The sequence below is a fragment of the Chelon labrosus genome (genome assembly GCF_963514085.1).
Source record: "Chelon labrosus genome assembly, chromosome: 21".
NCBI lineage: Eukaryota > Metazoa > Chordata > Actinopteri > Mugiliformes > Mugilidae > Chelon > Chelon labrosus.
Window position 1 is genome coordinate 1,740,868 of NC_140354.1, and position 144,179 is coordinate 1,885,046.

Here is a 144,179-nt window from a genome sequence, read left to right on the forward strand (position 1 = left end):
TTTTTCACGCCATATCTCCTCTTTCCCTGTCTCAACCCCCTCACACAACTCACTCCTGCCCACTAACTGTATCACTTTCAAAATTACTTAAAACGTCCGCCTACCCTGTTCTCATTGCTTTTTGGCTTTGCTTTCTGTAAAGTATATCTTCTCCTGACCAAACCTCACCATCCAACAATCAGTGACAATCCTGTTGTCTCTTATTTAGGAATTGTACGCCATAATCTTAACTCACAAGTCTAGCGTTTACCTGTGTCACAGGCATTAAACTCCCCTTGTATTTTCATTTGTCGCTGACCTGTTTTCTGCTTCACTATAATACGGGTCTCCTTCCACCTCACCGTCCCACATCCTTTCATCTTTCCCTCAGTCTCTGTCACCCATCTTGCTCTCACTCAGGCAGCATGGTCACACCAACTGTGTATTTGCATATGACTCACTGTCGTTTCTTCCCTCTTCCTTGCACTCCTCTTCCTCGCTCTAACTCTGCACAGCCATCTTCTTCTTCTTCCTCTCTGTAAAGTGCTGCTTACATCAAGACTTGAATGCTCGATACTAAGCTCAACATTCACCGTGAAAGGCAGATGTCGTTGTTGCATGTGTTTAAAAAGAAAGCGTGTGAAAGGCAGATGTGGGATGAAAATTTTCCGAATGCAAAAAAAAAACAACAAGAAAAACACTGATGCTAATTTCATTTGAAGCCTTGATAAGGAGGAAGCTGCTTTTTGTCTCCTTCTCCCTCACTGTCCGTCTCTTTGCTTACATCTCTTGATCTAATGATGCTCTTGCTTGTGTATGCTCCACATTGATTCTAATTCAATTTGGATGGAATGGGTCTTTCAGACAATTGTCTGCAGCGATGGCCCCAGATGGATTTTTAGCTTCTTCTGCAGGCATTAGAGATTAATGGGAGGAAGGCCACACAGGACAGAAGAGAGCAACAATCAATTTCTCAATAATTTCATATTTACACATTCTCATGTAAAGCTAATAGTAAAGAAGGAAGAAAAGGGAGAGGACGTATCACACAAAGAGTGGAGCACCTCTCTCATGGGATTAAGAAGCAGTATTGTAGGAAGACATTTATGCCAAATTGTCAAGACAAGGAGACTCTGTTGTGCCTGTGCTGTTCATTAATAATGGCATGTCCACATTTTATTTCCATCACACACGGTCAGAATTTTGATGAATAAATAATCCATTCTCACCAATGAGTCAGTTTAATAGTAGTAATTTCAAAATCTGCAACTGACTTGTTTCTATCCACAAAATGGGTTTTGTATTTAAATAGCACTTTTCTACCGGTTGGTGTGCTTTACAGTCACCGTGACACAGTCTTTGTGCCAGTGCCAGGCTCTTGCTCGTGTTGTCCAAGGGGGTCGACCCACTAATCCTATGGTCGGTGGACAATCAGCTCTACCTACTGAGCCACAGGCGCCATTTATTTTGTTGACTGATATAACATTTTCCATAATCACCATTTTGTCATTTTCATTTTGCGTTTTTACAACTGTCAGTGGATTTAACACTTGTACTCATATACAAACTAATACACAATCTAACACTACAAAACAAACAAATATACACAGTGTACAGTGTCTAATCTTGACAAAACAATGTCTTTGAATGCCTCGCAAGTGAGCTGCTGGAGAGTGAGTGCTGTGGCTGTGGCTGTGGTTTCACTTGAATGCGATCATGCAGAGACATGTGCGTTAGCAAGAATGTGAAATTTTCCTGAGACATATTACTGTCTCACATCACAACACTGGTGACTTGCCTGACATGAGCTGTGTGGCGATATCATATAAAAGAACCTAAAGCAGTGCAGTACAGAATCCCTGGCTCAATAATGTCCCCGGCTGTCTGTAGCGGCTATTGTTTTCTTGCTTTCCAACTGTTTGAGCATCTGGCTGTGATGGTCTCTGGAGGCCGCGCTATAAGCCCCTGACTTGCTCCCTGCAGGCCGTCTCACTGACAGGAGATCAGACTACATCAGTATGTGTGAGAGGTACAGTGGGATCTGAGGGATGGATCCTATTTCAGCTGATCCAGCACACTGAGACGTGGTTGCCAGACACTCACAAAAAAAACTTACTTTGTGCACCTTTGCGTGTGTGTAGCTGTATGTGATGTGAGTGGGTTTTTAGAAAAAGAAAGCAGTGAAAGACAGTCGAGGTTGTGCGTGTGTGCGTATAAGAGAAACAGAGAGAGACAGACAGACACAGAGAGCGAGAGGAGTGAGGGAGATATGGAAAATATGTTTGCCCTGTTCACACCGATCTGTTTGTGTGGGAGTGCATTAACATCTATGTGGGCTGTGAGTGAGGCAGAAAATGCAAAACAGTTTGAACAAAGGCTAATAATTCTGGAGCTGCTGTGCGAAAAGATGCAACATTTCCTTGACTTTTGTGGTAGCCAAACAAGCTGTATTTGGAGGAAGAACAGGGCTTTCTCTTATGAGAGCTTATCTGCACCCTAGGGAGAGATTTTCAGAATCTATTGCAAACTGACATGGGCGACTTGAAACTAGTTATAGGCGGTTTAGGCTTCTGTGTCAATTTGACGCTATGGCAACAGCGCAGACCCTAACGCCGTAGCTGACGTGCACCTTCTCAGAAATGTGACTATGCGACACAGAGCGCAAGAGCTGTGATTGGTCAACTTGGTAGTAGCGTGTTTCCGCTTTAGTCTTTCCAGCTGATTCTCCATCTCTGCAATTTTCGATTTGAGTCTTTTGGATCAATAAAGACGGAACACATCGAGGAAAGGTTAACTGAGGAGGTTCAGAGATACTAACATTTGTATGACTCATCGAAAGTTTCAGTCACCATTGTTGAACGTGAAGGAGGAAGTGGAAACAAAAATGAAATGACGATAACAGTGAAAGGAATTTGAATGTATTTAGAATGTCTGAATTCACAAATTCATTGGACAAAATGAAGCAATTTAAATTTTGTGAATAAGAAAGGACATTAAGTCCACAAATTAGTAATCTAATGGGGCTCTCTGCACAATGTGCTAATTTGGAAGAACCAGCCACCAAACCAAAACCGGTCGCCTTAGAAAACAGTCACTTTTGAAATGCCAGCATATTCCAATTATGTCATTTTCGTACGAGCGTGAGCTAAAAATGTCAGGGTTATGTTGTGTTTTGTAACAGATAACGTGTAAATGGGCATCTTTGCATCTATGGGCTCAAGTTTGCTAGAAAATACCCAGCGGTGTGTAATAATGTGCATATGGCTGTCTGTGTGTGTGTGTGTGTGTGTGTGCCTTCTTTTATTTCAGTAGTTGAGGGTGCTGCCAGTAAAGGGATTTGAAAAGTGCGATTTTGAACTTCTTCATGTTAGAAGTCAGTTTGATCAATGTCTGCTGCAGCTCTCACTTGCTTCAGGGCACAGTGAACCACTGATAGATGAATTCCTCTGTATGAGTCCATGAACTGCTGTGTAGGTGTATAGTGAGAAAAAGAGAACAAAAGCAAATCAGTCTAAAAGTGTGTGTGTGTGTGTGTGTGTGTGTGTGTGTGTGTGTGTGTGCGTGCAAGCACACATAATATCCACATACTGTATCTTTTAAGTAAAGAGGTGTGGGCGTTGTGTATCTGTGAGCTTCTGCATCTGTCTGTGTGTTGTGTTTACTGATTCAATCACAGATTCAAAGCCTCTAATTAGTATCATGTTACCCGTATACTCATGGTGGTCTAACAAAGACACCAATGAGTCTCTGGACTTTATCAGCCAGTCCAGCCACAGAGTCCGCCAAGCAGTCAGGCCCCAGTGCCCAGTCTGGCCCCAGAGCCCAGTCGCCTTTAGAGGAACCCATGTGCAGAAAACCTTTTAGAGCTCCAGCAATCCGATTAAGGCAGATCTTTTTCTGCAGCACTGTTGATGCTAAGATAAGTGTTCTAGAGGACTCCTTGGATCCACTCTAAAAGCTCTATTTAATTAAACCACAAACTTTTTGGGTGGATCATTTTGGGTTTCTACACACATTTTTTTAGGGGGCCAAATGGGGTAGAGAGGCTTTGATATGTGCGCACACGCAGACACACACATAGACATACGACAGCCATCAAGATGTGAAACAATGATGCTTGATAAAAGCTACCGCTGACAGAGTGAGCAGAGCTTGATGAATAGCAATGGAAAGATTGCTTTTTTTTCACACTTTCAGACTGATTTGCAGAAATAGATGAGAATTATGATGGGTATGCATACTATGCGGGTTTATCATTGTGCGGTTTCTCAGAGACAGGTACAACTTGAAAAGCCTCCATATTTATCTCCAAGTGTTCTGGCAGAGCGTCAGTGGGATGATGGATGATGTCTTCATCGGTGGCCAATTCTCTGAAGTTGTGGTTTGAGCGCCGGACTGAAAAACAAGATTACATTTAATGGACATTCACTCTCCTCCAGAATTAACTGCAGGCTAAACACATACCGCTGCTTATAATGCTGCATCCAATAAACCTTCTCAGCATCCAGTGTTTAAGGAAAGGGACAGATGAATCATATCTTTTTAAATTAATATATTAATATAATGCTTCTTTGGATATCTTCCCCCTTCTTTTTCATGGCAGTGTGAACGATCACTGCATGTAACAGATTTGATGAAACAAAGGCTTGTGGTGTGACTTAGTAATAATGTTTCAAGTCCGTTAAGACACCAAATAGGTATGCGTGGCCAGTTGCAGCTCCCTATCTCCATCAAAGGGTGACCTTTAGCACAGCCTGTTCCTGTATAGTTTTCCTCAGGGTGCAAGGACGTGGGCAGAGCTCGGCTATATACAGTGGGAGTACTCAGTAGGATCAATAGCTCTCTTTAAAGCTGTTCCCAGACACATCTGCAGTACCTAGGGTGGCCTTTGTGACACAGAGATAAAGAGAAAACACTCCCCAGGCTGTTAGTGTCTGCCGATCTCTTCCTGACGCCGCTTTCCCTCACTCTCCTCTTCAGCCCGCTCTGAGGGAGACGGATAAATCAAACTCGCCTGACAGAGGGGAAAGTATTGCTAATATTTTTGTGATCCACAACAATATTGTCGTGACTTAACCTTTTCTTAAAGGCAAGAAAAAAAGAATACCGCCATCCATCCACGCCAGAGTGTGCTGAGACAGCTGAAAGAGCTGGAGGGCGGGGTCCATGTATATTTACTAACTCTGTGCTCCATCCATCAAAAGACACAGCATGTTGGCTCCACCTGTCTGTCAGTGTCCTCTCACATTCCTGGACAACTTCCTCTCCCCCAGCCACTCCGTGATCTTTTTCACTTGATATGTGCATGTTTAAAGAGATCGCTCTCCAGTTTGTGTTCGCTGACTCTTTTCTATTCCTGGTCTTTTGTTGCTGACTCCAATCTCCCACCCTTTTCTCTCTCTTCCCCCCTTTTTACTTCTCCTTTCTTGTCCAACTTCTGTATGCGTTTTCCCAGGGCTCCACGAATAGTAGTAGTGTCTAGTATGAGTGTGCTGTCCAAGCAGGTTAGAGAAGGGTAATTCGAGGCCCTGAGGGTGCTGTGATTCTTGGATTTAGTTTTGGAAGGTGTGCTGACAGTCAGCAATCTGGCACTGGTCACACCAAAGTCACACAGAATGGTAAGATGTGTAAAACCCTGGTGGGAGGAGGGTAAGTGTAAATGAGTTAAGGAGAGACTGCAGAGGAAGGAGAGATTGTAATTTTATCCACACAGACAAAGTCGACAGAGATGTCACTTTCACCGTGGGCCATGTTAGCTTTTGAGCTGAAGTCCATTTGCACCTGACACAATGGAAAGCAATTTTTCCACCAGAATCCATGTGTGCAGGTTGAGCATAGCCTTTGTGCAGTGCGCGTGGGGGTGCAGTGTTAGCATATTTAGAAAGAAGAACTCTGATTGGGTATATTATTTAAATTAGCTTGAAGAGAGGATAGCACATCTCAGCTAAGAGCTTGGTTTTGACACATACTCATTTGTACAAAGCATGAAGATACACAGAAAGAAGGAGAGTTGGAGTTAAAGTTGGAGTTTGAGTGGAGTAGACAAACGTCTGGTATAGAAGCAGTTTTAATATGTTAGCCTGCCTCCCTGCTGGCCTCCCCTCCCCCTTTCAGGGACGGCACTAATGCCATTAAGTGTGGGACAGATCTGTTCCATGTCTGCAGGCCTGCCAGTCTACTGGTCTGCCCCGAGACCACTCTCCATCTAATCCTATCCTCTCTCTCCCTCTATCCTCCTCCTCCCCTCCACGCCAGAGACAGGAAGAGGCGGCTGGGAGAAAAATCTAATAAATAAATGAGAGGATGCAAGAGGAAAAAAATATATAAATTAAGTTCTCCATTCTCGTAAATCATGTTGCCAACTTCCAGTAGACAGGAGGGCGGAGCTTAGGGGAGCAAGAGAGAGACCATAGGTTGAAGAGGGAGGGAGAGGCAATGAGTATGAGAGGGAGAGAGAGAGAGAGAGAGAGTGAGAGAGAGAGAGAGGTGCGGGAAGCGTTTCTATTCCACCCTGGACCTAGGCTTGGCTCTGGAGACTCGGCGGCGAGGTGTTTTTAATTGATTTTTGATTAGATAGACATGAGGGGGGGTTGTCCATTAGCATGAGGGGAATGGACCTCTGAGAGGAAGTGAGGGAGAGAGGAAGGTACAGTGACAAAGAGAGAGAGAGAGGCTGAGATGAAAAATTGGGAAAGACGCTGGGGCAAATGACAAGTAAATAAATACGTGTACATATTTGATATGCACCATTGGGACATAACTTTTCCTTAATTCAAACTGCTTTGTAGCTTCATTGACTAAATTATATGCTTTAATTACACCCTGTTACTTAGGGATTTAAGGTTTCTGCTGACACAGGAAGATTTTTAGACCCTTTGGCCAGATGCAGTAGTTTACTCCAGAATCGTCCTGATAACTTGGAAATTCAGGCCCTTTCTCCAGGGCCTTTCCTACGGAGAGTCGTGTTGAGGCCAACATGGCTAGGTAATATGTAGATGGATACACTATATGTTTGCCTCCAGCGAAACCCAGCTATTTTCATATATGTTAACAGAAAGGTAGATGTTTAAGTTCAAGAAGAAAACTCCAAGGCTTCTGGTGGCTGAGAGCTAAATACATCACATTGAATAACATTAAATGTGTTGATCAAGAGTGTTACCGGGGGCCATTATTATTGCACTGGATTCCAATGGCCTTCACATACAAAAGACATTTACAACAAACAATGTAAGAAAGGAATCTAGCTTTACTGTTTTTATTTCATCTCACTATAATCAGCCTAACGTCAAAGCTGTATTAAGTTAATGACAATGTGAAATCCAAAATTGGGATGTAATACAAGACAATTACAGCAGCAATTTACCTTTCTTTGAATCATTTTTACTTTTTGCAAACGAGAGGGATGGAACAGCAAAGAGCAGAATCTGTGAACTGATTAAAAGGTGCAGATGACAAACTGCTCATAAAACTACTGAAACAGGGAGACGGTTCTTTGAACAGCACTGTTGTTGTGTGGAAAACTGCCATGTGCCATGTACTTAGGAAAATCACATCTATGTTGCAATTATTTCTTAATATATATTCTCTTTTTATATCTCTCTTTTGTTTTATTTTTGCTCATCTGTTCTGACAAAGTAGATTTCCAGGCACTGTTTGCCGTAGTTAATCGATGAAGTTGCATCATCATGGGAAACAGTCTCATTTATCTCATCATTTTTAACATAATATCTCTTTTATTTGTCTCTACCCCGCGTGCCTCACGCAGATGGGTCCCTCCATATGAGCTGGGTTCTGCTCAAAGTTTCATCCTGTTAAAAGGGAGGTTTTCCTTGCCACCGTTGCCTTTACAAACAATACAGTGTCTTGAGACACTTTGTATTGTTATTGAAGCTATATGAATAAATTTGAATTGAACTGTACAGTCGCTGAAAGTTGTAAAAGAATGTCTGAAATCTGTACTCCAGCTTCACAAAACTAGCCACGGCGAGTAAACCGTGAGCCAACAACTACACCGAGATTATAAAAAGTGTCTTGTTCTATTTCATCGTCAGAATGCCCTCAGCCTCAGTGTAGTCATTGGCTGATATTCGGAATTAGATTGCATTGTTTTTGCTCGCGATAACTGTTCCACTGTTCCAATAAACTGCTCCAAACATGTTTGGTGTGATCGCACTTTAAGTGTCCCTTCATGCCAGTAGCAATCAACACAAAAATCTCTCTTGCTAACTGAGAAGGTGATGAAACTAAAGCCTGGTCACACTATTTTGTACAATTGTTCTTAAGCAGTAGACTTTTCTACATGCCGTTAACTTCACAAAACTTAAAGATTATGTTTGCTTTCCTATAAATTGTTTACCACTTTTATAGATGAAGATTTAATAAATGAGGATGCATAATGGCTTTATTCATTTGTTATAAATATAACATTGACATTATGAATAACAATCTGTATTTTTTCAGACAGCCAATCAGTTAAATTAATTTTAATGAGAAATTACCCCTACCCATCCAATAACAAAATTCTTTTAATTGTGAGGCCGCTTATACTCACAAATACTCTATGCATACAAAGACTCTGCACTCATATGACAAAAACAAAAGGAAATTTACTACAATTACTGAAAATCCTATATAGGAGATGACAGTTTTGCCGTAGAAAATGAAACTGACCAAAAAGGACCTCTCACATATTGACCGTTGTATAGTCTCATGTGCAGCATAATAAAAACCAACAGTGAGAACGGCAGCGTTGATATTTCTTGTGTGTGTGTGTGTGTGTGTGTGTGTGTTTTTTTTTTCATATATAAATATGTTTCGTATTTGTCCTCGGGTTTAGTTTTAATGGCTGAGTGAACCAAGCAGAGAAACACAACACGTATTCTCAAACCGTAAATTAGATTTGCACCTCCAGCAAACTTTCACTTTGCTACTTGGTAACTTATCTCAGTTCTCATAAGTTTTCTGGTCTCCAGACGCTTCCCCCTCCCCTCCTCGGCTCTCATCCTCTTGGTCAGTGAAACTGGTCCCAGCTGCACTTAAACAGAAACCCAGAGCTGCGGACGTAGACACATTCATACACTCCCACTCCCTCACCGATTCCCTTTGAGGCACATAGGGTTAGAGTAATATCCAAAGTGCAGGTGGGACCTCACTTTTGTAGCGCGGCTGAACAAAGCAGGGCGAGAGCATGAGCCAAGTAATGGAGTGATGATCACTGCAGAGATTGAACAATCAAAGTGGGGAGGCCGTTGGTGGGGGCACTCATGGACTTAGGGAACTTGCACACTAATTGTATCTTATGACTAATTGGTAAATTAGTGAAACCTATTTCAAGGCGCCAGGCTTAGCTTTGGGGGACACCCACAGCTCATTATAGACTCATATTCTGGGCAGAGGAGGAGAAAAATAAAGGAAATTATACAATTGCTCAGGTGAGAATGGCAATTAAGCAAGTGCTTAAGAAGAGCAGGAAATGAAGCTTCATACACGCATAATTTACTATACTCTCTTGTGTGTGGCTTTAAATCACCACTGATCCAGGGCAGGTATTTAAGGAATCAAAAGGGAGTAAGCACTGCATAGGTTTCTGTGTACTTATTGGCAATATCAATATGTGTGTGTGCATGCCAACAAGTGAACAGGAGTAGGCTTTTGTCTGTTGTATGAATGCAAATATGTATAGTTATGCATATTAACTCAGACTGGTCCGGATATACAGCAAGTCTTCATCACCAGTCACAGATTTTGTCCCTTATTACTTTATTATTCATTACTTCAAAGTCTACAAATCGCAAGTTTGCTTTCCTAGTTACCGTTGCACATCTTCCCTTTACACTTTATTTGCACATTAATGTTATGATTCTGAACAGTCCATGCCTCATTCTGTGAAGAAGCTTTTTGTCACGTCCTGCAGGGTTAAAAGCAGAAGAGGCCAAGTTTGTTGAAAAAGATACACTGGCCAATGTAATTCACTGGAGATATGACCATATTTTTAGATCCAGGCCAGTTAGCTTGGGGGAAATAAACCTAATTTAAATCTCAACTAAACAGTCTGGCTCAATGAAGATAGATGGCTGCATAGATGACAACACTGTTCTGTTGTTTTTTAAATATTAATTTACCTGAGTACACAGATTTCACTACAGATTCTTTTTAAGAGAATATTTAACTACACCGATGAGGCATAATATTATGACCACCTTCCTAATATTGTGTAGATCTCCCTTGTGCCTTCAAAACAGTCCCGACTCATCAGAGAATGGACATGGGCCTTCTGAGGTTGTCCTGTGGTGTCTGGCAACAAAATGTTGTTAGTGGGGGCCTTTGGGTCCTATGGGTTGAGGGGAGGGGCCTCTGTGGATCATCCTACAGATACTTCATCAGTTTGGGATCTAGTGAATTTGGAGGCCAGGTCAACACCTTGTGCTGTTCTTCATGTTTTTTGAGTTGTGTGTGTCTGTGTCAGGCTGCATCCTGCTGGGGATGGCTGCTGCCATCAAGGAGTGTCATTGCTATGGGTTGGGGGTGCCTGGTCTGGTCTAGGTGGATGGTACATATCCACATCCACATCCACATGAATGTCAGGTCTAAAGGTTTCCCAGCAGAACATTGAATTGTTACAAGATGGTCAATGCTAATTACTTCTCCTGTCAGTGGTCATAATGTTATGCCTGATCCGTGTACTGAATAGCCACAGTCCAGCTATCAAGAACTGAATAATATAACTGAAGTTTTCTATGTTCTCAGTCTAAAAGTTGCACACAATCACAGTGTGTCTTCAGAAGCTGGAAATATTGGACAAAGGGTTGTTCTGAATGAGTTCTTAACCTTCAACCAACATTCCTCATCACCGTCTGTTGAGTATTTTTTTTGTCTGGTCCTGCCTTATCTTTTGTTCCATCTCTTCACCACCATTTTTGGGACATTTACAGTATTTCCACAAGGACACCACTGATTCCTCCAAAAACCCTCACCCACCCTTCCTAACCAATTTGCAAGCAGTAAAACTAATATTGTCTTTAATCAGATGCAATTAGGTCTGGAAGTTAAGATCTTCTCCCAATTAAAACTCATTAGGCCCTTAATGTCATTAGCGGCGTCATGAGTAACCACCACTTGCATAGGGAGCCAATTCGGCACAAACAACGGCGCCAAAGCCAATAGCTCTGTACCACATGGACAGTTTATTGCAGGATAGCGCAGAGAAAAGGAGACTGAAGTGTGAAGCTCGAGGTTTTTATCCCACTCAGTCACTTGCACTAAAGCTAGAGACTTCCTGGACTTTCTTGATGTAGCAACAATTGTGCTATCACAGATTGAACGTGAATTGTGTGATGCTTTTACACAACTCCCATGAAAAATAATGTGATAGTCAAAGGAGGATTTGGTATAAACATAGTTTAAAGTAAACCAAACAGATAAAGGTCTTAGCAACATGCATGAAGTCATTGAACTACTAATAAACTGGTGTCATTTGAAATGTTGTTTATTGTATCTGTACTGAAATTGTATTGTACTGAAAGAAACAAACAGGCAGTGATTATCACAGCAGTGATGATTCAGTGTTGAGTAAATATATCATGGTGTTAGTCATTTTATTCTTGGACTCGAAATACAGTGACAATGAAACATTGATATGTGCATGTGAACTGCAGCATGGGCGCATTTTCCAAATGCCACTTCTAATAGAAGTATCATCCCTAATGCATGTACAATATTACAGAGAGAGAGAGAGAGAGAGAGAGAGAGAGAGAGAGAGAGCGCTGTTATGACTTGTAAGTTAATATGGCAAAATTGAACACAGTAGTGATAAAGCGGTGATCATCACCTGTGTTTTTTGACTACCTTGCTCACAGTACATGCACTGTAACTTTATTATATTTAGTTGTCTTTGTATATTTTCTCAGAGACAATAAGATGTTAGACCATGGGTCCTCTGTAATACAACTATAATCAACACTACAAACATCAGTACAGTAGCAATGCAAATTTAAAAATTTCATTATTAACTGCAAAATAAACAAATAAATGCATTCCAGAGCAGAAAGCATAATAAAACACAAGATAACCACAAATGCACAACAAAATGAAAAGCTATGGAGTCACTGGTTTCCTATTTTGCGTGGCCCTACATCAAGCTAATAAAGGCTGCTGAGCAAACCCAAGCAGCAAAGCTGTTGAAGGTGTGTTGAATATGTCAGCCTCTCTGTCGTGCTCAGAAGCAGATCATCACTGATCCCTGACGTCACTGCTGACGACGATTTCTACGGCCTTGAGACAGAACTACCTTGATGTTAATGTGCTAAAGACACACGGATGAGGTATAACATCATGACCACCTGCCTAATATTGTGTAGGTCTCCCTCCGCTGCTACGAGCCTGACCGCTGCCTGAGATCCCAAGATCCCGTCTTGTGACTAAAGGTGACCGGGCCTTTGCTGTCTGTGCTCCACAGCTGTGGAACTCCCTGCCCGGCGATCTCAGGCAGGCGAGCTCAGTGGCTTCTTTTAAATCTCTTCTCAAAACTCACTTTTAACAATTGGCCTTTTCTTAATTTTGTTTTATAATTTTGTTTTATCATTGTTGTATGATTACCTTGTTGTGGGTGGGTGATTTTAAATTTTAAATTTTAATTCCAATTTTATTTCTCTTGGTGGTTTTATTATGTTGTTGCCAGGCAATTGTATCTGACCTGTTTTTATTTCTGTTGTTGTTGTACAGCACCTTGTAACTTGTTTTGGAAAGGTGCTATAGAAATAAAGTTATTATTATTATTATTGTGGTGACTCATCAGAGAATGGACATGGGCCTTCTGAGGGTGTCATGTGGTATCTGGCAACACAATGTTGTTGGTGGGGACCTTTGTGGATCTTCCCACAGGTCAACACCTTGTGCTGTTCTTCATGTTTTTTTAGTTGTTCCTAAAGTGTTTTTGTGTGTGTGTCTGTGTCAGACTGCATCCTGCTGGGGATGGCTGCTGCCATCAAGGAGTGTCATTGCTATGGGGTGGGGGTGCCTGGTCTGGTATAGGTGGCTAAGTAACATCCACATGAATGCCAGGTCCAAAAGTTTCCCTTCAGAACACTGAATTGTCACAAGATGGTGAATGTCATTTACTTCTCCTGTCAGTGGTTTTAATGTTGTGGCTGATCGGTGTATATGGCACTCCTGATACATACTCCATCTCAAAACTGCCCTTGAAAGCTTTCACACTGCACCACAAGAAATCTTTAAGCATATTATTTTGCAAACTTTAAATTCCGTGACGCGTACTATGTTTTAAGTGTACTAAGTGTTTGTTGTGAGACAAACTGAACGGTAAATAGGGGCATTTATCAATACAAGGGCCTCGGTTTTGCGTGTACAGGGCCTGCAAAATGTCAGTGTGACACCAATCAGCTGTAATTACCGCCGGGGTTAGAGTTTTCCTCCTGCCTCTAATTGGCCTTTGCTGTCAATCAACAAGTGATTTCTGCTCACAATTGAACTAAGGGGAATGATAGAAGCAGCGATGGCTGGATAATTGAAAATAATTGAACAAATGGCGGACTTGAGAAGTTGGCTTCATCAGCACTGCGGGGGTGGAATATGAGCATGTGGAGAGAGGAGAGGTGAGCAGAGGCAAAGCCAGATCTTAATGATAATGAACAAAACACTCGTCTCCATTTTGCCTCCACCCCCGAGGATAGATCTGCTTATCTGAATAATCAGCCCGTGCATGTCTCAATGTCACATGCATGGGAGAAGATGAGCACCTTTGATCTTTGTATCCTAAGCTTCAGCAGATATTCACCAGCCTGAGGGCTTACATCATGGCCCCGGTCTAAAAAGCCCCTAAAGCACAGAGGAAGCGGAAGTCTCTGCATCTAGTTAAATGTGTGAATTCAGCACTGGGCATGTGTGAGTCTGCGAATAAGAGAGTGTCCACATATGGAGCATGTGTACATATAATGGCTTATTCCAACATGAAGTCACACTTGCAGATGTACAATATCACAGCTAATGTACTTTATTTATTATTATTTCTTTTACATGTAGTAGTAAAATAAATCGATTCCAGTCTATTAGATTCTCTTCTGTGGGTGGATTCCTGTATCTGATAGAGTAGCAATACTAACAAGCTTTTGGGACAAAAGACAGCCCTTCATTTTCATTTGTTTGTTCTCTCTTTTCTTTCTTCCTCCTACTCTCCCCATCGTCAAGAGCTGCTTACCTTCCACATCTTTCAAAAAAAAATAAAAAATCTTGCCTGTAATTTACATTTCCATATGCTGCCAGTGGCGCCAGGGAGAGTGGATAATTGGGAGCAAAGTGGTGACGGTGAGAGCAGGATAGAAAGGGATACAGAGAAGGCCAACTGAAAAAAAAACAACAAGCCATTACAGGAAGGTTTCTTTCCCCCCCCCCCCCCCCTTCACTCGTCATTTTGCCATGCTGCTCTTAACCACTTGTGCAGCTGAAAAGATTTACCTTGGCCTCCCATTCTCTCTCGCTCTGCACTCGCCTCCCCCAGTGCCTCACTCCCTCTCTGCTCGTGCCTCATCCATATTCATCCTGTGGGTCTCTCTCACTCCCTTTCTCTCTCTCTCTCCGGCTCGTTCTCCCATCCTCTCTTTCTCTCTCTGTGTCACCCACAGCATGGCGTTAATACACCAATTAGTACTAAGAGCAGATAATGGACTATGTCATATTGCAAAAGGGAAAGAGAGACACAGAGACAGACAAAATGAAAAAGAGAAAAAGAGAGCAAGATTGAGATTGGGAGTGAGAGAAATGCGAGTCACACACACACACTCACAGAGAGAGGAGAGGGGGGTAGTGGGGGAGGTGGAGGTGTCTCTATGGGTGCAGTCTCTGAAAATGTTGAAACGCTGCATTTACTGTGAACATCCCAATGGGAACAGCGCTCCGGTGGTCACAGGTTGCTATATAAAATCAGAGGTGTTACACCAACGCTTTGCTGGCTTCTAATACCGAGGTCTGTTTGGCTTTGTTGGACTCTTGAACCGCTTTCATTGGTTTCCCTCCCGTTCCAGCACGGGAAATATGGCTTTACCACTTTCCCTTCCTGCCATTTGTGTTCATATCTACGCCTACAGGCCATCTACTCCGCTCAAATACATGCACAGCTTTCATGAAAGGCTGCAAAGGCTTCCTCCAGTTACCGTGCTGGTGTAGTGATCGTTTTTTTATTTTTATATTTTGCCTAAACAATATGGCTGCATAGTAATCATTTGTATGAAAACAGATTAAGACATGCTAGGGTGTTACTACATAAGGAAACGTTATCAACTCTTCATTCATCATAAATAATAATCTTATCTTAACCAACATTATTCTGTTGATTATTTTATGTTTACTGAAATCTGAAAATGACTTTTGAAAAAGGAGATAATTTGTCAATCAGTGCAAAACAAGGAGCCGCACAACTGAAAACAGGAGCTATTTGCAAACGGGGTAAGGTGTTATGTAAATAATGGTGCCGCATAAACATGAGCTCCGACTAGGAAGAATTGGCATTAATCAAACATGAGCGGGAACAAATTAAAATATGCCAGCTGTATGAGTCCATTTTCTCCTCCTTTTGAGAAGAAAACAAGAAAATATTCAGGCAAACAGCGATGCTTTGTTGATAAAGGCTGCCTTATCATGCAAGACATCACCGTATTGAGAATATAAACGCAACACAGAACTCAAATGAACAAAAAGAATGATTATTAACAATGACAAAGATTTTGCAGTCACGGTGGAGCCTGGATGAATATATTCAGTGCTAAAAAATCCCTACAAAACAGCACAAAACCATCACAATGCTATGCAGTGGCAGGCTGTTATCTACGGGTTTCTTTCTTTCTTTCTTTCTTTCTTTTTTCATGTCCTTGGTGTATTTTAACCAGCACATTTATCAACACTTATCTGGATCATTTTATTTGGGGCGAAAGCAGGAAAGTAATTACGAGGTGGTGTCTAAAAATTGATGTCTATTTTGGAAAAGCTGGACTTTTGATTTGTATCTGCTCCCAAGAAAATCTAATGTGTGTTTCTGAGATGGATCTACTTGTTTCAAATCCCTTTCAGACAATCCTAGCATACTTGGAAAGGCAGATTATAATGATATTTTACGTTAGTAAACTACACTTGGAAACATTTAATTTACTGTAGAAGTACATTTGCAACACATGCATTCAGAATAATCTTAATAAAAATGATGGTATCTTTATTTAAAATATGTAGGCCTATTCTGATTTATATGCATATGGAGAAGTTTTATGATGAACTATTGATGTCTTTATAATGTAATTTAAGAAATCTTTAAATAGAAATGTTCTGTTATAGATCACTGGACTTTCAAAGATCATTTTCTTAATAAAGTAATTGAGCAGTGAGGGCTGCACTATTTCAAAAGGACTGTTGCTTATGTTTAGTAAGCCCGCTCGGACTTCGTAGTCACTGCTGTTGTTGCTAAGAGACTGGGCTACAATGAAAAAGTGTTTAGACTTTGCAAAGCGTTATTCGAAAGCTTCAAATCTGTCCACATTCGGGTCTTAGTAGTCCACTCTGTATAGGAGGTGATGAGGTTTGCACAGCACAATGTGAATTTGCATGGGTGACGCTGGTTCTTGACCAAAAGGGCAGGGTAGAGTGTGAGGCTGCCACGTAGCAAAACTACATAATGCCTGCTGTTTATTGATACGATGAGTCAGGTGGCCCATGAAGGTCAATTGACTAGATCTGATAGCATTACAACAAAGTAGGTACTGTGTGACGGAAGGGTAAGTGGCAAAGGCATGTAGAGCCTATTCAGTAGAATAGGTAGTAGTAGCAGCATTAGCTATCATAACAGAAGTGCCAAACACATTTTCAGAGGGTAGATAAAAGCTGCAACATGCACTGTGCAGTGGGGCAGTTATTCCACGTGAAATAGAAGTTAAATGATTTCACCTGGTAGCACACCTTTCCCTGCATCCATGTGAGACAAGAGGTTGCCTCAAGATTCAGATCAGTTTGGTAATTGATTCAAAAATGATTGTACAGCCCTGTATTTAAAAGGTTTAAATAAGATACAGCACCGTAGCTTCAAACTAAACACATGGGCAACACCAAAATGAACAGAACAAATCTGCCTGAAAGTCTTTCTTAACAAAGTCAACTGTAGGTTCATAGCAGATTTTCAGGTTTCAATGACTTTACCAAAACCAATCACTATTAGGTGACCTGCAAACTAATGGATCTCTCTCTGGGAAGAGTTGGTTGTCCAGTTCTATTTTAGCTCCTCATTGTTATAATAGCAAACGTAACACAGTGGCTGTTTAACATGTGTGTAATGGGCAGAATGTTGCTGTAAATCATCTTGAGATGATTATGTATGTGCATCAATGTACTGTTTGATGGATATACTAGAAAATACAGTTCTAATACTCTACTGTTCTTTCTTCCTGTCCGTGAGTGCTGTAAAACTGATCTAATATGGCACTTTATATGATAAGCACACGTATACAATAAAATGTGGTACAATACACAAGATAAATACTTGAGTGGGAACATGTGGTGAGTAACCTACATGCGTATACCATGCAGCTTGCACTATATGATATAATATGGTGCTGCATATAATGTGTAGATGTATTCAGAATTAAATTACTTCAGATCATTCTGCTGTGCCTGATGACAAACTAGATGGATAAAACAAGCGACAGTTGCTAACAAACGGTGTGAGGTGGTGTATTATTGATTTGTCACACAATGCTCGGTTCTAGTATAGTCCACTTTCAACTGATGCTGTTTGTCATCGCGCCTCACTTTGCTCCCACAGGGACAAATCTGGTACGATCGTGTTCCAGTGAAGTTGTTCATGTCTTAGTATTCCAATTCCAAAGATTATTTTCATGTTCGCTCTCACCTGTAAACATCCAGGAGAGCACCTGAGCTGACCGTTTACCACACTACTACTACTACTACTACTGATATCGTCTTAATAGCTATGAAACATATGAAATAATGAAATTCATGATGCACTATTATGACTGATCTACTCTTTCAGATATTTTTTAGTAGTATTGTAGGTAGAGCGCTTGACTTTAAAACATAGATGTAAATTATTCTCATTTGCAAAAATGTTGTGCAAAAATTACTTTATGAAGAATAAACGGGGCGATATGTGTGTCTATAAGAGTTAACTTGTGAATAGAGGCGCTTATTCAGTATTTTTTATTTTTTCCTGGGGCATGTAATTTATTTATGCACACCACTTCAATTAGACTAATTTTGCAGGGCAATCACAGTTGGGCATTTTTAGGAACTCTGGTGGTTACTGAACCCCACCTTTGCAAACCACGTGGGTTAGGCAGTTGGAAAAAAAACGCCCGTGTTATATCTGGAAAGCTATTTAACTAGTAGGCGGGCTGAAGTGGCAGATATTCCTGCAGAGCCAGAGACATTACTGTATTCAAACTATAGGCTGCAAAACTGTATGTGAAAGGCAATGACGAATGTGCTGGTTTGTGCTGTGCCCGATGCAGAACTGCAGGGGCTGAAAATACCATGTGAACGGTCCCGACGAGAGTGTGCGCTGTCTGCCGACCAAAAGGGAAACTAGACACGAGCGAGCCGCTCGGTGCGTCAGGACGCATAAGATAACCGCATATGGCCCGTGCAGACTATCCCAATTCCAACGGGTGATTTCAAACAATAGAGCTGCGTGAACGAGATCACTCAGTCTTCAATTTGGGGAAAAGGCGTGAACAGAGACACATCTGACATTCAAGAGTCGGATTTGCCTTACGCAGACGTTTTGCGGCGGTGACACATTTGCTCACATGCTCACCATCTAACCAGCGACGGACGACACGATTACAACTTTTTTTTTTTTTGCTTAATACTCCACTATAGTTTAACATTTCGCTCCTCCACAACGCCGTAGCGAGTCGCATGTCATTATTTGTTTCTATCAAGGACAATGGTGTCCTCGCTGTTGGTCATTTTGATGCCCAAACGGGCGCATTTTCGTGAGAATGTACTCTTTCCGTGAGGATTTTTCCGCCACTGCCTGTATCATATTTTAGACGGGTGGATTCCCCCCCCCCCCCCGCCCCCTCATTTTTTTTTTTGTCGGTTTGTCTTTAAGATAGCAGGCTATTAATTTTTAATTCTTATGCATCCGCACGAAGACGGTACCAGAAAGGAGCAAGCGAGTGATAACCTGAGGGGGAGAAAAGGAGAAGGAGGCAAGTGAGGAGAGCAGCGAGTATGAATGAGACACACTGAGCAATCAAGGAGAAGGAGAGATTGGAGGAATCAAGGTAAGACCGACGCACCGCTTCAGTTTGATGTGTTCTTAATAGGCTGCATGGAATGATAGTGCGACCGTAGTAAACATGTAATGTGCACCAGCCAGGCGTCCCGCGTTTGCACGCTTGACACGTCCAGGCGTGTGATCCGATGTATGTATTTAGATTTTATGACATGGCAGATAGTTCGTATTCGCGGTGCGTCAACGGCAGCCGCTTATATTTCACAATGCGTGCTGGATGTCCTGAAAGGGTCGAACCTTTGAGCAGGACTCTCATTTGTGGGCCTATGCATTGCACAGTGGCCTGCATACTAACAGCTTTTTGCAATTTTAATTAATGCATACAGGCTGTGAGCTTGGAAACGACTTGTCGTTAGCTAAGTGATGGAAAAATTTCTGTTGACAGGGGAAAAACCCAGACGAATTATCCGAGACGAGTCTGTTAAATAGCCCATAAAATAAGTGATGAACTGTTTATCCCCCCTACCAGAGAAAGTAGAAACAAAGAGATCCAGAGATGTTGGATACACAAGTGGATCCCTCAAGCTTTCCTGTTTTTTCTCTCTCTTTATTTCTGAGCACAACTTCCTTTCAAGAGAGAAGAAAATTAAGTAGCACATTGGCAATTAGAAGAATAAATGCATCTGAGAAAAGTGTACAGCCTCAACTGTTCTGTCCAGTGCTCCATTTCCAAGACATAATCGAATCATTACCTATACTGCCCTCAGAGAGTTCAAGGGAGCTGGAAGAATGTTTAAGTGTGTCCCCACCCAAGTAAGAATTTCCTTTAAATTAAAGTATTCTCCTTCAAAGATGTATACAGATTGCATCCCCATACTTTAATCTGTTACTATCACCACCAGACAGTAGCCTATAAAACCACACCAGCAAAATTATCCTCATACATCCAAATTTAATCAAATGTCACCCCGTAATATTTAGGGCTTCATGTCATGAAAACTGAGGGGGTATTGTAATATGACTACGCCGAACTAATTCCCAATTTAATAATAAAACATCTAATAAAATAGCCTATATTATAGTTATGAAATTAAAGCTTTTCTCTTTGTGTGTTATTATGATAAAATTGAACCGGAGGAGGCATACAAGAACGACCCTGAAAACAGTTATTTTCAGCTTGTGAGGCTTTTCTTCATTTCATCGGGGTGCATTGTGTTTGTGCTGCCAATTCTTGGGGAAAAAATTGGCATGTCTGCTATTCTGATGGGGCTGAATGAAATTCAAATTCTTCAGGTGGTAAAACAGCAATATTCCAACTGTCTGATTGTGTTATCTGGCCATTCAAGAAGCCAGACTTGGAATTGGTTTACTGCCAAACACTCTCCCCGGGAAGACAGAAGGATTTATTTCCCCCTTGTATGTGTGTCACATCACCTTCAGTACAATTATTCTTGGCTTTCAGTGGTTGAATATTAGTCATATATTAGCATGGCATTAATGATCGTCAGACATTTAATAAGTCGGTAATCATAATTAGACATATTGCAGTGTGAGTTTATGGAGGTACTGCAATGCTGTGGTCAGGGTTAGATGACCATTTTTTACTATTGAAGGGAATTCTGTGTACAGAACCCGCTTGGTTGTCTGCATGGAAAAATGGAATAATTAAAAAGAATTCATTTTCAAAGAATATGTGTTCAATGGACATGCGTGCCAGACAAAAGCACAAGCCGTCATTTTCAATACACACACATGGAGGTGCACGCACACACTCACGGCACACACACACACGTACCCACAAACACACAGACACGCAGCTCTTACATTTATTTTGCCCTCCTTGGAGTGTATGTATGTAACACATGTATGTTCCCTTGCAGCTCTTTGACAAGGTTGACTTGAAGTCTGTGTTATAAATGTAACGTATGTTAGAAAATAAGCATAAAGACAAAACGCGGAATCTCATAAAAGGAACTGCGGCGTTTCCCACTATCGAGAAACCTAAATGTGTTCGTATTGTTCTGGCTCAAACGAAAAAGTACGATTTGATTGATTTGAAAAAAATAAATAAATAAAAAATGCAGAAGGCGTTTGGTATCATGATAGCACTTCACAATGTTTAGATTTTTCTCACCGTGGCTATTAATTACAGCAAGCAACACATACTGAGTGCTACATGCCAGTAAAAAGATTGTTGATTTTGACACGGCATGGAAATGTATCCATAACCTGTGAAGGACACCAACATCTTTTTCACACATAGGATGGTGTGAAATGAAAATGAGTGTGGCTTTTAGTAACACCGTAACAGCACATTATTCTACAGTGGCAGTGGGCTTATAGCAACCAGGTCTAACATTATTCAAAATGAATATTTTTTATATTTTGAACTCAATATTATTTAAAAAATTCTTATTTTTAATTACACTGTGGCTATTATTTTCATCATATCACATTTAAAGTAACAAATAATAGAAATAAAAATGCATAAATAAAAAAATGAGCAGTTTGATGCGGCGACCATTAATTAAAGCCGCCCGTCAGCCCAGTACAGCTCTATTTAAGCTTGAGTACAGCAACATGAAAACATGCCTGAGTTAAACCTGCATATACTTTATATGCATATACTGTGTCTATACTTTATTGTAGATATCAAATACGTTTCAGTCATGTAGTCTTCCACACACATTCACACACACACACACTTGCCGACGCGCGTTTTAGGGTAAACGCAATACACCACTATGAACTTGTTCAACTTTTGGGGAATTATTGGAAAACATTTAGTGCCAGTACCAAACAGAGGATTTCTATTGTGGCACTGCAACTTAATCTTAAAGTTGCCTTTTGGTGATAAAAGATTTTCCGATATGATATACGATTAGAACTTCGAGGCTGGCGTTGCTCGTCTGCCTGTCCCCGTCCTCTCATACGCCACAGAACACGGTTGAATTTTCATGTTCATGGTCCGCATACGCTAAGTTCATTGTAACGCTGAACATTATTTGCAGTGGTAATGAATGGAAAACAAATCCTCGGAAGATTGAATTGAATCTGGATGTGATTTTTTTTTCCTTTCATTTTGTTTTAATAATCTCATTTCTGTATAACATTGCACACAAAATCATCTGTAGTCTGTAACATCATTGCAGTATGTGATTACAGATCTTTCTTCAGCTTATTTCATCTCTTTAAGGTTGAGGTATCCTGATGGATGTGGCAGTGATAGGATATTATACATATAGCTTATTTTTGTAGTAACTCAAGGGACTGTGTATCCATGTACCCCTTGTCCATCAGCAAATGTCCCTTTCTGTTATGCTTGTGTTGGGCAAATCTTCCCCCGGCTGTACCAGAAGCTGTTTTTTTGTGTAGAGCGGTAGTTTTTCCGTTGCCCTTCCGTTTGTGGGCAGCACTGTTTACCTGGCCGTGGCAATTCTGTGGTTGTCACCAGCCTGATAAGACTTGTCTGACAGGAAAAGCCATTATGATTATAATGACAGTTATTGTGGTTCGGTGCTTTACCACTGCAGACAAAACACACTGGAAATGGTTTTTAACAGCTGTTGTCGGGCTAATTATTGAAATAAAAAACACACTATTATGTTTTCTATGGCTATTTGTAATGCGTTGGCTGTTTCCCCCTTAAACGCTAGATTATGTTTTGGGAGCAAACACATTCAATAATGGATTGGAAAGAAAGGGACAAGGAGAGGAAAAGAAGAAACAAAAAAATTAGAGGACTTGGGGAAAGAGTGCAGTAGCAGGAGCAGAGGTACTGTACAAAATGAACAATAAGCAGTTGCTGTGGCAAAAAGATGCAAAAGCGATTGACAGTCTATGTCCATTTTAAAGCGTGCCGTTCTCTGTGAATATAGTCATGCACTCTTGCAGCAGCCTGTAACTGGAGGTTATCTGCCCTGTGCTACATCTGGAGAAAGTCTGGAGGTGTGGGCTTTGAGAAGTCAATGTTACAGGAACCCTATCACACACTAATTCAATCCGATTACTACCAGCCTTGAGCACGTGTAGGCGCCTGCATGGCGAAAATGAACAGGGGCATTAAGAGCACATGAACAGAAAAAATCGATGCGGACTCTTTTTCATAAATGGAGTGGGTGTTAAATTAGCTGGATTGGCCCATGTAGCAACACATTGGATTGAGTGCCTGGTGTATTTGGGTTGTGTCTATCGACTGAGAGACAACTTGGTGTGCTGCAGTGAAAAGACTCAGTGATGCTCAATCAATGCGACCAATCAGCCTCACCTGCAATTCATTCAGTTTCACACAGATTTGTTGGGGGAAAAAGGTGTGTCACTGCAGTTTCAATGACCAGATGATGACAACGACTGTTCTAACCACAGTTTTAAGGTCTCACTCTGCGTGTTTCATCATGGCAACACGTGGTCCTGGATTCACTGGATACGTAGTGGAAAGTAATACAAAGGTGGCCAGATTCAGCTCTTATCAGAATATGAGTTTGGTTCCATGCCATTTTGATTTCTTTATGGGTTGTGTTTTTACCAATACAGAGGAAAAACAACCTCTGTACGCAATTGGATAGTCCATTTTGTTGTTAACAAATTCAACTCCATGGCGCTATGACTACGTCACTGCTACCATCGCCCAATAAAGCCCGTCTAAACGTATTGATTGGCTCGGCAGGTCTTTGCTGGTGCATAATCAGTTTGCAATGGAGGGGTTCCAGACTAACTTTCCGCCACAAAATATGGGAAAAAAACGGGGTGTGTAGGACAGTTTGTCTGGCTTTCACGTTCCAAATGTACAAGAAACAGAATACAACTCAAGTTCAAAGATGAATGCGATCCCGTTGCAATATTATTAATATTTTGTTTTTTGTTGTTTGGCATTTTCTGCCTCAAATAGATAGTCACAGTAGAAATAGATCATGCAGGGAAATATGTACTTTAATCATCCAGCTATCAAGCTTAGTTTTTGTAAACCCTTAGAGCCTTTGTTGATTCGTTTGATGTTGTTAGAAGGAACTTCAAATACCAGTTATCAGCTCACTCTGTTTGCCGGTTTTCATTTCTTGACATGTATTTCATAGGTTTTCAAGGCTCTGTGTTAAGATACAATGCTCAGTGCACGTAAGAACAATGATCAAGGAAACTGTATAATCATGCCCCGTGGGTTGTCTCGAGCTGTAGGAAATTAGTTATGGCAGCTCCTGCCAAAAATGTATGACAATGGTGTTTTTTAACACTGTGGCATCCAGTCTTTCTGTAGCTATAGTAAACCACACATGATATGATGTTGAGAAATATTTGAATACTACCATAAACTGTAGAGGAACACATCTTTGGATGCAAGAATGAGATGAATGAAATGAGAACCACAACCCCAGACGGGTGGAAGGATACAATTTTAAAAATAAAAAGGCTTTATACACAAAGAGACAATCAGCGCGTCCACACGGTTAAACCCTTGTCCTCAGGTAATTGGAGTGAATTTCCACGTCTATCCTGTCCATCTGAAAAAGGAGGGGCTCACAGATGAAAGGAAACAGGGATCAATTGACCTAATAGCTTGTCCAATCAATCCTTATGTATTGCCTCAAAGTTTGATAGGATGTGCGGACCAGAGTGGCAGATGAGCCCTTCTAATTGGCTCGACCAAAATGGACAGAGTGGGAGGCTGAGTGGTAATGACAGGAGTAGTTGTCACTCCTCTTCACACCTGATGTTCTCATTCTACCAGCGTCAATACTGACACCTTTATCCTCATTACCTTCAGCTTACTGCCATGTACGCACCCTTCATCTGCTGCTGCAGGTCTCCGGAGTTCCTTTATTACTCCTCCATTTACACAAGACACCTTCTAGCTCACTTTCTGCCACTGACCCATCACACTCCAATGACTACGACAAGAGTTACTCAGCATTGTCAATTCCATCAACACACCTTGTAAACCAGTAGAATTATGAGAGACGGGTTTATAAATAGGACCCTTACAAGGGATGATCAAGGGAGACTCGCCTGAGTTATTCCACAGAGGATGACTGGTGGGTTTGTATTTGTTTAGGCAGCGCTCCCCTTGGAGTATGTGGTGTTGGACTGGTGTGAGCATGTTTGTGTTGATATGTCTTTGTGTTCCATGCTGTGAACTGGGAGAAGAGGCACCAACCAAGAAACAACATGGGACCAAAAGAAGCTGCTTATTTTCCTGTCTGCCAAGACTGGAGTTGGAGGGAAGCAGATAGAGAAAAGATAGATGAGGTAGAGGTACAGGGGGAGGGGAAACGGAGCTCCTAGAGAGGTGGGAAAGGGCACATATATTTATAAAAAGCTGCAAAAATACAGAGAGCATTATATACACAGTATGCATTATATACAGATTAGAAGGAAAGGGGGAAGTGCACCATGATGGAAAAAGTCCATAAACACATAGAGCAATGAACTGAGAGAGAGAGAGAGAGAGAGAGAGAGAGAGAGAGAGAGAGAGAGAGAGAGAGAGAGAGAGAGAGAGCGAGCATCCGGGGTGGTTTAATTAAGGATTATAATTATGTTGGGACTATGCATGTCTCACCTGAGACTATCTTGTGCTGCGCCTACCTAATCCTCATGCCCTCTGCTCCTCTGCACATATGGACACAAACCACAGGAAAATACTATCCACACTTGTGGTATCATAGATTCACCTTTCTGACACTGTGCACAAAAAGGAATGAGCGCAGCAGCGCATTAACCTTTTTGCTCCTGTTTTTTTTTTTTTTTTTTTTTTTAATCAGTCCACTACAACATCGACCTAGCTTTAGCCTTCATGCTGGAAGAGTGGCAAATGAACCTGTGTGCTGCACATTAAATTAAGACTTGTGGGTTTGGGAGCTGACACATGGTTCAAATCCCCTTTATTTGGTTGATAAAATGAAGTTAGTGTTGATCTTCACAAGTCCTGGCATTAAAGAACAACCACATAGCTTGGTATTTAAACCTGCTTTAATCAACTGCGGACAAGCTGTAATCACTGCCATAATGTTGAATTATATGGTGAATGAGTTCACAAACAGCTGAAATTCACTCTCTTGCTTTTGGCTTAACTTGGATATATCTTTTTAATGATGCCAAATGCCTCACAATTTCCATTAGCTAGTCGCTAGCTTTTTTTTTTGTCTGTCATTTCGTACAGTTATTAAAGATTTTTCAACAGTGCCTGCTGTGGTTGGACATCTGTTGGAATAAATAAAAAAAAAGTTGTGGGCTGTGATATCCAAGACAACACAGTATTGGTAATCTACAATCAACAGAGAGAAGTGACTCAATTACAAGTAACCAGCTTAAAAAACACGGTCCACACACCTACAACACGTAGATCATTGTAACAGCTGCTGTCTCTAATGGATCTCTACTTACTGCCGTATCAGAACCTTAATGCGAAACATGCACACCTTAATGTTACCACCATGCTGTTTGCAGTAGTTAAATAAATCTCCAGTAATAAAGGTAAATAATGACACCGGTCGTTGCTGAGGAATTATAGCAACTCTACTCCACATGGCTGCTTTGTATATTTCTATATCAATATGATCACATAGATCATTGACCACACCACCATGTTTTGTTTATTCTTAATGAATGAAGCAAAACGGGAAAGACACTCCTGTTGAGTAGGTGGTCTTTAATGTGACCCAGGACACACTTAGTGGGAGGCATCTTCAAATATGATCTGAGATTTGATCACTCAGACTCGTTCTCCGTGTGTCCTGGGTGTGTTCACATTTAGTTAATTCTGAACTGGCCACTTCCAATCAAATTATTCAAATAACCCGCTCTGAACTGGCCCATTGTGACATTACAAAGATAGGATTAAGGCTATAATGCCTCCCTAAGTGGATAGAGCTTTGTGTTGAAGCTGCTCGACAGTCAACTACTACAGTAGCACCCAGGTGTGTTTTAACAGTATCAACGTGAGCCGTAAGATGCTACTAAAAGTGACCATGCATGCTCAGCAAACTGTCTGTGCTACGTTCTTTTTTTAATATTTGTTTTTAAAACCTACACTGCAGTGCAGCAATTTTTAGACACAGAGTGCTTTGCTGCTTTTTTTGAAGCAGGAACAACACGTGTGTATACGCAATCTGAATTTTATGGGTACTGTGAAAGGCTAAGTGTTGGACGGAGAAGGACATATTTCTGCTAGCTTGGTTGTCAGTATACGAATGTGCTTATAATCCAGTAACGATCACTATCACAGCGATTATCCTCGTGTTTAGCGCTATTAGTGTATGAACATAAACCACACATGATATGTCATGTGACCGCAAAAGACACTTGCTAGGCCACAGCCTAACCTCTGGTCACCTCACACACAGCATAACGAGAGCTAACCACACATACACGCGTTTTCTAGAGGCACAGAGGCATTTAGGGAACAGAATGGGAAAGGATTTAATTGAGTCTTTGATCATTATAGAATTACCATGTGCCTTCTTGGCACCCTGGTTATTGTTTCATGGATTAATCATTTTCATTCAACAATTTGTGGAATCCACACAGCAAATCAGTGTGCTGCCTGCTTGACATAGATATGCAGCCGGAGCAAGGGAATTTTAATGCGTTCTTGCCCTCCAATTGGCTCTAGTCGTCCATGCGACTTGATTTATTTGACAGATTGGTTTTATTGATTTACTGAATTAATGTGGTGCTAGTTTAATCAGTACGTTATGGAACTATGTGGAATTTGACATCTCTGTGAGCTCAAATGAATTGTGTGTATAATATTGATCTTGTTATCTACACTATTTGTTCAGCTATTTGTCTAAGAGCTGATTAATTCAGTGCGTACAAAATAATCTAGGTACGTGTTTATGAGGTTGTGCAGTGTTTATATGCGTGTCTTTCTCCAACTGTATATTATGCGGCTATGCATCTGTTATGAACTAAACCAGAATCCAGTTATTGGAATAGTAGTTTTTAGAATTCATCTCTTTATTCGTCTGCTGTATTATAAGGTGACACATCTATGCAGGTTCAGCATCTGTATGTTCAGCATTAATGACCATGTCAACATACATGCAAACACAGATGTACATAAACACACATATGCATGCATGGGGGCCGTGCATGAGGTGTTTAGTGTAACAGCAGTACATGCTGTGATTGCAAATCGGATATTGTAGGGATGGAGCAATTTTCAGCTGTGTGGTGATTGAGCAGTATCTGTCAAAGAGGCCTAGAAGAGGGAGAGCAGTTCTCTAATTAGAGCAAACTCCGGACGGATATGGATGCTTTCTGACAGCTGTCTCATCTGATTCGGCTGCCTCTGGAAGAAGAGCATTTGTTTGGAGATGTCTGTTTAGGCTTATTATGGATAAAAGTAGAAGCTTCACACATCTCTTTCATCCTATTCCATGTGTAATGGAGGATCACCAATGTTGCTATTACACAGACTCTCAGCTGTCAATTGGTTGCCTGCATTTATAGAACTAGTGCGGATCCATGAAGGCATTTTGCAGTTCTAGATGTAATTGTGCTTTTTACAGGGGCACATTTTTAAAGGGGTAAAAATAACTGACTGAATTAAAGACGTCATCAGTGATAGAATTGTGAGGCTTGGAGTGTATCTCTACAGAGTGTGGTGCTGCTGTGGATCTTGAAAGCTAAAAAAATCATAGGAGGAAAGTGGTAGCTTTTTAATGGAGAGTAAACTCAACCATGTATTGTCATATGACTAAGACTAAAACTCTTACTCCATGTGTTTATTTAATCATATGACATGGACTACAACTATGGTCATAATTACCATATAAGTTCAGACAACTGCAAAGGGCAGCATTCTGTATTCCACTGACATTTCTTCTGTGCAAGATACAGTACCTTTAATGTCAGTATGTTTTGTATTACTGATATTTTTGTTCGCAAGAAACATGCTATATACACATATAGACATCATAAATATTTAGCACTCCTGGCCTGTCACAGGTCCTGCTCATATGTCCATATGCATTTGAGCAGGAATGGATAAAGACACAGGTTGAACACCAAGTTCAGCTTCAAATCCCTGCAACTTGCTTCTCTTAGCTAAGTTATGGACAGATATCTAGATTCCTATTAGGAGGGCTGTGGTTGAGGACCTGCATGTTCCCTTGGAGGGCTGTTCCCAGAGCATGCAACACCTGTGGTAAACCATGCTGAGGTGTCCTTTATGAATATGCTTAATAGGATTCCGTATTTTCCAACATTTGGCATGGAGTCCAGTGGATTTGGCGATCTCGCCTCCTTGCACCTACGCTGAAGTGCTCATCAGGTGCCAGGCCCACAGCTGTTGGCCTCTCTCTTGGAAGGAGCCTTAGACAGTGCGTCACTGCACCAAGAGAGCTGCCACAATGTCCCAGCCAGCACCTGCACCGTGTCTGGGAACAATTGCACACATTTATGGATTCTGGAGACAATTTAATGACTGCTAGGGTCTCCTGCTGTATTTGTGCTTTGTGGTAAGGAAGCAGGGGAATCTAGAGAAAGGCACAGAGGAGAGCTCTGGCCTAATGTTGACGAGAAAAAGCATCCACTCCCCGCTGATGATTGACGTGTGCATTCATGGAGAATGACAGTGTGCATGCTGCATTCTTTCATAAGATGAAGAGATCCACTTCCACCTACCTGGATCTGTCCCACAGCATCTGAATGAGTGTGGGACTCAATTTTCACTCATTGTTGGAGTGACCACCGTGACATCATGGCTGCTGCAGTTCTGTAATCTTAGGATGTACACCAATCCCATGGAGACTAGATGTTTCTGAGGTCAGATATCTATATCAGGAGGTGCCTTGTATTTCCAGTAATCATAGATAGCAAATGCCACCCTGGCAGTTATTCTTATGACAACATGTCTGTTTGTCAGCAGCAGCATGAACTGTTTCAGCACTTTCAGGACCTTGGACAGCTACAGACAATTTATTTAGAGAGCTAGAGCCTTCTTCCTCCTCCCTCTAACAATTTGACATGTCACAGTCACCATCAGCCCAAGAGGGGTGTGTCCAAGAACACTCTAACGTGTGATGAGACCCCTGAGGAGGAACCCATGGCTGGTTTTTCTAGGAACATTACCATGTACCTTGTTTGCCCATTGGCGGTTCTCTGAATTTTATTAATGTGGAGGTTTAACAAGGAGAAATGCATACATTGAGCCGAGGAGCTAGCCACCCTGTGGAGCATGATGGCATGATGTGTAACAGAGGAGAGTTGAGCACCTCCAGCCTGGCTGAGGATAACTTTGCTATCATAGTGGTGGAGGTGAAGCGCACACTGAGATAAATGATTGATTGGCTGGAAATAGAAATAAAACAGCACCGATAAGTGCCAGTTAAAAATAAATAAAAGCATACTGATGCCCTTCATTTGTAGGGTCCTCCAGCATCATTTCTACACATGTAACCTCGAGTTTTTTTTGAAGGATTTTTTTTGTGCCGGTATGATTACCACATGCATATGCATCTCTAAGGCCGATAGATGTGAACCATCCTCCTGGACTCACATACAATTCTGATGGTCAAAGAGAAGCTGCATCTGTGACACTGTGACGCCTCTGTGGTTTGCTGGGAATGTGTGTATTAGTGGAAACACAAGCAAAACCACAAGCGAAACGCTCTAAAGTAGAGGCACTATAATAGAGACAGGAGGTTGGCCCTGAAACGGGCCATTGTGACAAAGAAACCATTGAGGATGTGGTGAGGGTCAACACAGTCATCATAGCCTCATCAAAGTCCATGGCTAGCTCCAAGAAATGATCCCTGGCCTTGGTGGAGACAGAGGAAGGTAGCAATAAGATATAACTTTGAGGTCACATACTGGTGTGAGAGAACAGTGAAGCAAGCACAATCTTGATCCCAGGGGAACAGTGATGTGGGCTTGCTTGTTTTGGAAAGCAGGATGGATGCTAGGCTATGCTCTGGCAAAAGAATGCAGGGAGCCCTTTTTGTTGTAATGTATAAGTGTAAACAGCTGCTCCTCTCTGTGGGTCATGTCTGGTCAGAAGCTCCTTGTCATAGACATCCCGCAAGGCAGCAGGTAGATATTGACTGTTCTGCTGGCATTGATTGATATTTGATTACAAATTTTCCCATCAAGTCTTTTTGCCAATACCCATCTTTTAATATTCAGTATCGGCCGATCCAAGTTCCAATCTGATGTTAAATAAACAAAATGTCCTCCTCTGGAGAATAATAAAGGCTTTTTTAAATATATTTTTTGCATTCTCCTACATCACGATTGATTAACGATCTCCTACTACCCCTTCGCCAAACATCCACATTGCACAGTTCACAAATTGCTGTCTGAATGACTTTATTTTTCAGAGTAAACTTCTTCCACACAGATATGTTTAGTCACGGGATTTTGGTTCCTCTTTTTCCTATTCTTCTACTAAAATTTTAAGCAGCTTTGACACTAGCCACGCTCCACTGAAACAGAAGAGGAAGAATACGTTTTGATGCTACAAGGACGTGGTTTCGATTTGTTGCAGACTTAAAATAAATAACTACAAAAGATCGAGCTTGGCTCAAGTTTGATCCAAACATGTCAAGAATGCCCGGATCTGCCAGAATCCCAAACTCCCGATACTGATTGGGACATCGTTATGACATGCCTATTTTTAATTTTACTCTGCAGGTTCTGAAGAGTGCCTTAGCATTTAGCATCTTGCTTGCATATAGTTGAAAGAAAGCCACGTGTCCAACATGGGTATGGAAAAAGTCACCAATGTGGAGCTATGGAACACTTCCAACAAGAACAAGTGAGACCTAGGTAGAGAACTCAAGATGGAGTGAGATGAGCCTTCTGGTTCATGCCCTGAGGATGCGTGAAGTTCAAGAGGTCCAGCTCTACCCCCTGTGAGGGTTCTCCCTAGTCATCCCAGCTGCTGTGTCTCCTCATGTAACATGGGCAGATCCTCCACATGCAAATCGCCAGGTGGCCAGTTGTTGATTTCTTGATTACTGCAGAAAACTGGGATGAAAGTTGAGACCAGATCACTCTTTATATGCTATCGGTTCAGACCTAAGGGATAAACCCAATAGCAAGAGCTCTTACAGAATATAGACTATACTAAAGTAAACTGAAATGACAAGGTCTGTTATATGTGGCTTTGTGATTTGAACATCAACACATAGTTCCACACAGATTTACTACTTTGAGTTTCTATTCAGCTAATTCATTATTTAACCTACATCTTAATCTGCAACAGTCAGAGAGCTTCTACCTAATTGTATTTCTCTTTCTGCCACCCTCTAAACAATTTGTACCTCCCTTACATACTCTATTTGTCAACTAGTCTAAATAATTACAGTGCTTCAGCCCACATACAAACCACTGTTTGCTTCCTCTCCATCTGCAGTTTACAGACCTAAATGTCTATGTGCTCACTGGTTGTCCTAATACATGCCTGTTTACACTGTCTTGCTCCTGCACCCTGCACTTACATGCACCTGCGCGGACTCTCCTTCCTCTGTGAGTGTACTAACGTTTGTTCTACACTCACCTTCTCGCCGGCTCGCGTGCCCCCCTCACTCACCTTTTGATGCAAGCAGATATGGATGGAAATACAAATGACCCCTGATGAACCCAGATATTGAGCTGTTTTAAAGCCGGAGGCTTTAGACAATATCCCTTCCTTGCTCCAACATGCTGTAGGAGGGGCCTGGGTATTTCACTACAGTGGGGTTTTATGGGATTTATGACCCTCTTCCCCAGCAGCCATCTCTACCTCCACTGACTCTTCTCCCACTGGGTAGAATTAGCAGTCTAGGAAAACAAACAAATTATAAGGAAACAAACACAACATCTAATAAGCATGTAGTGACATGAAGAGAAGACTTTTAGTGGGTACTTGCTGAGAGAGGGAGAGGGAAGGGAGACTAAGGTATAATCTTCAGTCCCTCGCCCTCTCTTCTGTTTTTGCATCACCCTCTAATTTCTTTCAGTCCCGCTGTCCCCTCCATCCTCTATGACTCGCTGGTGGGGCTCTCGGAGGAGATCATCACCGAGCATAGACAGTGGGAGACAGATGGGCGGATGATGGATCTGACGTGATAGACAGCAGGGTGATGGATGGCTGGCTGGCTGATAGGGGATTAATGCAGTGCTGAGGCCGCTGCTGCACAGCGGATGGCTTAGCGATAGATAGATAAAACTGACGAGCAGATAAACAAGAGAGCACTAATCCACGCCCCCTTGATGGACAGAAAATCAAAGAGAGGGAAAAGAGCCACAGAGGGAGAGTGAACCTTTATATTGCCATCACAGGGTGTAGCGCTTCCATGGGAGGGAACGCAAGTGGATGCAAGGTGAGATGAAGTACGCTGTTGAGGACAGTTAAGGAGGGGCATTGTGTTACAGTAGTATGAGGGCGTGGGTCAGTGATAGCATGTCTCTGTTATCCAGATTTTCTTTTTTTTTTTTTTGTAATCGACAAGAGCATGAGTTTTGGTGATATGGCATGGCGGGTGACAGTGACAGCTGGTGATCTGCTATTTCAAGTGACGGCGAACAGTTCGACTGCAGAGAAGAGATTAGGCATTGCAGCAAATTGGCCATGTTGGGATGTGATGGGATGAGTGGACAACAGAGAGCGCACTGCTTGGTTATAGAAGATAGGAGATACTGTTGCATTGGTTGGTATTTTTTAATGCGCTTCCCTCTGTGCAACAGCCTAACCTTCTGTGTAATGTTCAAAAATAAAGACTTATGTTTATTCAATTTTGGTCACTCGTAAGTTCAAAAAATACCTGTTGGGATGAGAAGACAAGAAAAAAGTGTAAGGGAAGTGGAGGACAAGCCCAGGGAGAGTTACTCTGAAAATAGGGAGCAAGCGGCCTATCCTTGCGTTATTATCGAGCGTTAAGCTTTGTCTCTGTTCACCGTTTCAGGGGACCCCAGGGGTTCTGGCATCGATCCGGTGTGCTTAGAATGCACTCCAGTGTCACCTATTTAAACACACTGAGCCACTAGCCAACAGAGACAAGCCTTTATTTATCAAGCCTCTGATTTTGGCTGCACGGATGACAACCTGATTAGCACTTAAAGGAGCTCCTAAATCTTATTTTGCAATGGGTTGAGGGGATCTATACAGAGAGGGAGACAGCAGTCTTAGTCGGGGAGAGATATGGAGGATGAACAGAGAGGTGAGGGACTGTGTCATCCATGGGGTTAATGAAAGCGGGGGTGACAGACTGGATGAGAAATGTGTGACAGTGACAAGCAAAACAGGAGGAAAAAGAAAGAGAGAAATTGTGTGACTGGGGCCAGTGGGTTAGGAGCAGAGGAAGAGCGGATGAGAGCAAGAGGAAGCTTGTGACCCGGGAGCGCTGGCAAATATCTGAGGGCCAGATGAGAGCAGCAGTGGCTGGAACTGGATGTTAAAATGTTAAGCGAGTAGGTGAGAATACCGTCAACAAGTGAAGGCCTGAGCAAATGAACAAAGTGTTGAGCAAATAAGTGGGAGATGGGTGCGTGTTCGCCTGTGTTCATGCACCGTGGGGGGAACTGGTGCACATGCGCGTGTGCAGGCAAATGAATGAGTGAGGCATGATGGAAGAGACTAAGCGAGTGAGTAATGGGGGTTAGTGATGGGTGTGTTGACAGAAAGTGTCAGCTTTAACCACACTGACCTGTGAATACAGGCTGCATGCACAAGTGGCTGAATTTGAGTGCCAGCTCGGACGTGAACCGACTGTAAAATTGGATGTGAATTTCGGGTTGGATGTGAAACGAATGTAAATAGGAAGAGTAGGTGGATGGTGTTTCCACATTTATCTCCATGTATCAGTCCCCGTCGTTCCCACCTCGTTTTAGATGAGGCGAGGGGAAGAGCATCTGTCTAGTCTTCTTGGCACATAAACGCAGCAACATTTGAACATCTAATTTTGTCTTCTGCGTAATTATAGCCCGTGGGTTTGTGTAGTGTTATTTTTCAGGGAAAGCCTTCTAAACTTGCCCTTCGTCATCATTGCGGTGCCAAAATTAGGCTTTGTATTTTTAGTTAAGATTAAATTCTATTAAGTTATTATCCCAACCATCTTGGCACACTGTACGCGGGAACCATTTTGTTTTATGTAATAGTGTATTTACTCTCTTACGGAGAGGAGCTGTAAGCGATGCCACTGCTCGATTAGAGGAGCTGTTACTAGAGAGCAGAAGGATAATTTAGTCTCTTTCTTTCCCTTCAGACGCCAATGGAAGATTCACTTTCAACGGCAAGAAGAATGTGTACCATGCATTTGTTTATGCGTGGTACACTGGTACTGGGTCAATGTAAGGACATTTGTGATGAGGCTATTTTCAGTCATGCAGCCTGCGATACACTCAAGTCCTCCCCCACTTCTCACCTTGGCTTTGTCAGTTGCGGTAGCAGCTAAACAATACTGCTAGTGAAATGTCAAGAGAATTTGCATGGCATAAATACGCACAAGTGTCCCCCCTTCACCTCTTTCTGCTGGCTTGTCTCTTTCACCTTCTTGCCTGCCATAACTCTGCTTCATGCCCTCTCCACCGTCCCTGGCTGCAGCGTTCTAGTTTGCCCCTGTCCTCGTCTCCTTCAGGGTCTGTCTCTTGGTGATCGAGCTCCATTATTTATACGTGTTGTGTTCCCACAAATTCCCGCAATGGAACAACTGAGACAGATTTCTTTGACTGTCACAATAGCAGTGAAACTCAGCAGAGGTTGGAAATGGGATTAGCCTTAAACGGAATTTAATTTTCACCCTTGTTGTCTCTGAAGCCTGTCTACCACACAGACACCACGACTCGCTTTGCCAGTGCTTTCAACTCCGTGTGTTCTGTGTGTGTGAGTGTGAGACAAATTGCTATTTCACTGCACAATGGCAGCTGTGGAATTTGTAATGTGATACTAATGTGCAACTACTTCTTTTTGTTTCGAACGTGCCATAATGCCGATGTGCCGCAGTTTTGCTCAGGTTTATTAAATAAAGTCTTACACTGACAGCTTACAGTTAAGACTGCACAATGCCAATACCTCAGTCCATAATACAGCTAGAGATGAAGAATGCTGCGGTTATTGTTGCTTTAGAAAAATACGTGGCCCAGTGATGTCTTCAATAACAAACAATAGAAGATATTACTGTGTCCGATCGATGAAAAAGAAATAAAAATGAAAGAAAAAAATTCTACATGAGTCAGTTACTGTCAGACTTCAGCCATGGCAGCCAGCACTTCTTTGATGAGAAACGTATAAGCGAATGAATGAGTAGAGCTGTCGAAGAATGAATCAATGTTTATGGATCGGTATCCCAAGACCTGCTGCGCTGCAGATGAAATGAATGTGCTGGTGGTTGTGTGTGTTATCTGTGTTAGGGAAATTGCAGGGAAGCTTTGAATCATTCTAATCTAACCGCTTGGCTGTACAGTATATGTATGACGCGTTTGTCCCCGGGCGCTGAGGGGCGTGTGTGTGTGTCAGCGGCGGTTTTGCTTCCTAAATGGCAACAGGGACTGTTGTTTCTGATGAATTCGGTTCGGTGTTTTTCTGACTTCTCTGCTCTCCCTTTCCCCCCCACGTTTAACACAAACATAATCAATACTTGAATTAATGTGTAACTAAGGAGGCAAAACATGTTGTGCTGGCCTTGGCACAAGCTGCAGCCCTGCCCCCACCACGGCAACCTCCAACCCTGCTGGGCCGAGTTGAAGTCCAGAGGGGAGGGAGGAGAAAGAAAAAGCCAAAGTAATGTTGAGGAGAAGAAATAAATGTCCCCGTAATGAACTCATTGTGGAGTCAAATTGGAATGCATTAAGAATACGTCTTTTTCGCTTCTGTATTAATTTGACTAATTATTAGTGAAGAGGTAATTATGTCTTGTTGCATGGGTGATGTCTTTTGACAAGGAAGGCAGCAGTGTGATGAATGATCTTAAGTGTTGAGGCCAGTGTATTGTCTGATACAAGGAGCAGTGACTACAAAGTGGTTAGACGTGCCACAGGTGTGCGTGTTGTGTGTGTCTATGTGAGCATTAGCATTTGTGTGTTGCAATTACATGCGTGTGACAGGGTGTGAGGCTCAAGAGGGAGAACAGTGATTTGTGAGTATTGTATTCCTGTAATCTGCTCAGATCAGATCAACCAGAGCCAATAATGCAATGCTGAGCCAAATACCACACCGCTCTTTCTTTATCTCTCACTTTTCTTCCTCTCTCTCAGGCTCTGTGCCCCCATACTCTCAGATTTTTTTTTCTTTTCACTGCAGTGGGAGCCAGCTTTGCTGCAGAGGGAAAGATGGAGTAAAGATGGAGAGAGAGAGCGTGAGAGACGGGGAGAGCGAGAGACAGACTAGAAAAGAGTTGGGAAGATTGATGGTTAGAAATGGAGATAGGACTAAGAAAAGGACTCAGGGACTAGAGGAGGAAGGTGGACGGGATTGAACAGTAAACGATTACTTCTCTGCTTGTGTGTGTTCCTGTTAGAGCCTGATACTGAATCAAACAGTGCTCTTTCTCTCTATTGACACACACACATACAGACGCAGACAGACACAAACAGACACACACAATGGCCACAAGCATTTGAGTTTGTTTTTGGCCAGTGCTGGGTGGTGCTTGGCAGAAGAAATTAAGCCTAACAACCGTGGCATCTGTCTCAGCAGCAGGAGAGTCCCGCCTCCCCACCCACACATGACCTGCCCTGCTTTCATTCACTGAGCTGCCTGCTGCCAGCCTCAGGATGGGCCGCTGCCTCCGCCACTGCCCGCCACCCCCTTCTACCCTGGCCTCTCTGTGCTGCCAACCACTCTGTGCCCGCGCCCATGTTTCCCCCTTGAGCAACAACCAGGAGCCTAGCGATATGGCTGCTTCAAATATTCATAACAGCCACAGTGCAATGCAGAGCTTTGTGCTCCCCTCCATTTTGAGAGGTAATTCTCATGTTGTAGCTGCTGTGGGCCTGAGCACAGTATCTGTGCTCTGAGTCAACTACTGTGTGGTCAGTGTATATGAACAGTTTGCATTGTAAGTTAAAGGCAGTGCTTTGAATCTCAAGACTAGCCTCCCAGCTGAACGTGTGTGCAGCTATTAAAACTCCCCCTTTGTCTTTTCCACCATCCCTTCATCCACTAGCAAGCTTCCCTGTCACTCAAGGCTGAGCAAAACAACCAGCCTGCTAAAGGGGTTGTGCTGTTTTACACTACACTGAAACCCAACCGGAGCCAGGGAAGAGCAAACTAGTACACAGGCAAAGGAGACTGCAGTGCTATATATAGGCACAACCATACCACCGGGTCTGTGCATAATACATGCAAGGACTATTAAGAACAGAAATGTATCTGGGCTTTTCTGCACACACAAATACCCACGTCCATATAGCGACGTGAGAGGTGGCTTACGGTGAAAGAACTTCTACTGTGCGTCTCCCAGGAAGCCACGGACTCCATAAACATCCATGTGGAGCAGCAGCAGATGCCTCCGTCTTCCTCCAGTGCCTTCCTTTCTCTCCACTGTCATCCCTTCACATCCTGCCACCTACTCTCTCTTGCTCTTTCCTTTCTGCCTCCTTTAATGAAGAACATCCCTTCACTTTCTCTACCATTCCTTCATTTCCATTGAGCCATATCCCCGTTCTTTACTCACAAACTCACTTGCGTTGTCCCAAGTTCTAATTTCCTCTCCTTTTTGTCCCATCATGCAGCTCTCCTGCTGGGCCAGGGTCCTGCTGCTTAACCCCCATATTCGCTCGTTGTATTTCCAGCTTATTTCTCTGGGGGGTATCGTGTGTGTGCACTCCACCATACTGTGTTATCTAGCTCACCAATTGTACTGTATTGGATCAGAATGGGTGAGGGTTAAGGCTTGATGCTCTGGCAAACAGGTGATCCATAGGGACAAGCACCAACAGCGATAAGTACAAAGGCATGGGAGGATGCGTTTCTACAGCAATCTCTTCCGAACTGGCATGGTTTCCAAACAACAGACCATTATTTGTTAAGGCGTTCCATCAATATCACAAAGTTGTGTGGCACAGTGGGCCCACAACCGCTAGTGAACTACAAGATGGGATGGCTGCTGGAACAAATGTGTGTTTCTGGGCATGAGCTTGAATAATATCTGGCTTAGCGCATAAGTTCTAGTGGTCGCTTTTATGCGATCGTTTTAACTGCAACGGGGTTCTGAAAATTGGCATTGATCATTGTTGGCTGGCAAGCTTTTAATGGCTCAGCCACTATTTAATGTTCCTGTCAGGGAGGGGTTATCATGTAACCCATTTCTCCTGTCTCCTGTCCTTGCAACAGCTACATGGCAAGCTTTCCTTCTAAGAGAGAAGGTGAGCGAGAGCATGGAAAAGAGAGTGTTGCAGTACAGGGCCCTTATTAAAGCTGTCCTCCAAGGCTGCCCTAACACTGATTCCCCCTGTAAATCTCCCCTTTAATTGGAGAGGGCACAAGAAGAAAGGTGCTCCCTCAATCACAATGCATTCTGCGTCTCTAAGATTGAATAGGTAAGAGAGATAGGCAGAGTGACAGACAGAGATGTCTTCAGAATGGATGGATAGATGGATAACCAAACTGAAGTCAGATAAACACGATGAGAGTTTGAGAAGTGCGGTGACATATTTACATTCACTTGGGAAGTGGGAGGCGGGAGGTGAGCAGATGAAAAGGTAGCGTGGTAATGGAGAGAGACAGGCAGAGAGTTGCGCCAAGGGTGATGCAAGGAGAGGAGGGGAAGGACAATGCTCGGGAAAGAAAAAGTAATGGAGGGAGACAAATAGAAAGAAAAGAAAAGGTGTGTGTACAGTACGCGAGTGAAAGAACGTGAGAGAAATGTAGAAGAGAGACAGGCTGATTTCACCAGAGTTGCAGCCTGACTGTCCTCCCTTAATGGGGTTGCCATGACAACAGTGTATAAGAGAGTGAGGCTCCAGCAGAGTGTGTGGTACGTGGATGTGAATTTGTGTGTGCGTGCCTTGCTCCTCAAGTGATTGATTGTCTGTAAGACAATATATATGGTACGACAACGCAGGTGCAACTTGGGTAGTTCTTGTGAAAAGGTGGGCGGGAGTTCATTTCCTTTGCCTGTTTGTTTGGATTTACGTCCCTTTTTGATGAAAGGAGGGAGGGACGACGAAAAGAGCAGCTTCTCTGTCTGGGTCATTGCCTTTCCTGACAGAGCCAAGTAGGTGTGCAGTAGCTGCTGTGTAGTGGCCGTGTCACTTGTACCACTGGCAGCCATGTTGAATGAGGTTAGGTGATGTCATGCCAGTCAGGTGACGTTGGGTGGAGGACCCAGCTGTCACTGAGCGGAGGCAGTCCCACAGGAGCGCCAATCTGTCATCATTATATTAATGACACGCGTAACACTGCAATGTCATCTCTTGTGTGTGCCAAAGCTAATGAGCAGCGCCTTAATTGTAAAATTAATTGAAAAACATTTTGATTAAAGACCACTCTCCCCACCCAGACCTTACTCTGTCTTCATCAGAACCCCTTTCACTTTCGGCTGCCATTTTTCTACCCCGATGTCCTTCTGAGGCCTCTTTCATTCACACAAAGTTCTCACTTTCTCCGTCTCCTTATTTATTTGCATCTCTGACCTCCTTCCGTTATCATCTGTGCTCTGTTTCTCCTTCAACCCTTTCCAACGCACCAACATGTTCCCTAGCCCGTCATTTTCTCCTTCCCTCAGCGTACTCATTTTCTGCTATCTGTCACTCTCGTCTTTCGTTAGGCAAATTACAACTCTTTTATGCGCTCAGTATCCACCTCCATCCTTCCCTCCCTCCCCACCTCTCCTCCTCTTTGTCTTTTCCCCTCAGACTCCCCTCTGAGCTGCTTTCTCTCTTGTCTCCATTACTGTCTCCTTTAAATCATCGGTACATCAGTTTTCTGTGTTGCAGTGGTATAAAGAAGGAAAAGAAGGTCTTGGTGGTTGCCTGTGCCCAGCTTTGCTTACCGTGGTACCCATATACTCCCCCTTGGCCTTTGGTAGCCTTAGAGATTGGTCAGTCTCTTGTCTCTTACTCCGATTCACTCACCCACTTTCTCCTCCCCCTCTTAAACCCAAAATTCTGAGGGAAAAACAAGAGTGATTTGTTGCTGTCCGTTTCAGGTCAAATGATCATTTCAACCAAGATTCATACCTTTTGTGTAACCGTGCGTGCTTGTGTGTATACATACATTTGCATGTCGTGATCTAATTAAGTAAATGACACATTAGGTATTGAAGCTCCCTCTGCGTGCCTGAGAGTGTGGAGTGTGAGTAAGTGCAAAACTCAAAGGTGTGAGAGAGTGAGAACATATATAGGTCGGAATAATGGGAACAATGGGCTCATTAATGCCAATCGTTGCATAATTACTCAGACAAGGAGGAGGCGCTGATCATCAGTGAAATGATCAATAATGGGCCGTATCAATCAGAACAGCAGCTCGTCACAAAGGAGAACAACGTCCCTGCAGGACACCAGTCTCCTAAGGGACGGTGTTACTGCTTCACCACAGGCTCTTATGTTCATTTATTCAAGAGGTAACACAGGCACCAGTATACACCTTGACGAATGCCTGCTGAATTATTAGGTACTCAGTGGCGAAAGGGTTCATGAAATAAATCTTTCTTTGTCAATAATATGCCCTAAACGTTGGTATTAAACAGCATGTGCACATCCCCATACTCTTGTGTTAGCCTTAATAGCTAAACGGAGAACGAGAGAATGGGAACATTAGGGAAAACTATGCCTGTACAGCCAGTATCAGGCCCCTGTACGGGAGAATGAGGCCCTCCATTTCCCGTCCTGTTTTCCACAGACCATTCTTGTTGGCCCCCTTTCCAGGGCCTAGACTGTTTCAGAGAATAACTGGCTGTGAAAGAAAATACAGCAAAATGACTGTAATACCGGGTGGAGTGTTGCCATAGAAACACACCGTCACAGCGCCTAAGCAGATAACACATTCAGTGCTATTCCCTTCATCGTGATTCCCACATCCGAGGATGAAGCGAGAACAGGTGTGATCAACAGCTTTCTTAAATATAAGAGTGGATGGGTACGGGGGTGTTTGGCACCAGGAGGGACAGTCTCTCTCTGAATTTTGAAGCTTGTGCTGTTGGAGTGGCAGCCTAGGGGAGAGGGCACGAGATGAGTCTGAAGCTGTGCCAGCATCCACCGAAATGCAAAGCAAGGTGATGCAAGTGATGGCACAAAGTAAAGCACATGTTAATAGTCATAGTGTATATTATGTATATAACTATGTCAAATCAAGGCAGTGTGTGAAATTTTGGCTACAACCGTTAACTGTGGCCAAGATTTCAGTCTTTTCTCTCAATATTTCTTCCTTCTAGAGTCTGGAAGAGAAAAATGAGAAGATGGGCATGTTGGGCAAGATGGTCAGTGTGTTCCTCTTCCACAATCGTGTGTAAGTTTGTGTGTGGCTGGCCCAAAGGCAGATCACAAAACAGCTGTGTGTTACTGCCAGTGAGTAGACATTTGCTCCACTCGACCTGTAACGCTGGCACAGAGGGTCGAGGATGGTGTCCAAGTCTTCCTCTCAAATCCACCGTCCATCCTTCCATCCCCTCTCATTGTCCTCGGGGCAGCAGGCGGCCTCGGCTAAATACTGATCTGCCTGAATAGACACAGGTGCAGCAGGGGGTCTGTCCCACTGCCAAATGTTGTGCCTCTGTTTCCTTTTGGCTTATGAGAGGGTTGTGCTTCTCCCTCTCTCTCTCTTTTGGATTGACTGAAAAATCCGCAGATGCAAGTGTTTGATCAGACTGCCGATACAACACAAATGCACATGGAGAAAACAGAAAATATTGAAACAGGAGAGGAGAAATTGTGATGAGGATTTTTGCAGGGCTGACATAAATAACAACAATTATGCCACTGTTTGAAAAGTGTTCGCGACGGGATTCGTGAGAGGTAGAATGAAGGTCTGGTTGCATGTATGGGCACTACAGAATGCCTGCAGCTGTCCTCTGGGAATTGTGTTTGGCGTGGATCTGTGTGCCAGGGGTATCTTTAGAGAGGCAAGCTGCAGGCATCCCTTTGGGAATGCAGGAAGGGGAGCGAATAGAAGAGAGCTCTGGTTTCATGTCTCAATCAGAGAGCCTTCAGGAGTGCCTCTCAAGGCTCAAGGAGAAGCTAACATCCATTTGTACTGTATTTAAAAGAGAATGCCTGCACTTAAGGGTTGCTGATTGGTTCATGTAGCTGAACAGAGACAGTGAGCGAAAGCAGATACATGCGTAAAAGCCTTGATACACTTAGAGATGGACACATAGCACAGCAAACATCTCTCTCTCTCTCCTTCTCTCTCTTTCAGTATGCCCTTGCTTTCTCATACACTTTATGTCTCCCAGGACGGCGCTCAGTAATCTTGAAATGGGGCCTAACCCACGAACCAAAGAGAGAGAGTCATTTAAGCTAAGTTAAACAAGGGCACTTAGATTTTAAAGGGTCATAATCTTCAAAAAGGGGCACTTTAAAATCAATTGACAAGGCATATAAAAGGTAAAGGCAGAAGGTGTAGTTGGCAATTAAGTGACTTATTTTTATTAATGAGCATGTCTAATCGTATGTTAGTGACACATTCGTGCATGTGTCTTTGCCGATGTGCCCGACTGTGTCCATGACTGCCAGTTCTGTGCTTCTGTGTGGTGTGTGTGTTTGCTGTGCAGGGCAGGTGGGCTGGATCAGCATCCAGAGCAGCAATGAGCCAGTGATTCAGTTCGCACAGTTTGGGCCAGAATCCAATCAGGGCAGCCATCTGGTAACCAATCAGGGCCCTGGCTGTGATGTCACAACAAAAGAGATCTGGGTTCCATGGGAGCTGGGAGGGGTAAATGCCATGAATCACACTGGACCTCTGTGCTGCTGAAGCTGGATAGTCGGGGCCATAGAACAGACAATCAAGCGGGCTGAGTTATGACGCATGAGGCTGGGTAACTCTGCTGCCGACCAGTCACTGAAACTAGACTGTTGTGATTTGTGTGCCTGTAAATGTGGGATGTGTTGCATTTCTGCTTCTTCACTGACAAGCAAACATTGTAGACAAGAAACAACTTCATTATCTGTGATTGAACAGCCTTATATACGAATTATGTTATATAATTGTCTTTACTATAGATGTTGTTTGGAAAACAATAACATTTCTGTCTAGGGACTCAGTGCAGTTGGAGCACAAGGACAATGTACTCTAGCTAGTGTGACTGACAGCTTTGTTAATTCGAACACTATTAATATTTCAAGACTCTTCTCCGTACGAATGCCTTTATAATGTTAAACAGTCTCAAAGAGTGCAAGTAAGGTTTCTAGGACCCAGTGAGTCACCCTGACCTGGACCTGCAGTGGAAATATTTCCAACTTTCACACCACTTGCAGTTAGCAGGGCAGAGGGGCGGCTGGGTGACAGAAAGAAGGAAGTCACAGGGGAATGGCTGTCACTACCAGAATGCCTTCTACAGGGCATCAGAGGGGAAACGGGACAGGCTGGTAAGAATTAGCTGACCTTAAAAGGCTTCACAGCAGCAGATATTGTTGTAACACTCTGTGCTCTGTGAATAGTTCCTCACGCTTTAAGCAAGTTGGTGATGGTAGCTGGTAATGCAATGCAATGTAAAGTCACATATTATGTCTCAGGCTACATAGAAAAAGGGGTATGCGCTTAAACGTGCTTACAATATTAAGCCAAGCCTCTCTGATGGGATGTACAGCAGCATGGATATAGGAGGGAGGATGGACTGTTGTGATTACTAAAACCAGTTAAATCCACCCTCATTCCCTCTGGTGCTTATCTGATCAGTCGAGCAACCAGCTAGCCCCTCAGTGTGGGGATTTAATATCAAACACTGCCCATAAGCCACGTTCAATAGGCATGACAAGGATAAACATGAGTGGAAACATGCAATGTACTGATTGCCTTGCCTGCCATAAAGCAGGGGCAGCAGGGGTGAGATGAGTGCAACGTCTTGACATCAGTGCATACGTAAGTAAACAAGGGCGAGCCACAAACTGCACCTCACATATACTTCACACAGAGAGTGTAAGTGGAGAAAAAAATGTAGGAACGGTAGAAAAAGCGGAGCGTGAGGTGGAGGCATACATGCAGAGAGAGACAATTCTGAAGGCCGGAGCTTGTGGTACTGGTTGTGCGTGACTATTTGTATACTCGGTATGTGTATGCCCACTCTGCCACCCCGGTGGCTTCAGGTGTGACAGTGAGATAATTAGAAATGTTAACACTCACTGGAGCTTGTACTTCTATTAGTTCTCAGTTTCTTTCTCCCTCTCTTTCACTTGCACTGTTATTCATAAATGTACACACACCCACCCACACACACACACTTGAATTCTATTGTCTTTCTTAGCACATGTTATGAATAACACACTTAAAGCCTGGAATGACTTGGCCATCACAATTAACATCGGTGTCAGCATATGTGGAAATAATTGTCACAGCTTAATTTAATGCAATGATTACATTTTTTTCTTACATTTAATAATAAATACTTATTCAGATTCACTATGATTATTTGTACATAGGATTAATAATTTCTTGGACGCATTTGTTACAGATTCGACTTGATTGAATTTGTGAATTAATTACAGTATATTCACAAATAGAATTCAATGATAGATATGACATTAATTAGATTTACAATATATACTGTTACCCATAAAGTTGGAATAACTTTGTTTTCAGACACATTACACTTTACTCAGTAATCACTTTGGATCCAGTTACCCAGGTTAAACAAATTCAAGCTTAACAGTTGTTTAGTGCTATAAAAGGCAAGACATTCACTCCATGTTTTCAGAATTGGTGTGGAAGGGATTGATTAATAATAGTTTGAGAAAATATAGTCTTTATCTATCTATCTAAATCACATTGTCACAATAATGCCCTGAGAAGAGATAAAAAATATTATTTTAACTTGATGGGCAAAAGTGTGTGTATATATATATATATATGTGTGTGTGTGTGTGTGTATATATATATATATATATATATATAGGGAGAGAGAGATATCAGGGTCTGGTTGTGACAACAGCTACATTTTGTTTCCTTGAAGAGAGACAAAGAACATCTTTTCTGAGGCAACCAACTCACAGAGCTCGGTTTACCTTAAGCAGTAGGTGGGCACTGTGGAAATTCTGACAAATGTCTTGGCTCAAGGAAACGGAGAGAGATACAGAGAAAGACATGCTCACTGGAGTGTTTCACATGGAAAAATGAAAAGTGACAAAAAGCTGACACAGGGATGACAACCTTGTTTGTCCTTTACCGGATGATCAAGATGTGTTACGTGGATTTGGGTCCCCAAGGTGGACATGGGCGGCTGATACGGAGAGTTCCACGCTCCACTGGAATCTCCCTGCCTTCAAATTAGCATTCTAGCTCCGCTTACTCAGCTAGCAACACAAGCTGTGGAGCAGTGTGCGAACACCAGTGATAATGAAACTGCACACCGTCAACATCATTAAAGATAATCTTGGCTCATTTTGTGCTGGGACACATAATCCTAGGAAGATGCCATGAACAACAGGAAGACCTAGTTTTGCCTGAGTAAGCATGGCGTGGCAAGACGCCTTCCTACTATCATCTCACTGGCTCTCACCACTCTCCACACCTCTGATGCATTGTTGGAGGGTTGAAGTACAATAGGTAGGTTTGCAGGAAACATCCCAGGTCAAGGCAAAGGCTTGGCTGGAGGCGTCTCCAGCGTGTGTCTAATTGAGCGCTGTGTAGTTAATTGTTTGTGCGTGGGAGGGGAGAAATCAATCTGTTTTCACATCGCCATGACTTCTAGGCCCTGGGGTGAAAGACTGAAGCTGGCAGACACAGATGCACACACACACACCAAGAGCTCTGCCAAAGCCCCCCCAAAGCCATGCCTTGCAAGCACAAACTTGCACATGCAGACCCACAGCCTTCCTCCCCTGGCACACACAGTCAAACACGCACACGGGCTTGCGTTCCTTAGAGGAAGAAGATGCATGAAAGGTTATTGCGTCAGGGTAAAGTCAGATCCATCTATTGATCGGCTGCTTGCTGAGAGAGGAGTCAGGAACGTGAGACCTGCACAGGTCAGAGGGCCAAGAGACAGTGGGGATGAGAAAGACAGAAAGAGAGAGATAGGGAAGCCGGCAGAGCTCACAGTTAGCAGCCCTCCTTCCACACCCATCCTCTCTGAATGCACAGCCAGTGTTCTGCTTTGGCATGGATATTCAGAGTAGCTCTGTTCAGATTCATGAATATTAGCACGAGAATTCTTCAGTTTGGAATTTGGGTCAGTGCCACATGTCAGAATAGTGGGACAGAAAGAGATGTATAAAGACACCTAATTGTTGTCTTTCTGTTTTTATCTGTATGCATTACAATAGATTATTTTATATTTAATGTATGATATATATAATTAATCTACAGTGAGCTACTGTGTCAATTAACATATAAATGCCTTCTACAAATAATGAATTAATTTGCATATTCAGCTAATCAGCTCATTTGCATGTGTTTAGTTATCTTTAAGGGTGTTTCAGTTTATGACTGAGTGTGGCTGTCAGTGAATTCCTATTTGCATTTTAAATCTTTCACCGTGTGGAAAAAACATGGTTTTCTTTGATGAACCAGTCTCCCCCACAAAGCAAAAACAGGGCTTGTTTAGGGGGAATTTGCTGCAAAGTGAGTGCCATCTGAATAATTTACTTTTTCTTTCAGTGGTATCAGAGCCCAACCTCACTTCTCGTTTCTCTTAAGGCACCAAAGCGCCTTCCGTGAAAGCAGTTAGCAGATTGCCTTTAAGTTCCCCCTTGATTTACTCAGAGGATTTTTTTTTTAATTTATTGTCAAAATGCTTCTATTATTGATGAGGATGAAGCAAACTGTGATCTGATGATGAGATGGGAAAATAGAAAAAGAACTGCAGAAAGAGGGAACATGGAAGTGCAAAATGGGCAGTGTGGTGGTGGTGGTGGGGGATACGGGTGGATGGACAGAGATGTGAGGTTGAAGAAAGATATACTGAGGGGGGGGAGTGATAAGGTAGATGAGTACACACGGTACTATCCTTCACTTGGATAGCAGCAGCAGGCACCATGAGATGTCTGCTGATTTATCTCCCTTTATGCGCTTGGTTCCTTTTCTGCACCGAACCTTTTTACCCGAACAAAAGCAGATGGACAGAGTGATTCAGAGTGACCAAATGCCTGAGACTCCCAGAACGAAGGGGGAGAAAGGTCACATGGAACAGGAGGCTCCATAGAGACCACCAAGCAGAACGAAATGCGTTGATGAAGTGATGTACTTAGGCCTCCAGGGACAGAGGAGCATGGAGGAAAAAATATGTATTTCAAAAAGAAGCAGATCGGTATTTGTTTGTGCGCATTTTTAAGGCATGTTTACGCCTTAAACACAGCACTGCTGTTACTCCAGCATGCATAAAACCTCAAAAATGTACAAAAATGTGTGAGATGAATGTTTTGTTTGTTTTTGCGGGTGTGTTTTATCTGCGAGCATGTGTGTGTCTTCTCAATCTTCTCTGTGCATTAAATAGGAATTCACCTGTGTGAATCCTGGCAAAATGTTTCCAACACTTCATTTCTTAACCTGTTGCTGTTCCGACGGCCCGTCTGCGGGAAATTAAGGCTTAATTTCTTGAGATTAAAATTATTTCAGGATACCATCATAACTGCAGGCGCAGTACACACTTATGTCAGACCAGTCGCAAACAAAAAAAAGTTTTTATGACAGCAGAGCAGATAAAATAAAAATGGTCCTCTTAAATTGCCAAGGGTCCGGTAAACGTCAACCAGGACACACCAAGCATTTGCTCTATAATGGCACAATGTATGCTGCAGCAAACTGTCACAATTAGCTGTGGCTCAGTAGGTAGAGCGGGTTGTCCACGAACCAGAGGGTTAGCGGTTCGATCCCCGGAATGTGCCACATGCCGAAGTGTCCTTGAGCAAGACACTGAACCCCCAGTTGCTCCCAGTGCGTGGCACTGGTGTGGGAATGTGTGAGTGCTTGTGTGAGCGAATGGGTAGATGTGTCTATGACTGTAAAGCGCTTTGAGTACCAATAGGTAGAAAAGCGCTATATAAAAGCAAGGCCATTTACCATTTACCATTACAATTTCTGTTAGAAGCCCATATTCTCGATCGTAATCTCAGTTGGCTTGCATGTATTAGCCACACCGTGATACAACAACAGCTCTGAACTCAGAACTTTTGACTCACACCTCATTTGACCCAATAGATAGACTGTTAACTGTTTTTGGCGCAATCTTTAGAAAAAAAACAAACAAAAAAAAAAACCTGTAAAATACTGTATATTTTCTGTGGTATTATTGCCAAATTTGAAATTGAAAATGGGACTACACACTACTTCAAACTGTGGTCCTATTGTGTTTTCCAGTCCACACCAACAAACTACAGTCATTTTGAAGGCAAATGTTACTGAGGAAAAAAAAAATTAGGCAGATGTTAAATCCTTATTTTTCAATGTATTGAAATTCCTGTTACTCAGTGCCAGTAGCACTTAGACAGATTCTGACTGTTGGGGAGAATAGTGGGAATGTTTTATCTTTCAAAAGAGGTCAAACCTTGCCTGTACTCCAAATGGTTCAGGAACATCTTTACATTTACTCAGGGTATGCTTTTTTTAGTCATTTTAGGCAAACATTACAGTAATGTTAAGGGATTAAGCAGCCAGCATAAAGCTGCACCTGGTATGGCCTCACTGACTGAACGTACACAGCTCTGGGTTTTTTCAGACCACTACTACCTATACCCCATCCAGAACCTCCAAGCTTATACGCATGCAATGGTGTGTTTGATTATTGTTGTTCAAAATGAATTATTATTATTATTTTTTTTTTATCAAATATATAGAAATAAACAACAATAGAGGCTGATTGTTGCTCTGTGATTTTACCTAATGTCGGCTTTGATGTGTCGGTGATTGGTCTTGCCATTTGACAGCCGAATAGTACCCAGGAATACTGCTACTTCGCTGTATGTGTGCTTTTGTGTGTGTGTGAGTGGAGGGTGCGTATATGTGCGTATGCGACAAAGGTGCACAGAGATCGGAAGAGAGTAAGGAAGCGACTGACAGACATGTTTTAGAACGGGGGCATGTCAGGCAGGCCTGCTGTGTCAGAATGTCCTGATGCCCATTCTGAACATCCGAATGCAGGATAACCTTGGCAGGCAGATTGGGGTCACTACTATCAAATTAGATACATCACTCACATGCACACACAAATACATACAAGTCAACATGTGCATTTGGAAAAAGGTAGATACTGGATGTTTTTATTGTTATGACACCACCCACTCACCGTACTCTTGCAGTGTCTACATTTGAAAGTTTGCTTGAATTGCAGGAATTGGCCTGAACTAGGTAATCTATAACCCAGCTGTCATGATGAAAGAATTGATACAATTTCATATATATCAGTCTAAAATGTAATTAGTCACATATATTTCACTGTTTCTTTTTAAAATGCCAATAAAGTGAAATTCACTTTCACTTTATTGGCCTTTTAAAAAGAAACAGTGAAATATAAGTATTTAAGTAGGCAAAATGAACCTCTTCAATATATGTAATTAGTCACACTAAAGGTGAGTAACACATAACATACCAATTATTTTACATGTATTCTTTGTCAAAAACCAAAGCCATGACAAATACTAGCTTGGAAAATCAAGCAACCATTGACGTTATCCAAAGGTTATGACCAATTTGGTAGTTTTGAACAATAGAAAGGCTGCTCTTTATCTAATAAAAGCTTATATATGAATCCCTTATGTTCCTACGACCTTTAAACCACACCACAACAATGTACAGGACACATATCAGTAGATTGGACTTGGGCCCAACTGACCAACTAGCTTCAGAAACCAAACCAATGCCTGTTTAAAGACTGTGGATCTCTAAAGTGGGGAGTTGCAGATGTAATGGAATAATTAGCTTATCATGCCACTGACAAAAGAATGATGCTTCCATTGTACAAGTCTCAGCAATGAGATGAAAAGAATGTCAACCTATTTTTAAATGTCACTGTCTCTTTTTGTTCTGAATCCCTGCTCTACTTTGTGTCACAGATCTAAACTGGGTCAACATCACATGTGGTGCCCCGGTGGGCTCTTCGCTGTGTGTAAATGTGAGTGTGTGCATGCGTGTGAACACGTTTGTGAATGCTTCAAGCCATGATCATGTGCATCTTAGCATACCAACATCAGGAGTTGGTGTCTACAGTTTGCACAGAGTGAATCAATAAACACGGTGTGTTTTCCCTCAGTCCAAAGTGAAAACGCTTTATCTGCAGAGTTTAAAGTCTGTTTTCCGACATTAAAGAAAGAGAGCTCGGGATAGGCTGCTGTGGAAACGTAACCTTGCATGTGTTTGTGCAGTGCGGATGGTGTGTTTGCACATAGGCGTGTGGTTTGTTATTGTGTATTGTAGTGTAACTGTTAGACGGGGGTTGCCCTGCTGGAGCTTTCAGATTAATAGACACTGATAATAACACACACAACTCACAGTGCTTCTGCCCTTAATGAAGATGGATCTAGCTGGGCCTGGCTGTGCACAGGCATTCGGGGTGGCAGCCTGCCAGTCACAGCCCAGTGACATCTGGGAACAAGCTCAGTGCGGAGGGTGGGAGGGAGCTTCACCAGAGAGAGTACAATTTCATAACATTATCATGTTATATCATAATCCATTGTTGGTGGCTCATAAGATTAATGTTAGAGCCGGCAGTTATCACTCTTGTTGTTTGGACTTAATGGTCAAAGTGAATTATTCATTTCATTTCATTGATTTGCGACACAGCTCACACTGACAGTTGACAGCGCAGGTTGACTTATATGGAGTATATCTAATCTGATTGCTGGGCTGGTAAGCACGGGGAAGGCAATGCAGTAGAAAACATGAAAAGATGATGGAGTTCTATGAAATGAAATGTCATTTGTCATTGTAAAATTCTAGGTTTGAGACTGAATCAATATACTGAATAATTGTTCCACTGATTAGCAATTGGTTAAGAGATGACTGCCAAATTGGCTCAGAGGTTTCATCCTCTGTAAGATATTAGAGCTCATTAGAAAGGGGCTGCAACCAGGGTTTGCGTGAGAAGACAGGTGGGTGCTAAGGTCACTTCCTCTGGCAGCTGTGGCGGGCATCACAGGGCAAGCCTTGATGGGTGGTGGCATTGCCGCCTGTTGCATCAGTAATAATGAACAGTGACAAGCTCTCCACAGCCACAATAAATCACAGGCCACGCTGGAGACTCTGAGGAGCGGACCGGGTAAGCAAGCTCTTGCCGCTGTGTTGTGTCAGTGCTGACGAACAGACTGACTGGCTTGCTGGCTAGGGGCAGACTATCTCTATCACTCATTCACAGATGCAACACCGCGATCACACGCAGTCAACTCCTGTAAGACACTCCTGCACTCTGATTAGCATGTACAGCTGTCGCCCGTGGTGGACTCTTAATGGCTGCTTTATAGGCACGGACACCTTTTTAAGAATTACTGCGGTTTCAAAAATAATAATAATAGTCAGTGTCACTCCAGTGATGAGGAGGTGTGTGGGTTAAGGTTTGTGGAGAGCTGCATCCAAGGGTGGATACTGAGGCAGGAAAAAAATTGTACAGGAGTGTCTATTGAATAAAGTGAGAGTAGCTCTTTCCCCGTCTCTCCCCCCGCCCCCCCTCTCTCTCCCACATTCCGTTTGCCTTTACCTCTTTGGCAGGCACACTAGCCCTGTTTGATATCCCTCCGCTGTGTTCTTCAGCACTGCAGATTCCCTTGTCTCATTTGCATTCCCTTAAAGCACACTTCCATTAAAGTCTCCCCCTTTTTGTCTCTTCCTTCTTTCCTTCTGTTTCTTCAAATAGGTCATTTTTTTTTTTTTCCTGGGTTGCTCTTTTGGAGGGAGCCGTATTCCCTGTTGACTACACAGCCTATCCCTGCTCTCCCTGAGTCAGTAATCAAACACATTGGCCCTAATACACAGGCCATTACAAGAGCTCTGATGTTCCATCTGCACACAGACGGCACAATGGTGTCATTATATAAACAGCCCTGCTGCAGGAGCCAGCGAGATACTACCACACCAGAGCCCCGGCCTGAACTGACCTCCCCCAGTAAATGGAGAAGTGTTGGGATGATCTGACCTAAATGTGCTTGTGTCGTTGCTGCTAGTTTAACAATATTATCCATCCTGATTGACTGATCTAGTGTTAACATTACAGTAGGCTTCTCACTAGGGATGAGACCATGTGGGCTGTGGAACGTCAATGCAAATCCAATAGAATCAAACTGTTGTGAAAGAATAATATAGAAATATATTATGTTGTCTTTGTTGCCAAAAATCATTGGGGACAAGGAAGTGGTTGGGAGGGCAACGGTTTATTTAAGGTAGTATAATTTTTTTTCTGTTGCAGTGACAATAAAATGTATTCGGTCACGTTTTAGGTGTAGAGAGCTGGGATTGTAGTTTATGGCTGATTCTTTTGGCTTAGTTTAATACTTGAGAATGTCATGATATCAAAACCTCAAATGCCGTGACTTCTTGCTGTTCTGAATCAAACGTTTTCCCCCTGATGTCTCTTTTAGCCGTGTGACTGAAGCAAACTCTGTTATAGACATCATGCTCATCATTATTGATCCGAATCCATGGTCTCATCTGATGGGCAATTTTGACACACGTAGTGGAACTGTTGAATCCTGGGCTAATTTGAATAATCATTCAGCTGTCATTCCTCAGTATCCCTGAAGGCAGGTTTGACAGTAAAAACACAACCTCCCACTCACCAAAGCTTGATTGCAGAGGTTGATGGTAGCAATATTTCATGGTGTGTCTGTGACATTATCAAAGGAAAGGTAGGATAATTATATTCACTTTTGCAAGTGATTACTTTTATGGAGGTGTGGAAGTAATTAATGAATTCTATCTTATCCTCATTTATTATTATACTTTCTTGTATGGCTCCCTCTTGCCTAACTCCAGAGAGTACAAAAGAGTACTGAGTGTGACAAAGCTTCTGCACAGATGAGTCACAAGGAGAATTACTTAGAGGCCCCCAGGCAAAGCATAGGTTTTTGTCATTCTCTGCAGTCTCATCATACTCTAGACAATACTTCACAGCTAGCCTTCACTGAGTCGTATGATAATTTCCTCAGAAATAAAGTGCCTGTCTTGGACATGAGTGATACCAAATACACCTGCACTGATTAAAAAAAGGGAAATAGCAGTTGTTTCCGGATTTCAGGCAAAGTCTGTTTGATTGGAATTTTTACTTGATTACATTTATTTAATGCGGTAGTTTGCATAACTTTCTAATTTGTAAGTGAGCGGTTGCTAGGAGGCAATAATTCCTTCCTAGCACGAGCTTAGCTACTTAGCCAAGTATTTGTTGTTGAAGCATGTGAGGCATCGATCCTAATAACATGGTGCTTTGTCATGGAATGCAAAAACTTCTCTTTGCATAAAGAAACTGACCGTCATTATTTATGACCGTCAAATCCTTAAATGAGTGTTTTCCCACCTGAATCAATTTGTGTTTGTGTTTTCAGGATCTCAGTTGCCCCCCGTTGCCCTGCATGATTTTAACTTGTTTACACTGAATACCTCATTTTCAAATGCACTGAAATGGTAATTAATATGTCAGATGTTACCAAAACACTTAATGCATGCAAAGGATCTTAGTTAAAAAAATAAAAAAATAAAAATTAAGTTGCACCTTTAAAGCTGTGTTAGTCCAGTCAGTGGGGTGGATCCATCCTCTGCCTGTCCAAGAATCGGCTAGTGGCTCACACTTATCATACTTGCCTCTTCCACCTTGATATCAGCTTTCCTTGGTGGGGGATAAACAAGAGAAAAAGCCAGAAGCTCTAGCAGCTCTGAGAGTTGCACCAGCCTTTCTAATTATGCAGCTAAAACTGTCTACGTCAACTCTTTGTTCTCCTTCCTTTTGATTCCAGTCGGTTAATGTTCTGAAATGCCTCTTTCTTGTGCACAGAAATGATTGGAGTGGTGGGGTTAACATGAATAGTTCCGGTGACAGACACACACACAGCCTTTACCAAAACCCCCCACCCAGCATAAAAAGGACTTGTGACACCCTGTTCTTGATGAGCATGTCTGCTAAGGCAAACAGAACCTAATGATCACGGTGATTATCGTAATGATCCAATAGAAGTGGATAATGAGGTTATTTGCTTGGGATCAAGGCAGCTTGTAAATTAATAGCTAAAGAAACAGAGTGTAGCATTTGAAACCAAATGATAGCGCTGTCTACTTGAGCGTAACTCTGCTGCCATTCCATTTAGACAGCCGCGTGTTTGTCTTTGTGTGGACACAACTGCTATTTGCCTACCTCCCACTTTCTCTCCCGCTCGCTTTCGTCACCTTCCACCAGTCTTGTGAAATTACTGTCCGTTCTCTCATTTTGTGAGCTCAGGTCTCACAGGGATATGATGTTCTGCTCTATTAGAAGAGAAACAATGATGATAATAATAGTGGGTGTGATCAGTGCAAAAGGCCAGCCTCTGGCCTCAGGCATGTAACATCCTCCAAGAAGGGAGAGCACGAAGGGTGAAGACACCCATTTCACACCCTCCAAAGACTCTCACCTTCTTCCACAAAGAGGCTGACCAACTCATACGCACAAACATGTTCTCCTTTGTCTTTATTTCCTGATATGTAACTATTCCTTTGCTGTTCTCACGAGCCTATTTTCAGCAGTTTCCCGTTTCCCATTGTCACACATACATTTCCTCATACAGAAAGTCATCCTTCCTTACGTTGCTGCTTCAGGCTGCTTGTTAGTTACTTAGCTGCACGATGCTTCTTCTATTTTTCATGACTTCTTCACATCATTGCTTTGTTTTATCTTGTCTCCCCCCCCACCACACACACGATTTAAGCAGAATGTTATGTAATGCCAGCTTTATTTTTTAAAAATTAAATTGATTTATCCCTGCTGCATTGTTTTTCTCCTATCTATCTATCTATCTATCTATCTATCTATCTATCTATCTATCTATCTATCTATCTATCTATCTATCTCACAAACAGAAGCACAGTCAAAAAAGTCACAAACCAAAAAACAATGTCTGTCACTGCCCAGGATGGAGTCACATGCTTGGCCATTAATATTAAAGTAAGATCTGGGGAATAAGCGGGAAGGCTGTTAGAGAGAAGTAGTACTATAAAAGACTTGGCTACGCTGTACTGCATTGCATGTCCCTGGCAGCTTGTTTACTGCATTTTTACACCTTCATTGTCTCTCCTGCCCTCCCTCTGAGCGTGTCCTTTCCTCTTAGCTGCTGGTCATAGAGGGTGGTCACAAACAAACCCAAATTAAGGTACAAGCTGCATTAGTGCAGATGTAGTGTGTGTGTGTGTTGTGTATATGATAGAAATAATACTCTGGTGTAAAGAACAGCTGCTGCACATGTGCCTTGCGCACTCCGTTCTGCTTTTGTTCTCTCTCACTCTTCGCTGTATGCCCTCCGCATCCCGCTCGCTCTGTTTCGCTTGTACTCTGCGACATCCAACATATTAATACAAGCGGCGGCGCCAGGGCAGGTTGGTGGCTGTGGGCCGGCGTTGCCACCAGGGAGGAGGTTAAATATCACAGAAGGTCATGAAGAGGAGGGGCTGGGGAGATCAAGGGAAAGCCAAATCAGTGATGAGGAAGAGAGGGAGGGACACCAACCCGTCACTCAAGATCTCTGCTAACAGAAGAAAGCTAAGGAGGAGAAAGCTTAGCTGTGCCTGCATGCTGTTGAACAATTTATAAAGATAAGAAAATAAATAAATAAATTAAAATATCAGATTAGGATTAGGGTTTAATATTTTTTCTTTTTCTTTCCGAATGGTTAGACTGGGCTGGTCATTTTGTAGGTGGAGCAAGTCATATTAAATGTATGATCTAATAAAAGGACAATCCAGCCACCTCACATACAGTACACACTCAAAAAAAAAAAAAACTTCACACGCTCACACATACACACCCACACACACAGACTGCCAATCTGTCTGTTTCATCAGCAAACTCTGCGGGAGGAGTATTAGCTCTAACAATACTGTCTCTCCTGTTTTATGTCGTCAGCCCCTGGAGGGCCGGAGCAGGCTCTACTGTCAAAAAATCAGAGCTCAAGTTCCAGATTGTGATTTATTTCATTAGGCAAATGAGATGTGTGAGCCCTAGAGCACTGCTGACTGAGTCACCACTTTTCACTGTCTTGATTTGCATGCATGCCTGTAAACACACACGCACCACCACACACACAAACACACACATTAAAGACATGTATTTTTCACATGAATATGGCACTGTTAACAGCCCCAAAACATATGTAGCATGTCTGATTCAATCAAGCATCCAAACACTTGAGAGTGATGAGCTGGTAGTGGCAACAGCTGTTGCCATGCCATTCTGCACAAAATGGCCTCAAATCTCCCTTATGATCACGCTACCTGACCACCACAGGGGGAGCTTTTCTCCTCTCCTCTCCTCTCCTCTCCTCTCCTCTCCTCTGTCATACTGAACATTTTTATGTGACATTTTAGGTATATAGCACTAACCATATTTCTAACCTCTTTGCCTGCAGGATCACCCTCACACCCTCAGGGAGGGTGTACGCTGAGGAAGTGCCACCCCACTCACTTGTGCCTGCTGACCGCCTCTAAGCTTTAGCCCGGTCTTTTGCCCTGCACCCATCTCAGCCTCAAACATGGCTCTTGCAGCCTGGATCGTCTTCGTCTGTACTGTGGCTCTCAGCAACATTTCTCCATCCTCGCAGGGTACGTAAATATTCTTTTTATGTTGATTCACCGAGCCAGTTCATAATGTTGCACACAAGCCCCTGTTGGTTTCACTGTTCCCTGTAACTGGCCTGACCGGGTTATTGCAAATGAGGATGTAATATTTATACGTTAGCTATACGTGATGAAGGTTGTAAGTATATTGACTTGCTGACCAGGCTAGAAACACTGCACATGATTAACCCAACTGTCTCTGCAGGAGACAGAGAGAGAGCGAGGGAGCGAGGTGGAAAGTACATGTGTGAATGTCAATAAAATCTTTTGTCATCTCGGTGTTAGGTGGAGCATGGCAAGCGAATAAGGGGGAATCCATGCATGTAATGGTGCCATATGTGTGACCTCCTTGAACGTGCCATGTACCATAAGATATTTAATTTTCTGTTTGTATGTGTGCTAGCTGTTGTAAGCCTGGCAGCAGGTGACCTGGTTGGGCTGAAGTGCTGGAGGGTGTGTGTGCACGTGCTGGAAGATGTGTATGAGGAAAGAAGCAGGGACTGCAGGGAGAGGCAGTAGGTTTTTGGAGGGAAAGGAGGGGCTGTTGAGTGTCCTGCTAGTGGCCTGCCATACAGACAGCAGCACACCATCTGCTGCATGCTTTCAGTCAGCTCTGTGCCAATGAGCCACTGGGTGATAGACAGCTAGGATGAGGAGGAGGAGGAGGAGGAGCATGAGGGAGACATGGCCGCGGCGAGGAGGGGCTAGCAGTGGGAGAAAGCGAAGCGATGAAGGTAACTTTAAAATGTGTTTGCCTGTAGCATTCCCGCAGTGAAAGCCCTGTTTGGCCAGGGGAAATTTTAGTTTGAGTAAGGGTTGTTTTTCTCCATATTAATTTAGCTGCTTTTGTAACATTGGATTTGTGTCGTGTAAACTCTGCTCAACATATTTAACCTCTGGCGTCACATGCTTTGTGTTTGTGTGTGGGTGTGAGTATTTGTATGAAATTAAGCCTCCAACTATCTGTGTGACCTGGCACTTTGGGAGTAATAAAAATTAATTAATTAATAATCAATTGACTCTTATCTATATTTAGCCCCAAAGCACATGCACAGCATTTGGTTTTAATTGAATAAAGACATTTTTTTTTCTTCAAAAATCAGGCACATAGACATGCATATTGACACTTGCTTAAGCACACCCACACTGTTTTGGTGCACAGAATTTTGGCAGTCAAGTGTTGGCTGAAATACATTCTCTCTATTGTAGTGCTTCCAGAAGAGCAGGAGAGGAAGATAAAAGAGAACAAGTGAAGTAGAATTTAAAGGAACGAGACAAGATTTTGATGTGAGAGCTGTAAAGATCCCTCTCCCACTAATCAAAGCTCATTTGGAAACCTGCATGATCATCACACATGGCTTCACAGTCTAATGTGTACTCCTGCTCCTCCTCAGTGTCCCGACTAATCTGCCACACTTTAACCTCACTCTGGTCTTGGCTGCACATTCTACTATTTACCAGTAACACTCACACATTGATTCTCTGGAAGCAGCTCTTTGGTGCAAATGTTCCCAACCAGCATGAGCTTTGTGCACATAATTCTTTCTTGCTCTTTCCCACAAAACTCCCTGACTTGCCCATCTCACATGTTGAATATTTATCCTTTTATCCCTTTTTATCCCTCTGTGTTCAATTCTTAATTTTACTTTGAAATGCAATGGCTGGCAAGAAGTGAAAACGAACTCCATCAATACAAACTCGTACTAACCAAAGAAAATAAAGTCATGAACATGGTGTTTTTTAGAAACGCTGCAACTCCAGACCGGCACGCACGCCCCGACAAACAGAATGTCCTGCTGATTCCACAGAATACTCAAGAATGTACCACCCTTCATACGCAGTGCTGTTGTTCTGAAGGCCCATTAGGCTTGCTTAATGTGGCAGGCATTGCAGGCAGCTGTGCTGTACTTGATGAAGCACTGATCTAGCATTGGTGTGTCCGTGTGTGTTTGTATTTATGTGCACCAGTGGTGGCAGCCAGACCATTACAGGGCTATTTGTAAGTCCTTTCAGTCTGCAGTGTGTGTGCGTGATTTGTGAATTGGTCAGTTTTCAGTATGCTACATATGTGCTTTTACAGTATGTCCGTGAATACACTGTGATGTGTACGTGCATCTGTGTGGGTCTTTGTGTTTACATGAGTGTGCTCACATGTCCAGATGGGTGTGTGTGTGTGTGTGTGAGCATTTGTGTGAGGATGTGTGTGCGACTTGTACTAGGATGACAGTGCCAGCTCTGACTGGTTGAATCTGTTCTCATCTAGCCTGTATTTAAGCCTTTGCTCTCAGATCAGTCGCATGGAAAGGCCCCTGGTCCTTTAGTGCGCACACAGACATTTTTATCTGTCTTCCCCTTCTCTCCCCAGCCTTTTTCTTCCCTGCCTTTTCCCCCGAAATGGTAGCTATTATTTAAGGATCGAGGACTAGCTGTTTTTACACATCTTCCCAACAAAGTGCTTAGTCTCTCGACTGTCCTTGGGTGGTGACAGAATGCCTGAATGGGGACCAGCCTCAGTGTAGTATTTTTCTTTTTATAAAGCAGGGGTGGGAAGCTATTTTTTATGGAGGGCCACATGAAGAATTCACTATGTGCTTGCAAACCAGGTGCTTTTAGATGACTGAGCTGACAGTTATTTTGGGTCTAAGTGTTGCTCAACCCTTGACTTAAAATTCACGATGAAGATCTAAAAAATAGTTGACCTGAAACAATATCTTAAACTATAATTAGATTTTTTCACAGGGAAAGGGAGAAGACTTTAAGTCTTGCAAAACTATAATATTAAGATTGTAATTCTAAAATTGCATCCCGCTCACAAATTTGTAATTATTATTGAGCAATAATATTCTGAAAGGAGGCAATAAAGCAGTGCAGCTAATTCTACTACATGTACTTGTTGTTGTACAATTTGAAAAACAGCATTCCGCTAATATGTTTTTTTATCGCTACAATTTCTTTAGCTGCAGACACATTTGAAGCTAAAATTGAGTAGACACAAGGATAGGCACTTACATTTAAACAATGGCTTTGAGAAGTTTCTTTCATGTAGAACTTATTTGTGTCACCAGCAGTACGTTTTGAACAAAAGCAATCAGCCTATGATGATGATGTTCACTAACAACATACTTTTGTTTCCACACTACAATATTTCCTTGAACGTCTTTATGGTTATGTTTAGGCATTCACAGCACTTTCTGTAACCCATAAAAGTCCAGAGTGATTGAGATTAAATACCATAGGTTTATTATGGGTTTATATGCATTTCAAACCCAGAGACTGTATATAAATATGAACAATGTGTCCCTACTTCCTTGTACTGGCCAAATAGACACTAGTTTTGGGCGGTGCCATCTGGCGAGTTTGGAACCACAATCTGCGCGGTACAGTCCGAGAATGGAGCCATGCAGGGCCACGTTATTGATGACCTGGCCACAGTTCCGCCAGACTCACACCCATTTTCGTTCAATTAATACTCTGCTCTGCTCTGCCTCCACCAGTTACAATGGAATGTTGGACTACACTGTACTTATTTATTTATTTATTCCAACTCTCACGGTCTCACGGACCTCTTCATATGGCATGGCAACTTGTAGTCATCATGATGTCACGTCTATAGCGTCAACTTATCAGAGAAATAGACACTTGAGTATACCTAAGCATTATATTAACTACCTAAAATGACAGAAACCATCCTTGAAAAAAAAAGATTTGACATGTATTTTAGCGTTATAGTTTGGCCCAATTCCCATCCACTAATATGGAGGGGGTGGAGCTTATGACCTATACTGCAGCCAGTCACCAGGGGGAGCTCTATTTTTGAGGAGCTGTTCCGTCGTCCATCTTTATACAGTCTATGCATAAACCTAACCACAGATGGGAGTTTGGATGTAATCTCTGGTCTGCGCTGGGAAAATCCTGTGCTTTGTTTGCAAGCCATCTACCCTGGGCACTACCGTGGCAACTGTGGTGCAGCTTATAAATGTTTCACTTCATTTATTATAAAACAGAACATTGCCTCTGAACATCACCAGGCGGTGATTATATACATTTGTAATCGCACTAAAACTGGAAAAACAGTTTGGCGATATATGGAAATCAGGATCAGTTATGTATGTATTTCACGTCTGTGATGTGTGAGCTCTCTGAGCATTGAATTTAAATAGGAAGCATTTTCAAACGTAGAGTTGCTTTTTCCTGGGATGTAATGGTTCATCTATGGATTGCTATGGCCCATTCTACTTTGACAGAAGTATTAGCTGCAGACACACATATAGGCAGAAGGCTTACACTAGACTTTATTATATACATTTTAAACTACACCGACAAGTTACATTTTCAAGTTTGTAATAGCTCAGACTTTTATAGACTAAGGCCATCAGAGCTGACTGGTTGTGTGTTAGAGGCAAATAATGCTCCTATTTTGTCAGAAAATGACCTTTGAATACGTTTTACCATGGTTTTTCTCTTTCATAAAGCTGAAATCCGCAGGCTTCACTGACACTAATTGCTAATCTAGTGGCTTGTGAATATTGCGCATCGTCTGGATTTCGCAATAAAGAACTCCTGTAAAGTCTTTTTTTTTTCTTCTCCACTCTCTCTCAAAATGGGTTGTGCGTCTTCAAGCTTTTGTTGCTTCCCCGTCTTATTAGCAACAGTCACTGCTTCTCACTTCTCTCACTCCTAACACTCGCCTCTCATTTTCATCCAATCTCTCTGCTTTCTCTTCCCCAACACCTCGGCTACTACTCCCTCTCTCTTCACTGTGATGTCCTTCCGCCCAGCTCCCCCCCTTTATACTGGTGGTCTATCTCTCTTGTGGCTCCTCTTTCTGTTCAATATATGATAGTTTTAGCTCTCCTCCCGTTTCAACCCTCTTCAGCCTATCACTTTTCCCTTCGTTCAATCCTACTCGTGATTTACCCTCATGCCTTCCCCTAACCATTTTCTGTTTTTACCCTCTTTCTGCCATCTGTTAATAGAGCATGTCTCTTGTTGTTGTCATTCCTTTCTCTTCCCTTTTTCTCTCTTTTGCCTCTTTTTGGCTTCCTCTCATCTCTCGTTTGCTACCTCCCGCACCCTCCCTGGTGCTGGAGGTTGCTGTGCTCTTCAAAGCCCTTGGCTGAGAGCAGTAGATCACAGCGAGTCCTGTGTGAGTGAAAGGTTAATGGATGGCCTTTGAACATATATTGGGAGTTGGGGGTGGGTGAGGGAAGGCGGGAGCGGCCCAGGCGGTGTGACGGTGCGTTCTTTCAGACCTCCCTTTGAAGATGATGCATGGCACTCTCATGTGTCCGTGCCTGTGTACAGGGCTGTCCATTTTTGTTTATTCATTAGTTCACAGTGTTTGCGTGTTTGCAGCCATTTTGTTTGTGTGTTTATCTTTGCTTGTAGTTGTGTACGTGCATGGGCAGTTTATGCACATTGATTTGTGTAGCACAAACAAGCTCCTCCATAAAGGACTGGAGACTGGGTTCCTGTTTATGCAAACATGTGGTAGCTGTCTCTTTCCTCTCAGGGGCCTCGGTGTGTAACTTTGAGGTTTCGTAGCCGTGAAGGACTGTATGAGAACTGAGAGTGCTGCTTCGTGCGAGTGTGCAGGTGCATCTGTGTGTGTCTTAAAAGCGTGTCATATGCTTGAGAATGTGTGCATTTGCTCCTCGTGTGGACTGCAGATTGATAATTACCAGCGGCAGCTTACAGCTTGCAGCCAAGGGCAGAGAGAGTATAGAAAGGGGGGGTGGGGGGCGGAGCAGAGCAGAGAGGCCGCTGAAATGGTGAGAGGGAGTAAAGGAAAAGAACGGAATGGGAAGGGAAGAGGGGAAAGCTGAAGGTGAAGGGTTAGGACGACATGGAGAGAATGAGGGGAAGGTGAAAGGGATGAGCAGGGAGGGTAAATGAGAGAGTTTCTGTGTGGTTGAAATTGGATGAGGGATTGAGGGATGGTGCTGAGGTGAAAAAGAAAAAAACACAAAGTGAGGAGGAAGCATATGATACATGTTCATTGCACCACTGCTGAATAAAATGGCACATATAACAGGAATTAAGTTTTTTTATATAGGAAAATCCATTTTTAATTATATATAGGTGTGAAAAATGAAGAATGCTGGAAACTGTAACTACATTTAGTAGAAAACAGATTGATCAGCTCGTACACTAACAATACACTAATGCATGCTGTCCACGTGTCCAAGCTGTCCTAGTGTATAATGAGGTTAATTAAGTGTCTTTACTATCAGGTCTCTGGATGCGACCTGCAACTTTTCCAAATGCACACACACATCTTTCTGACAGCACGCCCCGTCTCCCCCTCTCTCCTCACTCATCCTCTGCCCTCTCCTCCTCTCTTTACCTCTCACTTTTCGTACCTTTTCTCATCACTTTCTTTTCTCTCTCTCGCCACGTCTCTGCTCCATTCTCTCCTCATCCCCATGGCTGTTTCCCTGCAGCACCTGCACTTTTACTCAGCCACAATATTTATATAAATCTAGGTCTGACTCACTGTCTGCTGGCCTACCTCCTATGATATGTGCTGGAAACAGAGAACAGAATAGAGTTGTCCTGGGCCTCTAGCACTTTTACCTCCTTGGAGAGATACAGGATATTTTACACTGGGTGAGTCTCCTACTTTGTAGGCAGGCTGATTTTTATTTTGGGCTATGCCGTTTCCCCCCGTTGAGGCACTTTTATTGCATAATTAGACGCCAGGGCCAGCAATGAAGTGGTTTGACAGTATGAGCACGTCTCGCCTCCCTTCTCAAGTTTGTGTGTGCTTGTTGCTCAGTGTCTCAGTGTCTTTTTTTTTTAACCACCCGTCTTAATCTCCCTGCTATGCCTGCTAGTTCCCCCCACAGCAAAGTTTGTCAACACACACTGAAGAGTTTTTGAGGTTACGGATGGATGGGGATCAGGGCTTTAGTGGGTCTGCCTGTGAGAATGTGTGTGTGTGTGAGTGCATGTGCGTCATTGCAAATGCATGAGAGTGTGTGTTTCACATTTCCAGTGGGGGCATGTTTAATTCTCTTATGAATGATGTAATGTTACGGGCTGTGCTGTAATTCAGTTCAGTTAGAGGAATGAGCTGTGGAGAATGATTGTCTGTGTTAAGCAGATCCAAATAATAGGAGGTCTTCTTTCCCATAAACTTGTCTCCCTCATTCCTTTATCTCAGTGACCTTGTGCCTCAACAAAGAGTGGCCTTTTGCTCATCTTCTGCCAGCATCTCATTTGATGGGTTCCATGTTTTTTTGATTGTTACCCTGTCCCATTTGCCCTGCCTTTCAATTTCTCCCTGCCTCTGTGTTAGCTTGACTGCGCTCCATCACAGTGGATGTGTGTCATTTTGGCGATGCTTTGTCTTCTGACCTTATAGCAAGGCTGGTGACTCCCCATATAGTCACTCCTCATCTCATCTCCAATGTCTTCTTTGCCTGTAGCAGACAGGCGGAGGAGTCAGAGATGAGATGCCATCCTGGCTCTGAGGCCAGAGTTACCCCATCCCATCCATACACACAGACAAACACACACACACACACACACACACTGTCCCACAAGCTCACGCTGCCCCCACCCCCTGCACCCTCATGTTAGGCCTTTAGGTTTGTCTCAGCATGTCACTTTGTCACAACTCCTCAGCTTGAAGGCTGCCTGGATGTGACAGTTCTGGCCGCATCGTCTGTGGTGACAGGCCACGCTCCAGCAAGTCATTACGCTAACTCGCAGTGCTAAGTGAGTCGCTAAGATGCAGCGCTAAGCTGATAAAGGGCTGTAGAAATTGCTTGGGATGATTCTCTGCCAGAAAGGGATTCCCATCACTGAGACCCTTCAGTTCTGTCCAGTGACTGTAAAAGGACTTGTTCTTACTGACAGAACTAACCTGAAACTCATGAGGGACTATTGAAGTTGAGGTTAAGTTGTATACTTTTAATGTTGCACTGCTCTACCTGTGTCAAGAGCATCATCACTATAAGCTATAATGCCTTAACTTACAGTTCATTTTTAGGAACATCAGCAACATGCTCAGTTATAGGTAATTCTTGTCATAAATGTTCAGTACTATGCTAAAACGTAGTATTAGGAGAATGCTGGAATGGATAGAGGGGTTGATCACTTTTCAGTGCCAGCCAACAAGTCAGCCACACACCTCCACAAGTACAGTCTCCTCTTTTGACTGAATAGCAAAGTCACTGGCTACCTGCAAGGCCGAACCGTTTTACTCAATTGCTACTGAGAAAATACACCACAGAGCTTCTGTGGTAACACAGCCCAAGGTCAAATGGTCTGAGATTTGGAAATCTTGGTGCTCTAAAGGCATAAAAGCTTTAGATAATGTTCTACTGAAGATATATCTCATTCATACTGTGAACTTGAAGTACAGGATCATAAATGCAATATCTCCTGGCCAGTCTTGACAAAAAAATATATTTATATTATAATAAAAATAAAATATTATAAAAATGACTCAACCTATATAAGTAAAAATATTGATACAGGTTGAGTAGTAGGTTACAGTGGCAGCACTGTCTGAGCTTTCATTTTCTCCATCTGTGTGCATTAAAGGAACAACTGATGTGAATAGGGTGTGAAAGAATGAGTGTGCGCAGACCAGTTTGGTTGCTGCAAAATGATGTTCTTGTCTGATGTCTTGTCTGGTCCAAGCATCTATCCACCCCCAGGCTTTAATTACTCTGTGAGGATAATGAGTCAAATCCAATCAGTTTTCTCTCGTACTCGTAATTTGTATGGAGCTTCTATTTTCAAGGCAACTGCTTCAGCATCTTGCACCAGCTGCCCTGCAGTGACACCGGGCTCTTGTCTGTGTGTGTGTGTGTGACCCCAGTTTCCTGCACACTGCCATGCAAATCAGCTTGTATGATGACTGAACTGACTCATATCATTATCAGTATGTGTAAAAATTGATTGCTGTTTCTGTCAGATGACAGATATTAACAGAGTTTTAAATATCATAGGGGATGAGTCATGGTCTCACCGTGGGGGATCACATCTACCTATACATATGGCTGCTGCTGAAAAAGACACTTTGTCATTCAGCTATTATGAATCTGACAGGCAATACTAAATGGCCACGTGTGTTTGTGTGGGTGTCTTTGTCTGTGTCTGTTGGCTAAAGAGACCCTGAAACCTTAATGGATTCCTGCAGAGTGAAGGACAATCGTAGCCCATGGCCAGTCCAAGCTCATCCTCTCCTCATCTCATCTCAGCTCAGCTCAGCTCAGAGCCAGCCACAGCTCCAGCTAGGCCTCAGGCCATCTGGCTGACACGTTACCTCACCCACACACACACACACACTCGCACGCACCCACGCCCACACACACAGACACACACACTATCAAGGAAATTCCGTACTTATTTTTGAATACCTCATTCAAAAACCTCTGCATAAATGGAAGGTGCATCCTTCTGTATGTACACAGTGAAATCCAGAAATCCACCTTAGATGTGTAACATGTCAGAAAAAGTGTGTGAAACATTTTGCCGTGAAATATGATACAATATGGCAGAATTTGCAGTTGGGCCAGAAATAGTCCGGCTATCATTCTTTCTACCACTGTTAAAGTGGCTTGGTTATGGCTGTGCTCAAGTATGACTAAAGATAAATTGTAAATACCTGATAGAGATCATGGAACACATACTGCGTACAACACATACTGCATACCTCCAAACTGGTAGTTTTCACATTTAAATGTACGTCGTTGTTATTCAATAGAGTTTTGGGATTCAGTTAAGTTAATGAGCAACCTCGCATCAAGAGAGCATCAGTGATTACAAGCTGAAATCATTGACATATCCTGTCCATACCAGTAATGAAAAGGCCCATTACTGATAAAAAATGGTGCATAAACAGTATTTGAATAAATGATCAAAAGTAGCTCCAAGGCTGGTGTGGGAATTTGTATGCACTAGTGTTCATGAGTGTGGCATTAGCTGGTTCTGAATATCCAGACACGATGCCATGTAAAGTGTGTGGGTGTGATCAGCTACCTCTGATGGAGACCAACGTTCCTGCTGTGCCAGTCCACAGTGTAAGTGGACTAAGTGTGATCACTCCTGGTGGCCTCCTTCACTTTTACTCTCCTCTTGGCTCATTCTATAGTTGTAATGGCTGGGCAGCTGTTCGCTCTTGTGTATTCACACTACAGGGTAGTTCAGAGAACAAGGCCACACACTGGCATTACGCATTGTAATCCCACTATGACACCAGAATTCTGTGTGCATGTGCATATTCATGTATGTATGTGCATATCCGTCTGCCCACTACCTCTGCATGTGTGCTAATTTGCTTGTGTGGGCTTTTGCATCTGAGTGTGGACTTGTTTGTCTGGCCTTGCCTGCTGTTTGCATCTCTATGTGCTTTAATTAGTATGCGCTTATGCATCTAGGCCTTTGTGATTTGGCTCTGGCACTGCATGCTGGCGAGGCATAAAAGATGTGAAGTCTGTCTATGCTAGTCATTCAGCCTTAATGGCGTTAGTTACACAACTGAACTGAAGTCCCCTCCGTATAAATGGTTGGCATTTAGAAATATGAGCAAGTCTGATGTCAGTGAATCATGTAGTGCAGTGCTGCAGAGCATGTCTGGGATGACTGACATTGACATTGACCCAGATGGACATTCCTTCTGAATGGACAGCGGCTGAAACTTAAGCAGTGCGAGCTCAGTGTCAGGAAGGGAAAACAGCCTCGCTCTGTGGGTTTCAGCACTAACGGTAGTGGGGGAGCGGGGCTGACTCAGGGCCCTTGTCTGCTGCTGAGGCTGTCTGGTAGGGGGAAGTGCTGTGCAGTGAAAGCCTTAGTTTGTAAAGAACTTCTAAATTCTACCCTGTTAAAGTGAGCTAGCACTAGCTCTGTTTCTTTATGGCAGCATGCCGACCGTCTGCCTCATATGTGCTATGTCCTCCTGACTGACATTGCAAAGGAGATCTCAGTCAAAGCCCTCTGGTCCTTCTGGACAGCGACAGCTCCACACCTACCAGTCTCTGATGCAGCTTCAACTCGTGGGATGTTATTTTCCCCAAAGAAGTTTAGTCAGTTCAGGACCACGGACAGCAGCTCTCACAGCCACTGGCATGAGGCTCCCCACAGAGGAATACTTGCTCTCCAACTTCACTTCCACATCACTCACTCTGTTCCTGCTTTTATTCTGTTTCTGTTTCCCTGCCTTCACATGAGCTGTGAAAGAAGGAGGCAGCCATTTTGTTATTTTTGTGTGTGAGGCTGAATGTAAAAAGCAGTTGGAAAGTTATGCAGTTATGGAGAGAGCGGGATAGACAATGAGTGTCTCTCTCAGCACCTCTTTGCAGCCCTCTTTCATGCCACTCAGCCAGGCTTAGCGATTAACCCTGAGTACCCTGCTGTCCCTTCTGACCCCTCTACACACTGAGCCAAAGCATTGCATTGACTTGCCTCTCAGATAGCTGATTACCAGCAGTGGATGTGCAAATGGTGTACATACCAGAGGTGAAAGTGTACACAGATGCTATTTCTCTTTTTTTTTTTTTGCTTGTTCAGCCACTACATCCTCGCTCTCCTCGCTTTTGAATCCAAAGGTTCTGCTCTGATTCTTTGTTGAGGTGGAAGAAACCGAAAGATGCTCGAAGGGACATACAGTTCTTTTTGGCATGTGGATGAGAATGAGAAGATGCCGCCTGGTAGTGTGTAGGAGTTTGTTAACATTTGAAGCTCTCACAGTTTGTCTCACAAGTGCTGCAGTACCTCATTGGAAAAGCTGCTATGGCTGAAAATCCTTCATACTAATATGCGATCTGTGATCTGTGTGGAAACTGTGTGGCCAGCCTGTGCATCCAAAGTACTGAATATATCAAAGTTAATAAAAGACATTATTGTTTTACGTGAGGACAATAAGAACTACCTTCATTCCACCTCCTCTTGCCAAGCATTAAACCTAATATTTACAATAAATTCGATAACAAAGTGCCTCCTTAATGTATAAAGGTTCATTGAATCATCAATAACTTTCTCTCTCCCTCCTTCTAGCTCTGAGCCGGTCAATGATGCCCTTCGGCTTGATGCGTCGAGAGCTGGCGTGTGAAGGCTACCCGATTGAGCTGCGCTGCCCTGGAAGTGACGTCATCATGATCGAGACGGCCAATTACGGCCGCACCGATGACAAGATCTGTGACGCAGACCCCTTTCAGATGGAGAACGTGCAGTGCTACCTGCCTGACGCCTTCAAGATAATGTCACAGAGGTAAATATCGATCTGTTTAGATCTTGTGTGTGTGTTGGAGTCGGCGCCTGTTATTGGCAGAGGAAACAAGATATTATTTCACTGGATAAATCCTCCAGGATTTCCTGCTTCTTCTCTTCTGGGATGTATGGTTTGGGCCCCCATGGGAAAATTGCGCTTTTCACAAAAGCAAATACAACCCGTGCAGAAAACAGATGTTAAAATAGACCCCTTATTTCTAAATAGATGTAATAAATGGTGACAATGTATTAACATTCAAAGGGAGGCTAATTGTTTAATGTCTGTTTGCTGCAGAAAAATCTCCTTGATGTGTAATTTGTCCAGGGGTACCCAAACTTTTGCATTCAGCTTTAGAGTAATCTTGTGGGGATTTCTGAAGTCAGCCTTCTGGTTGTGTGCAGAACGCGACTGAACATTAGTGAGGCGTTTATTCGTATGGCAGCGTACGTGTGTTCGGTTGCATGTTCCGCACGAGCACGAGCGGTAGTATGAGAATGCTAATGCCCGGGACTGTTGTAGGAGTATTCGTGGGACTTCCTACAGCTGCTCTCGTTTTTCGCGCTCAGCATCTGCTTCCTCTGAGCGCAAATCAATGGAAGCCCTCTCCCAGCTATCCATCACACATGTAATGGAGGCGCATGGTGTTAGCTGGGGGAGACAGCGAGGGAGGGGGGGAAGTAGCAGGGGATGCTGGGGAGAATTGTGGGGGTGAAGGAAGAATTGTAGAAACGATGGGATGATAGAGTGAGTGCAGCAGAGATTTGAGATACGAGGGGAAAGAAAGACTGCACGAGGGAGAAATGCTCAAAGCTGGATAGAGGGGGATTATGGTTGAGTACATGCGTTAGTGGATGCGTAGCTTTCCTTCTCGTGTGCGTGTGTGCTGCTTGGGGTGTGCAAACATCAGAAGGCATGCAGTGATGCGGTTTAGATGGAGGTATTATGTGCATGTGAATGTTTTCCCTGCGCATGTGGTGTAGAGTATTTGCCTTAACCCCCCTCGTCCTTCCCTGTTCTCTCACCTCTAATTGCTCCCACTCACAATCCCCCAGGAGAGGGAGGCTCTTACGTCACTCGCCCTCTCCCTGCCTCTTCCCTCCCTCGCTGCTTCCCTCTATCCTTCATCCCACTCCCCACCACCCCATTCTCCCTCCCTCCCTGTTTCCCACCTCCCCTCGGGTGCAGCTGTCACATGATCTAGTCTAGTGTGAAATTACTCCCTTCCCCACCGTTCCCTCCGTCTTTCGGAGCCTGAAGATGTTTTTTCTATAAGCACTCCTCTTTGTCTTTCTTACACTCGTCATTTTTTATAGCTTACTTCCTCTCTTCTTTCTCTTTCTCCCCTCCTCCCCCCATCTTATCCCGCAGGTGTAATAATCGCACACAGTGTGTGGTGGTAGCGGGGTCGGACGTTTTCCCAGATCCCTGCCCAGGGACCTACAAGTACCTGGAGATCCAGTATGAGTGTGTCCCCTACAGTGAGTACTGTCACCCCTTCCCGCCTCCCCTCACCCATTCGCCACCCCCTCCCACCCCCCTCCTCTACCCCCAGCTCAACCTCTTGTCCCCTCTTCAACCCCCCTTCCCCTCCCCGAGTACCCTAAAAAAAAATGGCATTCTTGCACTCACATGTGAACACTTGCTCCCTCTGGATTTTCACTACACAACAAAAACAAAACAGACGGTCATCCTCACCTGCTCCCTCTCTCTCTTCCTCTCTCTTCTTTCTTCTTTCGTACACTGCACATGCACACACCCGCACGGCGCTAAACCTTTTTTCTTCATCAACAGAGCGGCGCACCAGTACCTGAGAGGGACTTTCACATGGGGGAAGGTTCTCCACAAACACGGGGTCCGATAAGCACGTCACACACAGCCACTGCAAACGTGGGGTCAGCCCTTATTGGCAGTCACAGCAGTGTTACACATACCGCCCTGCACTCATGCAGTGATTAACCCAGGGGCAGACTGCTGCCTTTATCTGGTGCCAAACACCTTTGCTGTCCCTCTGATTTCCAATAAAAATTAAAATTGGATGCAGTGAGACTTTGAGGCAGGGGGTGTTGTGTGTACGCCGCAACTCACAATAGGAGCGTTAACACAAACAGCAAAGGGCTTATTTTAGGCCGCATGACTTGGAGCGCGACACATTTTAATGTCCCCATGGTAACGACTGACTTCCTCACTGCACTACTCAAAACTCTGTGGCAGGTGTGACATACGCACATGCCTGCACACACACACACACACACACACACACCTCGCCCCTTTTTTAAAGAGAGGACACACACTTGCTCTCTTTCTCTCTCCCTCTGACTCTTCCTTTTCGAGCAGTCATGTGCACACGAACAAGACACACGCACACACAAACAAGACACACACACACACACACAGAGCCAGAGGAGCAGACACATCCAGGATTATGTGGTGTTGTGTTGATCCTCGCTCATGTGAAACTCTCCACTCAAGTCTCCCCTCCTCCCTCTCATGTATTATTACTCAGCATTGATCGCCTCGCGGTGCAGGAACACCTGGTTGGAGGGGAGGACAAGTGGTGCTCCCCTTCATTGGGTAGAAGCAGACTTGGGGTGCCAGAAAGGGTCAGGTGGCCGGGGCAGGGCTGGGTGGGACGAGGGAGTTGTTACGTTCATCAGGGTTGGGGGTGAGATGATTGTCTCTACTTTTTCCTCAGGTGCAGACGTTGTGGTGAGCCACAGGACTGACACCACACCAAGGCCATAACTTCATTTTCTTTTCCTACAACTCTTCATCTCTCCTCTCTGAGGCTTTCCCTCATGCTCGCCGTGCTTATTATCCCTCGCAGTCAACCTCACATCTTTTCATCTCTTGTAACTCTTTTTTTTTTTTTTCTGTATTCTGCTTTTCTCTCTTTCATTTTGATCTGCACTCCAACTTCTTAAATGCTCATCCATCTTCCTGTTACACATTATTTTTATCCTCTGCCCGTCAACCTGCCACACTATCTCATCATTCTAATCTTTTATATTTCATCTTGTTCTTTTTACAGGTGGGACAAATATTCAAATATGCAACCATCCAGGGACTTCAAATCACCTCTCTCACCTCAGTGTCCTTCCTCTGCTCAGTGCTTTCATGCCCTCGGTTTACCTTGTGAGAAGTAGTCAGGGTGCAGCCACAGTCAAAGATAAAAAGGGTTTCTTGCATTGGGCATTATTCTCTGATATGAATCTGTTCTTCAGAGCCTTCCAAGTGGTGATATGTGTGATTTTTGATTGCCCTCGAGCCTCTGTTCCTCGCTTTCCACTCAAAATGAATGGTGCCCACATTAACCATCTACAGGGGCATTATTAAGTTTTTTAGAACTCAGATAGTCCTGCAGTTTATATTCTGTGTCGTACAGAGGGTCAAAATAGCATTGCTTAGTTGTGCATGCTCTCTTTTCCTCATGCATTCTAACCTTTTTCCTTCTGACTGCACAATGGAGCTTGTTCTCATTCTGCAAGGCAATCAAAGGGACGATTAAATAGCTGCTGACTTGCATTTTTCCTGCCCGTGTTTGGAAAAAAACTTTGTTGATTGCGTCTGAAGTATGGTGCAGCTTAGAAAATTGGAAGCTGATCCCTCTCTGATGAAAAGTCCCGCTTGTCTGAGGTGACTAAGAAGGACCAATTACCCCTGTCCTCTGTCACACTCCACCACTAGAGGAACGCGAGCATACTATACTCACTCACACACCATGGGAAAATTAGAAAAAAAGACTGCGTACGTGGGTATGCACATAACTGTCTCAACACTGCAGTCTGAACTATGTATTTGTGCTGAAAAACAAAACACAAAATGACACATTCAGACTCGGAGCTGGAATTGCTCATCCCAAAACCTAGTCACCATCGCGCCACACGCCGCTCAACTCGGCCAGTTTTAATTACCAGGAGAGGGGGCGCGTCGCTCTCTTCAGTTCTGCCTCAGTAGAGATTTGTCAAGATTAATTGAATTTGCTGCTGCTAATCGCTCTGTTAATGCCCCATCGTTCACGTCTGGCTGGGAATGCTGGGCACTCTGGTAGCATCCAAGGCTGACGCATGTCTTTCGTTGGTTGCCTCTGCAAAAAGGTGAACAATTGAGAGATGATATGTAAAGGTCTGTGTAGCAGATGAGATGGTGTGCAGCCATGTTGACGGCTGCGTGGGACGTACGCCTCTGACAAGGTCCTCTATGTGAGTGGCACCTGTGTCACACAGGCGCCACGTTGCCAGTCACCTGAAACAGCAAGGTGACAAGCTGACGTGCACACACCTCTGCCAGCTGAGCTCAGACAAGGGTCCGGAACATGTGTTTGTGTTGCTGCGTGTGGGATTGCCTTCACAAAATACAACATCCGCCAACAAGTCCAATCATATCTCATCGAGCCAAAAAGCCCTGCAAGGCCTCCCTGCCACGTAGCATTGTTTTTTTGTCATCCGAAACAGAGCAAGGCAAAATGGCTCAACTGAACTCTCATTTCACACTGTCACAGCCGGCTGTATCCTGCTGGATTCCATTAAGACATCACAGATACGTGGATACAGATGCACCGTGTGTTTACTGCAGTGAGAACCCTACTCTGCAGTGTTAACACAGATGTATGCCGAGTCAAAGTAAATCCACCCCAGAAGAGAACTCTGCCTGTATCCCCTCCTCCTCCTGGAGACCGTGCTACATCATTATTGATTCCTCATGCTATCCAGTGGTACCATCCATGCTAGCCATGCCAGAGCCATTACACCTAGTGTTGTGCCTCTGCTGTTTCATCAGCTGTAATTTATCTTGTTAATCTGCACCGTGCAGGTAGCTGTACAGGCTGTGCAGTAGATGCTGTGGGGTTTCTTACCTTTACTCCATATCCTGCATTTTTCTGTCCGTTCAATTTTGTTACGCCGCCACTGTTTTACTTTATAAAATTGATTCATCACCACAAATGTATTCAGCCCAGCCTATTCATTATGAGACACTGCTTTTTGGACACAGAGCCGCTGGAAATCATAGTTGACTTGTCGAGAAGAGTTTGTCAGTAGAAGGAATAATGGTATTGTAATATGACAAGTTTTCAGGGGAGGAAAGAAAACACTTTGATGTGGCTGAAAATGAAATTCTATTAATATGTATAGGGGCACTATTAGACATGGGGCTCATAAATGCTTGGTGAATGAGAAGCAGGAGGCTTTGCTCAGGCCAAAGGGATGACTCTTTACTGCGAAAAATGTAACGTGCGCCAAGGTGAAAACAGAGACGCGAGGGGGCAGAAGAAGCGGGACAGGACGCACAGTCTGTCAGCACTGTAAAACAAACAGTGGAGGCTAAGCTGAACTGCAACCCTGCAACAATAAGTGTGTGTATTTTCAGAGTGTGTGTTTCTAGCTGTACTCATTAGTGTGGGAGTAATTGATAGGGTTGTAGAGAGCACTGAGCAGAGTGATTAAGGGAAGAGAGGGCAGTGGCTTATTTCTCAAAAGAGCCCTGAAAGAGAAATGTTGAATGAATCAAACAAACAACCGAGGTGGCCTTAAACTAACCTCCGGCTCACTGCGAGGACAGTTTGATGAGTTTCTGTCTCTTCTTCCCGTGTTTGAGTGTGCGTGTCTTTAGGAATCTCTGATGATCCTGTGTGTGTGTCTGTGCTTTGTGTCTTCTTTTTTTCAGGACAACCAAGAATAGAAGAAAGGAGTCAGCACAAGTCTTCCATCTTATTTTTATTCCTTCTTTCTGCAGCCCTGAAGAATGTGAATATCTCTTCCTGTCTCTCTTTCTACATGCCACTGCCGTGCATCACACATCTCTGCCTGTTTAGAAAAACACACCGAGTGATCCATTTATAGCACTGCATTTAGCACACCCTTTTTAAGGTCTCAAACCTCACATGTGCAAGAAGTGGAGATCATCTGCGCCCAGCGGCCTCCTCAAACACATGGAAAGACTCCGAATGCTTGATCTTTTTCTAAAGTCTGGTCTCCCCTACGCACCCCCAGCCGCTCCTCTTCTATCTTTAGAGCTAATGGTTGCATTCACAGTTGGTGGCAGGGGTACATTGCTTGTTTGAAACTGCCCCAGCTTTGCAAGACTCACACTCATTACTTTGCCATGTTTACCCCTCTAGGCTGAAATGGCTTCTATTCCCCAGGTGTTCATGGAGGGTGTTTGTCCAGTTTGATCTTGGCACGAGATGATAAATGATCAGTGTGGTTGCTGATGCTGCCTCTGCCAAGGTGCAAGGCCATCACCCACACAGCTCAGGCTATTGTTGCTAACGGCCCCTTTTTCTTTTAGTTTCCCTTGGTATTTGTCTCTCTATCTCTATCTCTCGCACTCACCTCACTCTGTCTTTCCTGACGGTCAACCTTGTGAGGTGTCATGACAGTTTCACAGGACTGCCCAGATACATCAGACGTCCTACAACACATACACGACAATCACCAGCCATGTGCATTCTGACACGTCTCTTCCTGAGAGCCATGAGGATTAACTAGGCCAGCCCTGGCGTTGTTACGTGAAAGGCGGAGCTGAGATGCTTCCTTGCCCCTCCTCCAGTCTCCAGCTGCTTTCGGACCCCCCCAGACGCTGCGACATCCCAGTTCCAAACAGCAGAATGGATGCTGAGGGAACCACGCCTTACCTGCTCGTGTCAGCCGAGGCCTCAGTGTGACTCAACACACCAACCTATTGATTTGTGTGTGATGAGCCTGCTGTAGACATTTCTCTCATCTTTCTTTTGTCTCGACCCTCTTTTTTTTTCTTCTCCCCTCCCCCCGACTGTGCTTCTTGTTTTCTCTCTGTGTTTGAGAGGCGTTCCACTCTGTCAAGCCCTCCCTTTCCCCTGTTGTTTGTTCTCTTTTTCTTTGATGAGCCAGTCTCGGCCAGGCGGGCCAGCAGCTCCCCATTGATTGGATGGTCGATGGGTTGAGTGTTTTTGCTGGCTTCTATAGCAGGCATCCTGACTCTGTAAATTGAGCAAAGCCAAAAGCACCGCTTTCTTTAGATCAAGGGACCGCTCTAATGTCAACACTGACTTTGCTAGGGAAGAGGGGATGCAAGACAAATTCCGTGATCTCTCCGAAGACAACTGGTCACATTCAAGGACATATTCATCACCACCATCGTCACCATTTACCATTCCTACATGACTCCATCTACCTTTCCCACTCTTTGTTTACTTCCACAGATGAGAAGAAAACTACAGCACAGAGATGTTCCTCCTCAGTTCTTCTCCCCCCCAGGTTCCTGGAGCTGCACCTCGGGCATCAGGGCAAATGGGGCATGGAGAGGGAGGGATGTTGCAATAAGATGGGTGGAGGTGGGGTCGAGATTGTGTGGTTGGGGATGGATTGTGTTGTTGGGGGATTATTGATAAATCTGAAATGAAATGGAAATAGATTTAAACCCAGGTCAGACCATTTTCCCCTTCTCATTTTCCATTTGAGCCATCGTTTTTCTGAGTAGCCAACCATAACACAGGCAGTTAACTTGCTTTTTTTTTAAAAAAGAGAGAGAGAGAGAAAAGACAGCGTTTTATTTAATCTCAATTTTCTCTTTTTTCCTGCACCTGTTTTTCTTTCATTCTCTTTGCTTTCCCTCTCTCTCATTCTTACTGTCTTTCTCTTTTATCTTTCTATCTCCTTCTTTCTCCTTTTTCCGATGCTTGAATAGAAGTGGATCAAAAAGGTAAAGACCACAATGAACATAACAACCACAGCTCGCCCCTTCCTCCCTCCTCCTCCTCCTCCCTCGTTTACCTTCCTCCCCCCATATTCCCTCCTAACCCAGCACCTTGTGTAGTGGTCATGTTCAATGTTGATATCCCTCCCTTTCCTTTCTCAATCTCTAATCGCCTCCTCTTCTCTTTCTATCTCTCTTTTGACTTGTAACCAAAACTCTAAAATCCTTCTAGATTTCCTCCTTGGTTCTGATGACATCAGCTTGACCTGCACGCAAGCACGCACACTCACTCACACACACACATGCATACATTTGCACAGAAATACGAAAAAGCATCATTGAAACTCAGTCTAGTATCTTTGAAAGATTAATTAACCTTATTCTTCTTGTACAAATTAGCACAACATACGTTTGTAACATTTGGTGGAAGGCAAATCTCCCCTCTTTCTTCCATCCCTTTTTCATCCACATGTCTCACACACTTGACAATGGACGTAGCTCATCATTCAGAAATGTGTCAAAAAATGTAACATTTCTCTCGTGTTCCGCTCATTTCACTTCTGCAACTGATCTGTCCCTACAGATCTGAGAAAAAACTATTTCCCAGCGCACTTTACATCATTCATCTACTCCTTTTTTCTCCATGCCGTATGCTGTGTATGTCACGTTTTGTTTTTAGTTTCTCAGGACAAATTCGAAGTTAGTCGTTTCTGTAATCCCAAAGCGAAAACATTGTGTTAAGATAAGTGTGACATTGTTACAGTATCCAATTTCCAGGTTCTCCAGTGTCCTTCTCTCATCCTGTCTTTATTCATTTTTTAATTAATCACACTTCCAATTAACTCTGCCTCTTCCACTATCCCCTTACACCTCTGTTGTGTTCCTCATTCTCTCTTTCTCCTGTTCTCTTTCTCTTACCTTCCTCTGATTGGTTTATCTCTCAGATCACATCTAGCCTTCATATGCAGCCGCAGGCTCTTTTGAGCATCTCTTACACTTCTCCTGCTCTTCCTCTCTTTTCCCTCTCTACCTCTTTGTAACGTTTGTCACTGCCACCTGTTTTCTTTCCTGTACGTAACCCCCTCATACCTGTCCACATCGGTATGTCCCTTTTAGTTTCTTAAGGGAGGGGAGGGGATGGAGGAGGGAGGTGTATCCCTGTAGGGAGCGCTTCAGCTCCTTGTAATGGCTCCTCGGATGTAGCAGCGCCTTGCCACAAGCACTCCTAAAGAGCCACAATCAGCATGGCCAAGCTCAATCACAAGCTTCTTTAAGAGCAAAGAGAGACCGGACTCGTATCAGAGGTCCGGACGGGAGTAGTGCCCATTATTTCCAGCTTTCCAGTGAGCCCTAACTCCCCTCTCAGGTCCCTACCCTCCTCAACTCTCTCTGAATCCCCCTGCTCACATCTGTCTCAGCCTCAGCCATGTTCCCGCTGGCACCATGGCTGGATCCATATGTTGGAGGAATTAACTCCTATAGAGGTTGCCATTAACTGGTTTATGGTCCCCTTTGTCTGTCGCTGTGTCCGTGGCTTTTCATTAACATGGATCATTGTCTCACATTTTTCTCCCACCACAAGCAGCCATTTTAGCTCACTCTCCCTGCTTGCGGTGGAATAGAAAGCTACAACACCCTGCTCCTCCTCCTGCTTCCACCTCACCCAGCTGATTATTTTTATTTACTACTGTTCCTCCCACTAACACTAAAATGGATATCCCTTTCCTCTGTCTGCACTCCTGCCCGTGTCCACCTTAATCCATTCCTCCGTTGCTGCTAAACACACTTCCTTTCTCTGTTTATGGCAGAATTAATATTCCAGACTTGTGTTTTGACCGTGTCTGTCAAATTAATCTTCACTGATTGATCAGCTAATTGACAGATTGAGTTCAGGATGACGTGCAGAACGTGGTGATGATGTCACTGTTCGATGAATGTCCAGCAGTCTGTCAACCTACCTACTGTCAGGCTATTTTGAGACTATGTCAGCATCAGCATTAGCATTAGCCACAGCACCCATACCTTTGTTCCTCCTTTTCCGTCTTCTCACTTTTGTTTGCTGACAGTCTAGCAGGGTAACGGCACACATCCTTACAATATTTCCTTCATCACTGATGACAGGAACAGACAAATGTATTCTTACCTCCAGTTTGTTTGCTTCTGTAGGAAAAGAGGCAAGAAAAGGAAGCAGTGTTAGACTACTGTGCACAATCCCAGTGTTACCATGGAGGATGGAATCGGGGTGCACACAAGGACAGAACTAGCCTGTCACTTACACAAACAGCCTTCTGCATGTGACTTGGAAAAGTGAGAAGTAATGAGTTAAAAAAAAAAAAAAAAAAAAGCACTGCATTGTGTGACAGGAAAATACAAAGAATGGCTGTGAATTGATAAAGAGAGGAAAAGCAGTTGCTATAGAGACGATGAGTCAGGCAGCATCCCCTCATTAGGAATGACCCACCACACACAAGCACTGTCATGTGACCAAGGCGGCGCAGACACCCTTTTCGGTGGCAGGGGGAGATAGGGAAGAGTGTGAGGGTTGACTGTACATGCAGAAGTCATTGCTTTGTAAGTGGAGTGAGGTAAGTGAACGATTCAGGTGGTCATGAATACAAGGAATGGTGGCTGGTTTCCTGACCGTTACGAAGAGACTGTAGCTCTCGGAGACCTGATTCAAAGCAGATGGGAGGAGGGGGACATTTAGGGCGGTGGCAGGCTCAGATAATGTTACAGCCATGCAGGCTTGTTGTTACCCTAGCTCTCCAGGCTCAGTCAGCCAGTATAGGGTATGTCCCTCTGTCGTCTACTGTATCTGCAGACTTTGCTACAGTGTCCGATCAACTTTCCTGTCACTCAGTGTCAGCCTCACACTGAGGCAGATAAGACTTTGCTTTTAACGGATGCTATCTTTTGCTGTAGCCCGCTTTTGGTCTCAGTGAAGGGTATTCTCTGGGGTGAATGTTTGGGTTGATAAAGGTGCCAGTTTGACACCTGCCTCTTCCAATGTCTGGACAGTGTGTACTTGCATGCATTGTCTGAGAGTGTGTGTGTCCTGAGGGCAGTGTTGTAATGTGTTTTTACTCCCAAGACCTGACCCCCTTGTAGTCTAAAAGGAAGCGGAAACACATTGGGAGCCCCTCCCTTCTCCTCCCCTATGTCTTTCTTCTTCTTTCTGTCAGTATTTGTCACTCCTCAGCAAATTAACTCACTCCTAATTTTCATTTCACAGGAAATAACCTATTTACTCTCTCTTACTCCACTCCTCTCTCTCTTCTTGTTTGCACACACAGAACACGCTCATATCCTTCTTCATGCTTTATTCCCTCTTTCTGCTTCTTTCTCTCCCTGAACTGCACACATGCATGCACACACACACATACACACACACACACCGAGATGTACAGTAAAAGACACCTACACACACTAATGGGAGAATGAAACTCACTGCAAACATGCTAACCCTTAAAGCCCACTAACTGTCCAACATGAATGTGGGGTACCATGGCATGCTCTTTTGTGCCCCCTGCTGCCTATTTGCTGCACCTGCCAGTAACAGGTGGGGGATTCAATTAGAGCAGCATGCTCACAGCAGTCAGTCCTGTGAGCGCTCCATGGCTGTGGACTGGAATGGGCAAAGGCTTGGGCCAAGAGAGCCCTCAGATCCCTGTAGGTAAAAACAACAACAACAACAAAAAGCCCACACAAACGCCACAAGCACGCCACTTAAGAAACAGCTGCCAACCATTGGAAGGGGGTGGTTAGATCATCAAAGTCCAACATTAACCATCACGCTGTCACATCAAACATGAAAACAGCATGAATTTCAGAAGACAACCAATGAAAAAGTCTAAATTTAGCCCAAAGCTGTCAGCGTTCGTTTTTAATTGTGTTACCAGTCGATCACAAATGAGCACAGGACGCTAATGGGAGATATTTACTGTCATTTTCGGGAAAGTTGTGGAGCTTTCATCACTTTATACTGCTGTCTCATATTGACAAGCAGCAGCTGACCTGAGCCTGGAAAAGGGATTATGGAGATAAATAGTCAATTATTACTGGAGTATTTCCCAGTACGTGTGGCAGTAATTGGCATGCTAGAGTATGATAGCCACAGCCTGGGTTTTAATCCCTGATAAGGTAAGCTTCATTAGCCATCTGGCTAGTTTATACAGTAAAGAAGTGTCGTGGCTCTGTTGCCTGGTGATTTCACTGGGATGATCGTGACTCCAAGATTTCCACCGGCACCCAAGCAGGAATTAATCCATTAATCTATCTGTCTCACGTAATCCCAGATGGCTGTGCTGCAGCTAACGTGCTCTAGCCAGACTAGAATAATGCCTAGTCTCAAGACTTATGCCTAATGCTTAATGCCTAATTCCTAATACCTTATTCATACAGTGGTCATAATAGCCTCTTATACTATAGACTCCCGGTTCTGGTTGCTCTGGCTTCCCACTGCTACAATCACCTTACAGTTAGAAGAAGGGAGAGGGAGGACGAGTAAAAGAGAGTCAGAAAGAGCTGGTAAACAGGAAAGCAGATAGGAAGGTTGCAGAGCACAGGTCGGAGTTAATGAAGCCCCCCAGGCAGGGTTTGCAGGGTGTGAAGTGAGGCCACTGTTTCTGTTTGGCTTCTGAGTGTTTGACAGAGAGTGTGTACATGTGTGCCTCATGGCCTATATATACAGCCCAGAGACTGCTGATGAGCCGCTTTGACACCAGGCCCACCCAGTGACCAGTTCATTAGAATAAACTCACACAAACTGATCGTATTAGAGAGGAAGGAAGAGAGAGGAACGTGGAGAAAGAAGGCAGATGATGGCTGTTTGTCCGGTAGTCTCAGCTTCACCGCTGTGTTATTTGGGGTTAGAGTCCAAAAGCATGCAGACTTCAGCCTATTTAAAACGTGGCTGGAAGGTTTGGCGCAATAATGAGCAGAATCACAAAGTATTTTTGGCAAGAAACTGGAGTGGGCCCAATTTATTGAGAGTACAGTACATTGCATTGCAGACAACAACAACAATTTTAGAAAAAGATTGTTGTTCTCTGTCCCTTACCTCTTTCTTATCACCTGTAATGACTTATCATCTTCCACTAAAGCTTCAGCCCTAAACTTTTATTATTATCCTATCTTAAATTCCAACTTCTATTTGGACTTTAGTTTTTTTTTTTTTTAATGTAGGATTGAACTGTTACTGGGTAAATGACCATGGGTAGTTTCATAGAGGCATTACACATTTACTGTGCCTTCTGTTGGAGCTACCGTAACATGTATACCCTATGCTGTACTTCTAAACAGAGATGGATGCTTGCGTGTCTAGTAGGCCATACATTCTGTGACAGGCTTGCATGTTAGTTTTGCTTGTCCTTTAGTCTACCTTGAGGCTGAGTGTCCCTTTATGGGTCACCTACATCAAGAGCCTTTCTGTGTGCTTTTTATTTCCCAGTTTACAGTACTATTGTACTTTTGAGGAAGCGTCCTACATATAGTGGTGTTTTTTAACCACTCCAGTTTTCTGCTTCCGTAATAATTCAAGATTTCCAGACTTTTTTTTTATATTTTGGAGCACGGGCCAAGATGATTTAACCATTGCTCTGAGCCTTGAGCATCATTTTGCATATTTCAGTCACCCACATTCATATTTGCAAAAGCAAACACCTCAGGCATCGGTACTTTGGAGCAAACAATTTGGTTCGACAATGGAGCATGACAAGCCTCCTTGTGAAGAGTTTGGATGCAGTGTTTGTTTATGCCTGACTTTGATTAGATTCTTGTTTGGCTGCCAGTGCCAATCCCCTTTGGACCCCTCAGACAGAACAGGTTAATTCCTAAGTGGCCCTGCACCACAGATCACCAGCACTATTAACAACAGAAAGCAAATAGATGAAGCTGGGTTTCCTGAAGCCTGAAGTAACTCCTCCATCTCTCTATTGTTATTGTCCTCCTGCACCAGACTCCATGCAATATTCAAGACGGTTTAAGCCTCGACTGATCCATCACTTTAACAGTCACTGTGTGATGGCGTGCGTGTCGGTATCTTGTGGTACGTGGCGTGAACAGCAACAGTCTGTCTGTCTGTGCATATGTGTGTGCAGATTTCCCTGCAGTGTTCAGTTAGTTCAGAGACGCATTCAGTCATGAGGTGACCATCAGGTTCTGTTGCAACCCCAAGCCAAAGCGGTATATAAATAAACTGGCAGAGGAATATGTGGGGACTCCTCAGCTGTTTAATCTGCGGTGAATCCAACTCTCCTACTTTCTGGTCTTTGCTCTCTCTCTCTCTCTGGCTCCCTGTCGTTGGGACTTCAGTGATGTCAGAGTGGCGAGGATGCCAGGAGCTTTCCTCATAGATCACCTGACATGCCCGTTGGTCCCAGGGCCCTCTTTGTCAGGCACGGACACACAGCATCAGCAGGCCAATTTACACCAGTCCCCGGTGGCTGACCTGCACCTGCCTAAAGCAGACATCCTCTGTGTATGTGTGTGTACTGGTTTGTTGTGTGGATTGTGTGTATTCCCACTTGTTTTTGTGTGTGCATCCATATTGGTTTAGAATAGGAACAGCTGCTTGTGTCCGTATAACTGTGTACGGTGGGTTTGTGGTTGTGTGAGTTGCAGAAGAAGGGGAGGCCTAGCCAACCTCACATCCTTACCCCAGGATGCTTTTGTGTCTGAGGCATTACTCTTGACTGAGAGCCAAATCTGAGTCCTAATAAAACAAGCTCCACAATTACTGTTTTACCACCCAGTGGCAGAGCAAAGAGGCAGGGCCCTTTGAAATAGAAAATGCACAATCAAATAAAAAGTAGGCCAAGATAAATTAGATTAAAGGCTACATCTAAGCCGCGGCAGCAGCCAGAAATCTCCCATTTATCATATCCAAACATTTTCCGACCACAATGCTGAAATTCTACAAACGAGCTTTTAAATGTTCCTTCGTTTTAAATCTGATAATGTACCTCGCCTTACTCCCCTTCCCCTTCTCTCCCTTTCTCCTCCTGTTCTGTCTCCTTTTCAATTCTCAACTTACTCATATCTACTCACATCTTTATACCATCCTCTCCACGTCTCTTTCTCTTTCTCTATTAAGGTCTTTGCCCTTTTCCCATTTCCTCTCTTCCTCCCCTGCCATGTCCATGATATCTTTCGTTTCTGCTGTTCTTTGTTTTCATTTTGTGCCTCTGCCTTTTTTTCCCCCCTCTTCTCTGCTTCGACGCCCCTCTTCCGCTCCAGTATTTGTGTGTCCGGGGACACTGCTGCGGGTGCAAGTGCCCAGCTCTCAGCAGGAGGCAGAGCACCAAGCAGGGGCGTGGTGTAAGGACCCACTGCAGTCAGGGGACCGTCTGTACGTCATGCCCTGGACCCCCTATCGAACCGACATGCTGTATGAGTACGCCTCCTGGGAAGACTTCAAACAGAGCCGGGCCACCACCACCTACAAGTGAGCCTCCCACCACCCTGGATGATCAAATGGCATTTGCTGCTGTATTGATTTATTGGCATGTGATGTGGATATGGACAGTGCTAGCAGAATGGTCCTACTGTGGTGTCTACATGCTCACCATGAGGCCTTCTTGTGGGATTGTGCCATGTGGAGTAGATTAACTGATTTGTTGGTCTCCACCATTCATGAGATTCTCTCTCTACAGGTTGCCAAACCGAGTTGATGGCACGGGGTTCGTTGTGTACGACGGTGCAGTGTTTTACAACAAGGAACGCACACGAAACATAGTCAAGTATGATCTGCGTACACGCATCAAAAGCGGAGAAGCCATCGTCACGAACGCCAACTATCACGACACTTCGCCCTACCGCTGGGGAGGGAAGTCAGACATTGACCTGGCTGTGGATGAGAACGGCCTCTGGGTCATTTATGCCACTGAATCCAACAACGGACGACTGGTGGTCAGCCAGGTGGGTGAGCAGTGGTGCACAGAAGGGGATGAGATGTGGATTATAAATGCAGGAGTGGATTATGTCAAAATCTCATCTGACTAGTCAGGCAAAAGGTCATATGGCACACGTAAATTACTTACTGCTGAGATTACACTGGTGCACTTACAGATTAGATCAGGAGATGTTTGTGGCCAAGAAAAAGAGTCACATAAACATCATCTGCGAGAGGTTATGCCAAATTTTATATCCCATCATATCCAAAAAACTAATCTTCTCTTGTAGGGTAAATATTTCATTTGTTTTGTAGGTGCACCTCCACAAGTTTGTTTCTGACTTCACTTACCATACTATGTATTGATGAAAAACGTTTTACAACAATATATAGCACATAAGCATATGAGCAAATTACTCTGGCCTTCTCACTCAGCAATCTCAAAATGTGACCCCACACTTTGAATTTAAGATTTCTGCATTTTACATTTGGTCTTTGTTTTTTATTGTTTAGCATTTGAGCTGCTATATTACCGTAGACTTCCACTGAGTTACGCTTTTAAAAAAGATAAGGAGTTTTAAAAAAGATATGAAAATTCAGTAAATCGTATTATGACTGATCTGTTAAGTCTTGGGCATGGTAAGCAGTTCCTCTTTGTCCACAGGTGAACCCTTACACCTTGCGATTTGAAGGCACCTGGGAGACAAGCTTCGACAAGAGGATGGCATCCAACGCCTTCATGGCTTGCGGCGTGCTTTACGCGGTGCGGTCGGTCTACCAGGACGATGACAGCGAAGCAGGCGGCGACCTGGTGATGTACGCGTACAATACCAACCATGCGCGCGAGGAGCCTGTCAGCATCGCTTTTCCCAATCCCTACCAGTATATTTCCTCTGTGGACTACAATCCTCGAGACAACCAGCTTTATGTCTGGAACAACTACAACGTGCTGCGCTACCCGCTGGAGTTTGGACCACCAGACCCCACCACTGGTGAGGAGTGTTTCCACCAAAAGCGCACATAAACAAAGCACGTGTACTTGCCTCTATGTTTGTGGTATTCTCATTTTTTCATCTTCTTCTAGTTTTGATCATGATCATAGTCATAAACTGATGGAAATGTAAGCAACAGAATGCTAGAAAAAGTTTCTTTTTTCCCCAATTTCACTTCATGAATTTGTTGCTCGAGTTCAAGTTGGAATAACCAGACATTCTGTAATATTGATTCCACCCAACAAGAAAGTTACAATTACCACTGGGCATGATGATGCTCTAGCTGTTCTAGCAGTTTATTCAGACAAGCTGAAATAATGAAGGAGAGTGTTGTGTTTGGCCAGTGGGACTGTTTATTTGATTTAAAACATAAAAAAAATGAAGTTAACACTTTCAACTTCTGCTATCTACCACAGATATGAAATTGTTACATTTCTATCCTCAGCCAGAGTTACAGTAAAGAGTAGACGCGCAGGTATGGCCGCTGTGGCACTTCACATCAACTTCAATGTGTCACGGATAATGAGAAAGTCATTCTGAAATGATAAGGAGGAGGATGAAATGGGAATGCCACACTGCATTCTGGCAGTCCCATCAATATGAGAGGAGTGTTGGGTTGTACTGTATATCAGAGTCACATAAAGGCCCGTATGAAGTCCGGATTAGGCCCAGAGAGAGACGAGGCAGAGACAGGCGGGCAGCAGCACTCACAAAGCTGTGCGTTTGATCAGTTAGGATACTGTAGTTGTGATGTGTCGCTTTTATCTTTGCATTAGTTGGACTGTTAGTGATGGCGACTTCTCTGATACATTTGATAAATAATTTACTTCTCCCTGACTTGTGATGGTACTTTCTCGCCACCTCCTCCTCTGTGTCTCCTCCTCTCCCTGAAGAGCACGCTTTGAGCGCCTCCAAAAAGTATTTGTCACCCCAATTATTGTTAGGCTAACTTTTGAACTCAGCTTCTGAGAGACGTCTTATATTCCCATCCATGTGTCCATTCTCTTGATCTCTGTTTTAGCTGTCGGGTTTTGCGGTTCGCTAACAAATGCCTTACATCTTTTAAGTCTCCAGCTCACCCTTCTTCCTCTTCGTCTCTCTGAATTTCTCTCCGGTTATCTCAGGTCCTCTGACTACCACCCAAGTGACCACCACTCTTGCGGCAAGACCATTTACTTCCAGCGCCAGCCCTTCCACAGCTCGCCCTCTGGCCCCGACATCTCGTCCAATCGGGTCTATCAACAAGCATCCCGATCTCCGACCAATCACCGCCACTGTCCCTGTCACCCGCCGGCCGCCACGCCCTCCTCAAGGCCCGGAGCCGCATGTCTGTGAGGCCAAACTGGTGCGCGGTGTCCAGTGGCCAACCACACAGCGAGGAGAGACAGTAGACCGGCCGTGTCCCAAAGGGTCTCTAGGTAATTACATTTGCATTCATAAACATTAATTGTAGCTGCTCCATGGATGTAGTGTTTGCAGCATATACTGTGCATCGGTGCATGTGCTCAAGTGATCAGCATGTTTGTGCTCTGACACTTGTTTTTTTCCGCTGTTGTCTTCGTCTGTCCCTGAGTTGGTCCCACCAGTAAGCACAGTCCCTGAGGACTCGCAGATGAAAGCCAGTCCTCCACAAATGAAAGGCTCATCTTCCATAGAAACAGCGCTGATTGAAAGTAGTGAATAATAAGGAGTGAAATGAAAGGCCAGACAACACAGGCGTCACCTCCCTTCATGTTAGCTACTATACCCGTAAACATCCAGCCTTCAAAAAACTCTCTTTAGTCACAGAAAAAAATGCCTCTCCCTCCATCTTCCTCAGTGCCTTTCGTTGATTCTTTATGTTCTCTCCGTGTTAAATTAGCAGCTGGCTTAATTACCTCATCTTGGCAGAGCTCTCAAAACCTAATCTGTGTTCGATGGAGGAGAGTACAGAGAAACGTGAGAGAAAGGAAAGAAAAATCAGCGGGCGAGAGAAAAAGGGGGATATGAAATGCAACGCCACATCTGCTCTGATCTTATGAAGCATTGCTGCATTGTCTCTGTCGTCAGTGCTCTCCCAATCTGCTCTCTCTCTCTCTCTTTCTCTCTCTCTGTCTCTTTCTCTGCCTTGTTTTTGCGGCTTGATGTTGGTTGTTTGTGTTAGCAGCAGCAGATAGGCGTGTTCATTGGTTTCATCCTAGCATGGTGTCCTTTATCTGAACCCTCGTAACTAAACAGAAAAACCTAGCTGGGAATGAGGTTTGGTGGAAGGTGCTTCCCTCCAGGTCTTTTTACTCGACAGTGAGGAATCATACTTGACGTCTTTGGTGTGTGACTGTGTGCACTGAGTAAATGTTATGTGGTATGTGAGCATGTTCTCTTGAAATCATTCTTTTTACAGCGTGAAAGCCTGTTCTGGCCCTTTTGTTTCTTCTTCACGTTCTCTCTACCCCTGTACTCCATTATTCAACCTTTTACACTTGTGACCCATTTTTTTACTAAGATGTTTCCTCACTGCCCCCCACCCCCACCTCCAATCCCTCTTATCTTAAAACACCTTGAGTATTGCATTTTAAAAATTAATTCAATTTTTACTGTAGAAACCCCTCTCCTTTACCTTTTAATTGAAGGCACCTAATACATTTGATCTCCTTATTCCTCCCACCCCATTTCTCCTCCCTCTGCTTTTCTCCAGGTATTGCTTCATTTCAGTGCTTGGCGGAGCAGGTCACGTGGAACCCGCGGGGTCCTGACCTGAGTAACTGCACCTCCCCGTGGGTCAACCAGGTGGCCCAGAAGGTGAGACCTGGAGTCATACCCCTTGGCCATGGGTCTGCCTCACTGCCCCAGCCAGCCTCCCTGTCCACCTCCCCTCACACATTAGCATATCTCTAAGGCTGTCCTGATTAAAATATGGACTTATTTCCACTGACCCTTTATTACAAGGCATCTGCTCTTAATGCTTAATTAACTATTTTTTTTCACTAATATACTTTAATTACAGCTCAGCTAAATAATTTTTAAAACCATGCTTAGGGTCTCACAGAAGTCGGCCATTTCAATTTCATTTTGTTTCGTTTCAATTGTAGCCTCATATAATCAATTATGCTAGTGCAGTAGCTAAACATAGTCTCTAGATGATGCACAATGATTTTTATTTAGCTGGCTGCTACTTAATTTATTTTTTCCAACTTTCTTTATTGAACAGTGTTTTTTTTTTGCATACAGACATGCAGCAGTAGCAAACAGTTAAATAAATTAAATAATTCTCCATCCATACAGTTACAGCTACATGTCAGTAACCCTCTTGTCCCTTCCCACTCCATAAACAAACCCCTTTTAGGTCAGATTAAATCAAGGACACAAGTCAAACAACATATACACTCAAACAAAGATAATATATACATATATACATAGATTGTAATGTCTTAACTGAACCAGTGAGCAAGAATCTTAAGTTTCTCAAGCGTTATATTGATCGTGTGTTGTGGGGCAGGCAAGCCTCCAGTCAAACAAGATCAGCCTCAGGGCAAGCAAGGTGGTAAAAGCCAAAACCTGCTTCATTGCCGTGGGGAAGTTAGTTCCAGGAGGAGCGCCAAAAATGGCCGTCAATGGATTTGGGGAAATGATTTGACCGTAAACTCTGCCAGAGGTGTCAACAATCCTCTACCAAAATGTCACTAATTTAGGGCAAGACCAAAACATATTGTGTGTGTGATTAGCGGGGGACTGTTTACATCTATTACAAGCATCATTAACAGAAGTGTAGATTCTGAGAGGCATTTCCTCTGATTAGGGCCTACTGATAAGAGGTTATCTATCAAAGTATCAGGAGGACAATTCAGAAAGTGAGTAAAGAATTTTTTAACAAAATCACTAACTTGGAAAAAATAGAAGAGATGTGACAATTCTGATAAAGACAAAAAGATGCCATTATTATGTACCTGGTCCAGGTCTAGATTTGAGGGTTTAAAAGCGTGATTTTTCTAACACTGGGGTCAGAACGGAGGGCCCCTGTAGTCTGAAGTTCCTCCGAATCTGGGCCCAAATTCTTAATGTAGTGAAAAAAGAGAGAGCCTACTCTCGTCACCCAATCAGTATAGTTTTTGCACATTAGCTGCCCAACAGTACTGTCTGAATTTAGGGAGAGCCAAGCCACCATCACTCTTACGAGACTATAAAATCAATTTCTGAATACTTGCCAGTTTATTGCCCCACAAAATATTGGATATCAGTTTTCTAATTTATCAAGTAATCCTTCTGTAATAAGTCCTACTTTATTTTAAAACTATGTTGCTTATGTATATTGTTGTAGTTTCCCAATGTTGACAGTCAGAGTCCACTCATTCCTTAGAAAAGTGAATTAAAAGTACATCAAGACCAAGACTACTATATTTTGTCCTGGAGAAGTCCTTCATTATTTAGTCAAACATTCTGTTGACTGGTTTTCTTAAGTGTGTGCATGTGCCTGGAAGGGTAAGTAGCACCACTCTGAAAAGTAACATCATTGGAAGGAGCCATTCTACTCTCTCCTTTCAGCAAAAATCAATTGCAATTGAAAGGTTGTTGCTACGGGTGTGATCTGCAAAAACTTCATGAAGTGTTCTACAAGGTCCCTTTTTGTTTACAATGATGCAATAAGAGCAGTGAGAAGGAAACCTGATTGCTGAACAAACAACATATAAACTTGTGTCGTGTGCACAGCACGCGTTTTAGTCGTCAGTATTGTGGGGATTCCAACAGCTTTGAATAAGGCTGCAACCAAAGCTAAGCTGTTTTATCATGGTTAAAGAGTCACTGAGAGTGTGTGCATTTATGTGTGTTCATGTGCAGATAAAGAGTGGGGAGAATGCTGCAAACATAGCTGGTGAGCTAGTGAACCACACTAGGGGTCGAATCCAAGCCGGAGATGTTAGCTCTTCCGTCCGACTGATTGAGCAGCTGCTGGATATACTGGATGCTCAGCTTCAGGCCCTGAGGCCTGGAAACAAGGAGTCAGCTGGAAGAAACTACAACAAGGTAGGAGAGAGCGTAAACACATGCATAAAGATGCACACGTGCTCCCGTTGTATGTTCCACTCAAGAGCACTGGGGTTAATGTGATTTTAACCCCATAGCGCACACGCATGAACCAGTGACTTTTTTCCAGTGTTTCTGATTACATGTTTAATTCTAAGCCTTGTATTCTCCCTCTCCAGTTTCAGAAGCGAGAACGAACCTGTCGGGCATACATCCAGGTAGCTCTTCTGTTTTTATCTGCCTGCTTTACATGCTTGTGGAGTATGACTGCTCTGTGACTTAGAATAACTGCGGGAAGATAAATCCTTGAGGAGACTGGGTTGGTGGATGAGATTCCTCGGCGCTCTGTATTATGATTGATGTATCTTTGGAATCATCACTTACCAGATTTCTAGTTTGTACTGAAAAGCAGTGTTCCGAGGTTTGGAATAACTCCAGATGAACACCATGTGCAATGTTGCTTGTGTATTATTTCCAAAAGCTTATGCCTACGGCGTGCATATTTGAAATATGGGTTCAGCTAATGAAGAAGTCATCAGTCTTATTATAACCTAAACTTTTACACTGGGAAAGAGCTTAAATGCATAATACAGGCCTTGGCCTTATTGTGTTGCACAATAAGGTGCAATATCTGTCGCGCTGAGAAAATGTAATTTGACTGTAGTATCAAAGGCACCAGTGTTACTACACACTTCTGTGCGTTTTCAATATTTGTGCAATATCTCTAGTTCTGAGAAAGCTGTAATTTAATATCATGAAAAGGCCTTGTGTATGCTTCCCTGTAATGATGAAATGCAGCACTCTGCAGCGCACACTCTTTTATGTTCTTGACCTGTCTGCAGCATACTGTAATATGACCCCACATCTTCTGATCTCAGTTGGTGCAAGATGAATGTAAAGGCTGCTGTGTAGTATGTAACCGAACCGCTATTCTTTATCACCCGCTGCTGCACCGATCCAAGGATAAACCAAAAACATCCTCTGTCTTTTTCTTCCGTAGCAGATGGAGTGCATTCTGATACTGAATTAATGTTGGTAACAGCAGTGGTCTTTATTCCACACAGCAGTCTATCCTTCATTTTGAGAGGCCTGAGCAAGAGAATTACATGATTCATCAAGCAGGCTACTCCAATAAATTGGATAGCTGATACAACCATCAAAATTGCCATTAAATGAATTGTAAGTGTGAAATAGAATGGTAATATGTCTGACATAGCACAGTAATAAATGTAGTGCAGAGAGGTGGTGAGTTTCTAGGAAATTCTAGTAGACTTTGTACTTTAAAGTGCCCATCTACTATGGTTACACACCAGCACACAAAAAGCAGTACACAACATGTTTAATTACTAAGAAAGTGATGAACAAATCAGGAACTAACAGGTAATTACAAAATAGCTCATTAATAGCTAATAGCGTTTCCTGAGAGCCGAGAACGCACCGCTAGAAAGAGTGTTAATGATCTGGTGTCTAATAATGAGTTACTAGAGATCCATTATCCAGAATTGGGTTTACTCAAAATCACACAAGACCAATAAGCAATAGTCGTTACTGTCTTATCATGAACGTGTTATTTTGTGTTACCTCGTGTGCTGTTGAGTACAATTTCAAGTATTTGTTTAGACTGCAGCTGTACTTCATTATTACCTTCATGATTGCCTCACGTAACATTTATGTGTTCTAATCAAGTACAAGCACTTCAAATTCTTAGAGAAGTGATGAATCCCTACTGAGAAGAAAAGATTTAAAAAATTAAAAATCGCACTGGATGCGGAACTACACACGAGCCATCAGATGATTAATTAGTTCTGTTAGTTCCTCATTTGTCACGCCGTACTCTAGGACTCTGTGTGCCTCTGTGTGCCTTGTTGTGAACTGTTAAAATGAAATGCTTCAAATTACTACGCCTCTCGCATGTGCCAGGCGGTGGTGCAGACAGTCGACAACCTTCTCCGTCCTGAAGCTCTGGAGTCGTGGCAGGACATGAACAGCACAGAGCAGGCGCACACTGCCACCATGCTACTGGACGTGCTAGAGAAAGGAGCTTTCCTGCTGGCCAACAACATGTACGGGAATCGTTTTTCTGACCGAGCCCCCAGCGTTGGTAAGGAAGCAGTATTAAAACTCAGTATTAATTATAGTCGACACGGCTCAGATCGCTTTAATTTTTTTTTTTTTTTTTGTGAAACTGCGCCTCCGGATTGGAGCTCTGAATTTCTCCTGAGTGTTATTTGCATCTTTGAGAGCGAAGAGGTTTTAATAAAATTCCTGCATGCTGTGCTTCCACCATCAGACCTTGAGGTGCACGTTGTAAACACCGAGATGGACCTGCAGGACTTGTCCTTCCCGCAGAATTACGCCAGCGACAGCACCATCCAGCTTTCAGCCTCCACTATCAAACAGTACAGTCGCAACGGTCAGCAACCCTTACCTCCCCCCGTCCACACCCCCATGACTGAAAAATTGCACTATCCTGTGAAGCCTACTCTCTTATGTTGCCATTTGCATTTTCCTGCAAGCTTAAAACAATCTGCATGCAGTTGACTAAGTTATTGGTTCATAATAATAGGCTAATAAGATTAACAAAAGCGCTGAGACAATTTCTTTTCTTGATGGTTTCTTAACAGCAGACTTAATAGAATAGCTGGGGAGGCGTGTAGATTACAATCGGCCCCAGTCTGACAGAGCAATCTCAGCACTCCCTCTTCTCCTTTCCCCATTCCATTCCCTCGCTCCGTCTCTCCACCATCTTATCCCCCTCTCCCATCTCTCCTTTTCCAACCCCCCCACCCCCTCCCCTCCTCCTCTCCATCACCCCCCCCCCCCTCCTCCCTGCGCTTTTCTGTTTTCTGTCTCTGCTCAGCTCTGCAGCGGGAACGAGATTAGAATGATTGAAACAAACGCACATGAAATATTCATATGGAATAATAAGAGATCTGTGAATGCTTGAGGGATGAATGTTCCATTGCCCTCCACATTAAATCTCGCTCTCTTCCACCAGTCAAAATGAAACGGTCCTTACCATCATTCTAACCTTCACTAACTCTCTCTCTCTGTCTCCTTTTCACTCTCCCTGTCACTCCCGACTCTCCGTCTCTGCCGCTCTCGCTGCCGTTAACATATTACGTCCCCATTTCTATATTTCCAACCCCCCGCTTCTTCTCCTCGGCCCACTTTATTATTATCTATATTTCCCTTTTCACGTAGCATCTCCTCTTTAATTTTTTACCGTTGTTATCCCGTTTCATTTTCCAATCTTCCGTGTCTTTCTGTGTGTCTCCAATGTACAGGTCAAGTTAAGGTGGTATTTATTCTTTATAAAAATCTGGGATCGTTCCTATCGACGGAGAACGCCACAGTAAAGATGGAAGTGGACGGACTAAACCATGATAAGAAGCGCCTGGCAGTCAACTCCCATGTAATTGCTGCCTCCATCAACAAAGAGTCCAGTAGAGTGTTTCTCACTCAGCCGGTGGTCTTCACACTCAAACACCTACAGGTAGACTAATTCAAATTGCAATTCTTAATCCTGACACATAAATTTGCATCGGCATTTCCTTCATCCCTGCTTTTGTTTTTCTGCAGCTGGAGAATTATTACTCTCCAAATTGTTCCTTCTGGAACTACTCTGAGCGCTCCATGACAGGCCAGTGGTCGTCCCAAGGCTGCCGGCTACTGGATACTAACAACACACACACCACCTGCTCCTGCAGCCACCTCACCAATTTTGCCGTGCTCATGGCTCACCATGAGCCCGATGTAAGTAAACTAGGGCGTGGCAGGGGCGCAGTTAAAATGAAAGGCGGGTAATTTATGCGGACTTTCATTTCGCGAGAGCATTAGCATAGTCACACACACCCTCACACACACATGCACATTAATGTTCCCTCTCAAGGCTGACAAGCTCTTTGTTTTCAATTGTTTTTTCCCTGTGTCACTCCGACATTCAGGGAGGCATAGACTTACAAATTCACGTCCCTCTTCTTCTAGCTGACATTCATGTGAATTTGAATGTCATGCATTTTTTTTGTCAAGACATCTTGTCTCTTGTCTTTACACTTTAGCTCCTTGCATATATTTACAAATATTAAATTAGGCAATTTGTCTCTTTCCCTCCCTCCCCTTGTTCTCTCAATCCCCCTATTGTTTCTACTGCTTATTTCCCATCCCACTATTCTTCTAACACTTTATCCTATATTTTTCCCTCTCTTTGTGTCTGTTTCTGCTGTGTTTCTGCGTTTCTGCCTCCCCTCCACCCCACCTTCTGTAAATCCGACACTGCCCGAACCTCAACACCAGGGGCGGATGCACGAACTGATCCTTTTTGTGATTACCTGGGTGGGGATTGTCATCTCCCTAGTGTGTCTCGCCATCTGCATCTCCACTTTCTGCTTCCTGCGTGGCCTGCAGACCGACCGCAACACCATCCACAAGAACCTCTGCATCAACCTCTTCATCGCTGAGCTGCTCTTCCTCATCGGCATCGACAAAACGGAATATCACGTGAGTTTGAAGCCACCCATTCTGGTTTTATCATGAATTGGGTGTTGCTTGTTTTGTGCAGCAACGACTGTACACGTTACTTTAGACTTATATGCACTTTTTTCAGCTGACATGCTTGTGCCCCTAATGAAAGTGAAAGTCACTTTATAGTTTCTAACTTAGAGGATGTGACTTTTTTTTTAATCAAATAACTGTGAAACCAGAATTGAGTCTGTTATTACAACCCTCTATAAAACTTTTACTGCCTTGAGTAATGAATTACCACTCAGTAACATGCACAGAGCCACTCACCCAGGGGGCAGCTTTTCATTTTCCCCCTGTCAATGTGTAGCAGTACTACAGTTCCTGATAGTGACTCTGTTCTATCCTCTCCTGTTTTTCCCTTATGCCTTGAGCTTAACTGTTCCTCCTTGTTCATCTTAATATTTTCCTTCTTCCTCTTCCTCTCGTCTCTCTGCCCTCTCCCTGTCTGCTACTCTCAGATCGCCTGTCCCATCTTTGCGGGCCTTCTGCATTTCTTCTTCTTGGCTGCCTTCTCCTGGATGTGTCTGGAGGGTGTGCAGCTGTATCTCATGCTGGTGGAGGTCTTTGAGAGCGAGTACTCCCGCAAAAAGTACTACTATCTGTGCGGCTACTGCTTCCCCGCACTGGTGGTGGGCATCTCTGCAGCCATAGACTACAGGAGCTATGGGACCAAGAAAGCGTACGTGTGAAGACAGTCCTTTTGCACCTGCAGATTGAGAAGTAGGATTATGCTATTCCCCCAGCTGGAAATGTAATATGCAGTGCTGTTTAAATGGCTCTTGCGTCTCCCCACAGACTGGGTTTTCTGAACACACTTAGCCAAAGCCTGATGATTAGCCCTCATAGATAATCTGCAGAGACAGGGAAATAGTATGTGCATGCCTGCCACTGTGTGTGTGTATGTGTGTGTATGTATGTGTAAGTGGCTCATTGAGTCTATACGTTGTTCTATACGTGTTCGTAAGCTTTGCTGGGTAAAACTGTCTCCTCTCCTCTATGCCACTGCAGATGCTGGCTACGAGTGGATAACTACTTCATCTGGAGCTTCATTGGACCCGTTTCATTCATTATTATGGTATTAGCTTTACTGTCAGACAGTATTATTCACCTCTGTTTTGATATCACACAGTCAAACCCAAAGTATTTCTTATTCACGGTGCAGCTTTTCTTTTTAGAGTAGACTCTAAAATTCATTGCACATTTATTTATTTCCTCCCGTCTTCTGTCCTCAGCTCAACCTCATTTTCCTCATGATCACTTTACACAAGATGATCCGCAACTCTTCAGCACTCAAGCCTGACTCCAGCCGCCTGGATAACATTAAGTGAGTCCAAATGATTTGATGAGTCACACGTCTTACTATTTCAAGAAACAATAATCTAACAGTGAGACAGATTCCAAATTGATTCAGTTTTTCAGTGCATGAGTCATTATTTGAATATTCTTTTCTCCACTTCTGTCAGGTCATGGGCTCTAGGGGCTATTGCCCTGCTCTTCCTGCTAGGGCTGACGTGGGCCTTTGGCTTCCTCTTCATTAATGAGAACACAGTAATCATGGCCTACCTCTTCACTACTTTCAATGCCTTCCAGGGCATGTTCATCTTCATCTTCCACTGTGCCCTGCAGAAGAAGGTAACAAAACTAGTCCTTTCATAGTTACTTTACATTATGGCTTTAAGCAGATGAAATGTAAATGAATGGACAGGTGTGTCTAAATAAGTCTGAATACTATTCAGCATACATGTTCAGACTGATTGTATTGTGTACATTTTGTTGCGGCTGTGCGATAAGAGGCTCTGTAGCTTCACATTCGGTTCAGCCCATTGAAAATGTTTGTGTTTACGAGTCACTCTAAAACCTGCCTTCTGTGCCGGTGGTAATATTTATTTACAGGTCCATAAGGAGTACAGTAAATGTCTGCGTCACTCGTATTGCTGCAGCCGTACCTCCACCAGCAGCTCCCACGGTTCCCTGAAGAACTCCGGCCTGCGTGCCAACAACCGCTACTACAGTGGCAGCCAGGCTCGCCACGCAGCAGCCCATAGACAGGTACAGGCAGGACAGACCCGCTCAGAAAATAACGCCGCACACAAGGTCACCCAGGAACACATGTTTACACATCAACCAGGCTTTTAAAATTGTGATTTTCTACAACAAATGAAAATAAGACAATTTTACTTGTATTGAACAGCTTACATCTATTTTCTTAGATCAAATTATTCTCTTTCTGTCTAAACAGAAAAATAGCTTTGAAATCAAGTGAAATGTCCTCACTCTGGATCTGCATTTATCCCATCTGAAAAGATCTGTTATGTAAGAATCTGCGGGGGTTTGATTGCTGATCAATACCAATGACTCAGTGATTTTCAGAGCACTTAAATTTACTTATTTAACTTACTCGACAGCCCACGTACAAGTGAGATGTGCATCAAGTGAAATGCCGGTGTTAAAATCCTGTTGTTCTCAGTGACAGAGCCAAAATAAAGTGTGTTACATCATGATTTATGACTCGTTCATTAGATAATTCTGCTGAAAATATTGTATAATCAGTCAGCTTAGTCACGTCCGTTGTAAATAATAAATAAATAAATAAATAAAAGACTTTTCATCCAGTACTGGCAGCTTCTTGCTTAGCAGGGTAGACAAGTCATTTACGGTATAAAAATATTCTGTGAAGTACTGTTTGGAGTAAAAATGCATGCAATACATCCAGAAATACTATACTTGCTGACATGTGCGCTGTGGCACAGACACGTACAGAAACACTTGCAATTAAGTGTAAGTAAAATGACTGTATCAGCTGCTGCACTCATGTCTTACACATCTCTGGTTTATTAGCTCCCCTCGTGATAGCATGACAAAGCCTGTGCGTGTTTACCTATTGTTCTTTGTGGATTAGAGCGAGACCCGCAGTTTTGATTACAGCTGCCCCACTGAGTTACAAAGTCTACCCGCCGCGTTTCTCCATATAACCTGTTGTGTGTTTGCTGCCACTCGTTGACACTCACTGTAATCAAAACTGCTCCTTTTCCCAGAGTCGGATCCGCAGGATGTGGAACGACACGGTTCGGAAGCAGACGGAATCCTCTTTCATGGCGGGAGATATCAACAGCACCCCGACGCTCAACCGTGGTGAGACCTCCCTCTGTTTACCTGCCGTTCACACTGAAATGGTCACAAATAAATACAAGCTAATATACTATTTACAAAAAAAAAATCTGGAGTATATAGTGGACGGGGCTAAGGCGAAGCAGTGTTTTTAGTGTGAAATGTGGACATACGAGAGTAAAAAGGATGATGAAATATATGTCCGCATTTCTGGTGCTCCAAGGTTAACTACCATTGCAATTTCCCTTATAGCTACTGGGCCAACCAGCAGATCCTGCAGCAGTTAGTAGCAGCAATCATTTACTGAATGGCATAAATGGTTAGAGCCTGGTAGGTGGATGGTGGATTTTAGTCTGGAGTGTAGCAGTAAAAGCACTTAGGAGTTCAGCTGCTACATCGTATGAATATGTGTGCGCTTGGTGCAAGTGTGTTCATGTTCCTGTATGAAATTTTACATGTAATTCTAAGAGTTACGTATAGTCGCACTTAAAAAATATGTAGTGAAGCCACTTCACTCCATCACATGCAGGATTTTCCACAGTATATTTTTCTACTTTGTTATCATTGGAAAAGGCTATGCAGCCATTTTCAGTGAGTCCGAGTTGGCATTTGACTGATTTTCAATTAAAAAAACATTGATTTTATTATATGAGCACACTGTAAATGTGGCAGTTTTGTTACTAATATAGGAATTCTTGTGCCTGTATTTTTCCTATTTAAAATATACCATTAAGTACATTTTTCACATGAGTTACACTTAAGGAAAACTCTGTGGCTTATATAATATATCACAAACTTGCTTTTTTGTATTAGCGGCATATTGTGAGTCAACCTAAGTTGTCCCCTGTGAAGCCAGCAGAGCACAGGATCGGACTCTATTAATTATTTAAGGCCTGAAGACATAAAATATGTGTGTAGAGTCATTGATTGCCTCAGCCTCAGCAACTGGTGGCGTCACTGTCGCGGCAATCAGCGACACTGAGACGATCGAGGTTGGCCCAGGTTCCAGATTGGGCCCAGGGTTGGTGGGTGGTGGGGGTGTTGATCATGACACACAGGCAGTTGCTAAATCAGCCGTCACTCTCTATGCTAATTTCATCCATTTTGTTTTTAATGAACTGATTAGCGTGTGAGCGAACAGGGGGTAATTATTCTAATTGAGGAAAGTGACAGGAGAAAGGCAGGGGGTGAGGAAGAGGTGTGCTACGAGAGAGCTGGATGGATGAGATGTGTGTGCGTGTGTGGGTGTGTGTGTGTGTGTCTGTGTGCCGTTGGGTGGGTCGGTTTCCGGGGCTTTTTGTTACGATAGAGCAATCACCAGGCCTGGAGGAGACACACTATGTGGATCACTCCATGGTGCGCTGTCAAACACAAACAACTGGGCTGTGAAGCGTTTATTTTCTGTGCCTCTGAGAAAAGTTTGGAAGAATTTGAAAGATGAACGGGAGGGAAACGAGGAATGTGCGTAAAGCTCTATCGTGGAGGAGTAATTAAACAATCTGGAGAGATGCTGCGTTGTTATCGGTGGCATCTCTGATCTCTTTGATTTCCCCTCCATACTACTTTATGAACCTCAGTCAGTGCTAATCTGTCCAGAAGAAAAGATGTGCACTACACACACGCCGCTTCCCATGATCCCCCTCGCACTACTTATTCTCCACAGTTAAAGCCAGTTTCTTTAATTTTCTGCAGGATATTCCTATGAGGTTCACACGGACAGCTAATCCTAGCTAATTTGGTGGTGTTTGAAAAGATTCTGGCACGAGGAACTGAGAAAATGTGGTGCAGTCAACACAGAAAAGCAAGCCAGAGAAGGAAGGAAGAGGGTTTAGCATGCCAGAACGATGGACAGAGGAAGTGTAAGAGGAGGGAAAATGACAAATAAATAGCTGTGTGTGAGTGCATATTTTACTTTTTTAGAACTCCCTGCTCCCTTGCTGTGTGATGAACGGTAGGCTGGAGACCCGAAGGTTGCACTTTGCCTCGGACGACTCTCCGTCATGCTGTCCTATTTTTAATTTCATGGCATTTCTGTTCGAGTTGCCTCAGGCAGGAGCCATACATGGGCATTATACAACATTCTCAGTGTGCCATTTCTTTGAATTATATTTGTCTTGTTGTGGCATTCACATTTCACTGTGAAATTAACTGTGTTTCAATGGCTGCACCCTTAGACTACATAATGGCACGCATTACTGTTCTCCCCGTCTGACTACATTGTCAGGAGCCAAAGGAAAAAAAATGAATGCTCAGTACCTTTCCCGTGCAATTGTATTTTTACTCAAAGGTTACAATCAGCAGGCATACACATTGAGGAGAACACTGTGAAATGCATTACTCCATGAAGCACCGGCATAACAAAAATAACCCCATCTGAATAAACAGTAAATATTTTTATGATTCCCAATGTTATTAGAGCCTGGAAATGTGAATTTCAGATTGTTACACCTATTCTGTACCATGTTTCTGTGCTTAGTTTGCATACATCTGAGGAGGAAAATGTGTTATTATGTTTATGATTGGGTTCATTTTTATTTTATGTGTGTGTCTTGCAGCAACCATGGGCAACCACCTTCTGACGAACCCAGTCTTGCAGACTCGCACTGGTACCTCTCCTTACAACACGCTTCTGGCCGAAAGCTTCACCCCGCCCTCACCTGGTGTCTTCAACTCTACCGGTTAGCTCCTCATAACCACTTCGGCCTGTGCGTGCATTCTTGTCAGCAGTAGCGGCACCAGAAATGAGCTTTTTTTTTTTTTTGCTTTTATTGTCATTTTGTCTCCACCTCATGTACACACATGATCGCTCATACACGGCACCCAAACAATATGAAAGGTTCAGAACTTAGCATTTAAAGGAACTGACACATGTTTGTGCATGTTTCGCCCTCAGCTGCCAGTTGCCTACACCTTACAATGTAGGTGTCATTCAGTCTAGAGGGGAAGAAAACATGCATTCACCTCCATAACAAAACAATGCATGGTGATGAAATTCAATGCATCAATGATTTTGTTTCTGTCCTGTGCCGTCTTAGTGGTTATAGACAGCAGTACAGGTTGAAGAGTCCCTGATGCTGTTATTGCACAATGCAGGCAAGAGCAACTGTGGTGGCCTTCTGTATATTAGCTTTATTAGTTTCACAATCACTCTGGCTTGCAGGTTTCCACAGAGTCTCCACAGTGAATGTTTATGGAGTAAAGCAAATGAACCATTTTGACTCACAGCACAGGGCTGAATGATTGGTAAAAATGATTGGTTTGGCTTATTAATGTATCGATACACGATATAAATCATAGTACCGACAAATCAAAACTAAAACCAAGCCACGGAAATGTCGTGTGCCTGCTGAGGCGGCACTATGGCTAATGTAGAGGTAGCTCCGGCACCCACACTGCCGCCCATGCTTGTCAGAACACGTGTATATATCGTTGCTGTCCTACTGTCTGTTACTCTGTCAGTAGTTTGACGTGGTATATGCGCTCTCACTGCTGTGTGCGTGGCACATTCGTGTGTGTGTGTGTGTATTTTCAGACTATGTAGCTGTCAGACAGATTCACTAGGCTGAGCAGAACAGAGCCAAACAGTGCCTACAGCCTAACCAGCCATCTGGTCAAATCTTGAATCTTCATGAGAACAACCACAAATTGATTAGAAGTTTAGCTACAGCTGTGACTGCCAGAATTCTTTAGGATGGCTTTCTTGCCAAGCAGAAAAAGCTGTTGGCTTTAAATCACGATGGCCGTGGAAAGGGATCAGACAGCTCGGTGGCGAGGGACGGTCCATCTGGACGTAGGTCGCTTAGGTCAGTGTAAGTGTCTGTGTGTGTATGCCCTAGCTTCTGTCTCAGCATGGGACTCTTTAAACAGCCTGATAGCATATTTCTTTGTTTCCTGTCAACTCTTTGATTTCCTAACTGCAGAATTAGACGTGTTTTGTTAATTGCTCCACCACAGTACCAGTGTTCACTCGGTGCAGTACGACTGCGTGTGGCTGCTTGCTGCGCCCGCAGAATATCAGGCTTAGTGTCTGAGGACTCAAAGTTAAGGCAGCGTTTCTGTTAAATATTTTAAAGCCTCTCCGCACAAGACGTCAAGTCTGATAGCCACAGGCCTGGCAGCCCAGTCATTTTTAGAAGAGAGTGGTAGAGGATAGGGAGAGCACTTCATTAGAATGTCTAATTACCCACAGCACCACCGAAGAAGAACGTTGATTAAAGTCATGCTACGCATTAAATTTTAAAAAGTGAACGCGCGTCTCTGTTTTTAGGCAGCTGTGGCTTTTGCTTTGCTGTGATGGTAATTTGGGAGCACAGAAAAGCACAAAAAGCACAACGTCTTTGGCTGCTTGAAGGGAATTCATAAAATAAACATTACTGCTACTGTAGGTGGGTTTTTTATAAATTATTTGTGCTTTGAGGTATCGCTGACGGTAGTAAATATACAACAAGCATATTTTTCTGGAACTTGGATGTGCTGTTTACGTTGCAGGAATATAGTGTCACACAAACTGGTCTAAGTCTGCATGAATCAGAGTTAATGTGACAGCGCATGTACTTGGGTGTGTGGTAAGAGGCGGTTGAATGTGAGAGAGAGAGACAGAGAAAGAGGGGGAAAGGGGCGGACCGCCAACAAGATCAATGGCTCCCTTTTGAAATGTCTTGAAAAAGTTATTGTTCCATCAGTAAAGAGCATTGTTAACTGTGTTTTATTTTATTCACTACACATGACTTTCTCTGGGATGCACAGGAACCTTCCGTGACCCAAGTAAGTGTAATTAACATTTCCTTTTCTTGCTGGCATTTGAATCTAATTCTTTAACATTAATGCCAAAACACTCTGTCTGTGTTTGGCTCCAGAGAGTACATTATCCAAGGCGCGCGAACCCTGCGGAATGGAAACCTTGCCCCTGAATGGTAACTTCAACAACAGCTACTCCCTGCGCACTGGCCCTGCGGGTGGAGGTGGGGGTAGCTGTGACTTCCTCGGTGGTGGGGGTGGAGACACTACCCCGCCCATCTTCAATCCCCGCAACACGGAGACCCTGGGAGGGGGAGGCATCCGACGAAACCTCTCAGATGCGGCAGCCTTCGAGAAAATGATCATCTCTGAGCTCGTGCACAACAACCTGAGAGGTGGCGTTGGAGCAGGAAGTGGAGGAGGCGGAGGCGACGTAGGGGACAGAGTGTACGGTAGCCTCGCGAGGGGGCGATCTCACGGTGGAGTTGGCCGGGGGTCAGCGGTGGTCGGACCAGAGCCGTCTGTCAGCATGGACAAAGATGAAGACTTCCTGAGAGAGGGACTTCAGCGCACACCACAGGATGTAGAGCTACTTTATAAAGCTCTAGAGGAGCCCCTGCTGTTGCAGCGTGCCCAGTCAGTCCTCTACCAGAGCGACCCTGAGGAGTCAGAGAGCTATACAGCTGACCTCACGGAGAGCCTCGGTCATAGTGGTCACAGTGGTCAAAGTGCTGGCGGGCAGGGAGGCAACAGAGGGCCAGACTCCCCCGCCCGTGACTCCCTGTACACCAGCATCACCAACCTGCGAGACTCACCCTACCCTGACAGTAGTCCTGAGCCCCTGGAGGTGGTTCCCCGTTCGGCTCAGCCCCCCGAGGAGCTGTACTACAGCTCCGGGAGGCCCGCCCTGGGCTCTCGTGGGGCCCCAATGCAGACCTTCTACCAAGCCCCACCCCGGAGGCCGAGTGGGGATGGACATCAGGCTCAGGAGCCTGTCCACAATGAGGGAGACGGACAGATGCAGCTGGTCACGAGCCTGTGACTGGAGCCGCAAGGAGGAAGTTGGGGACTAATGTGATGGCCAGAGCCTCCTCCTAGCCCGCGTCTTTCTCTCGTCTCTCCACTTCCTGCTTGTTTGGTTGCCTTTCTTTCTCTTGACATTTATTTAACTAACATATGAGCAAACAGAATGACCTTCTGGGGGAGTCATGGCTGACTCTGCAGAAACAGCCTTCTATCTTCAGTCCTCCCCCATCTTATGGAGTTGAGTGAAGGGTGTTTTTCCACAGAGTGTTCATCGGCTCTCTCTGACCCAAGTCCTCTCCAGTTCCTTCGGTATCCTAAGGCCAAGTCCAGCACTCTGAATGTACCAATCCATCCCCTTTACCTTTGGATATTTCAAAACTTTAAAACTTTGTTAATGTTTTTTTTTTTTTTTTAATGTAATTTCTCTTCAGACATGCCTCCGGATATGGGAATATCATTTTATATTTTATCTCATTTCCCTTTCTTACCATCCATAGGTCTTTTTCATCATTTGATAGGAGTAGTTAGCTGTGGAGACAGGGAATATAGTACACCATTATAACCTAAAAAAAGTCTCACAGAAAGCTCTTCATTGTTGCCAAAAATATATTTTATTGAGCCAGAACAGAAACAAGAACACTCACAAAGCAAACACACACACATATACACTCTCTTATCTAGAAGTGCTCATTAATGAACATCAAAAGTGAAAACAGTACTCATATAAGTAAAAGAGAGCAAGAGCTTTTGTACCAAGCAGGCTGTGGGAGCTGATTCAGTGTAGTTGCCTTCATTATCTCTTGCTGTGAATTGATAACTCTGTACAGAAGTGGAGTAGAGGTGGAGACAGAGACTGAGGAGGTCCTTCGCGACCCCTCCAGAGCAGCACAGCCTGCCCCCTTAAGACTGGACAATCCTGTCCACTGTTCCCCGGTTGTTTGCTTTAGGCATTTGAAAAGTTAAATGACTGCCTTGCTATTGTTTTGAAGAGAGTATTAAATTTGTTGACTGGGTCTACGTCCTCAAGGGGCTGCAAGAGCAGAACGGTGTCGCCCCCCTCTCCGTGTACTTTGCTGTTAGAGCCTAGCCAGTCGAAAGTGGACTTTTGTGTGTTGTCGTGACAAGCAAGACTGTAAACGTCACAAACACACTGGCAGACCAATTGGTATAAATGTGTATATAGGAACCACACATGAATCCACTTTATTCCTACTATGTAAATAGAGACACCAGATGATCAAAAGCAACAAAGGTAATAAATAATATGAAACATGACTTCTTGTACTGCAACAAACTGATGAAAGAAAAAAAATAAAATGTTTTGGAGTTTGTGACCTGAATGATACACTCTATCTCTCTCCCCATTTGCTTGATCTCTTACTCTTTCGCTCTTCTTTGCCCCAGTAGTGTGTCATTCAGTGAAATTCCTTTGGAGAAAAAAGGCAGGGATAGAGAGAGAGAGAGAGAGAGAGAAAGAGAGATTAAAATGTGTAGTAGGTTTTATTTATACAAAATGAAAAATGGAACAAATCAATCCTGGCACAATTTGTACGTGATATAATCCAATACATGTTGTTAATGTTTGACCTTTGACATTCCCCAGGGTGGATTTACCAAAGGCAGAGGGAGCATGGGGAGGAGGAGGTGCGGGGCAAGCGAGATAGATGTTGTCAAATGTCATTCTGTGCCTCCCAAGTAAGATGCAGCATTGTGGGTGAACGACAGCAACCCTTAAGTGATTTTGTTTGTTCTTGTTTATTGGAAGATATAACCAGATGACATACATTTAACAACATGGTTTTTTTTAGCATGTGTGACAATGAAGTTTGCTATGCTATCAGAGAATATTGATTTTGCTCTCACTTAAAGATAGTTTCAGCACTACTCCAGAGCCTAATGTGACAATTTTGTTATTTTCCTGTGTGCATGTGTGAAAGAATGAATTGAAACGGCTTGGTTGTGTGAGCGTGTGAGTGCTCAAGTCGTGTTCCAGACTTTTGTGCGTCTTTGAAAGGAAAGGAGGCACAGTCATCTCAGATTGTCGTTTCCTTTCCGCCTCAAATGGAATTTAAGTTGCTTTTTCCGTGGTGTTCAGGTACAAGGAGGAGAGGAGAAACCTGACTGAATCAAGAGAGTTAACACTATACTGTACCTTGAAAAATGACAAGCAGAGTTGACTGATGGTTGACTGACTGGGAGAAACGTACTTCCAGCATGCGACCTTATGCAAGCGAAATTAGCTGTCACGTCAGAGTCACTCGAGAGGCTCGCTTCATCCAGCTGAAATCCGTTTTGACCTTTGCTTTATTTATTGACATCTGTTATGGTTTATTTATAAGTTGCTCTATATGTGTTTGGAACATTTATTCACATTGATTTATTCATGACATTGTTATTTTTTTTTTTTTACTATCTCCTCCTAAACCTGTGGCAAGCAAAAGGGTGTGATGTGTGGGCACAACGTGAGCAGAAAATAAATGCTTCCGCTGCAGCGTGACATTTGGCTAAGGTCTGAGTGTCCCACATCTAAGAGAACCCAAAGGACAGCTTTTTAGCTGTGGCTCCTGGGGCTGAAAGAGAGAGAGAGGGTTAAAGACAGATAAGGGAGAGGGATTACAAGGATTTGCCATCATTTCGCCTTGTTATTCTAATCACTTGCGTGCGTAACATTGTGCGGGCCACAGAGCCCGAAGAGGCTCCAATAGAAGGCCTTGGGATCATCACTTGAGCCATAGGGGGAATGTGTGCAATACTGGTTTGATGGTACATGACTTGGATTTGCAGCTGAGCTTGGGAAGTGCGTGTGTGTGTGGGTGTGTGAGTGTTTACAAATGAAAATACAATACTCAGATGTATTCTGCCCTGCTGCAGCACTGGACGAGTGAAGCGCAGGTCTAATGGCTCAGTGGTGGGGCGCTGTACCGAGGCAGCGCCCACTGATCTGCTGAGGACAACTGAATGTATTTTAACAAACAGGATTGGAGATAAACCAATTCACTCCAGTGTTAATGGGAAACTCAAGACGCCGGTCATTATCCTTTTCCTCATCGCTCTCAACGCCATCATCATTAGCTCCATCCCACATTGTATTTGACATAGCTTGCTGACACTGATTTCAAGCGCTCAGCTGGGACTCGCCCCGGGGAGAAACAGTGTTTAGACCGACACTACCCATGAGAGGAGGAATGTGCGTCACCTTGGGCCTGCTTCTCCTTTTTTCCAACCGCTCTCAGCTCCTGTTCCTTTTTCTCACCCCCCCCAACTCATCCGCATTTTAATATCAATCTCAGTGGACTCCATTAGTGCAGCAGTTTTTTGAAAGTGTTAATTTGCTTTGTCAAAAGCTTTGTTTACCCCAGATTAATATCTCAATAAACAGAGGAGGGCTGTTCTGTGGTAAATGATAGTGATTATACAGTAGAAGGTCTACGGCCCACACTGTCGGACGGAGCCTCACACAATAGAGTTGTTCCACCATTCAAAGCGCCTCCAAACCTCTGATTACAATAATAACTCTGTGGGTACTAATTTACTGCAGTGAACTCACCCTCACTCTCTTTTATTTTCTTCCTTTCTGTTTCTATTTGCAAACGTTTAACACCACCTCACTTTGCATGCCAGTGGAAAGCTTGACGCGTGCGCTCCAGTGGTTACGTGGGAAGTTGTTTAAAAGGTGGGATTTGCGACCTTTGACGCGGCGCTGTTTCACCCCTCCAGCTTAGTGTCGCCGCAGAGTGAGCTGAGGCATTGCTCAGTCTATCATTAGACGGCAGTCCCAGCAGGCATACAGTCTGTTCAATTGCAGTTGACCCTTTAGCACACTGACAGTTTGGTGTGGACCATATCACACCAGGAGGAAGGTTCAGAGGGAGCAGGATGCTGGTGTGTCAGCTCAACAGCGGCGGAGAAGCAGATGGTCGTTATATATCTGCAAAGACTGGCCAAAGACAGGACAGAGCAGGGGCAACATCAGAAGGGATGTATGGTCACACATGCAGCGCGTAGCAGAGCTAATTAGAGGGATTTGCAGTGCGGCTGTGCAGGGTTGTGTCTGGAGATCAGGAAATGGATGAGCTACTTTGTTTCCCATGGTTTTATGTTGGTGGTTTGCAGATCAGAGGTTATCACTTCAAATAAATCCAGCTAGCATGTCACTTCTCCACTTAATTCATAAAACAAATCTGCCTGCAAAGGAAGAAAGGTGACGTGATTGTTATTTGGTCTCGGATGCTTACTTGAGAGACGTGAAAAAGAGTCCACTGCCGCATCAACTAACTAAAGCACGATTTTTTAGAGTGCCTGTAAATGCAACAGGAATTTCCTAAAGAGATTTTTTAAAAAAAAGCATATATAAATAATAATTATAAAGTAGTACTATTTTGTTAATGATTTCTTGTGACATGTCCATGTAACTACTACACAGTACTTTTGAGGTAGTTAAGACGATTCTGCTCTTTGTCTTTGGTGTTATGTCCGTGGAGCTGTGCCAGCATTTCAGGATAACTTTAATGCATGGGGTGGGACCTTTTCAGTGGTACGGGGTGGTCCGCCTTATGGTAAACTTATAAGGCCTATTTTCATAAAGATTGCAAGATTCCAAAAGCCTAAACGAACATATCTTTTAACAGACACACTGACATGTATACAATACACGCTTCCAACCAGGTTAAGTCATTTTGTACAGTGATGCAGAGAAAGATATGGATCTAATGTTTATATTTTAACCTTTATCCAACATACAGCAGGAGGAGGCTCAACCTGTAGGCATGACTTTTTCTTCTTTTCTTCCACTGGGTGCACTGTCTCTGAGAGTGGGGAGGAGCTGGACTGTGCCTGCATGAGCCTGTCCGTGGTTGTAGTGATCTCCGTCTATGATCATCCTTCAGACAGACTGAAAAATTCATCAGCGCAACACAGATGAGGAATAATATAGCTGGCTACGGCACGTGTGAATGGGATATGCTGAGTATCAGCTAAGAACTGTATTAATTAGCTCAGTAGAACTTGGTCAGTATTAGACATCCTTGAAATGCTTAGATTCATGGAATCAAATTGTTGGGTGCTTGTGGTTTTACATAGCAGGCTGTGTGTGTGTGGTAGAAAGAACGACCGCTGACATTGTGCCATATGGGGTCCTACATATAGCACAGTTTCTAGAGCTTTCTGTGATTTTTCTATGAAATGGTTAATTTATCATGTACCGAGACATTTGTAAACTGAGGTAAATATAACTCTTTGGTTCTGTTACTGTTTTCTTGCAGGAATGATGCTCATTTGTCTTACTGGATTTATTTTTTTTTCTCACAGTCATTGCTCTGACAGCTGTCTGGGCCGAAAAGGGATGGTTTTCTGTGAGTGTTTTCATCATTGCAGGTCAGAGCGACCTTGTATCAGCACATATTAATAAACTATTGAAAATACACGCTGTCCATGCTTGAGGGTTTCTCTGGCAACATCATGAATGGGCCAAATTGAGATGTGTGTACAGATGTCCACGGAGGTGCGGTATAATTGCTTTTACACTTTTGTATGTGCCAGTGTAATAAAATGGTAACAGCAGATAGAAATGATTATGAATCTTTTGCTATTTCATATGCATATAAACTCCACTATGCCTACCTCACAATTCATGTCTTTAAGCGCTAATACAGTGCTTATGTTTTATTCATGGCTATCCCACAGGTCGTAACAGCATTACGCTTTTCATTTGACCACCATGTGAAGCAGAGGACTGAAGCCAAGCAAACCAGCTCCTTCCTGAGTCAGCTCCCCTTGATCCACACGGTATGCATATGCAGATTTGACCTGGTGGTTGGGATGAATGATTCTGTCAAATGTTGATCTGTGTCCAAAGAATACTTTGCAAAGTGATCAAAGAGATGCAGGAAATGAAAAAGCAAGTTTTTCAGTTCAGGAGAAACAACCCGGACCCCTGGTGCTTGGACGGAGACTATTGCAAGCTTTCTGAATCCACGGTGAAGGGGGAGAGGACTGGTCCTGTACTAATCTGGAGCGGCTTTGTTTCACTACAGTAGCCCTGAGTCTGTATTACCAGACCAGCTCCAGTGGTGCTTTCAACCATCTCATGTGACTGTGTATGTACATGCAATCTAGTGGACATGCTTGATCTGCTGGATTTGGCTTTGCAAAGCATCAGTCAAGGTTAATTAATCACACGGTGTAGTGTGATGCCTGATGTAATCTTTTAATAACCACAGCGTGAGTATAGATTACTGACTTCTGAATGCAACACCATTCTCTTGCAACTGTCTACAGTAGTAAGCCAATGCAGCAAGCTACCTTTAGTACACTCCAGACTAAGTGAAAAGACTGTGATCAGCTTAAGTAAGTAAGGGTAATTTTAGCCAAACTACTGTACTTCGCTTAAACACTCTTGTCCCCAGTGTGTGGTCAGTGTTCAGCTACCACTGTTCCCTGATTGGTAACTTAATAACCCATTTTTGATTGGTATGTGTAACGGGGCATAAATTATTCCATATTCTTCCATAATTACAGCCCCCCTGCAATTATTCCTTGCCCAAAGGCCCGTCTTTCAGACATCATACTTTGTGCTGTACATGTATGATCACATCCAATGACTCACCCCCTGCCTATGTTCCCATCTGCCCAGCCTCTGCCTCGATCATGTCCTTTCAGTGGAACTCCCCGAGAGGGGAGGCTCTGAGCCATTGACCATTCAATCACCCTCTTTTCGCCAGTCCTACAGTAACACTTTCACACACTAACATATCAAATATAAAACAAAGCCTCTAACCCCGGACCACACTCTCTTCCTGGCACTCAAGTCCATCTAAGAGGTAAAAAAAAGGGGGCTTTTTCAAGGTCACTGCACATTTAGGGGAGCTTAAAATAGAGGCAGGCATTGACAAACCAAGAGTCACAGCAACTGTGAGCAGATCCCTAGAGATGGAGAAAAGAGATGCATCATGTCTGGTCCAAGCCCATGTGTTCTTGCTTGTGTGTTACTGTATTTACTACCACGCACCAAGACAAACGGGCAACCATTGTACAGTATAGAACACGTGAACAACCAAGCCATGTGAAATCTGTTTATTAGAGCACTTTATTAGAGCACGGTACTAGAGAGTAAAATAACTGGCCCAAACACACACACACACTGATTGCATAAAAGAACCACACAATAGTCAATCAGCAGCACTGTGAGGGCTCCTTGATTTGTTCAAACCAAGCATTTTGAGCCCTGCCCACAGTGATTGATCCCTGAAATTCAGTACATGAAGAAAGATATATTTTGTAGATTTGGGAGGCTATTGCAGCCTGTAATAAATGAGCATTAATTGCATTTGCATTACCCCACATAAGTGATGGGACATGTAATTAAGCTTCACATGTTCCTCAGTGTTGCACGACTCCTGTGTATTTACTGCCCCCCTGTGGTATAAATCAGCTGTGTTGCATTCAGGGCTTAAGAAACCATGGTTAAAAACAAAACAGTGGCAGTGGAATTCAGGTTGAAGTATATTTATTAAGAATGCATTATACCTTTAACACACTTATGTAAATATCACTACTTGTAAATATAGGAATTAAAAAGCAATGCAACTGATTGAATGACTAGAGATAAATGTAACGCGCTTCACGCTGTCGTTACTACTACAGTTAAACTAATCAAGGAAGAAGCCACGGATTAAATGAGCATTGATATATGAAAGGTAACAAAACCAAAAATAAAAATAATGTCACAAATTGCCAAAAAAAATAAAAAAATAAAAAATCAGGTGATAAAAAAATCTGAACATTCTGCTTGACTATGCAGTGATAATAAAGGAAAAGGAAATCAGAAAGCAGCAAACTCAAAAAGAAAAAAAATAGTAACTTGAATAGTTTTTATAACATTAAAACTACTCATATATAAATTATATTAATAATGTGTGTTTATATATATATATATATATATATATGTGTGTGTGTGTGTGTAATACATATAGATACATTAAGTTGAATCACAGCAGTGTATGGGATACTTTTTTCTGAGTTTTTGGTCCACCCATTCTTTGGCCAACAAAGTAATTAATATGATCAATAACAAACTTCCCATCATGCAGCACGTACAGCATATATCATTTTAAGGAGAGAGCAGGGTCTTCCATGTCTTCCATCGAGCTTTGCTGTGACTGCAGCCAGTCGATGTACTCGCTTAGCAAACATTAATAACTAATGGTCATCTCGGTGTCTCAGTGTCTTATTGACTGATTATGTTTTTCTTGAAAAGCATCTCATACATCATACCGGGAATTCTATAACCGTCTCCACAACTGGCCTTCCAAAAGTCTTTGTTAAAAGTGTTGGTTGAAAAATGATTAGAAACAATATTCAGGATTTGATCCCAAAGGATGTCAGAAAAAGTATCCCATGTTGTCACTGTGTGAACACTTCGTATTCTAATAATAATAGTTATTATTCATATTATTATTATTCATATTATTTATATTATTATTATTATTATTATTATTGCTATTGTTATTATTCTTATTTATTACTGTTGTACTAGTACTTGTATTTCTTCATGTGACTCCACGTCTGTGTCCTACAAACAAAACAAAACCAAAAATTTAAATCTAACTGAAACAACAGAAAAAGGATTTAAATGTTTATAAATTCTCCTACTTACCGGTGCGGTAGTGCACCTGCTGACAGGGTCAAAGCTATGTTTGTCCACCAAAGCTGTAGCTTGACCCGTCCTGTCAGGACCTGGGATGGCAGCTCTGGAGGCAGAAACAAGAAGGAATGGAGACATGAGCTCTATGCACAGCAGCAGCAAGTTTATGCTCACGTTCTGAGCAGATGTCAGATAAGTTCTGACGTTCATTCAGGCCATTCAGATTTAGGATTAGCAACGGTCCAAATTAAACAAGATGTGAAGAATTGGAAGAATTGGAAAGTGGCATACAGTTGATCTCTTTTTAGTTAGAGTTTCTAGCACACAGGAAGAAGCAGTCTCACCGCTGATTCAGCAACAGCTGTCGTCCTTTGGTCTCATCTTCAGTATCGAACACACCAGCACCAATGGGTCTCTCTCTGTCCATGTCCCTGGTGAAGGAGATGGATTCACAGTCATCATCACTTACCAGAAAGGTATCGAAATACACCTGAGTGTGTGCTTCAGGTCACTTTACTTTTATTTTAGGAGATGAACCTGGGGTGTACATACATTACATTGTTTTATGGTATTCTTTTAAATCATTTATGTTTGGCTGTTTGACAAAATATATATATATTTTTTATTTAGCCTTAACTGAAATTGATCTAGTCTGGTGAAATACTTAACAGGATAACAAGCTGGCTTCTGTCTGCACTTAAACGCTATCGCCTAGCGTCTGCATTTAAACTCTAGTGTCATCTCTCACTTACGTGTATGAAAATGCAGTCCATAGTTATGGCATTGAGTTTTTAAAAATAAAATAACAATATATAGAATTAATAGAATTAATAATACATATTTTATACTGAGCTGCTAATAAGGAGTGACTTCTTGGGAGCTGATGAAGCAAACATATTAAAATACTAAATCACCTTCAAAAGGACTCCTCTCACGCACTCTAGTGTCATAGAATTAAGGTAAGAAGAACTCCATTACAGTAATAAAACTGCAATTTAATGAACTGTTGAGACCACAGACATACCAGGCTTCAGTGTCTACTCTGCTGTAGCTGTTTACTCCTCCTGGATCATCCCTCAAGTTCCTGAAAGAGATGTATACAGCACAGTGTTGACAATTATGAACACATTCAGTCCATTCAATACTCATTGTTTACCTGTTCATGGTTCGGTGATGAGCGGCTCTGTCCACATCTGGGACTGGTATGGTCCCACTGCAAAACAAATACTAGATGAGAATGGCATAGGATCTTCTGAGACATCTCATTCAACACTAAATGTTTAAAGGAAAACAGGCTACGGGAACAAGATAGTAACCAGTTCTCACTTTTCAGTTGGCTGGACACTCTTGGTGCTGAAGTCGTGAAGGTGAAGAGGAGGAGGAGGGTCAACATCCCAAGGTTCAGCACTATGGAGGTAAAGGCAGCTTTTAGCAAGTTATAACGTTACTTTAAAACAGAAACATGTATACACTTTGTCAGTACTGACAAACAGGATAGTTGAATAAAGGTGTTTCACTGTTAGTTGGCAGCCTTACCTCTGAACACGCACACATTCAAATGTGTTGTCTCGCTCTGTGTTAGTTGTACCACTTCCACGTGGACTCCTGTCAGAGGATTGTTCCTTCCTGCAACAACAAGGAAGCAGTTCACTAGAACAACACAGGATCCATGCAGCTATACTTATTTCTTCTGAAAGTGCTTTTGTACTGGTAACTGACCGGATGTCATTGTTGTGCTGAGTCTCCAAATCACCAGCGCTCTGCGGCTCATTGAGGTTTCTAAAAGGGACATACGAAGAAAACAAGTTAGTTGAGTCTTAAAAGAAGCAGGATAATTATTATGTTTTTGTTTTTTTGCCGGTAGCCTTTTATTTCTCTCTAGATTTGTTTAGCTAAAGAACATTTACAGACTCTAAAGCAGGCAGAATAGTTTCACTATTAACCAGCTTATCCTCTTGTTAAACGTGAGTGGCTATCGACATGACTTGTTATTGTGGGTATGAACTAAGGATCATTTCAGTACTTGTAACATAATGAGTGTATTTATGTGCGCTCAGATGAACACGCCCACCTAAAACATGTAGTATCTTAAAAGTAAAAATGACCTTGTTTCTTCTCTCTCTCCTCTGTTTGTCACATTTCTGGCACAAGGGGAAGTCAGTATCTCCTTGAAGCTCACAGTAGCTGTATCTGTGTCACACCTGAAGGCGCAAGGAAGAAGAAATACTCAACACACACTGGACCCATGTGACATGCTCAGTTAGCATTTAGCAGTTGATTGTTATGAACCACAGAACTCACCCCCGTTTCTTTTTCCAGAAAACGTAGCACAGAACGCCGCCGACAATCACAAATAAGACTGCATGACAAAATGTAAACCTGTTAGCATCAAAGGTTCAATTCAAACTAATCCATAGTATTAAGAATAACAATGCTCAGGGCACCAGAATATTACACAATGTCTTTCAGAATGATACTCACTCGTAAGGACCCATTTTGCTATATAACTGACGTCAGTACGCTTACTGTCCCCTGTTGAGGCTGAGAGAGATGAGATTGTTTCAGATACTTTATATAAATATTCATCATCAGTAATGAAAGATAAGATTCAATGACAAATCAAAGTTAAATGTTTAATTAACCACATAACACTAACTTACCAGTAGTTCTAAAGTCCACACAGGTCTCTTCTACATGGCCATGTTTCTAAAATGCAAAATCAATGTACGTGAGGGTACATAAATATGTATGTAACATTACAACAGCAAGACTTGAGCTCATTCAGTTCAAACTCACGTCATAAACAATTGTTATTGTCAGGTCTCTGCAGTCTTTGGTGATGATAGAATAGTTGTCCATCTTCAAAGTTTCATTCCCCCATTTGAAGGACTGGTTCTTCATCTGACCATACGCAATCGTGGTCTGTGGGAAAACAATAACACGGTTTTCTTTCTGAGATCCAGCACATGGATCCGTTCTTCAGCACAGAGTTAAAAAGCAAATCAAAATACCTGATTATGGTGGACATGAAGCTCGCGTCCTCCAGAGCCTCCATATTTGAACTCATATCCATCGGTTGTCTTGATATCCTTACAGGATATATTTTTCACAGAGCATTCTACAAGACAAGTAAATTAAACATAATTAACAAAATTTTACTTGAACAAAAAACAGGAAGTGTACATGACGTCATTTATATATTAGTTATTAAAAAACATGAAAGACAGGTGAGACATACGTATTTGCAAAGCTCAATCTCTTACCTAGTGTTTGTTTGACACCGAATGAAATCATTATCAGAGAAACTAGGAGGATTTGAGGACTCATTTCGTCGAAAGAGAAGCAGTGCAACTGAAGACTATGGGCGACACAGAGGAAGTGGCTGAATCAGGAAGAAGGTGTTTACTTTCAGTTGACCAATCAGGAAGCAGTAGAATCTGATGGCCTTATGTAGTCAAACACAGATTTGTCACAGGAAGTGCACACTTACTGTCTTGATAGCCGTCTTGGTTTGGTAGAGAGACTAGCTTTCATATTTCTTGGTTTTATTTTAATGTATAAACAATATGGGTATAGAATAATATATTTCTTTTCTTAGTAATATAGTTTTTTTTTTTTTTTTACTTGTCAACATCGGAAACTTAAATCATCTAGCTCTAAATCACCGTAGGATTCAGATCCCATGTATACTTTCCTGGCCCATGTAAGCCTTTCACATTTTATTTTGTTTTAGGCCCATCTTAAAATGGATTCAATTATTTTTTCAATTGATGTTTGTGTATACAATACCCTACAGTGTTAAACAGTCTCACTTCTATCAGTGGTTACTGAGATGCCTATACAAGTTGACAGTTTTCCTGCAGTATTTCCCAGTATGATGTTGAGAGAATTGTCCTCTGAGAGAAGACTGTGTCAAGAAGACACAGATCTAAAGGAGTAGTCTGTGTCTGTAGCAATAAACACAAAATAGCATGATAGCCTCGGCCATTCTCAAATGGAACATGTTTGGAAAACCAGTCTTCCCCAATCTAGCCACAAAGCCAAACTGAGTTATCACAGAGACAAAAGGCCTTAGACAGACAGATCACCAAGGACCCAGTGACACTATGATTGGGTTCTTTTATGGAAATAGCTGAAGTAGTATAGAAGAATATCAGAGCATCACTCCACCAGTTGGGATTTTGTGATAGGACATACATAAGCCAGTCCTCCCTCTGAGACACACCACAGCCTGCTGGGACCATTAGACTGTGTGGAGGGAACCGGACTCTGAGCAAGAACTCAATAATACCATCCCTGCAGTCAACCACAGTGGTGGCAGCATCATGCTGTGAGGAGGTTTTACAGAGACAGGGATTTGGAAACTAGTTGATGCAATTAGAAACCAAAAAATATACAATATACTAGCTGTGCTTTTAGCTGAGCATTTCACATCAGAGTAATGCGTAACCCTATCTGCCTATAAGGTGAAGTTTTGCATGCTAACAGGTGATTACCCAGTTTTGAGTTACATCTAAGTAGCCAACTAGATACACTGGAATATATTATGAAGAAAAATAAAGGTTTAACAACACTATCTCTTATGTGATAGATTTCCTTATTTCATCAACATCCTTTCATTTTAATTAGGGGTCACATAGATGGTTGGTTCCTCACAGGGAGGAGTTGTAGAGTCTTATGGCCTGAGGGACAAATGACCTCCTCAACCTGTCCGTGGAGCAGGACAGAGACAGCAGCCTGTCACTGAACGAGGTTCTCTGCCTTACTACGGTGTTGTGTAGAGGGTGATGGTGGACATTGTTCATAATGGACCAGAGTTTGTTCAAGGTCCTTGCCTCTGCCACCGATGTCAGGGACTCCAGCTCTGTCCCTACCACAGAGCTCTCCTTCTGTCTCAGTTTGTCCAGCTCTGATGTGCCCTTCTTCTTATTACTGCCTCCCCAGCTCACCACAGCGTAGAAGAGGTGACTGGAAAAGATAGTCTGGTAGAACATGTCCAGCAGCTTCTGGCAGATTAAATGATCTCAGTCTCCTAAGAAAATAGAGACAGCTCTGACCTTTTTTGTATACTGAGTCTATGATAGCCAACCAGTCCAGGTTGTGATCCAGGTGTACACCCAGGTACTTATAGGTCTGAACCACCTCTACACACTCCCCATTGATGGTTACAAGCTGCAGGTGGGGCCTGGACCTCTGGAAATCCACTACCATCTCCTTGGTTTTAGCTGTATTGAGCCAAAGGTGGTTCACTTCGCACCATGAGCCGAACTTGTTCACCAGATTGTACCACAAATTATCCAGAGTTATAAATTACTCAGTCCCTCTACCTTGTTGTTTGGACTGCTGTGTGCCGTATACTGCTGAAATGCCTAATGCCGGGTTTGTAGTTTTGCACACCGAACACAAGGGGAGGCCCTTGTCCTATGGGTCAGAGAAACACTTCAACCAAATGATTGTGAACTGGCTTACCACTCACTGGGATTTACATTAGTTTCATTCTCAATGAAATCTAAATGCCGTGCTCACTATGGATTCTGTATTGTACCAGGATGTTGGAATAATTGTACCACAATAATTTCAATCCGGCAAAGTTCGAAATTCAAGTTTCAGACATCCTCCTGTCATTTGGACACAGTTTGTGGACAGACGATACAAAGTCCTCACAGCAGACTGTAATCTGAAAGAAGGCGTCTGTCATTTCTCTTTTATGCACACACACGCACACGCACACACACACACACACACACACACACACAAATATACACAGTGCAAAGATAAAGCAAAAGCATGCCTCATTTCCACTGCATCTTCTCTGGTCCACTGACAAAAAACAAACCATAGTCTGTGTCTCTAAGTGTGGGCCCCTCTTTATCTCATTTATCTGGTCTATGTCTTCAATCTCTGTGTCCCTCTCAGCCTCTCTTTTAACCTGAGCTGTCTTTCTCAGATGTCAAAAACTCCATTACAGGCGAGCAAAAATGTGCTTCCATAAAATACAATTAGGTTCCCACCGTAAGCATATCAGATTAGTTTAAATAAGTGAAGTGATATTAAAGACAACTAAATGGACTTAGTATTCTATTTTCTGTGACTAGTTTAACATTCAAAAACCGGTTGGTTGGTGACAGGTTTGTGAGAGAACAAATGGTCTTGGTTCAGGTTTCCTGGGTGGGAAGCTAAGTGGAAGTGGACTTGTCCAGTCTGATCCATTTTCCATTGATATCCAGTGGCAGTGGGAGGCTTGGATATCCTGCCGTTCCTTCCCATGTCCACAGAGTCCCTGGATAAACAAAGAGAGCTGACGCAGGACAGGATGAAAACACACACAAAGCTATGAGCATAGATGTTGCATCCAGGTCGGAGTCTGAATGAGTGAATTCCAAACTGTCTAAACAGGACTTTTAAGGTAAATAATTACAATTCTGCATCTCTTGGGCCATCTCCCCATCTGCCTCGGCTCTTCTAGTTCTGTTCATAAGAGCAGTGAGGAGAAATAAACAGCTTTCTTCCTGTCTCACAACCACTGTCCCTTGTTCACTGTCCATTCAATTCAATTCAATTCAATTCAATCCATGTGGAGAAGGGTAGCACAGTTTTGGTTGATTTATTTTTTCTCATATAAAAAGTCTGTACATTTTCATGAACCCCAAGACTGAAACAAAAACTGGGTGGACCATTTGGGGAGTGAGTTGTGGAGTTGGAGCCGAGGCAAGGCAACATCCCAAGAATCTTGAGTAGGCCTGAAACAATTGTGCCGGCCGCTCAATGCCCTGCTTGGCTTGAGTTCACATAGCTCCTCAACGGTTTCAACATGCAACTGGTAGAAAGTCAACCACAACCAAAACAGCATATACAGGACAGGAGGGCCTGCTTTTACGAAAACAGTGTCATGTTCACACCCTGAGTATTTTGACTTTGGCTAGATTTGACACTTTCCCAATACACTCCAGACATTTAAATGGCAACACCACCAGAAGTAGAATAGAACTCTGCCTAAGAAAAGCATCGAGTCAGTGGGAGTGCTTTCAAGTAAAATGGTAATAAGCATAATCCCTTATTCTGAGTGCCATGTCCCAGCACGATTGACGTTTTCCAGCGCAATCGTGCTGGGACTGTTACAGGCGCTTTGGTTTGTCCAGTTGGCTCAGTATGAAGCCTGAACACCCCCACCCACTGACACGGGTTTAATATTACAAAGGGACATCTACACACTGCCAGCACAAAAGCCACGCCAGTACAAATACACATTGGCATACTAATATGCATATTAATGCTCACACACAAAAATTACACTCATCTACCCGTAGTGCAGCCATGTGCCGCTGTGATCTGCAGGACATAAACATACAGTTATATATTTTTTTTATCTAGTTTCAGTTACATTCCAAAAACTGAACAGCTACTAAAAAATAAATTAGCAAGTCTTATCAAATATTCTTCATGGTTCCCAGGAGTTCATGGGAATATATAAAATCACAGGGCCTTGCACAATACCATGTGCACCCCCAACCCATCTACATTTCCTACAGTACACACACCCTTCCACGGTCAGCCAACTCTCCCCTTCTTAAACCACAGTCCCCCTTTACAGAACTCTGTTGGTGTGGGAAAGTGAGAGAGTCTTATAAAAGGTAGCGAATAAACCCAAAACACCTCTCTTCCACAGTGCCAAACATCTGTGAGAACTCTGCTAAAAGATCAGTCTCTGCCTTAGGGTTTTGAATTTTCCTAATAATAAAAACAAAACTTGAGGAGGCTGCATTGTAGTCAGATTATAATGTACACACAATCAAAGCATTTCAGTCGAATTCACAGCAGCTTTTGTTCAAATGGTGCTGAGGCACATGTTGCGCAACTTGGACCGCCTCTATTACTATAATCTGTTTTCCAGCTTAATCTCCTGAGAGGGATCTCTGTCAGAAAATAAACCTCTGTTTGAAACATTGCCTCATTTAAAGTTAAGTGAAGTTGCTCAACTTCTGCTTTTCTCTGTGTATTTATTTCACTTTCTCATCCTCGCTCTCTGTTTTCTATCACACGTTCTCTCTCATTCCACTGCTCCTCTCTTTCTGCTCTTTGGTCTCCTATCTCCCTGTGTTTTATTTTTGTACCGTCTTCCTTTCTTTCCCCCAGTGTGATTGGTTGGTTGAGTAAGTCCCAGCATTTGGCATCCTAAACTCAGGGTGAGCGTGTCTTATTACAGCAACCCAGCCTCTCTGATAAAGCAGCTCATTGTGAAGCATAATCCCTCCAAAACAATCAGGATTTTTATATCCTCCCTTCTGTTATTTCAGCAGCCTATCTAATATATACTGTATATCTACAGCATGCACACACATATACAATGCAACTTAATTCACAAACAACACCATTCGTAACTTCTAACACACACACAAGTACATTTACAAGCTCTGGCATGCAGTCAGTGGACTCATGAGAAAGTATGCAAGATATTTACTTCAAATTACCCACTTGGTTGATTTTGTTTATAAGTTGTTCTCTGCGAATGCTGTTTCCTGTGATCCACAACAGATCCAAGGCCGTCTAAAACCATGAGTGACATGAAAGGAGTGAAAGGGGACGTGGGTCTTGTAAACAGGGGAGCTGCTGCAGCACTGTGAGAATGTCAGTTGAGTCAGTATGTCTATCAGTGTCATGTTTTGTTAAGGCAGTCGTTTGTGTTTCTGTTCACACTTGGCTGATCCCTATTGTTAAATAAACAAAGCCTTGTGTTCGGCTGTGCTGTAGATCGGCGAGGCACTCACCTGAAAACCTGGGGCAGACGGAACTGAGAAAAAGGGCAGGACGGCGACAAACTGCCAGAAGCGCATGTTTTCATGAAAAGCACAGGTGGAATTATGGACATTAAGAAAACCATTTAGATGCAGGGTGCTGGTACCTACTTGGGACAATGTGTGGAGTAGTTCCACCTTTGGTTTCCCTGCTTTTATAATTCACAGTTAGTACTGTAAGAAACGCCTATTGTCTACTGTTGAAAACAGCCGATTTGCACTGTCATCAACCTACGTTTTTTTGCAAGGTGCCAGTTCCAGGTGTTCAGCGTCTAGACAAATGCGTCTGTGGTTCCTGACTAGGGATTGTCCTCCTGTCACTGCCCATCTCGCCTAATCATTCAGCTGGAGGCCCCCTTCCTTAGCTTTTCCACTGCTGTCATCATCTGCCATCAACACCAAGAGGAAGGAGTAACATAATTATAGGACAGAGGCAAGGAGCAGCACTGTAGCTGTCAGACTGACATTGTTCAACAATTCCACCTAATAACAATCCGTCGTAACGGTGGTTGCAGTCCATCTGTTACCAAACAGTGACAGGAAAAATAAAATCTTTTAATCTTGTAGACAAGAGACAAATAATAAAAGACAAGAACAGGCAACTGATTCTTAAAAATTAACCTGTACTGTACTTGGTGAACACAATATGCCAATTACGCATAGCCCTTCCTTGGCAAGTGATGTTATTGGATCAGTGTTACACACACAGATTACTCACTAATTCACCTCATTCATAAACAGGAATTAGAGGAGTAATGTCGGTTTTCTGCTGTTTGCATAAACTATTGGAACTAGGCTACCACCATACTTGCATGCTCATAAAATGAAAGATGAAAGACTAAAGATGGACGAGGGAACAGCTCCTCAAAAGTCAAGCCAAAGCAAGTAGAGCTCCCCCTGGTGACTGGCTGCAGTATAGGTCATAAGCTCCACCCCCTCCATGTTAGTGGATGGGACTTGGAAGTGGAATGAAACCACTAAAGTACACATCAAATATTTATTTTTTATTTTTTTCAAGGATGGTCTTAAGTAATTAATATAATACTGAGGCATACTTAACTGTCATTTTTCTGTTAAGTTTCAGTTAAGTTAGTCAGTTATTTGATACAGAAACAGGATGTGACATCACAATGACTACAAGTTGCCATGCCAGCAGCTCCGTGAAGCAGTCCTGTGTAATTGGAAAAAATTAAAATAATAATAATTAAGTAATAAAGGTAGATCAGAGAACAGTATTAATTAAACGAAAATGTGAGTGTGGTGGAACTGTGTGTGTGCACTCAGCAGTGGCTCACTGGCACTGCAGTGTGGCCTGAATCAGTGCTTCAGGTTTTTAGTTTTTTGTCATACTGTCCCCCTCTATCAGTGATAGATACCGTATACCATATACAAGACTATAGTATGTACAGTATATGTGCTTATGACGCTGTGAATGCCTTAATGGTCACAGATGTTTTTGTGATTTGTGCATTCACAAACCCATTTCAGGGCATAAACATGTCCTCAAGCCCTGTGATAGACTGGTGACCTTTCCAGGGTGTACCCCGCCTCTTGCCCAGTGACAGCTGGGATAGACTCCAGCCCAACCACGACCCTCTTGGACAAGCGGTTACAGATAATGAACGAATGTCCTCTAGTGTACAAAACACTGACTAAACACATGCAGAGAGGCGTGCTGTACACTGAAGCAGCATATTTTCTACACACTGCAAATGATAACTGTTTTCCTAACATGTATCTCTCTGTGACTTTTTTCCTAATTCCCTTGCGTGTATTAACATGAGCTGATTGGCATGTCACTGCTAAATTATCTGCATGCGTGAATGTGTGTGTTGCAGCAGGTTTAGCTTGTTGACCTTGGAACCCAGGATCCTCCTCCCATTCCTTGACTGCAATCTTCACTGACACCTCACTGGTTCTGGCTATTGTTTTTATTCCCATGATCTTGTTTTTGCATTCCAGTCTGACTTCAGCAGACTTGTCGAGCAATGTGAACACAGAGACGAACACACTACACATTTCCCATCCGTCAGGGTGAAAATATAAACAAATGGTTTCGTATCTATTGGCAATGTGTCTTGTCCAGGTCCTGTTTAAAGCTTGCTTTATGGAAGAATAATATGTCAAAATCCAGCTTGCTTGTTGCAGGTTATGGGTGAGAACCTACCTGTCAGCTTTATTATTGTTCCATAAAAAGGCTATTGAAATGTGTTTACGTCTGGTTTGTTTTATCAGTGGCACTGAAGAAGAAAAGCTCTAAAGCTGCTTGAGAATACCTCCTCAGAAAAGAGAAACTACAGGTAGCTAAGGTCACCCCACCCAGAAACATTTAACTTGACACTAGAATAAACACACCACACATTATGGCGCCAGGTTTTATCGGATAACCTTTTCCATTGTTTGTACTTTTTTAGCACCTTGCAAAGACAATAATTTGACCTTTAAGACGGCAAATGCTGGATTATGGGATTTGTATTTGTGGTATGTAATGAGCTATGTGTGGAATCCTTTAAATGGTTTGCTCCTCCGGGAAATGTTCAGCTCTAAGCAATCCTGTATTTATTTTTTCTTTCTAAAAATATACTAGGTTCTCAATAATAACGAAACATTTGCAACAAATTTAAATATATGTTTACGGGGAAATAATCTAAATCTCTGCATCTCATTAGCAGTTCATATAATCTTCAAAACTACTTCATATGCAGCCACAGCTAACCAGCAGCCCTATATAGTGCATATCATGCAGATCATGCTATCCTGATCAGATATCACAAGTCCTCATCAGAGAGCGTGTGCGCTGTCTATGTGCGCACATGTGCCGACCTGATAAATTAGGTATGCTGATGTTTTAACTGTTGTGTATTTGAGGAAAGGCACGCACACGTGTTTTGGTGGTTTCCACATGTGGAAGTGATTGAGGCCCAGCTATCCATCTGTAGCTCCGCGTCAGTTCTTTGTGGATATGTCTTGGACACGATTTCTTGGGTCACTCAGTCAGCACGCCTTGGCACATCCTAATGCCCGAAGAGCAAAGGCAGAAAACAGACGGGGAAAGAAACCAAACAGAATGCAAACCAGCGTTTTTCATGGACACATTTCAGGACACACTTGCAGTCCTATTTGCTGCAGCTAGTGCGTTGACTACTCTTTACTACAGGAGATTTTTAAAAAAAGGCAGGGAGACTGTGGGAGTAGCCCTGAACTTGAGCATACTAAAGAGCCCATTAATCCTTTTTAAATCTATTAAGAATTGGACTACAGGTGAATAAGAGACCAGCAGAGCTCCAGAGACTAATTCTCTAATGCCTTGGAGAGCCACAATAAAAATCTCTTGCTTAACCAAAATTCGCATGCAAGGAAATTTCTTTTCCTCTTTCACAGTTAAATCAATTTACAGTCTTAAGGAGTTTTTTCCTGGCAGTAAATAAAGATAGACTGAATTAAGTAAGGACTGTGGAAAGACGTGTTTTACATCTCGAGGTTATTTCACCATTAAAGCAAGGACTAAGTTTTGTAAATGGAATTTGGATGATCTGCAAATACCTTGAGGATGTTATCATGAAGAGTCCCTTCCTCACACACTGAAGAGGTATGCAACTACGTGTCTTCCGCTGAACCCTTATCTTTGTATTGATTTGAATCAGCACTAGCATCCGGCCTGATATTTTTGCACCTGACCAGTTTTTTTTTAAATAATCATAATCTTACCGAGGAATTCAAGGGAGTTAGGCATGAGGAAAAGGAAGAACCTGGCTTGGATTTTCTTTGACAGTGAAGCATGTGGACAGTAATGACTTTCACCTGTTGAGATTAGGGTTCAAATACTCCCCATTCTAAATGACCACAGCGCCGGGCTACTGTTCCCGCTGTGTGCTCAATCACAGCAGTGTAAATAGTGAGGCCCTTTTGACTGGACCTCGGTAATCTGAACATACAAAATCTGCCTGTGCTTGTTGGCTCCTATTCACTGGGGCTAAAGGGTTAGTGAGGAGTGCGCCTGTAACAGTGTAAACGAGATGTCATGTTTGACAGGGTGTATAAGCTCAGCTCAGTGGAGCCTTCCTTTTTGCTCAGCTCAGTCACACACACCTAAACACAAGACAATAACAAGCAGTGAGGCACACAAGGACAGACAAGAACCTGTCACACAAGCACAGGCATAGACATTCCTCAGGAATGAAATTTGTTTCCTTAGTTACTTACAGTATTATGAAACAAAACCGATCACATTCCTTCCCACCCTGGCATCCCACACCCATCACTTTCCCCAGTCTGCCATCTCATCTCTTCTACCGATTGCTCTGTTACACCTTCCCTTCATTACTGAACCTCTTTCCCGCTTATACCACTACCTTACTGTCGTACTGCCCCAATACTGAAGCACTCGCTTCTTCTCTCTTTCACACTCTCTGTCTGATCTGGACAGCTTTACACTCTTCTCCCTAACACTGTAAGTCGATTGGAGAGAGGCAGAAAAAAAAAGAAATGAAAGAAAATGCCTGAGACGCCACAGCCTGTATCTGGCTAAACATCTCCATGGTAGCATAACCCCCTGAAACAGCCCACCATGCTCCACTGCACTTGAAAAGGGCTGAGTGCAGAGAAGGGGCAGAGGGGAGAGAGCCAAGATGAAGGATACTAGGAGAGCACTGGAGTATAACAGTGTTTAGATCACTTATCATTTTGGTGTTTATGTCTTGTTCCAGCTTTGATTACCTTACTTTTTCACAGTATCCTGTGAGTTAAAAATAAATTCCCCTAAGGTAACAAACTGCTAAATGAATCATTTTACAGACAGTGCTTTTCAATAGCAATAGAGACGATCAAGGTGACATAAATACTGAGATTAAGATGAATCAAGTATGTGTCATTGTTTTTCAGTGAGTTAATGTTTAAAACAGTGGAAGACAAAGGTAGTTAAAAATATTCAACATTCATTTTAATGGTTTGGTTTTTTGAGTACAGTGGTTATTTCTGCCGTTGCGGCATTCACAGACAAAACAAACACATAACAATTATTGGGAACACAAAAAAATATAGCTTTCTGATAATATCTGTGGCTCAGTCTAGTAGTTACAACAGGCACAAGAGCAATCTCTGTACCCGACCAACACGGACGTAAATACAAACACTTACACGTATAAGCTGTCCAAAACTTGAACTAATACTTTTGAAAGTTCTGTGTGGTTTATAAAATGACATAGCTATTTACATTCAGTTTGAATAATTATCTTCAAGAAAAAAATAACTAAACAAATATAGTGTATGAGTCTGACATTTACAAAATAAACACTGATTAATCCAACTTGTGATAAAATATATAATATTGATTATAATTAGAAGGTTCCACTATCTATGTTCAAGTGCTATTAATAAAGTTGCACAGGAGGGCTGCTGGGGTCGCAGTCACACATGTCCTGTCTGAGTGGCATAAATCAAGGTGCAGCTCAGAGATTGGAGTCCAGGGACAAAGGTCAGAGGTTATAAAATTCAGTCAAACCTCCACCTCTGAGACACAGTCAAAGTGGTTAGTACAAAAATGTGGCACTGAAGAGGAAGGGAGGTAACCTGGTCAGATTCCTCCCAGCCACTGCCTTAGATAATCAAATAATAAAGATAAGATTGTTTAACAGCACAAAACCTTTTTTTTTCTTTGCTTACATACAGGTTATTGTTTAGTCATGGGGCAGTCTGATTAGCACGGTGGCACATCAGGCCACTGAAAGTAAAGATGGTTAGAAGTTGAAGCCAGTGCCTGATCCTCATCACTGCCAGTTCTGTCACCCTGTACAGAGCTCTCTTTACACATGAGGTCTGATGGTCTTGGTTCACACATGCTGGGTGATGTTTTCCAAGCTGAGAAGACACCATTTATTCATCTCTCAGTCAACTGCTAAGAGTGGTGAGTTCTGCCTAGAAACTGAATGTACTTAGCTCCATCCCAGAAAAAGTTCAAACTGGCAACTTTAAACATTAGCAGCTTCTACAATTCCTCTTGAAGAATACTATATATACTGTGTAGTATATGCAGTTCTTTTCACTGGACGGGTTTGACTCACAGTCAAATGTGCTTTTGTATTTCTAAATATGTTAGATGAATGCAGATGTATGTGCTTTTACATTTCCAAAAGTGTAAGCATGTGTTTCTCTTTAGAATGATTCCCTTACTTGAAAGTTTCTCCCTGCTTCTCAGCTTGTGCTATCTGTCATTCTCCCTATATTATTGCAGTCCATCTTCATTCGTGGAATGATTGCATGCACCTGCTAACAGACAGTTTGCTGGCTGGACAGTGGACTCTCGAGGGACAGAGAAGTCGGAGACATGTCTGGACGGGCGCAGGGCTTGAACATGGAAGAGATGTAGAAGGCCTGCAAGGCACAGACAAAAACATGTCAGGAAATACACACAGACCACACATGCTATCATTCATTTGCTGTTTAGAAAGGAAAATGAGGGAGTGAGCGGAAGGTTTAAGCTAACTCAGTCAACAGAGAGCACACAGAAACAGATCCAACGAACAAAGCGATATCCAAGAAGAGAAGCGTCGTCCGACTTACCACCCAATATGCAGTGAGCCCTCCTTGGATGAAGCCTGTGAGGACGTCGGTGGGGTGGTGGCGGTAATCAGAGATGCGGCTCAGGCCGGTGTAGATGGCAATCATCACTAAGAGGAACTGTATGAGTGGACGCAATAGCCGAGCTCCTCGCCATGACAACCGTGCTTGCAGATAGAACTGAAAAAAAAAAGACGAGAAATATTGTTATCATATTCACTATAGACATGTGCACAATAAAGGCATGTGGGTACTTGTGTGTGTGTATGCCCCACAAGCAAAAACTGATAATTATATCTTATGAGTCAAGTTCTGAAGTGAAACATAGTCATCCACTCATCCTGAAACCAAGAAGGGAAAGACATCTTGGGATAATTTTACTAAGACTGTCTAAACACTATTTCTTTATCTTGTTCGTCCTCATCACCTGCATCAGCTCTACAGTACACGACTGATGTCTGTAAAAATGGGGACAGCTTAGGAGGTGGCTAGAGTTCTGTCTGGGCCCGCCACCAGCTTGTGGCCTACATTCCTACAGTGAGCCTGACCCACATCCCACACTTTCTCTTCTTCTCCTATCCCAGAAGAGAGCAGGTGTGTTGCTTCATGCTTACACACTAGCAGCTGGCCAGTGTTCAGGTGGCGTGTAGCTACAGGTTTGACACATTCTCTCCAGGTAGTCTTTTTGAACATTATCTAGCAGCAGACCAAAGTGTGAGGCTTGCCTGCAATGTATGTATGTATGAAGAAACAATGGTATAAGTTAGTGGAGAAACCAGGGGTAACAGAGAGTGAGGCCTTGTCATGTCTTCGTTTATTCAGCCCCACCATACTTAACCATATTTTTGTCTTTCTGGTCAGAAAGGAGCTTTTGCATGAGTATAAACAGAAGAGGTTTTGGTTTTCTTTTCACCTCTCTGAATAACTTAATCTAGCTGTATAAAACACCAGGACATCTGCTCAGTAAATGGTTAATTATGGGGAATATACACTGCCTGGCCAAAGAAAAAAGTCGCCACCTGGATTTAACTAACCAAATAGGTACGAGACTCCTATTGGATATTTACTACATGAGTGATTATCTTTCAGCTGACAACAAGTTATTTAACCCAACTGATGCAATGAGTAGCTTCTCATTTCTTAAACAACCATGTCTAAAGACACATCCTGTGGTCGTGGAAAAGATGTTAGTCTGTTTGAGAAGGGTCAAATCATTGGCATGCATCAAGCAGAGAAAACATCTAAGGAGATTGTAACCCTTAATTGGGTTAAGAACTGTCCAACACATTATTAAAAACTGGAAGGATAGTGGAGAACCATCGTCTTTGAGGAAGAAATGTGGTCAGAAAAAAATCCTGATTGATAGTGATCTGTAATCACTTGAACGTTTGGTGAAATCAAATCGAAGAAAAACAACAGCAGAACTCAGGGCTGTGTTTAATAGTGAAAGTATGAGCAATTCCACACGTACAATGTGAAGGGAACTCAAGGGATTGGGACTGAACAGCTGTGTAGCCTTAAGAAAACCACTAATCAGTGACGCTAGCTGGAAAAAAAAGGCTTCAATTTGCTAGGGAGCATAAAGATTGGACTCTGGAGCAATGGAAGAAGGTCATGTGGTCTGATGAGTCCAGATTTACCCTGTTCCAGAGTGATGGGGGCATCAGGGTAAGAAGAGAGGCAGATGAAGTGATGCACCCATCATGCCTAGTGTCTACTGTACAAGCCTGTGGGGGCAGTGCTATGATCTGGGGTTGCTGCAGTTGCTCAGGTCTAGGTTCAGCAACATTATGTGCCCAAAGAATGAGGTCAGCTGACTACCTGAATATACTGAATGACCAGGTTATTCCATCAATGGATTTTTTCTTCCCTGATGGCATGGACATATTCCAAGATGACAATGCCAGGATTCATGGGGCTCAAATAATGAAAGAGTGGTTCAGGGAGCATGAGACATCATTTTCACACATGGATTAGCCACCACAGAGTCCAGACCTTAACCCCACTGAGAATCTTTGGGATGTGCTGGAGAAGGCTTTGCACAGTGGTCAGACTCTCCCATCATCAATACAAGATCTTGGTGAAAAATGAATGCAACACTGGATGGAAATAAATCTGGTGACATTGCAGAAGCTTATCAAAACAATGCCACAGTGAATGAGTGCTGTAATCAAAGCTAAAGGCAGTCCAACGACCTTTTTTTTGGTGGCGACTTTTTTTTTGGCCAAGCAGTGTATGTGGACTGTAAACCTTTTCTGGACTGAAAAAAAAAAAACACTGGACAATTATGTGCTTTTGTCTCCCTCTAACTATTCTCTCTCACAATGTACCCATGACTGCTGGGCGGTGCACCGGCACAGAAAGAGAAAGATGAAGAATGGAGGAGACTGGGGGGGTCGAGAGGGTGTCCATTGCTGAAAGAAGCCTGTCGATCTCTCAGCAGGCATATTCAGCCAACCGCCCCCTCCCCTAAATGAGACCCACAACAAGGCCTCCTCTGTCTGTGGACTCTCTTCATCTATTCATGTTCCCTGTGGAAAACATTCTCCCTCACCCACACACCCCTCTGCCCCCCTCTCTCTATCGCTCCGTCTCACTAGTTCTTTCAATTTGAGGCAGGATGCCTGTAGAGAATTGTTGCTCTCAAAGATCTCCTCCCTCACGATGAGGAAGTGTGAATTTATTTAACAGCACATGTCTCGTTGTGTGTTTGTGCATGTTTAATTAGCTTAGTTAATAGCTGCATACAGTGTTCTTGGCCTCTAGGGACTGGAATTGTCTTTAATAACTGAAAAAGAGGTGATAGGTGTGATATTCCCCCAGCATTGTAAACACAGTGTCTAATACCGTAATTACACAACATGAGCTCAGGTGAACATGACAGTCACATGTCTGTGTTGGTGTTTGTGAAGGAGAGGTGACTTACTGCCAGATAGAGCATGGTGTACATTGCGAAAGAAGCATGGCCAGAAAAAAATGACTTTCTGAAAGAGAAGACCAAAAAAAGAACATGATGGTTACACATTAACTCCACAAGTGAAGGTGAACAAATAAAGAGTGGATGATGCTAAACTTTTTATCCTAGACAAAATTTATAAGCATCTGGAAAAACCCAAATCTCACGCCAGGCTGACTTCTCATCAGCTTTTAACAAAATGCAGCCTTGTATTTTAATTGAGAGGCTTGCTTCTCATTTTGATCTGCCTGACCAGCTTTTAGCCTTGTTCTTCACAGCAGGTTTCAGTAAATGGTGTTAGGTCATAAGGTTGTGTACTTTCCCCGCTGTTGTTCATTTTATACACAGATAGCTGCAGGTCTCTTAAAGATGACAGTTTTATTGTTAAATTTTCAGATGATATTGCTCTGCGGCCACTCCTCCATGGTGCAGAGTCAGACCACGGACGTGCACTCCCTGATTTTGTAAAGTGGTGTGACGACAGCCTTCTTGACCTCCATGTCTTTAAAACTAAGGAACTCATCACTGATTAAAAAAAAAAAAAAAGTGACAAATACATCAGTATACAGGATTCATGGTGAGGATGTGGAGATTGTAAATTCTTCTAAATATCTGGGTACGGTTTTTGATTCTCAGCTGAAGTTTGAAATTAAGTCAGTGGTCAAACGTGGCCAGCAGAGAGTTCATTTATTGCGCAGGATTAATTCCTTTGGTGTCTCTAGGTCCATACTTTGCACTGTGTTCTTGTCATATATTGAGAGCCTTCTTACTTTTTCTTTCACTTGTTGGTTTGGTAATATAACAGTGAAGGACAGAAACCAGTCCAAATGTGCGACCTGAATTCTCTTTGGGAGAAACGTGTCCTCCCAAAAGCAAAAAGTCTGATGAACCAACATCATATTCTTGGAAATGAATTCGTTATTATGCAGCCTGCCAGAAAGACAAACCATTATGCAAGATAATTTATTCTTTCAGCTATTACGCTGTTAAATACTGAGTTGAGGAAATTATTACCTTTTTATTACCTTTTATTCTGGGCTGTTATTTTTATCGTTTTTTTTTTCTTTAAAAGAAAATTGTTTATTCCTTATTAATTGTAACTGGACCCAGGCTATATCTACTCCTGCTATTGCCTATTGTTGTGTGAATGGTTGTATGTCTAGATGGTGGACTGTAGAAACTGAATTGCCCTTTGGGGATTAATTAAGCTTTCTTTATCCTGTAAACAAACACGCACACAAAGCACACACCTTGCCTCCTCCACCATCTTCGGGTTAGGCTGCTTGCATGTGACCTGTGACACGTAGCTGCCGGGAACGCAGTTAATGGATGCATAGGTGATGTTGCAGACAGACAGGAAGTTGGGTCGAAGGCGACCGACGCTTAGTTTAGCCATGTTCGTAAGCGACTGACCCACACAACAACCAAACAGGAAGCTTCCCAGTTCCTTGTACAGGCACGACACATAGCGGTTTCGAACAAAAGCCCGTGAGTTTACACCTCGAAAGCGCACCCTGTAGCATTCACCCAATGCGATCTGTGAAGGAAATAAGACAGAAAGAGAAATTAGTTAACATTAATACCTCACAGGCTAGCAACGTGAAAATATGTTTGTTTCACATTTAATATGAGCACATGCTCCATTACACCTTATCAAATAGATGCTTTAAGGTATAACTGACTTACTGTTATTCCAGTGATGGCTATGCCACCAGCGATGAGGAGGCTGTCAGGGATGGCCTCTCTAGCCACGTAGGGATAGGTGATGCTCGAGTCTCCACAGAAAAAGCCTCGTCGGTACGGAGTCACTGCTTTCAACTCACATGCAAAAAATGGGATCGAGGCTGATGAAACGTGGGAGAGAGGGGAGGGGGCAGACAGAAAACAAAAGATGGCTTGATGAATGTCTGTGATGTGGTCTATGCAACGAGGATCACAAGAAGAGAGAGACACAGGACAGAGAGATCAAGATAACGACATAGTTGATACTGTCGGCATTCATGAAAGTGGATTTCTCCTGTCTCACGGGCAAAAGGCACGACATGCAGCATAACAGGGATGGCCGCATTAACGCCTGTCAGTCATTTGGTGACGTTAATTTCCAGATTACCCGGTGATCAAGCAATCCACGCTAATAATGTGTCTAATTCCACCACAGAGGCACAGAGAAGGAGACGGGTTGACTGACAGAAAGACAGGAGATGAGCATAGAGGAGGAAGAAGATATTAAGAGAGCAGGTTGCACAAAACATTTCAGTGTGTTAAGAGAACAATATAATCACTGTGCAAAGGGCGAGGTAAACTAACAACCACACTTTGTCCCAATAAATTACAGTTTAATCCATCTAAATTTAGATTAATGAACGTCCCACACTATTTGTCCTGGTTGGTCACTAATTATAAGGGCTCTATCAGTTATAAGTCAAGGCCTGACTTGCTTAAGCAAACAAACCTCACAGCCTGATGGTGAAAGTTCACTGGGTAAAAGTTGCACAACATTTTAATGATAAGAAGGGAGATGGTGCTTGTACCTCGACCAACGAAGGCTATGCTGCATGGCTTCTGTTGAGCAGTGCACTTCAAATTAATTGGGAAATAGGCCTGTAAAGGCTTGCCCAGCATGCTCCATTTCTCTATCCCTTATCCCATGTCCTCTTGTCACCCCATGGAATGCAGCAAGAACATGGGACTAATCATTAACCTCTGTGCCTTTCCCTGTCATCCCAGGCCTGCTGGTTGGCTGGAATGCACCCAGGCTAAAACACTGCTCCTGCCAGGGAATCTTTCAGACTACGTGACTGAGTAGTGCACAGGATACACATTTAAAATCCGGCCAATAGGAACAGTACAAAAATACACACTCGAACATACTATGAACAATGGCCCAGAACACGTCTTTATCATGACAAATCAACAACTTGTGCCAGACAAAGAGCAGGAAATTAATACCTGGCTTATTTATTCTTAGATATCCGAGGACACTGGTTTCCACATTGGTGTTCTTCAAACTGAGCTATTGTGTGCTATTGTGTGCTACAACCATTCAGACCACAAACAAAAACACTCACACCTTTCATTCAACTGCACTGAAAACAGGGTAACAAACTATAAATTCAAGGTTGTCTGCAGAGAAAACATATGCAGACGTAGACAGACACAGTCAGTCAGTATGGATTAAAAAGTCACACTACAGTCACAAGAGTGTATTGATGAATTCCTATAGTCACAGTCAGGCTGCCTCAACAGAAAGACAAAACACAGACAACAACAGACACACTTTTCAAGACACGTCAAGGAAGTACGGGAGGGAAGGCGAGAGGGAAACGCACCGAGGACAGATAGCACAGGCTGTGACGCCAACGAAGAGCGAGAGGGAGAGATAGGAAACACCTCTCATCTGACCCCGATCTCTCACTCGTCTCATTCAGTTGCCACGTCTACAGGCGGCTCGCATCACACATCTTCATTCAGTCACCTTTAATTTATTGTTCTTAATATAACTTTATCAGGTAACATAAAAGAAACAATTGTGCATTGTGTAATGTGTGAAATCCTAATGTATTATTTTGAGACACTGTGTTCCAGTGGTGCTCTCTAAGGACTACACCATAAGGACAGGTGGTCTTCAAGTTAGCTACTGCCCAGTACACAAAATATCTTTGGGAATAGCAAGACTGCTGGCTTTAAATCTTTAAATCTGATCACTGAAATATTAATATATACATAGTAATATTATACGTTGTGGGTGTGTTGCTCATTTAAAATGAATGACCTTCATAGGGTTATCCTGGTTTTTGGCATCTGCATAAAATGCATGTTTCTGAATCTCCTAATCAAAATACCCTTATCTGTATGGATCATATGCAAGTGGAGACATACAGAGATCCTGGTCTGGTTCATCGCCGGTTCAAACTTGCTGGGTGTGGACCGTTGGATATGACACAACACACTGCATTTGATATGTTTAAAGTGGAAAGCAATGCAATGCAAACAAACTAAACTGGCTGCATTTAAGAAGGAGGATGCAGTCATACACTGTTGCCCATAAAGCTTTTGTCATAGATTTTTCATACCTGTTGATACAAATCACATTGTCACAATCATTTCATGAGAAGATGTTAAAAATAAAATGAATCCATCTTCATGGGCAACAACGTATATAAAAACATGTCATATATGTTTATATATATTGGGGTGTTTTTGTGTTCATAAATATTACTGCTAAATGTTTTAAAATTCTAATTTTGTGGCAAATTTTGCAGCAGTTTAGAGGCTTCTTGTTTTCCATTTCGCCCTTTAACAACCATTCTCTGCATCCTCATGGGATTCCACAATACGGCCTGCCCTCTCTCAATAATCAGTATGCATTGGCAGTGCGATAATGGATGGAGTCTCCATTACGGCACAAGCACTCTGCAGTTACAGCAGGATCACTGACTTCTTAAGGGATCATTTTCAAGGCATATGGTCTAACAGTACGCAGAAAGTGCTGAGCCAGACAGATGTATATTTTATAACATCATGCCTGCCAATACTGATGCCTTGTGTTGTCTGCCTTTTGCTCATACACATACTAATGCTGTATAAATAATAAAGAACACTGAAAATGCAAATACACTACAAACCACTTGTAAAGTTATTCTGCAGCTGCACAATCGCACGCAAATCACAAGCTCCTTTCTCACAGTCAACCTCTATGCTTTGCAACTACATTCAAAAATGTTTTCGCAACAAGACACAGAAACACTCCAGAGACCATCACATCATCTGTCAGGCAGCTGTGAGCAAACCTCTGCACCTGGCCAAGACGTGCTTGAAGGACAGCCAGGCCAGCAAGAAGTACGAGGGGACCCAAAAGGAGGCAGAGGAGTGGGTCGCCCAACATTCAAAGCAGGAATGCTTTCAAATAGTCAAAAGGGACAGAAAGAAAGAAGGGGGAGAGGGAGGGAGGAAAGAGAAGTGGGGATATGTGCCTCACTCTGAGAAACTCTTCTGGTTCTAATTTACACATCTATGACCACAGCCCAGAATGAGCTCACTGTGAGAGCAGAACAACAACAACCAAAAGCAAGAAAATGGGAAAAAAAAACTCTATGTGAGTGTATGGAGAAATTGATTAAAGAAATGAGAGCAAAGGGCAGTTGTTCACTGACATGATTGACGTCACATTGCATAACCTGAGCTAATCATTACACTATCCAACTACAAACTGGGTTAAATTGCATGGGCAGGAGGCACTAAATAACTGACATTGTTGGGGGTGAGGGCAGTAATACTGGGGTGAGAGAAAACTGCAAAGATGGAGCCAAGAGAGATGCAGCGAGGCTTTCTATGAAGAACAGCAGACGGAGGCGATTAGTGGTGGTTCTGGAATGTGAGGGTCAGAGATCTGGGCTCTGCTGGGACCCGCTCTGTAAACACGACCCCGCCTCAACCAGCAGAATACCCCCACCACACATCCATACTGAACACTCACATACACATAAAAACCACACTTGGATGCAAACAAACCAAACTCAAAGCCACATAGACTAACAGACAACTAAACAAACCACAAAATAAGCCACTAGCACCTGGGGAAAAACAATTTAGCAGAACCAAACAACCCATGCTGGATCCAGTTAACAGTTCTGAAGGCATGCATCTGGGCAAACAGCCTGTGGATGCTGCTGTACTCTGACACTCTGCCTGTGCATGCTCATAGATTGGCATGACACAGCCTCAAGCTATATCTAAGCCACAGTAGTGGCCATCTGCTTCATTACACCCAATAATATCAGACCATGCAGACCTCGTTATACATTTGCCCTCTGATAGAAGTGGAGGACAGACAATTAGTGACCTGTCAACGCAGGTCCATCTGGCCAGCAGCTTAGGACTGGTTTGAGCCTGGGGTCTGCAGCACCTTTTTGCGGGTGGTCCAACCTCACTGGGCCCCTCACCAGCTTGCATGTAGCAGCGTTTCACGACCAACTTTTAAATGGCTTGTTTAGATTCAAGTCACTCTTTGAAAAAAATACAAGCCAGTGAATGGAATTGAACAGTGTCATAATTTTAATCACTGTAAGCAAAATAATCATGGCAACGACATTACAAGGAGCAACATGGTGGCCTGCCTAGCACGCTCATAAACAGCAGTCTGTAGTTGGACTGTGTGGGTTAATGTAACTGAACAATGACTTAACTTGCACAAAGCTGTTCCCATAAGTTAGCCTTGATTTGTTATGTAATCAGTTTGCATAACGCATTTTAGTAGCAGTCAAATATTTGTTTTATGTCGGATATAAAAAAAAAGTCTACTTCCTGGTAAGAAACTGTATTTCTCATAACACAGACTCAAGCACACAAAAAGAAAAAAGAGACACACAAACTGTGTACTGTGGGGCAGGTAACACTTAACATGAGGTGAAGCCATTTGCAATAAAGCTGTGATTATGATTGGCAGTCATAGACTGCAACAACCTCTGTTAAAGTACTCTGTGTATGCGAGTGCAGAAGTTGTTTCTTCCTGCTCTTTCCTGGTGGCCAGATCCAAGCATTGGATAGGTGGGAAAAGACTAAGTGTTAGCCTCCTGCATTAACACACAGCCATTTCTTTTTTTTTTAAACTGGTTGCATTGTTCTGAGAGGCTCATCTGTTTTGTCTGCCCTGATGGCATCACAAAGACATCTGTCAATGAAGAACAAAGTGAGACTGGAGCCAAAACAGTCTTGGATCGTTGTAAAGCATCTCCTATCATCAACATCTGCTGCAGCTGGACTCCACACAGCTTCTTGAGTGCACCCACCTCTTCATGCCATCATGCATCCACCTCATATAGAGAGACAAAGGCCCAGAGAAAAACAATAGTGCTGCTCAAAATACCTTGCTGGCAAAATGATGATATTTGTCTAAGTTTTACTGAACTAAATCAATAAACGCACATAGAACAAAGGAATATGATATGGTTATGTAACCATGTAAACTGAAACACAAGGTTTTTGTAGGCGTGTAGTTCCAGCTGTGTTAAGTTGCCTCACCTTCCACAAGTGCCCATGAGAACTCTTACCCTCTCCTCTGTTACTGTTGCCACTGGCCAGTGGAGACATGCTTCCCACAGCTGCTTCTGTTCTCTCCACACTTCACTGCCCTTCTTCCTGGAGCCCGGCTCTGGAGCTCAGGGTATGAGAGGTGAGGTTTGAAGTGGGTTGTCTGTCTGCCTGTCTGATTCAGCAGGAACATTAAGGACCCACCACTGTGGTACGTACCTTGGAACCTTTAAAGAGTTCTCTGGTGGTTTCTGTGGTGTGAAGGTAAGGGTGTGCATGGTGAGGAGAGGGCTAGCTGCCTTAAATGTGAGAACAACACAGGCTTGTGGTCTAGACTGCTGGGGAGTTATTTAGCATGCAGTAACCTGGCTGTGGCAGTACTCCAGGTATGGAAAGTTGAGAACTAGCATGTTTGGGTTTGCAGAGGAACGTGCAGTTGGAACAAATTCAGAGTGGAGCTTGAGATGATAAAGGGAGGAGAAGTCTCCAGCAGGTGAGATCTGGCACATTTATAAAATGATCCCAGTGACGGATAACCATGCAATGGCACCAAGAGTCGAGGGTAAGTCGTCTTATAGTGGGACCAACAAAAGAGTACTAGTCATTAATTCTGACAGATGCAAAGGCAAGGGTACAGCCTGTATTTGGAGTCAGGTAGATAGTCTAGTGGTAAGTCTCTCCAGACCCATTCTAGGTAATGAGCACAGAGGATTAGAGTGCTGCACACATCGTTATTCACTCATTACGGCTAATACCTATGGACCACCCTGGGCACTTATGGAACCATCATCGTGGAGAAGATTGCAGCTGTCTCATTAAAAGTACATTTGAAGCTATTTGCTGTCTGAACCTTTCCTATCCCTTTCTGAGTACTACTTCCTCACTAGGACGTAAACAGACAGCTGTGTATATGATCCTTAAGGCGCCCATGGGTCTGACCTCTGACCCCTACAGTAGATCCTCAACCCTTCTCTCTTTTCACGTCTCACTCTACTCCCCCTCCCTGGGGCTGTTCAGTCATTCCGGCTCTCACTTGTCCCTCAGCCTTTAGGCATCGGAGACATTTCTTAGGCCTGATCTGACTAATGGGTGACTGAAGACGTACAGCAAAGTACAGTAGATGGGCCCATGTGGTATGTCAAGGCAAAGAATCACTTAATGGATTCCCGAACGTCTGCAGTGCTGTCAAATAGGAGGGAGACGCATTAATACACTAATGACGGGGAGTACGCGAAATCACTTTTTCCACTCGCTAAAGATTTGACGGAGCCCTTTTTAATGGCTCTCCATCTGTCAGCCGCAAAGCGACGCCAACGTGTTCCATAACTTCAGAGTGTTGGGCCTATGACATGGAGCAAAACAGGACCGGCAAATTTGTCAACAAACAGCACGCACATGGCAGCTGTAGTGGGGTGTCTGCATTAACAGCCAAAATGACTCATGCACACGTGCACACACAGGCATGCACACACATCCACCCACATCCACACACATACACACCAGAGACAATTTGATACACACCAGCATGCTGTGACGTGTTGCTCTCTTGCTCTCTCACTCACTTGGCAACTTTTTCTGCCAAAGGAACACAACCAAAATCCCTTAAACCCGCCACCCGCTTGAAACTAATGTACACATTAGAAGACACAGTCACACACTCACTATATGCCAGGCCCAAAATAGCATTTGTCTGAAGAGGAGAAAAAGAGAAGAGGCCTAAAGCAGAGATAAGGTGAAAAGAGGGAGCCCTTCTAGGATTCAGATTTCTTAGGTAGATACCAGTCATCTCGTCCTGGCAAGCTGCTTCATGTCTAGAACAAAAAACACATCCAGACGTACAACAGCAATCACCAGCTTTCTCTTTCTATTAGAATAAAAGCATGTTCTGTTCAAAGTTTTACTCTTTAGTGACTTTACCAGCTTGTGACAAACCAAATTATTGCAAATGCAATTTTACTTTTTTTATTTTAACCTAGGCAAACATTTTGTGCACATCAGGTATGTGTAGAACTTAGTTTTTTGTATTGAACCTAAAGAGGAAAGCCAACCTTAGAGCCAATCGTAACTGTTATATAACTGGTATAAACTAATGGTGAGCTTCCAAGTGCCACTTCCATTTATTTCCCAATTACCCTCAGGAGAGACAATAGCTGACTTTACTGGGGTGATAACAAGTGAGGACCACCTGTGTAGGAGAGAAGCAGCAGTGCAAACCAGAAGGCCTGCACCAGCATGCTCGTCTGAAATGACAAACACCCCAAAACTCCTGACCTCTGGGTGGCTGGACGCTGGCTTTACATGCAGCCACGGGGCGAAGATTTTGTCAGCCCCCTTTGAGTCAAACCCCCAGTGTTCCACCAGGAATGCATGCACACAATTTAACACACAGGCAAACACTTGAACAGATACAGGTATTTTGCCTCCTGCAGCCTTTCACTTACTGGCACAGAGCTGAACCAGAACAATCCATCTTTGTTAAGCATCTATCACGTACATGTCCAAACAACCTCATAAACAGCACTGCCTTACAAAAGCTTGGTGTTGAGTAAGAATAAAACCAGGTGAAGTGAGTCAGATAATCAGATAATATCCTCAGTATCTCAGCATTCCACAAACAGATTTAAGGTCATTATATTACCACTGCATACTAACATTTGATGGCCACTTTAAATGTGAAGTAAACACTTCAGCACATGGAGAGATAGTGAAAACCTCAGGGCATTGTGCAATGCCTCTTCACTTGATCACATAATGAGGATGGATGCTCCAGGGTAAAATTCCAGTTACAGTAGTGAAAGAACCCCTTTAGAGGATGAATAATGCTGATAGGTCAACTGCCTACGGGAATCAGATGATGACATTTTCAGGGGAAATTTTTCTTAGTCAGAGATAAGAGGGCTAAATAATATAAAGGGCCCAATTATTTTCCAAACAGTGATGACATTCACCGCCAAATGCCCACATATGAGTCAACGTCAGGCCTCCGCTGATAACTTTCTTGATGATTATCAATATAGAAAGAGGCAGGATGAGAAACCAAGTTGGGCTGACTGATGCTGGGTTGCAAGCCACATCCTAAACCCAGAGCAAAACTGTTGAGATGTGTAGAGTGATCAGCTAATAGCATAGCCCCAGTTGCTCCCAGTGTGTGGCACTGGTGTGTGAATGTGTGTGTGCTTGTGTGAGCGAATGGGTAGATGTGTCTGTGACTGTAAAGCGCTTTGAGTACCAATAGGTAGAAAAGCGCTATATAAAAGCAAGGCCATTTACCATTTACCATACCTGCAGGGGTTAAGAATAACACGGCAATGAAACTAACTACCTTCCACTGCTGTTTTGTTTGCTGGGCTACGTATGCTTAGACTTTTAACTGCCAGTGCGCATGAGACCTGTTGGTCTGCCTAGACGGGTTCTGCCTCTCTTGTATTTACTACCGGTCCAAAAAACCACTCACACAACACTGGTGCTCTCTACCCTTCGTGTGGGATGACGACATGAAACCTGTAAAATTAAATTTTGTTTCACTCTCTGTAAACAACAGCAAGTGGAAAACAGAGCCACGAAGGCTGTGCATACTTGGAAAGTAATTAAGTCTATTTGCTCAAGTACAATGTACATGTGTACATTCTGTGGTACTGGCTCTTGGCTGGAGTATTCTCATATTACCAGTTTTTAAGCAACAAATTTCAAAGTAAATCATCATCCATTTTCCTCCATGTACATTTCTGTGGTCTCTATATTCTTGGGAGATCTACATTGGGCATGCGACTATAGAATGACACCCTTATGTATTACAGCATGTTGAACTAAACGACCCTACAGTTAATCCAAATAATAAAATGTACCTCTTTAGGCACTAATATTTCTCCATTATCAATGTTAAATGGAATAATTTTAAACTGAAATAAATACATTTTGGAAGTGAATAAAAGGACACACTGAGAGAAAGTGTTTTTCAGCTCTTATTTAGTCTCCACTTATTCAACTGTTCTATTCTAACCAAATTCAGTATTGAAGTTGTACCTAATCACATGCAATATGTGATGATGTTAAGGCTCCTCTGATGTTTTATCAAATAAAAATACAGATTAACTGTGAGCTTACTTTTCTACATTTCTGACTGCAGGTTTAACCTAAAACAAACTGTCATTATACACCGATCAGCCAGAACATTAAAACCACTGACAGGAGAAGTACATAACATTGACCATCTTGTGACAATACAATCTTCTGCTGGGAATTTTTTGGACCTGGCATTCATGTGGATGTTACTTAGACATGTAGCACCCACCTAGACCAGACCAGGCACCCCCACCCCATAGCAATGATCAGCAGGATGCAGCCTGACACAGGCACACACACAAAACGGTTTAGGAACAACTCAAAAAACATGAAGAACAGCACAAGGTGTTGACCTGGCCTCCAGATTCACTAGATCCCAAACTGATCTGATCTGTGGGATGATCCACAGAGGCCCTCAAAGGCCCCCACTAACAACATTGTGTTGCCAGACACCACAGGACACCCTCAGAAGGCCCATGTCCATTCTCTGATGAGTCACAACTGTTTTGGAGGCACAAGGGTGACCTACACAATAATAGGCAGGTGGTCATAATGTTATGCCTGATTGGTGTATGTGCTATTAAGTTTAGTCTTAGTAAAACAATCATGACTTGTCACGAGTAGCTTATTAAAGCCATCTTCAATTGGTATCCACAGGTCTAATAACAGACAAGCACATTCCTTTATGAGTTGGCCTTTACTTATTGTCCACACGTTGTTACTAATAATCTTCTAGTGAAACCTGCTCGTTATTTAGATTGGATTACAGCCTGCACTCTTCCAGCTGAGCATGGTCAGCTGTTTGGCTACGTTCAGCATCTTCACTGAGGGAACCTCGAGATTTCAGCGACCAGAGGTAATCTTCACGAGAACACAAGCACGGGATGTTTTTATCCCAATTCCCACGTTCTTCTCCCGGGAACTTTGGAGGTTACCATGGGAACAGATGAACTCCCGGGACAAC

At 43.1% G+C, this 144,179-nt stretch overlaps 3 protein-coding genes across 3 annotated transcripts in view; 1 reads left to right on the forward strand and 2 right to left on the reverse strand.

Moving 5' to 3' along the window:
• Positions 1–57,925: 57,925 nt before the first annotated feature.
• Positions 57,926–106,591, forward strand: adgrl1a (adhesion G protein-coupled receptor L1a; the record flags this gene model as incomplete). The annotated part of the gene is made up of 25 exons (XM_084570674.1): positions 57,926–57,995; positions 70,020–70,233; positions 71,602–71,711; positions 77,896–77,910; positions 85,141–85,348; positions 85,557–85,821; positions 86,460–86,787; positions 87,912–88,205; positions 89,462–89,565; positions 91,600–91,785; positions 91,965–92,003; positions 93,706–93,886; positions 94,076–94,198; positions 95,073–95,281; positions 95,368–95,541; positions 96,082–96,285; positions 96,768–96,988; positions 97,318–97,384; positions 97,542–97,633; positions 97,773–97,941; positions 98,203–98,358; positions 99,345–99,441; positions 101,973–102,095; positions 104,164–104,181; positions 104,274–106,591. The coding sequence occupies 25 exons, from the start codon at positions 57,926–57,928 to the stop codon at positions 105,194–105,196; spliced, it is 4,590 nt and encodes a 1,529-aa protein (XP_084426800.1). The 3' UTR covers positions 105,197–106,591.
• Positions 106,592–112,218: 5,627 nt separating this feature from the next.
• Positions 112,219–117,344, reverse strand: LOC311506417 (uncharacterized protein). Its single transcript, XM_084570366.1, has 15 exons — positions 117,085–117,344; positions 116,833–116,939; positions 116,618–116,743; positions 116,482–116,527; positions 116,303–116,362; positions 116,123–116,180; positions 115,927–116,022; positions 115,541–115,600; positions 115,358–115,447; positions 115,148–115,228; positions 114,978–115,034; positions 114,846–114,905; positions 114,166–114,252; positions 113,834–113,927; positions 112,219–113,749 (listed from the first exon to the last, which is right to left on the reverse strand). Exons 1-15 carry the CDS (start codon positions 117,146–117,148, stop codon positions 113,699–113,701), a joined length of 1,137 nt encoding a protein of 378 aa, XP_084426492.1. The 5' UTR covers positions 117,149–117,344; the 3' UTR covers positions 112,219–113,698.
• Positions 117,345–127,530: 10,186 nt separating this feature from the next.
• Positions 127,531–144,179, reverse strand: part of ppap2d (phosphatidic acid phosphatase type 2D) — a 17,600-nt gene continuing 951 nt past the window's right edge. The window contains exons 2-6 of the mRNA XM_084570244.1: positions 133,811–133,968; positions 133,375–133,661; positions 132,095–132,152; positions 129,172–129,348; positions 127,531–128,982 (exon numbers count right to left, since the gene is read on the reverse strand). Coding sequence (XP_084426370.1) covers positions 128,878–128,982; positions 129,172–129,348; positions 132,095–132,152; positions 133,375–133,661; positions 133,811–133,968 — 785 coding nt within the window. The 3' untranslated portion in view covers positions 127,531–128,877. The remainder of the gene's footprint in view (positions 128,983–129,171; positions 129,349–132,094; positions 132,153–133,374; positions 133,662–133,810; positions 133,969–144,179) is intronic.

Coding starts and splice junctions, on each gene's coding strand:
- LOC311506417 (XM_084570366.1), bottom strand. CDS start 117,148: ATGAGTCCTCAAATCCTCCTAGTTTCTCTGATAATGATTTCATTCGGT. Junction 116,940..117,084: donor CGGTGTCAAACAAACACTAG/GTAAGAGATTGA, acceptor CTTGTCTTGTAG/AATGCTCTGTGAAAAATATA. Junction 114,906..114,977: donor CATCACCGAACCATGAACAG/GTAAACAATGAG, acceptor CATCTCTTTCAG/GAACTTGAGGGATGATCCAG.